General features: G+C 42.3%; 2 protein-coding genes and 1 non-coding gene across 4 annotated transcripts; 2 read left to right on the top strand and 1 right to left on the bottom strand.

The window, feature by feature from the left end:
* Positions 1 to 11,364: 11,364 nt before the first annotated feature.
* Positions 11,365 to 101,795, bottom strand: Reck (reversion inducing cysteine rich protein with kazal motifs). 2 transcript variants are annotated; one of them, XM_045150715.1, is made up of 21 exons: positions 101,678 to 101,795; positions 84,160 to 84,218; positions 78,761 to 78,835; positions 77,742 to 77,778; positions 74,030 to 74,115; positions 72,144 to 72,191; positions 62,440 to 62,473; positions 58,224 to 58,421; positions 54,629 to 54,896; positions 49,259 to 49,438; positions 46,491 to 46,703; positions 44,177 to 44,313; positions 40,630 to 40,770; positions 37,360 to 37,548; positions 30,050 to 30,172; positions 26,484 to 26,655; positions 19,489 to 19,681; positions 17,838 to 18,048; positions 16,226 to 16,299; positions 14,382 to 14,537; positions 11,365 to 12,994 (listed from the first exon to the last, which is right to left on the bottom strand). In XM_045150715.1, exons 1-21 carry the CDS (start codon positions 101,775 to 101,777, stop codon positions 12,776 to 12,778), a joined length of 2,913 nt encoding a protein of 970 aa, XP_045006650.1. In that variant the 5' UTR covers positions 101,778 to 101,795; the 3' UTR covers positions 11,365 to 12,775. The 2 variants fall into 2 exon arrangements, with proteins under 2 accessions (XP_045006650.1, XP_045006655.1); XM_045150720.1 differs by lacking the exons at positions 72,144 to 72,191; positions 74,030 to 74,115; positions 77,742 to 77,778; ... (1 more) ...; positions 84,160 to 84,218; positions 101,678 to 101,795 and adding an exon at positions 70,209 to 70,244.
* On the top strand, positions 85,716 to 87,277 carry LOC123460840 (chromatin target of PRMT1 protein-like). Its single transcript, XM_045150727.1, has one exon. The coding sequence runs from the start codon at positions 85,748 to 85,750 to the stop codon at positions 86,366 to 86,368; it is 621 nt and encodes a 206-aa protein (XP_045006662.1). The 5' UTR covers positions 85,716 to 85,747; the 3' UTR covers positions 86,369 to 87,277.
* Positions 101,796 to 104,701: 2,906 nt separating the features above from the next.
* Positions 104,702 to 104,808, top strand: LOC123458098. The gene has a single exon (XR_006635397.1). It is a non-coding gene; the product is annotated as a U6 spliceosomal RNA (small nuclear RNA).
* The last annotated feature ends 2,978 nt before the right edge of the window (positions 104,809 to 107,786 follow it).

The following is a 107,786-nucleotide window of genomic DNA, read 5'->3' as shown; positions in this document are numbered from 1 at the left end:
CTCTCCAGCCCCCTTTTTTACATTTGTGTGTGTGTGTGTGTAACTATGTACTAGGATCTTCTGTGTCCACATGTACCACTTTTTGCATCTGGCTTTACATGGGTGCTGGGGAATAGAATCCAGGCCTGCAGGCTTCGTAAGCACGTGCCTTTCATGGCGGAGCCATCTCCCCAACCCCTTTTGTTGTTTTGAGACAGAGTCTTGCTATGTAGCCCAGACTAGCCTCAAACTCAGTGTCCTCCTGCACTCAATCCTGATCCCAAGTGCTGGGATTATAGGTGTATGCCCAGACAAAATTTGTAATATTAAGGACCTGGGATAGCAGTACAGCTGGGCACTGCCTTGCCTATTCCTTCCCCTCTGCCCATCAATTATACATACTGTATTTTAGTACTTTCAAATGGGTAGAGTGGGTCATACTGGTGTCCACTCTGACTCAAAGGGAACTTCTGGTGCTGGGTGGGGAATCTAAATCCATTTGTTAGGTACCTGCTCCAATTTGCTAACAAATTCTCATTGTATTAATCAAATGAACTCAGGAAGAATTCTATATTGCACCTGGAATCTCTAGAAGGCAAATTCTAAGGAACCAAAAGGACAGCTAATCTGGCTCCATCAAGTCTCATGTACTATTTGTTCAGAGGTAAGTCCTGGGGGTTGAGAGGGCCTATGTCAGGGCAGAGCCAAAGTACCGATGCCTTTGTTGAATCTGTGGGTGGCATACTACGGACTCTGAGCTGACCTCAGCAGGAGACATGTAGACAGTGTGCTGAGTAGACTTACGGAAGTTCTAAAGCTAATCTCTAAGGGGGTCTGAGGGAGGCACTGCCCAGGCCAGCAGAGACGGACAGAGACAAGCCATTACAAAGGTCAGACACAGAGAGGAGTGATGGGGCTAGAGAGATGTCTTCGTGGTAAGGCTTTTGCTGGCAAAGCCACAGGACCCAGGTCTGGTTCCCCAGGACCCACATACAGCCAGATGCACAAGGTGATACATGAGTCTGGAGTTTGTTTTGCAGTGGCCGGAGGTCCTGGCATGCTCATTCTCCTCTCTCTACCTGCCTTTTTCTCTCAAATGAATAAATAAAACATTTTTTAAAAAAGAGGTGTAATAGACCCAATTTTTTTCACTTAGTCTGGCCCTGAACTTGCTATGTAGCTGAGGATGGCTTTCAGCACCTTTTCCTCCTGCCTCCACCTTCTAACCAATGTATCCTATTGTGTTTGATTTATGTGGTGGTTTGAATGTAAAATGTTCCCAATAGCCTCAAGTGCTTATGGTTAAGTCTTTTGCTTAGTACCCAGCTGGTGGAGGGGGCCGTTGGGAGGTGGAGCCTTGCTGGAGGAGGTGTGTCACAGGGACAGAACCTGAGGTGTATTAGCTCAGCTGGTAGGACAAGATGTGATGCCAGCCTCTGCCATGTTTTCCCTAGCAGGATGACGCACCTGTTGGCTCATTTGGCCTGGCTGGCCAAATATAAGGCTTGCAGTGTCCACTGTTGAGTATCTCCACTGGTGATTTCTCTCTCTCCCATTGACCTGCATGCAGCATGGCTTTCCCCAACTTTCTGTCAGCTGGTCTACATGGAGGAGGTTATCAGCTCAGCTCCAGCAGGATTTCTCAGTGAACTTGCAGCCCAAGTATGTGGAGTCTTCAGCAATTGGGTCTTACCATCTATTCCTGGTGGGAAACCAAGGGCCTTGGCAATGGCCGGTAATGTTTTGGGGGCATCAGGGACCTCCCTGGCCAACAATTCACTGGAAGGTATCCCATCCCTGGATGAAAATTTTCTAGTAACTATCTATGGCTCCTGAGTGTTCCATTGTTCAAAAAAGTAGGTTTCCATATGACACATATGTATATATATATATATATATATATATATATATATATATATAGACTGCCCAGTAAGTACTTCTCTTAATGTTCATACCCGCATATATATATATATATATATATATATATATATATATATATATATATATGCATATATATTTTTTTTGGGGGGGGTTCGAGGTAGGGTCTCCCTCTAGCCCAGGCTCACCTGGAATTCACTAGGAGTCTCAGGGTGGCCTCGAACTCACGGTGATCCTCCTATCTCTGCCTCCCAAGTGCTGGGATTAAAGGCATGCGCCAACACGCCCGGCTATATCCTTTTATATTTTGATTAGCCTCTTCCCCTGACCTTACTTGGGCCTTTACAAAATATTTTATTTTTATTTATGGGAGAGAGAAAAAGAGATGGGGAGAGAGAGAGAGAGAGAGAGAGAGAGAATGGGTATACCAGGGCCTCTAGCCACTGCAAATGAATTCCAGATGCATGTGCCACCTTGTGCATCTGGCTTACGTGGGTCCTGGAGAATCGAACCTGGATCCTTTGGCTTTGCAGGCAAATACCTTAATTTCTGAGCCATCTCTCCAGCCCCTCATGCTGTCATATTTAAAGACCACATAGGAAGGAGAAAATGCTGAACATTGTGTAGTTTCCTCAACGTCCCAGCCATGTTGAACATAGATATATCATGTTGTTATTTATAAATATAATTTTGTGGGGTGGAGAGATGGCTTAGTGGTTAAGGCACTTACTTACAAAGCCAAAGGACCCAAGTTCGATTCCCCAAGACCCATGTAAGCCAGATGCACAAGGCAGCACATGCATTTGGAGTTCGTCTGTGGTGGCTAGAGGCCCTGGCATGCCCATTCTCTCTCTCTATCTTTCAAATAAATAAGTAAATAAAAATATTAAAAAATATATAATTTTGTATGTCAAAAAGTTAACTTCTGATATGTTTTTTCTTCCCTTCCTCCACCATCCGTGATGGGATATGAATAGGCTCAATATTGTGTAAGTCTTGTACAGGTAACAGCAGTCACTGTGAGGCTGTGAACACATCGACTATGTCATGTCCAAGACAAGCATTCCAACTCACTCCTCCCCATCCTCTGGCTATTGGATTCTTTCTGTCCCCTCTGTAATGTTCCCTGAGCCTTGGAGGGTATGTATGATAGAGATGTCTCTTTTAGCACTCTTTTTTTAATTTTTTTTTTATTTTTTAATTTTTATTTATTTATTTGAGAGCAACAGAGAGAGAGAGAGAGAGAGAGAGAGAGAGAGAGGGAGGGAGAGAATGGGCGCGCCAGGGCCTCCAGCCACTGCAAACGAACTCCAAATGCATGTGCCCCCTTGTGCATCTGGCTCACGTGGGTCCTGGGGAGTCGAGCCTCGAACCGGGGTGCTTAGGCTTCACGCTTAACGGCTAAGCCATCTCTCCAGCCCTCTTTTAGCACTCTTGATGAGTTTTGAGTCTTCCTGGTATGACTAATAAGGTATCCTTAAACACAGACATGTAAAGTTATATACGGACTGGCTGATAAAAAGTTGTGACAAGAAGCTAAGTGTTTTAGCTTTAGTTAATTCTATATTCCCAAGCAGCTTTTTGGAGCTTATCTACCATGAACAATGAGAATCAACTATTAACGATCTTTTCCAAGAGCTAGCTTTCAGTTTCACTCACTATTGTTTTCCCACATTATTTTTTTTTTGGGGGGGATGTATGAGGTAGGGTCTTGCTCTTCTAGCTCAGGCTGACCTGGAATTTACTCTGTAGTCTCTGGCTGGTCTCGAACTCACAGTGATCCTTAACTGCTAGGCTGTCTCTCCAGCCCTCTTTTAAAGTACTGATTCCCACATTAAGTTTCTTGTAGGCAGAAAATATACTTTGTTTATTTCAGTTCTTTTACATTCACTAAGAATTATTTTATGGCCCAGGATGTGGCCTCTCTTGGTAAATAGCCTGTGTACATTTGAATCGACTATGCATTCTTTTGTTATTGGCTACAATAGTCCATAAAAGACAGGTAAATAGAGCTGGATGATTGTGGCATTCAAATCTTATATCCTTACTGATCTTTTCAGCTGCCTGGCCTATGCAATATTGAGAGAGACATTGACATCTTCAGCTATAACGTAAATTTGTTTATTTTTCCTTCAGGTTCTATCAGTTTTGCTTCATGTACTTTGAACCGTTTTATTTGAATTTAAACATTTATGACTTTTAGTACCTTGATAAATTGACTTTTTTTCTTTTGGTGATCAAACCTAGGGTCTTATGTATGCTAGGCAAGCACTCTGCCACTGAGTTATATCTTCCACCTGATTCATCTTTTCCCTCCTCCCTCCCTCCCTCCCTTCCTCCCTTCCTCCCTTCTTTCCTTCCTTCTTTCCTTTGTCCCTCCCTCCTCCTCATCCACTATGACTCTTTCTCTCTGGCAATATTTCATGTATCCAAGACTGGCCTGAAACCATGTAGGCAGCAACGGCCTTGAAACCTGATCCTCCTGCATCCACATTCCAAGTACCGGGATTACAGGCATGTACCGCTGTGCAGGACATATGCAGTGCTTGAGATCAAACCCAAGTTGTATGCATGTTAGGTAAGCAGATACCCTAACCCTGGCTCACCTGGTTTCTTTCAACCTTTTTCCCCTCTTCTAGCAAATTCAGAAGAGTATTGTTTTATATAGAAATATATCATTTTGATTTTATGGTTTATAGAATTATATCGTTGCTGCCATAACATTTGAATTAAAAATATTTTATTTAATTTATGAATGAAAGAGAGGAAAAAAAGAGATAGGGAGAGAGAGAGAGAAAATGGGTGGACCAGGACCTCTAGCCACTGCAAGCAAACTCCATATGCATGTACCACCTTGTGCATCTGGCTTAAGTGGGTACTGGGGAATCAAACCTGGGTCCTTAGGCTTTGCAAGCAAGTGCTATAATTGCTGAGCCATCTCTCTAGCCTGAAGCCCATTCTTATTTTTTTAATGTGTTTTTTTTGTTTTGTTTTTTACTTATTTATTTGAGAGCAACAGACAGACCGAGAGAGAAAGAGACAGAAGGAGAGAAAGAATGGGCACACCAGGGCCTCCAGCTACTGTAAACAAACTCCAGATGCATATGCCACCTTGTGCATCTGGCTTATGTGGGTCCTGGAGAATCGAGCCTCGAACCAGTGTCCTTAGGCTTCACAAGCAAACATTTAACTGCTAAGCCATCTCTCCAGCCCCCATTCTTATATTTTTATCTTTACTTAATATTTATTTTTAAGGAGTGAGGGAAAGAGAGAGAGAGAGAGAGAAAGAGAGAGAGAGAATATGGGCTCACCAGGGCCTCTAGCCACTGCACATGAACTCCAGGTGCATGCACCACTTTGTGCATCTGACTGTTTTTTTTTTTTTTTTTTTTTTTGTTGTTTGTTTTTCCCTAAGGTAGGGTCTCACTCTAGCTCAGGCTGACCTGGAATTCACTATGTAGTCTCAGGATGGCCTTGAACTCACAGCAATCCTCCTACATCTGCCTCCCAAGTGCTGAGATTAAAGGCTTGCACCACCACACCTGGCTTTTGTTTGTTTGTTTTTAAAGAGTTTATTTTTATTTATTAGAGACAAAGGAAGGGAGGGAGAGAGAGAATGGGCATGCCAGGGCCTCTTGCCACTACAAACGAACTCCAGATGCATGTGCCACATTGTGACTATGGCTTACCTGGGACCTGGAGAATCAAACCTGGATTCTTAGGTTTTGCAGGCATGCACCTTAACTGCTAAGCCATCTCTCTAGCCCCATTTGACTTAATTTTTTTTTTTTAATTTTAGAGAGAGACAGAAAGAGAAAGAGAGACAGAGACAGAAGGGAGAGAGAATTGGCACGCCAGGGCCTCAGCCACTGAAAACAAACTCCAGATGCTTGCACCCCCTAGTGGGCATGTGCAACCGTGCATTTGCCTCACCTTTGTGGAATTGAACCCTGGGCCCACAGACTTTGCAAGCAAGCACCTTTAATTGCTAAGTCATTTCTCCAGTCCCCATTCCTTTTTTTTTTTTCCCAAGGTAGGATCTCACTCTAGCCCAGGGTTTCTAGCCACTGCAAACGAACTCCAGATGCATGCGCCACCTTGTGCATCTGGCTTAGGTAGGACCTGGGGAATTGAACCTGGGTCTTTTAGCCTTGCAGAAAAGCACCTTAACCACTAAGCCATCTCCCCAGCCCATACTTTGAGTTGTAGCAGTCCAGTCCTACCAGGTGTTCACGAGCAGAGCCCGCTCTTGCTGTGCCCACACCCTGCTGCTGACGTGTGACGATGTGAGTCAGTGCCTTGCTTGTCCCTCCCATGATGAAGCTCATCCGGCTAAAAGCCAAGACAAACCCTTTCCTGCCATATACTGCTTTTGGTCATGTGTTTTGTCCCAGCACCAAGAACGGTGATTGACTGCTATACTTGGCATTTCTGTGGGTTCTGGGGATCCAAACTTGGGTCCTTACACAATGAACCATTGCCCCAGGCCCTGTTTTGTTAATATCTTAAGACAAGTCCATAAAAACTTGGCATATTTTAATTTCAAATTGTCAATTTTGTTTTTGCTAACACCAGGAAGTCCTGGCTTCCCTGTCATTGCCAGGTGTGTTTAATTTGACTTAAGAGTTTAATATGACTTAGCAATAAAAGCTCACTTTCCCAAAATATAATTTTGCACATATAATTATATTCAGCATTGCAGTGAGAGTATTTTTGTATTGCCATTTGGTCAAGTTTCTTTAACTTTTCAAAGGATCACTTTTTGGCTTTCAAATATAAATATTTGTCAAAGTGTTCAATAAATATGGACTGGGAAGATGAGTTAGGGGATAAAATGCTGGCCACACAACTTTGAGTACCTGAATTTAGATTCTCAGTGGGTTTGATTCCCCAGTGCCCACTTAAAGCCAGCTGCACAAAGTGCCACATATGTTTGTACTGTTCACAGAGGCACGAGACCTTGATGTGCCCATTCTCTCCTCTCTTTCTGTTTCCCTCTCTCTCCTTACAAAAAAAATACATAAAAATAGTTTTAAAAAAAATTGTGTGGAGCCAGGTGTGGTGACACACACCTTTTTTTTTAAAAAAAAAAATTATTATTTATTTATTTATTTGACAGAGAAAGAGGAAGAGAGAGAGAATGGGCACGCCAGGGCCTTCAGCCACTGCAAGCGAACTCCAGATGCGTGTGCCCCCTTATGCATCTGGCTAAGGTGGGTCCTAGGGAATCGAACTTGGCTCCTTTGACTTTGCAGGCAAACACCTTAATAGCTAAGCCATCCCTCCAGCCCCGACACACATCTTGAATACAAGACTCAGGAGGCAGAGGTAGGAGGATTACCATGAGTTTGAGGCCACCCCGAGACTACATGGTGAAGTTCAGGTCAGCCTGAGATAGAGTGAAACCCTACCTTGAAAAAACGAAAACAAAAGAACAAACCACAATAATTATCCAGAGCCAGTGAGGGCTGGTCATTGCTGTGGTTAGCCATTCTAGATGGCAATTTCTTTTATGGCAATCATGGTAGGTACAGTCTCCTAAAAACCTATTTTGAGTTATCAGAACGTTAAGCTCTCCGTATAATAATATACTCACAATTGACTAGCTCATCGTTAATGATCTGTCTCAACGTTGAATGAGAATTGCTGTGTTTACTTGCGTTAACATTGAAGAGGTGTGGTGTGACATGTGTCTAGGGGGCCAGGGAGATGGCTCAGTGGGCAAAGTGTTTATCAAGGAAGTGTGAAGATCTGAGTTTGAATCCCCAAAACCCACGACATGCCACAGTACGTGATGCATGCCTGCAATCACATGCCAGAGGAGGCAGAGATAGTAAGTCACTGGGGTTCACTGCCTAGCTAATCTAATCAACTTGGTGAGCTCTAGGTTCAGCAAGACAGACTGTTTCAAAGAACGAAAGTGGAGGGCGGAGGAGGTGGCTCAGTAATTAAAGGTGCTTGCATGCAAAGCCTGCTGGTCTGGGTTCAATTACCCAGCACTCATGTAAAGCCAGGTGCAAAGTGGTTGTATCTGCATCTGTGATCCCAGTGAATATGACAATGGAAATTGGAGCCATCTGAAGTTCACGGGCCAGCTAGTCTGAAGTTCCTTTATAGTCTGGCATTTCATTTGAGACCATGTCCCAAAAAAGTGGAGCACAGCCACCTCAAAGCTATCCTCTGACGTGAACATGCACACCATGCCACACACATAAAAATAAATAAAATAGAAAATGGAGAGTGATCAAAGAAGGCACCCAATGACATCAACTTCTGCCCTTCACATGTATGGCTTACACATGTGCACGGGTCAAAAAAAAAAAAAAAAAAACCCCAAAAAAGGTGTTAGTTAAAGGTGCAGGATTGGAGAGATGGTTTAGCAGTTAAGGTGTTTGCCTGCAAAGCCAAAGGACCCAGGTTCAATTCCTCAGTACCCATGTAAATCCAGATACACAAGATGGCACATGCATCTAGAGTTTGCAATGGCTAGAGGTCCTGGCACACCCATTATCTCTTTCTAACTGCCTCTCTCTCTTGCAAATAAATAAATAAAATATTTTGTTTTTCTTTAAGGTTAAAGGGAGCTGGAGAGACGGCTTGGATGTTAAGGCACTTGCCTGTGAAGCCTAAGAACTCATGTTCAAATCCCCAGGTCCCACGTAGCCAGATGCACGGTGATGCAAGCATGCAATGTCACACATGCCCACAAGGGGGCGCATACATCTGGAGTTCATTTGCAGCAGGCTGAAGGTCCTGGTGCACCTATTCTCTTTCTTTCTGCTTCTCTCTCTCTCTCAAAGCAAAAATAATAAAAGAGTTAAAGGTACAGTATGTTAGCAAACAAAAAACAATCCTCAGTCACACAATTATAAATGCAGTTGGGGAGGAGGCAGTAGAGGAGAAGGGGAGTTCATCTGAACTCCCTAGTGAAGTTTTCAATCCCCCGTAGGACAGGGCTGCTCATCAGCTTTGCCCTGACCTTGAGCTCTCGTTGGATGAGCACAGCTGGTAATGTACTGTAAGTTCTTGAAGCTGCAGGAGGAACAGTCTGGCTAAGTTATATGTGCTCGGCAGGGTGATTAGTGCAAATCAGTTGCAGATATTCCATCAGTTAACCTCCTGGGAGTTCTAATTTCCCCATCTCCATCACTGGTATAAAAGCCTCCATAGCCATCTCCTCCAAATTCTCTGCTGTGCCACAGCTGCCTTCATCACTGTGGCTGCTGCCAGCGCCACTGCATGGCCCATGGCCTCTGGCACCAGATCCTCCACTAATCTGCTCATGATACTCACCCAACGCCAGCCAAGAAGCATGCTATTCCTATTACCAAAAGGAAAAAGAGACTTGATAGCTTGTGTTTAACAGGGTTTGGGAAAACCCGCAGCATTTCTCTTGCCCATCGAGAGTCAGATTCATGCCAGTGGTCCAGAAGAGGCGTTCAGGGGTATGGGGGCAAATGGAAGGTACAGGGGCTGTAAACAATACCCTGGCTACTGTCAGTAATGACTGAATTGGCAGTGCAGATCTACAGGGAAGCCAGAGACTTCTCATATTAATCTAGAATTTGCTTGAGTGGTTTACGGTGGTGGTGACAATAGAAGTTTGAACCAGGATGCCACTTGTTAGAAGCTACTCTGATGTCTAGTGGAGTCGATAGAAAGAGGAAAGACTGGTTTCTATAAACTTTTCACGTTAGATGGAACTGACCAGATGTTGGATAGGGAGTTCGAACCTCACATACATGGAATAGGTGAGCAAGATAGGATGTCTCCAAAAGTGTATGCCACACTATGATGTTTAGGGCCAAGTAAACATAGATACTGGAGAAGCATAGCTTTCTGACCATAGGAAGAGTTGGATCTGCTTCTGAGAACGTCACACAGAAATTAGCTCAGGTGGAGGGATCCGGCAAATGGCTGTCTCTGCTTGTGTACAACACGTGAGGACTTGCTGTTGGGGCCGAAAAGGGAATAATGAGTAAGCTCAAAGGTTCCCACCGTGCCATCATTGTCACTCCAGCCACCATCATTGAATATTCCCTTTGATCTACTTCCAGGATCACTGGAGGAACTCGGTTTTTCTCTTGAGTCACTATGCGATCCCCAGACCCTGACCTTAAGTAATCTGGTCAGTTCCATCTAATGTGAAAAGCTTGTAGAAATCTAATCCAGTCTTTCCTCTTTCTATCTGCAGAGTTCAGATCTAGGCCAGTGAGCTGCTGGTCCAGCCTGTGCGTATTTTCTACTGCCACAGGAGGAGAACTCAGGTCTGCTGCTGCGGGTGTTGGCTCCACTGCAAGGGCCTTCTCACAAGAGAACTACAGCTCTCCACTTACTGTTAGTCAATACTTCCATGACTTGACAATAAAGGGCCTTTCATGAAAGATACTGAGCCTGAGACTGAAGAGATTGCTCAGTGGTTAAGGCGCTTGCCAGCAAAGCCTAAGTACCCCAGGTTCGATTCTCCAGTACCCATGTAAAGCCAGATAGATGCACAAGGGGGCACATGTGTCTGGAGTTCATCTGCAGTGGCTAGAGGTGGTGGCACACCCATTTTCTCTCATAAATAATAAATAAATAAAAATATTTAAAGATGCTCAGTCTGGATGCAAACTCCTGATCCTCCTGGCTCAGCTCCCGAGTGCTGGGATTACAGGTGTGTGCAACCATCTCCAATGGTCATAGTTTTCTTAAGTAATTTTCTAAGAAAATGCAAATAGTAACATTTATGTAAGAAAAGAAAAATCACTAAACCCATCAATATAGCAGTTAAAAAGAAAGAATAGGAAAGGAAAGAAAAAGAGCATGGTTTGCCCAAATATAGGCATGCACTGAGAGGCTTGATGTCTGGATCTACCAGGCTTGAGAGATGATTCTGATGTTGTAGCTGTTCTTGGAGGAAAGTAGTATTTATTCTACTAAGATTTTAGCTCCCCATCCTTTGAGTGCAGAAGCAGCCATGTGACTTGGCTTGACCCCTAACATGTAGACAGAAATGAGTGTCACTTCTGAGTACAGGCTTTAGAGCCGGCTTAGGTTCTGTACGTCTCTTTTCTCTCTTCTGTGAGAAACAGGAACGGGGCCTGGAGTGCGGATGGGGCTGAGAAGAGCTGCAGCTGACCCGCAGTGAATGAGCGATAGGAACAGGAAGAGGTTGGGGAACAGCCCAAGTTCAGTGATGTGACTTCCTCACCAGGAGGTCTTCTACCCCTACATTTCAGCAACATCTGCTCCAGGAAATGCCTGGGGACTAAACATCAGGCCCAGAGAAATAGGAAGTAGAACGGTCTCATCTGTTCATGAGGACTTGGAAGGCCTGAATTTGAGACCTCTGCACCCGACTCTGCCACTGTCTGCCTTCTGGCCATGCCTGGTGCTCCATATAGCTGTTCTCTCCCGGAGGTCACTGCGTGGAATAATCCCACCTCACGATCTTATTCCATAGTCTAAGTCACAATGAACAATGGCTTCATTTTGAATGTACACATTGTCTGTAAGCACACGTGATCATATAAAATTATTTTTATTAAAATAGAAAAGCTTTCTAGTATATTGCATTGAAGACATTTACACAGAAACAAGCAATTGCAACAAACATGCTACATTAACATCAGCACTGAGATATTTTGTAAGCTTTAAGTGCCCACTTTTCAACAACATTTTGGTATAATAAGCATATCACTATATATTTGAGGGTACATATAACACTGAAAAATACTTCATATAAAATCTAAGTTCAGGTGCACATACACATTTATTACATTGAATAGCTTATTTCAAACTGTGAAACACATTCAAAGTATCCAATTTCTTAGACAACATGCAAACATTTTAATAGTCAGCTTGATATTTTTAAATATATAAACCACATTCTTTATATTTCTATTTCAAAAAAGAAAGTCAGACAGAACATTTACTTATCTACACTGTGCACATCACAAAAGGCAGCGGTGTCTTCATGAACGGAAAGTACTGGGCTAACACACGTGATTGTCATTTTACAAATATGGCTGTTCACCTTCTTCATAATAAAATATAAAATCATGTATTATTTACATGAACGACTAATCATTTCACTTTTTGGCAATTATATAAGTAGCAGCAATTGGTTTAAGGATCGATACTTAAAACACTCTAACTTGATGGGTACTGAAGAGCACGTGCCTGGTTGTGCTTGCTTCGGCAGTACATATACTAAAATTAGAATACGCATCTGGTTAATATAAAAATTGCCTGATGCAAGATGCTTTGATGAATATAACTGCTCCCTTTTACAAAAATAACAGGCACAAATCAGAGAGCTGAGAGTCCCTTACAACATACAATTATATGGGTGTCCCTGGGTCAGCTTGCTTCAATTGACTATAACAGAGCGGTCCTGAATGATAAAGTCTACCTGGTGGGGTGCATGGTGACCTCAACAAAACGTTCTCTTCATTTCCTACTCTCTAGCAGCAGTGGCTCGTCATTGGGCCCTTAGCCTCTAGAGAGTTGGGACAGTATCTGCACACAAAAACACACACAGGGACAACCGTAATACTTACAGGGACTCTGAAGTGATGCTTCTGTGGTATAAACCTGATAGCAAAAAGAGTTTCTTTCTAAAGAGTGACCATCTTATTTATCAGTGACAGTAAGCTTTGGTGAAGGAGACCCATCTATCGAGCAAAATGTCAATTATGAGGCAGTGTTCCATCAGAAAGAGGCATCTCTTTCATTATGTTATAAAAACATATTTTAACATTTGTAAAATCTAGGCAAATTCCTTAATATTTTCAGGCTAAAAAGATACTGTGTGGTAATAAGAGGTGACATGTGCTTTTACTTGGCCACTGCTCACCCACCAGCCAGCAGTCCTGAATGTCTTTCACAAGGTAGAAAAGCTGGATCGAGGAATGCTTCGCACCTTTGGGAGCAGTCAGGGACATGTCCAGAGCCAGTGTGTGGTAAGAACCAGGCTGAGGAGGGACAGGGCGTGGCAGGGAGGCCTGGTGCTCTTGGCAGCTGATGGCAGGCTGCTGGAGACCTGCACCTGGGAGATGATGAGGGCAGAGAGAGGCACGTGGGACGCCAGCGTGGGGCTGTCTGAGTTGATGAGGGACTCGATCTTCTCTGCCTCCTTATTGCAGGCCTCAATCTGCAGGGGAGGGAGATCAAACCTCTCAGTCGAAACCCACAGAATCTGTTCAGAGATCTAGCTGAGCCAATTCACACATATCCCCAAAGCACAGCAACCTTAGCAGGGAGCTTGCTTTCTCTCTGCCCTTTCTGACTAAGCCAAAGTTGCATCTTATTACATAAATAAGTGCATTAATAGAAAGCAAGAAAGGACCCACACATTGTCCTAGCCAGTCAACTGGTTCTGGTTTTTCACAATATTGCTCCCATTCAACCTAAAAGAGTCACAGGGAAGGATCTCTCACTGCCTCCACTTGAGTCCTTACTACGATGCTGAGAGAGGTGCCACAGTCTTGATTCGTGAGGAAGAAAAGCTGGGGCACACAAGACGGGTTCTGACAGACCCTCCTTCGCAGACTGGAGGCTTTCTGGTTTTGTCACTGCATGACCAGTGCACCCGGCCCTCGCTCCTTGCCTCATGTGCACAATGGAGGAAGTAGATCTGCTGGTTTCTCAGACCCTTCCCATCATTGCACTCTTAATCAGACAGAGTGCCTTAACCTCTGCCCTCTCTGGCTCCACTGCACTCCGCTGTCAGATGTATGCCAGGCTTCAGCGCCCTAGAAAATGCTGTCCTTCACAGACTGCCTTGCTTTTCCCCATGCTGCCCTTACAAACTGTTCACTGTCCCCGTTTCTTCACCTGACTCTTCCTCACTCTTTTTTTTTTTGGTTTTTCGTGGTAGGGTCTCACTCTAGTCCAAGCTAACCTGGAATTCACTGTGTATTCTCAGGTGGTCTCTACTTCATGGTGATCCTCCTACCTCTGCCTCCCAAGTGCTAGGATTAAAGGCGTGCGCCACCACTCTTAAAAAGTATTTTTATTGGGCTGGAGAGATGGCTTCGCGGTGAAGCACTTGCCTGTGAAGCCTAAGGACCCCAGTTCGAGGCTCGACTCCCCAGGACCCATGTCAGCCAGATGTACAAGGGGGCGCACGCATCTGGAGTTCGTTTGCAGTGGCTGGAGGCCCTGGCGCACCCATTCTTTCTCTCTATCTGCCTCTTTCTCTGTCTGTTGCTGTCAAATAAATAAATAAAAATTTTTTAAAAAAGTATTTTTATTTATTTGAGAGTGGGAAGGAGGGAGTGGGGGTTGGAATGGGGAAGAGAATGGGCATGCCAGGGCCACCTGTCACTGCAAATGAACTCCAGATGCAGGCATCTGGCTTTAAGTGGGTAGCGGGGAGTTGAACCCAGGCCATCAGGCATTGCAAGTAAGCGCCTTTAACCACTGAGCTATCTCTCCTGCTCCTTCTTCACTCTTGGTTTGTGTTTGTGGCCCCTCTCAAGTCCACCAAACTTGAAAGTGGCAAGGCAGCTGCACAATGTGTGTTGAACCCCACAAACCTGCAAAGCTTTTGGATAATGATCGACAGGAATGATCAGGATCACAATTTCCGACTCAATGCTCAAGTATCCGAACACATCACACTGTGGAACAGACACGTGCATGCGGACCTTCTGAAGTATTTCCAGAACGGTTATTGGCTTTTTGTTTGTTACCTAGTGAGAGAGAACATTTCTATGACCCGAAAAGAAGGCGTTGCTCTTATCACCCAAACTACTTTGCCTCAGCTGCCTGCTGAGGAGGCTCTTTGACCAATGAACCCACCAATGTCAGGCCCTACTGTGGCTCTACTGGGCCACATCCTTTTCCAGAGTCCACTGCGATGGGGGTTGGGCTGCCTACAGAGCTCAGTAAATGAGATAAGCACCCACTAAAGAACTAGTGTTGCTGTGGTTGAGACAGAGTCTTGCTATGTATCCCAACACTCGCGATTCTGCCAAAGCCTTCCAAATGCTGGGATTAGAAATGGCCACCAACATATCCAGTTTAGAAGTGCTGGTTAAAACATTTTTTTTTTTTAATTTTTTATTTATTTATTTGAGAGCGACAGACACAGAGAGAAAGACAGAGGGAGAGAGAGAGAATGGGCGCGCCAGGGCTTCCAGCCTCTGCAAATGAACTCCAGATGCGTGCGCCCCCTTGTGCATCTGGCTAACGTGGGACCTGGGGAACCGAGCCTCAAACCAGGGTCTTTAGGCTTCACAGGCAAGTGCTTAGCCGCTAAGCCATCTCTCCAGCACAAAACATTTTTTTAAACATAATTTTAATGTACTATTTTATTTGCAAGCAGAGAAGGGAGGAGAATGGGCACACCAGGGTTTCTTGTCAGTACAAACCAATTCCAGATACATGCACCACTTTGGGCACCTGGCTTTACATGAACACTAGGGAACTGAACCCAAGCTATTCACCACTGAGCAAGCAAGTGCATTTCACTGTTGAGCCATCTCTCTAGTCCAGAAGTGCTTTTTAAAAACAGGCTATTCAGAATTCAAGAGTACAAAGAAATAAAGCCCTCCTGTAAAAATGTAGGTGTTTTAAGAAAAATGAGAGAACTCTAGGCTGTGGCAAATTTTGGCTACAATATTCCCAGAGCTATGTCTCTACAAAAGGAATAGCAAGGGGCTGGAGGGATGGATCAGTGGTTAAGGTGCCTGCCTGCAAACCCTAATGACCTGAGTTTGATCCTCAGTACCCATGTAAATGCAGATGAACAAGGTGGCATATGCATCTGGAGGCCCTGGTGTGCTCCATTCTCTCTTTCTGCTGGGGCAGAGGCAGGAGGATGGCTGTGAGTTTGAGACCAGCTGGAGACTACACAGTGAATGCCAGGTTAGACTGGGTTAGAGTGAGACCCTACCAAAAAAAAGCGGGGGTAAGGGAGACAGAAAGTCAACAGTTTACAGAAAGAAAAGAACAAAACATCTAAGAGAACGTGGTGGTTCTGGAAGGTCCTTTGGAGGACTGGGTGCCGCTGTGAGGTGTGTATGTGTGAGAGAAAGGGTGTGTGTGGCTGTGAAACCGTGTGGGTTTCTACAAGCCTTGCCAACCTGGCTCTGTCTGTAGCCCTGACCATGTTTGCTGTGCCATCAGGTCCTTTTCTAAGGAGGCTCAGCCTGACCCGTGGGCACGTCTAGGTGTGGCAGAAAGAAGAGATCAGGGGTCAGCCACCCCGAGTGCAAACCTTTGTTCCACTGATTATGAGCCCGTCGCTTGGCGCAAGTCCCTTTTCTGGAGATTACTTTCTTTATCTATAAATAGGGACAATAAATTCTGCTCTCAAGGATTCCTGAGAAGTTTAGCAATTAGGTTTCAACAGTAACTGGCATATAAAGCAATTTACCTTAGCAATAGTGTCCAGCTTTTCTTTGTCAAACAAAACCCGTAACATTCCAGCACATAATGGGCAACAAGCGCCTGAAACAGAAACCATTTTGCATGTCCAGAATTAAAACAAGGAGAATTCCAATTTGTTGGTGAAATGGCCCACCCTTCATTCTGGCCTTCACCTGTCCTTCATGCTGGTCTCCTCTCTGGATGCCCCCTGACCGACCCAGGAGCTAGTGAGCTGTGTGCTTACCCAAGTCCCTCCTCCATCCCCACGGCTCTCCTTCAGTGTCACGGTGAGCAGGGGGGCTGTGCAGTGACAGCCCCCAGGGCCTGACCTGGCTGGCCTCCAATCTCACTGTCTGATCCGAACAAAGGCTTGCACTGGGCCTGTTTTCCAATTTGCAAAATAAAGGATCTGGTGCTTCCGGTGTTCCATGAGTGCCTGCTTCCAAATTTAATTTTTCAATTATCTTAAACTGTTTAAAAACTACAGATGGGGGCTGGAGAGATGGCTTAGCAGTTAAGTGCTTGCCTGTGAAGCCTAAGGATCCCGGTTTGAGGCTCGGTTCCCCAGGTCCCACATTAGCCAGAGGCACAAGGGGGCGCACGCATCTGGAATTCGTCTACAGTGGCTAGAAGCCCTGGCGCGCCCATTCTCTCTTTCTCTCTCTCTCTCTCTCTCTGCCTCTTTCTCTGTCGCTCTCAAATAAATAAATAAAAATAAACCAAAAAAAATTAAAAAAAAAAAAACTACAGATGGGCTAGAGAGATGGCTTAGCAGTTAGGGTGCTTGCTTGCAAAGCCAAAGGACCCAGTTTCAATTTCCCAGTACCCATGTAAGCCAGATGCACAGGGTGGCATATGCATCTGGAGTTCATTTGGCAGAAGGCCCTGATACGCCCATTCTTTCTCTGTCTTCTTTCTCTCTCTTTAAAATAATATTAATAAATAATATATAAAATAAATAATAATTAAGAAAAAACAAAAACTACAAATAAATAAAATCTATAGGATGATCTGTTTGTTTACATTTTTTTTTTTTTATTTTAGAGAGAGAAAGAATGGGCGCACCAGAGTCTGAGCCACTGCAATCAAACTCAAGATGCTTGTGCCACCTAGTGGGTATGTGCAACAGGGCTTTACAGTGTATTGCACCTGGCCTGGAACTCACTTGCAATCCTCCTGCCTCATCTTCCTGAGTGCTAGAATTATAAGGGTGAATGACCAGACCATGCCTGGCTTCTTTAAACTTTTTGAACATTTTTTTAAAATATATTTAAAAATTTTTTTAATTTATTTATTTGAGAGCAACAGACACAGAGAGAAAGACAGATAGAGGGAGAGAGAGAGAATGGGCGCGCCAGGGCTTCCAGCCTCTGCAAACGAACTCCAGATGCGTGCGCCCCCTTGTGCATCTGGCTAACGTGGGACCTGGGGAACCGAGCCTCGAACCGGGGTCCTTAGGCTTCACAGGCAAGCGCTTAACCGCTAAGCCGACTCTCCAGCCCCTTTTTGAACATTTTTAATCAGAGACGTGAGCTCTCCTCTAGATGACCCACCTCTCGGAGGTGAATAAGCAGATCTCCCAGCCCCACCCCTGCCCACCTGATATATTGCCAGCCTACCAGGAGGTGTGATGGGTTTACAGCCAGTGGTGGGGAGCGAAGGACATCTCACTGCAGCACACTCGGCGACAGCACTGTACTCCGAGAGGACCCCGACAGCCTGGCAGGGCCCGTAATAATCAACTGCTACGCGATCCGAGTAGGCAGCACACACACTACTATAGGTCTCGCCACTGTGTCCGCAGACGGGCTCCGGTGCTCGGCAGAAGGGCTGAGGTCAAACAAATCGCTTTTAGTGCACTCTTTAACCTTTGAGCCCAGAATGTGTCTCTCCATTTTCATGAAGGAAAACAGACGCAGGGGTCAACTCTGAGGAGTCTCTTAAGCTCCTGAGGTGGGCTAAGTAATGGGTTTAGCTCAAGGTGAATTGACAAGCCTCTTTGGGACTTGAGTGCCCATGCTTATGTGAACTGAGATCAAGATAAAACCCTTCTCATCGTTCCTCCATTCACACTTCTCTTAGTATCCACAAAGTTCTGGAGAAGATGAATCTTCATTCAAATGTGTGGACCTTGCCATTTCATGATGGGTATGGGACAAAGAGAGAGATGAAGGAAGAAATCAGTTTGAGACAGGTGTGGTGGTGCAAGCCTTTAATCCCAGGGAGGCTGAGGTAGGAGGATCACTGTGAATTCAAGGTCAGCCTGAGACTACATGATGAATTCTAGGTCAGCCTGGGCTAGAGTGAGAGCCTACTTTGAACCCCCCCCCAAAAAAAAAAAAAAAAAATTAGTGTGGCAGACAAACTCTGGATCCACTAGGTAGGTAAGGAACATACGTGAGAAAAAGTATATCTAGGAAGAATGGTCAAGGATGAGCAACGGGAATTCAGGATAGATGGTTAATGCAAGTGGAACACAAATTTTGACAGAAAACAAACCTAGACAAGCTGAAGGGCTTTCTTAACCATGGAGAACAGGGGATGAGAAGCAATAATGCCAGTCATTAGTGGACTGCTGACAAGGGACTCTGGGTCTAACGATGGGAATTCCCCAGCAGAGGGGCCAGCACAGAATCAGCGATACCTGTGGGAAGCCCCAAAGGGGTTATCCACAGAATTATGCACTTAATGTGGATGCTGCATCCATAACCCTGAAAGACTGAGCTAGGGAGATATAAACCAACATAATTCTTACAGATATTGTTGTTGTTGTTCACTTTTATTTATTTGGGAGTGACAGAGAGAGAGACAGATAGAGAATGGGCGCGCCCAGGCTTCCAACCACTGCAAACGAACTCCAGACACGTGCGCCCCCTTGTGCATCTGGCTAACGTGGGTCCTGGCTTACAGAAATTTTCAATCACTTCTTGGCTTAACAGGAGGTCGGACGGTGGTGAGAAGACCGGGGAGACTCTTCTTGCTGTTTTTTAGCAGAGGCCCACAGAACTGTGGGAACTACAAATGGTGTTGATCTCACCACGGTGTGGAACCTCAAGTTCTTTACCTAGGACTGAGCTGCGAGAAACAGCTGTCTACGCTTGCCTATCTACACTGGACATGCAAAGGCAAACACAGCAGCCAGACAGGCTTTCTAGAGTTAGACAAGCCAGTCTTCTTTGTCAGAGGCGGACTGGGCTATCCTTGCGTGAAAAAGAATCATAAACCAATTTTATGTCCAGTGCACTTTGGTTTGTCAGCCAAACAACATACCTGGCATGGGCCTCTGTAAGACAGGCTTTTTCCTCTCTGGTATAAAGTGCAGAGATTGCTATGCTCCATGTGGTCTGTATCACAAACAGGATCACGGATCTGCTCACAGGTGAGCTGTCTCGGGACACACTCATACTGGCTACATCCAAATTTATCAAAAGTCGTCAGGCAGACTTGTGGTTTGGGGACACATCTGAAAAAGATGAACGCATGTGAACGTGAACCGGTAGGGGCCAGCAAAGCCCTGGATGCGGCACCAGCGGCCAAGGACAGACAAGAGCCAGTGGAGCTTATGCAGGCTGGGGAGAGTCAAGCAAGCATACGGGGTAGGCTAGGAGGAGAAGTGAAACCTGGACTGCTCATGGGAATGAGTCATCGAGTGGCCAGCTCACGGGACACTTGGGGGAGAGGTGTTCCCACTGGAGCCTGGTGGATAAGGAGGGTGGAAACCAGGTTTGCCTGAAGCAGCAGCTACAAACATGGGTGGTGACAGACGTGGTGCTGGAGAAATGGCAGGCGGCCTTGAAGGTAGGAGCCATGGATACAGGTTAAAATGTCTAAAATGGGGCCAATGGAGAGTAGGGTCTGATGCTAGAGGTTCTAGTAAATAACAAATGAAGCATTCCCATGTGCTTAATTTCTAACTTGGTTAGTATGAGTCTATCATAAGAAAAGTCTTCACTCAGGGTTGGGAGATGGCTCAGTGGGTAAAGTGTTTGCTATGTAAGCATGAGGGCCACCTGGGCTCAGATCTCCAGCACGCATGTCAAAGTTGCACATGGTGGCACACGCCTGTAATCCTGCTGGCCAGCAGCCAGGCATAGTGGCACATGTCCTTTAGTCCCAGCACTGGGCAGGCTAAGATAGGAGGCCAGCCTGGGGCTACAGAGTGAGTTCCAGATCAGTCTGAGCCATAGTGAGATCCTTCCTTGAAAAACAAACAAACAAAAAAGAAAAGAAAGAAAGAAAGGAAAGAAAGGCTTGACTCTCATGAATATTCGGGTTTCTGTGCCTACTGACACTGAAAAGTGGCTGCTGGCTGCTTGGAACCATGGACGAATGCCACGCAGCTGTGTCTCCTTCTCCTTGCCTACTCCTTCCCTATACTTCTGCTCTCCTAGATACAACTCATGGAAATGTTTAGCTTTATACTCAGCATTTGAAATAACATGTGAATATCAATCAGTAAAATAAAAGGCAAAGATATTATAGCTAATGTTATTTTATTTCCCAAGGAATTTTTTTTCATTTTCATTTACTTATTTTCAAGAAGAGGGAGAGGGACAGAGAGAAAAAGAGAGAAAGAGAGAGAGGGAGAAGAGAGAGAACTTTGGGTGCTTTCTCTATCACTCACAACTGTACAGCTCCTTGAAATGAGCCCCCTCTCCCTCCATCCAGAGCAGTTGCTTTCAGACAGAAGTCCCAGAAATTCTCTGGTCTTTGTCCCCCACAGACTGGGGTCACAGAGGTGAGTGGCCATGCCCAGAATTTTTTTTTTCAAAGTAGGGTTTCACTATAGTTCAGGCTCTCCTGGAATTCACTATGTAGTCTCAGGGAGGCCTCGAACTCATGGCGATCCTCCTACCTCTGCCTCCCGAGTGCTGGGATTAAAGGCATGTGCCACCACACCCGGTTTATGCCCAGATTTTTATGTTAGTTCTGGACAGTCAAATTTGGAGGTCTTCTGCACGAGATACCCTCATGCTTAAATGGCAAGCACTCTTAGCTGCTGAGCTACCCCATCTGTCAAACAATTTTATTTATTTGTTTTTAAAAATATTTTATTTATTTATTTATTTATTTATTTATTTGAGACAGAGAGGGAGAGAGAGACAGAATAGGTGGATCAGGGCCTCCATCCACTGCAAAATAACTCCAGACGCATGTGCCACAATGTGCATCTGGCTTACATGGGACCTGGAGAATCGAACCTGGGTCCTTAGGCTTCGCAGGCATGTGCCTTAACTGCTAAGCCATCTCTCCAGCCCCCAAACAACTTTTTTGAACAGATAATACAAGTCCATGGCTAAAGTGAAAAGGTGTAAATGGCACATAGTGTAAAGAAAGTCTCTCTCTTGCTCTTGTGTCCAGCTACACTGGAGGTGGTCATTCTTACAAATTCCTTCCTTACTCTTCCAGACATTAAAAAATATTTTATTTATTTACTTATATGAGAGAGGGAGACAGAGACAGAGGGAGAATGGGCATGCCAGGGCCTCTACCCACTGCAAATGAACTCCAGACACATGTGCCACCTTGTGCATCTGACTTATGTGGGTACTGGGGAATAGAACGGGTGTCCTTAGGCTTTGTAGACAAGTGCCTTAACTGCTAAGCCATCTCTCCAGCTCTTCTAGATATTTTTATGTAGTATGAACACTCACATATGCTAATCCAAAGGGTATATGTGTTTTAAATTGGGAACAGTCAAGCTTTATCCCAGAGAGGATGTACCAATTTTTCCCTACCTACTCGTGTTTCTTTACATCGTTAACAAACATTTTCTTTGCCAATCTAAGCAATGGAAAGTGGCACATATGGTAGGTTTCTATTTTTATTTTTTAAAGAAAAAGCAAGAAAGAGAAGAAGAGAGAATTGGCACACCAGGGCCTCATCCACTGCGTTTGAACTCTGGGCACTTGCACCACCTAGTGGGCATGTGCGACCTTGTGTTTGCCTCACCTTTGTTCGTCTGGCTTTCGTGGGGTCTGGAGAGAGATTGAACATGGGTCCTTATGCTTTGCAGGCAAATACCTTGACCACTAAGTCATCTCTCCAGCCCTAATGTTAGTTTTAATTTAATTTACATTTGTGCTAGTATGAGACCGGTTAAATGTTGGCTCAGACTGACCAGATGTCCATTAAATCTCCTTCTAGGGTACATACCTAGATTACATTTCCGTGTCCTTTGACAGCTAGTTGTGGTCAGGTGACTGAGTTCTCAACAATGGACATGGCTGGCAGGAGAAATGCTGAATGCCACCTTTAGAGGACATGGCCCATGACGGCTTCTCAAGAGCATTTTCTACCACCCCTCCTCTCATACCTGCTAGCTACATGCAGAGGACACGCAGGAAGACTATGGAACTCTAGAGGTGGCAGAGTTACTGCAGGAGAGGATTATAAGTCTCTAGGGGGATGGCCACACAGGAACCACCTGCTGAATACTCCCAGGTACTTCATTTGATCTTCTACTATGTCAAAGTACTGATGCTTAAATGTACTTGTGCAAACCTCACTTAACAAATAAACACGTTTTTTTTTCCCCAAATGTTTAAGAAGTATTTGTATTTCTTTTTCTAGGCTTAATTCCTTGGTCCATTTTTCTACTAGGCCATTATTCTTTATTGTTTTCATATTAGGTTGATATTCTTCTTTACACTGACTTGAAGGTTCTCTTTAAGAGGACAGCCATCCTTGCTTTGTGATATCTTTCCAGTTATCATTTCTTCCCATGCAGACAATTTTCACTTTCATATATTTGAATTTTTCTGTTTTTCTTTTATATTGGCTTTATACCCAGAAAGGTCTCTTTGTTGTTGTTATCATTATTTTCTAATATATATATATTTATATTATATTTCTATGATTCTATATATATATATTATATTTCTATATATATATACACACACACATACATGCATATATATATGTATATATATATATGCATATATATATATATATATATATATATATATATATACACTTTTTTTTTTTGGTTTTTCAAGGTAGGGCTTGCTCTAGTCCAGGCTGACCTGGAATTCACTATGTATCTCAGGATGGCCTTAAACTCATGGTGATCCTCCTACCTCTGTCTCCTAAATACAGGGATTAAAGGTGTGTACCACCATAGCCGGCTTAAAAATATTTTTTAAAAATTTGTTTACTTGAAAAGTGTGGGGGGAATAAAGATGGGTGCACCAGGGCCTCCTGCCACTGAACATGAAATCCAGATACATGCACCACTTTGTGCATCTGGCTTTACATGGGTACTGGAAAAAATCCAGACACATGTGCCACTTTGTGCATTTGGCTTTACATGGGTATTGGGGAATCAAACCCAAGACTGCAGGCTTTGCAAGCAAGTACCTTTAACACTGAGCCATCTCTCCAGCCATGTTCTCTCTACTTTGAGATTTCTTTTCATTGTTTTATTACAACAGCAAGACAACATTGGCCAGAAAGTTTAGCCAGTAGGTTAAAACAAGCACCAACACAACTGTCAGGTCTATTCCCAGCACAACACCTATTACCCTCTGGGCTTGCTTCCCATGCATGGCATTCCACTGTGTTTCTACAGAAACTTTCCCACTTAGGTTTGCGTACACTTTGGAGGATGAGTACCATCTCTGTTATTTCAGTTCATAAGAAAACCTCCCTCCAGTTTTCAAGATGAAGAAGCAATTCTTCAGTAGGGAAAGAACTGTGGCTCTGGGATATGGCCTGCTTAGGGCTCTGAAGCAACCAGTGAGCACTGTAGTTCCAGAAGGCTGGAATCTAAGTCCTGGTAGCCGTCACATGCTGAAGTCCACCAAGACCAGGCCAACTGAAGCCTGGCTCAGGACAGAGATTGCAGAGAAGGGATCCTAAAGCCAAATAATTTCAAATAGTACTCACATTGCATAGATAATCATGCTCACACACAACAGGTTAATCTTTGCACAAGCTAGGCCTGGGGATAGAAAAACTATGTGCCTTGGGTGTGAGCTCCTGGGACACAAAGAACTCAACAGCTTCTACAAAGATTTCCTGATGTGACAGGCATGTTCTAAAACAAAATCTGTCAGGAGAAATGTGGGCAAAGCAGTACCAACAGGCAAAGCATAATTAACTCTGAGGATCAAGGGAATGACTGGAACAGCTGGCTCACCCACCCCGCTCATCCAAGGGGAAGAAAGGTTAAAAAAAAAAAAAAAAAAAGCTTAACATTTATAGTAAAACTATGCAAGCTACACTCCAAACAAACAAACAAACAAACAAAAATAACAAAACTGTTGAACAACAAGAAAACCAAAATGTTTAAGTCTATTGTGGTAGTTTAAATGGATGTCTCCCATTTGATTCAGATGTTTATTAAAGCTTGTAATTTAGATCTCTAGTCACCTGGCTGGAGGTGTCACTATGGGGGATCCTAGGGTCCAGCCCTAAGGTGTGGGGTGGATTTGAAATTCCAATCTAAAGAGATGCAAAGCGCTTGAGTTCTGCCTGTGTTCCTGAAGTGTGCTCGCTTATGGTGTTGGTGGTGGCTTCTCTCTCTTTTTCTGCATTGACCTGGGAAAGAGGGCCATCTTCTGCCATTATGAAACTTCCGTTCTGTCTGTAAGCTTCTATAAATCCCTTCTTCCACAACTGTGTCTGGTTTGGAAGTTCATCCCACTGACAGAAGCTAACTGTTACATCTATACCTTATGATCTGCCTCATGCCAAGAATAATAAACATTTTTCAGTTCGGCTTAAACTCCCAAAACTTGTATTGCCTTAAACTTTCAATAAAAGCTAAGAGTAAAGCCAGCTTGTGGCTTCACTCCAGTGGAACGCCCTGGCCCCCTTCAAATTCTTTTTCTTTCTTTCTTTTCTTTTCTTTTTTTTTTTTTTTTTGGTTTTTCGAGGTAGGGTCTCCCTAGCTCAGGCTGACCTGGAATTCACTATATAGTCTCAGGGTGGCCTCGAACTCACAGGATCCTCCTACCTCTGCCTCCTGAGTGCTGGGATTAAAGGCATGCACCACCACGCCTGGAAAAGTCTTTTTCTTTTAAAAATATTTTTATTTATTTGAGAGAGAGAGAGGAAGAAGGAAAGAGAAAGAAAGAAAGGAGATAGAGAGAGAGAATGGGTGCACAAATGAACTCCAGACACATATGCCACCACATGCATCTGGCTTGAATTGAACCTGGGTCCTTTGGCTTTGCAGGCATGTGCCTTAACTACTAAGCCATCTCTCCAGCCCCACCCCTTCAAATTCTATCTTGTGTGCTGTGTGTTCATCTCATGTCTTCCCAGGTACCACAGGATAGTACTGACAAAGTCTTACTTCTTGAAATTTCTCATGTCTAATTCCTAAAATGGGGCTATGAAGTAGAGGAAATTTTCTCTTGACATTTGGGAATAGCTAATAACAACACACCCATTTTTCTCATTTCTTGCTACCTCTCCTTGCCTCCCTCTTTCTGTTTCAACTTTCCAGAACTGCTAGAGCTCTCCAGAGACACCACACCGCCTTCTCGTTTCCAACAGCCTCGGGTTCCGCTCCTGCTGCAGCACACCTTCCCCTATGCCAGGGTTCTTCCCTAACGCTGCCTGTTTCCTAGCTCCTGCTTTTCTTCAGACTCCGCACTGTCACGTCCCCCAGGCCTTCCTTCCTGGGGTAGTTTGAATGGATGACCCCAGTAAGATTCAGGAGTTTTTATTAAAACCTCTTGGACTTCCAGCAGCCTGGCTGGAAGAGGTATAAGTGGGGGCATGCCTGAATTCCAGCCCAAGCTACACAAAGTACTGGAGCTTTGTTGGGGTCCCCAAGATGTGCTTCCTGGGGCTGGTGGTGGCTTTAGGCTTTTCTCTCTCTGCCTGGGCCTATGGGAGTGGGCCGGCTTCTTCCTCCTCCCATAAACTGTCCATCCCAGCGCCGTGAGGTTGGCTGCTATCCTTCCCCAAGCTGCAGTCACTGCTCACACCTGACCAGCCTTCTGACCACGGTGCCAAGGAGCTTTGTGAAGCTCTTTCCCTTCAACCTCCATACTATTCAGGACAGAGATCACTTTTTCTCTAGAGTTAGAACCTCAATATGTAGCATAGGCTGACCTCAAATTCACCATCCTCCTGCCTCAGCCTTCTAAGTGTTGGAACTATAGGTGTGTACCACCATGTCCAGACAGAGACTACTTCTTAGTCTGTCTTTATTGTTTTGACCATCTTGTACAAGTATGGGTAGATGCTTTATAAGTGCTGGTCTTTTGTTTGATACAAAACAAAACAAAACACAACAGCCATTTGCTTACCTTTGGTTTTTGGGGCAGAGGTTAGGATTACAAGGATTCTTGGAGATGCATGGTCCAAACTCAAACTGATGGTCCTGGAGACCCACGCAGCGAGCAATGCAGGCACTGGGGTAGGTGCGTCCATTCTGAGCACACACAGGGACAAACTGATCTGCACAGTTACAGGGCAGACCTGAAGGGAAGAAATTGCCTCAAAAACATGTACATATATTGGTCTGGGGAGATTGCTCAGGGGTTAAAAGTGCTTATTTGCAAAGACTGTTGGCCTGGGATCAATTCCCTGGTACCCACGTAAAGTTAGATGCAAAAAGTAGAGCATGCATCTGGAGTTTGTTTGCAGCGAAAAAGGCTCTGGTGTGTTCTCTCTCTCTCTCCTTGCAAATAAATAAAATATTATGTACACATGTATTCCCCTTCCCTTATGTCCCGATGAAGGCCAACCATTAAATCATGTTAAAATGGAATTGTAAATTAAGTCAGAAAATAAACCTCCACTTCAATCTCTGACAGGCTTTTATTTTATATTTTTTAATTAAAGAAAAAAAAAAAGCAGGGTCTTACTCTAGTCCAGGCTGACCTGGAACTCACTCTGTAACTCAGGATGGCTTTGAACTCATACCTCAGTCTTCCTCCCTAGTGCTGGCATTAAAGGCGTGCACCACCACGCCCAGCTGTCAGGGTTTTTAAAGGCAACCAAGCTCTGAAGGGCTGCCTGCCTGCCAGGTGGCTTTCCTCGGTCATTTTCATTGCTAGCTAACAGGTCTCCAGACCTTGATCTCAGGTAGAGGCCCCATAAAAAGTCTACTACTACAAACAGTAAAACTTGTTTTTCCCAATCTGGCACATAAAACCTAGAATTCGGATGCCTGAAATCTAGCTGTGTGTGTGTGGGGGGGGGGGTGGTTCTTGAAAGCCACAGGGAAATACCAAAAGTTGAGATAAAGTGAAGGCTGTAAGCTCCTTCTGTGGGTTCCTTCCATTCTCAGCTTCTTAGAAAGGAAGAACAAAAGGTAGTTTGGGAAGTTAATTAAGTTTTGAGACTTAAAAATTTGTTATGACTATCTCTCTCTCTGAGTCATGTTTGCACTGGGACAATGAGTCACAACACATATGGCATAGTTTGGGGACAGTAAAATTCCCTGAGTCTCCTTGCTAAATAGTTACTGGCTTAATTTACCCCAAGATGATAGAGACTACACACTATAGGAAGAGTCATATTAGGTCTAAAGTTTATCTAAATATAAAAACACAGGGCTGGGGAGATGGCTTAGTGGTTAAGGGGCTTGCCTATCAAGCCTAAGGACCCATGTTCAACTCTTCTGATCCCACAGAAGCCAGATGCACAAGGCGACACAGGCACACAAAGTGACACAAGCATGCAAGGTCACACGTGCACACAAGGTGGCTCACACATCTGGAGTTCAATCATAGTGGCTGGAAGCCCTGGTGCATTAATTCTCTCTCCCCCACATTAAAATAAATAAATAAAAGGCAAGCCAGGCATGGTAGCGCACACCTTTAATCCCAGCACTCAGGAGGCAGAGGTCGGAGGATCACCATGATTTAGAGGCCACCCTGAGACTACATAGTGAATTCCAGGTCAGCCTGAGCTAGAGTAAGACCCTACCTCAAAAAACTAAAGCAAACAAACAAATAAAAAAATTAGATAAGTAAAAAAAAAGTTGGTGGTGCTGAGCAGAAAACCTTCTCCCTGTAGCCCAGCCAACTGAAAGCTGGAAAAAGCTGCCCTGTATGCAGCCCTAAGGGAGACAGAAGTAATCAGCGGTGAAAACAGTGGGCACTGGAAGCCTCAAGTTTGGCCAGACAGGCCAAATGACTGACTGGGTGCAATAGTGGCATGTCTGCTTTGGGGGAAACAACTGCTTTCTAATTGCACTGAAGGCCCACTCTATGGAAGGGAAGACATGCCTGGTACTGAAAACCTAATCAAAAGCCTATGGCAGAGGATCATGAGCCTTAGGAGTATAAAGCCTGTTCTTGTCTGGATAAATGCATAAATTACTTTCACCAATTTTCCCTGAAAGCATTACATTTAATTTTCATACTCATATATTAAGGCTACTCTCACTTCTGGTTAGAGAAGCTTCTCTTTTCATATGGCAATGGCCACTGGGATGACCCAAAAGTCAACATAGTGCTGAGAAGAAGGGACAAAGGAGTATCCAGCACTGAAACATCTCACACCCTCCAAGGCTCAGGGTCCATTGCGGAAGAGATGGCGGAAAGAATGTAAGAGCCAAAGGAAGGGTACCACTCCTTACATACAATTGTCCGAACAGAATTTGGCCTTGATATTCAAGACCTCACAGTGCCTAGCAATACCCACACAAGACCCTCATAATAGGAGAAAAAGATGATAATATCAAATTAAAAGAGAAATTAATGGAGAGAGGGAGGGGATGTGATGGAGAGCAGAGTTGTGAAGGGGAAAGTGGGAGAGGGGAGGGAAATACCATGGGTTATTGTCTGTAAGTATAGAAGTTGTCAATGAAGAATATGTTTAAAAAATTAAAAATAATGTTGGGCTGGGCGTGGAGGCACACATCTTTAATTCCAGCACTTGAGAGGCAGAGGTAGGAGTATCACTATGAGTTTGAGGCCAGTCTGAGTACTGAGCACACAGTGAGTTCCAGGTCAGCCTAGAGCTAGAGTGAGACCTTATCTTGGAACCCCCCCAAAATAATCAAAACACCCCCCCAAAGTTGGGGGGATTGCTCAGTGGTTATAGGTGGTTGCTTGCAAAGTCTATTGGATAGTCTGGGTTTGATTCCCCAGTATTCACAGAAAACCAGATGCACAAAGTGGCACATGCATCTGGAATTCATCTGCAATGGCAAGGGGCCCTTGTGAATCCATTCTCTCTCTGTGATTATGAGTAAATAAAGGATGGTAAAATCAACAAAGTAGTATTTGTGGGATGATACTGTTTGTGGGAGCTATGTGAGTTAGTAAACTAGGTAGATTGAGAAAGAGCATGGTAAGAACCAAATGTAGAAAATCCATGGACATGCAGACCACTGCAATGGGGTAAACAGGGTATTTTGCCAGGTGGGAAAGTTCCATTTAACTGAAACTATCCCAATCACTGGCTCTGCTCTTTTTGATTCACAGAATCCCAGGGTGTTAAGAAACCATTTAGTTTAATACCTTCAATTAATATAGGAAGAGGTAGCTTAGCAGTTAAGGTGCTTGCCTACAAAGTCAAAGGACCTAGGTTCAATTCCCCAGGACTCACATATGCCAGATATGCAAGGTAGTGCATGTGTCTGGAGTTTGTTTGCAGCAGTTGGAGGCACTGGTATGCCCATTCTCTCTTGCTATCTCTGTCTCTCTCTTTCTCTCTCAAACAAACAAACAAACAAACAAACAAACAAATTATAGGAAGAAACAGATCCAAAGAAGGAAGTATATTGCCCTCAGATTCTGAACTGATTTTACTGTGCTCATCTGCAGTTATGGCAAGACCATCAAGAAGAGGCCTAGAAGAAAATATGTGCAAAGGAGTGATGGCCCTCTCAGGACAGCCTCTGGATGACGATGGTCACCTGTGAAGGTGCGACGGTCATCCTCCGAACTGTGCTCGCTGAGGCAGAGGCGGGTGGAACACACCAAATTGCCAGCAAAACAAGAACAGACATTACAGTCAATAGTAAAGGATGTTCCATGACCTGCAAGGAAGAAGATACTGGTTTACATTATGCATTAAGAAATAGAAAATACATTCAAACAGTTCAAAAACTTTTAAAATGGAAGTTCTTGAAAGGTGACTTCTGAATGCATAAATAGGGATGTAAATCTCAGAGATGCACGTTTGACTTTACTGCTCAGCACACCACACAGGTCTCTGATGTGCTGGCCTCTCTGGACTACTGTTCCATATATATATATATATATATATATATATATATATATATATATATATGTATATATATATATATATATATATATATATATATATATATATAATATATCATTTATTTATTTACAAGCAGAGAGAGATAGAGAGAAGAGAGACACATAGAGAGAGTGGGTGTGCCAGGGCCTCCAGTCATTGCAAATGAGCTTCAGATGCATGTGCCACTGTGTATGTGCCTTTACATGGGTACAGGGGAACTGAACCTAAGTCATTAGGCTTTGCAGGCAAGTGCCTTAACTGCTGAGTTATCCTGCCCTTAAAAAAATATAATTTTATTTATTTGAAAGACAGCATGGGCATGCCAGGGCTTCCTGCTGCGGCAAATGAACCCCAGACGCATGTGCCATCTTGTGTGTCTGGCTTTATGTGGGTACTAGGAAAGCAAATCCAGGCTGCCAGGCTTTGTAAGCAAGTGCCTTTAACTGCTGAGCCATTCCCCCTCCAGCCTCAGCTGCTCTTTATTCTCTGAGAATGCTCCCAAATGTCCCTCTATCCTGACTACTCTCTTTGGAGTACTGAACACCCGACCTGCCATGATCTTTGGACTGAAAACCCTCCTGATGTCTAGGCAGGAACGACGAGCTCTCAGACCACCACTGCCACAATTCTCTCCCATCTTACCATCTTGCCTAGGCCGGCCTTTAACTTGCTATGTAGCTGAGGATGACTTTGAACTTCTGATCCCCCTGTGTACACCTAGTGTGCACCACCACCATGTCTGGCTTTACAGATCTTTCTTTTTTTAATATTATATTTTTATTTATTTATTTGACAGAAAAAGAGGGAGGGACAGAAGGAAGGAGGAGAGAGAGAGAGAGAATGGGCATGGGCACACCAGGGCCTCTAGCTACTCCAAACGAACTCCAAATGTGTGTGCCCCCTTGTGCATCTTGCTAACATGGATCCTGGGGAATCGAACCTGGGTCCTTTGGCTTTGCAGGCAAACGCCTTAACTGCTAAGCCATCCTTCCAGTCCCAGATCTTTCTTGTGATACAGGTATGAATCTTTAAACTTTAGCTAAGTAAAATATGTCTAGTGCAGAAATTTGTGAGTTCTCTGTAGCCAAGAGCAGTCTTCTTTCCAATAAGATCCCACATAACAGAGTAAAAAGAAAGAACACACACACAAGCGAGCTACTCTGAAAGAAGAAGGTAGGGGAGCAAAGTGAGCAGGTGGGGAGGGAGTAAATCCTCCAAAGTGGCATTTTTTTTTATAACTTTTTTAAAATGAGAGACAGGCAGCGCGAGTAGAAAGAGTAAGAGAGAGAGAGAGAATTGGAGTGTCAGCGCCTCCAGCCAGTGCAGTGGAACTCTTGACGCATGCACCACCTTGTGCACATGCGCAGCCTTGCACGCTTGTGTCACCTTGTGCATCTGGCTTACATGGGACCTGGGGAGTTGAACATGGGTCCCTAGGCTTTGCAGGCAAGTGCCTTAACCACTAAGCCGTTTCTCCAGCCCTAAAGCGGCATTTATTTTTATTTTTATTTATTTATTTGAGAGTGACAGACAGAGAGAGAAAGAGGCAGATTGATAGATAGAGAATGGGCATGCCAGGGCCTTTAGCCACTGCAAAGGAACTCCAGATGTGTGTGCCCCTTTTGCATCTGGCTAACTGGTCCTGGGGAATTGAGCCTCGAACCGGGGCCCTTAGGCTTGACAGGCAAACGCTTAATCGCTAAGCCATCTCTCCAGCCCTAAAGTGGCATTTAAAGCAATTTTTCAAGTCATATTGGCATGAGATGATTCCAGTTGTTGAAGCTATAAGCAAAAGATGGTCAAGACCCTACTGGTTTTAGGGAAAGTGAACACAGGGTGGTGGTTTTTCACATGTCTTTTCCAAACCATTGAATAGTGTATGTAGGTCATCTCGTTCCCATTTGTCAAAATCAGAGCTGCGCTTTCTGGTGAAATAGGGTAGGGAGAGGAAAGGGATGTGAACATAGAAGAGGGTACCATGCCCTTGCCTGTTAAGATCAAATATTTTGGAGTCAAATAGGCCTGGGGCTAGATATATACTGTTTTGGTCATTTAACTAGCTAAGTAACTCTTTGATATTTTAAGATTTTAATGAATTAGTAAATTAACTAATTTTAAATTTAGAGAGATTTTATTATAGATATTATAGACTTTAAAGTGCTTAAAAGAAAGAACGAGGGGGCTGGAGAGATGGGCACAATGGTTAAGATGCTGACCTGCAAAACCTAGTGTCTCCAGTTCGATGTGCCAGGACCCAAGTAAAGCCAGATGCACAAAGTAGGCCATGCATCTGGAGTTCATTTGCAGTGGCTAGAGGCCCTGGCATGCCCCATTCTGTCTCTCTCTATATATCTGTCTCTCTCTGCTTGCAACTAAATAAATAAAAAAAAATATTTAGGGCTGGCAAGATGGCTTAGCGGTTAAGGTGCTTACCTGTGAAGCCTAAGGACCCAGCTTCAATTCCCCAGCACCCACATAAGCCAGATGTACAAGGTGGCACATGCCTCTAGAGTTCATTTGCAGTGGCTAGAGGCCTTGGTGTGCCCATTTTTTTTCTCTCTCTCTGTCTCTTTTTCAAATAAGTAAAATTAAAAATATTAAAGAAAAGAAGGAATGAGGAAAGAATACAGAGCTCCTGCCCCAGAGAAACTAGGAGTGGGGTTCCTGGGAAGGTGCAGGCCCTTAGGTTTTAAGACTGGGTCTAGCAGCCCAGGATATCCCTGTTATTTAGGCTGGCCTCAAACTCACAACAATCCTCCTAAGTATTGGTATCATAGGTGCAAGCCACCATGCCTGAAAGGGTGACCTCTGAGCATCAGCTTCCCCACCTGTGAAGTACAGATAAGACCACTACTAATACCTGTGTCAGAGAACTCAGGATGGATTATAATGATAATGCAGGGCACAGCATAGTGAGCTGAGCAAGACGTGCTGGCACACAGCTTTAATTCCAGCACTCAGAGAGAGGCTGAGGCAGGAGGATCACAGTAAGTTTGAGGCCAGCCTGGGACTACAGAACGAGTTCTGACTCGGCTGAGCTAGAGTGATATCTTGCCTTGAAAAATCAAAAAACAAACTTTGGCACTGGGCTTATTAGCACATGGTCAGAATTCATTGAGGTTTTTAAAAAATATTTTATTTATTTACTTGAGAGGGAGAGAGACAGAATGAGTGTGTGTGCACCAGGGCATTTCACCATTGTAGATGAACTCCAGACACATGTGCCACGTTGTGCACATGAGGCACATGAGGTTTTACATGGGTACTAGGATTCAGACTCAGGCTGTCAGGCTTTACAAGCAAGGGCCTTTAACTACTGAGTCATCTCTCTAGCCCTCATGAGTATAATTATTAATGAATGGTCCCTTCTTAAGAGACTTCTAAGAGGGTCTTTTAGAAATAAATGCCTATATTCTCATCACTCAGGAGGCAGAGGCAGTGCCAGGATGATTTTTCCAAGTTCAAGACCAGCCTGGGCTACACAGTGAGTTCCAGGCCAGCTTTGGAAAGAAAGGAAAGGAAAAGAAAAGAAGCCAGGCGTGGTGGCGCACGCCTTTAATCCCAGCACTCGGGAGGCAGAGGTAGGAGGATCGCTATGAGTTCAAGGCCACTCTGAGACTCCATAGTGAATTCCAGGTCAACCTGGGCTAGAGTGAGACCCTACCTTGGCAAACAAAAACAAAAACAAAAACAAACAAAAAAAAAAAAAAAGAAAAGAAGAGAAGAGAAAAGAAAAGAAAAGAAAAGAGAAAAGAAAGAAAAGAAAGGAAAGGAGGGCTGGGAAGATGGCTCAGTGGATAAACTGCTTGGCGTGCAAGAATGAAGACCTGACTTCAGATTCCCAGTACTCATAAAGAGCTGAGCACAGTGGCCTGTGCCTGTACTCTTAGCACTGGGAAGTAGAGACAGGGAGATCCTGGTCTTGCTGGCTAGCTAGTCTAGCAGTACGGTGAGTACTATATTCAGTGTGAGACCCTGTTTCAAAAACTAAGGTGGGGGCTGGAGAGATGGCTTAGTGGTTAAGCGCTTGCCTGTGAAGCCTAAGGACCCCGGTTCGAGGCTCGGTTCCCCAGGTCCCACGTTAGCCAGATGCACAAGGGGGTGCACATGTCTGGAGTTCGTTTGCAGTGGCTGGAAGCCCTGGCTCGCCCATTCTCTCTCTCTCCCTCTATCTGTCTTTCTCTCTGTGTCTGTCGCTCTCAAATTAAAAAAAAAAAAAAAACTAAGGTGGAACTGGACATGGTGGTGACTACCTTTAATCCTAGCACTTGGGAAGCAGAGGCAGCAGGATCATTGTGAGTTCAAGGCCAACTTGGAACTACATAGTGAATTCCAGATCAGCCTGGGCTAGAGTGAGACCCTACCTTGACAGCCCCCACCCCCACCAAAAACCAAAATAAATAAACAAAAAAAAATGTTGAGAGGGGCTGGAGGGGTGGCTTAACAGTTAAGGCATTTGCCTGTACAGCCAAAGGACTCAGGTTTGAGTCCACAAGGACCCACGTAAAGCCAGATGCACAAGGGGCACATGCGTCTGGAGTTCCTTTGCACTGGCTGGAGGCCCTGGTGCACCCATTGATTCTCTCTCTCTTTCTCCCTCTTTGTCTGTCAAATAAATAAATAAATAAATAAAATAAAGTATTAAAAAATAAATTTATAAAAAGGTGGAGAGGCTGGGGAAATGGCTAAGTGGTTAAAGGCATGTGCTAATTTGAACATATGTCCCCCATAGACTCAGGTGTTTTATTAAAGCATGTAATTTGGGCAGGGCCTAGTGGTATGTGCCTTTAAATCCCAGTACTTGGGAGAGCAAGATAGGAGGATCACCATGAGTTTGAAGCCAACCTGAGACTACACAGTGAATTCCAGGTCAGCCTGGGCTAGAGCGAGACCCTACCTCAAAAAAATAGCCAGGTGTGGTGGTGCATGCCTTTAATCCCAGCACTCAGGAGGCAGAAGTAGGAGGATTGCCATGAGTTCAAGGCTACCCTGAGAAGACATAGTGAATTTCAGGTCAGCCTGAGTTAGAGTGAGACCCTACCTCAAAAAAAAAAAAAAAAAAAGAGTTTGTAACAGGGGACTGGAGAAGGTGTCACTGGGGGCGGTTCCTGGAGCCCTGCCCTAAGGTGTCACTGAGAGTGAATCTGAATTCCAAGCAAAAGGTGTTAGAGAGCAGTGGAAGCTCTGGGGTCCTACTTGCTGGCTTAGTTCACGCTTCCTGCTCTTTTGGTCTTGCTGGCTGGTGACGGTCTCTCTCTGCTTGGAAGTATGGAAGCAGCTTCTTCTGCCCCTGATGGGACTTCCCCGGATCTGTAAGCTTGACATGAACCCCTTGCTCCCATAAGCTGTGTTTGCATGTACATCCCAGCAACGTGGAGCTGATAACGACAAGGTGCTCGCTTGCGAAGCCTACTGGCTTGAGATTCAGTTCCCCAGCAACCATGTCAAGCCAGACACAAAAAGTGGCGTTCATTTGTAGCAGCAGGAGACCTTGCCTCCCCACCGTGCCCCTCTACACACACACACACACACACACACACACACACACACACACACACACACACAATTAAATGAAATATTTAAAAAGAATAAGGTTTAGGCTGGGCATGATGGCACATGCCTTTAATGCCAGCACAAAGGAGGCAGAGGTAGGAGGATCACTATGAGTTGGAAGCCAGCCTGGGAGTACAGAGGGAATTCTAGGTTGGCCTGAGCTAGAGTGAGGCCCTACCTCGAACACGCTCCACCCCCAAAAAGGTGAAGAACCACTGAGGAACACACTAACAACTAACCTCTGGCTCCAGACACACATGCACACACTTACATGCATATACATGTGCCCACACACATATGAACATGCACACACACAAGACAGATATGATGAAGTTGGGTATAGTGGCACACCCTTGTAATCCCAGCACTTGGGGAGCTGAGGCAATAGGGTTATGAGATCCAGGCCAGCCTGGACTACACAGCAACCCAGCCAACAATGACAACAAACCTGCCCCACTCAGATTCCCACTGCTCTGTACAGTTTGAAAAGTCCCGCCCTGTAATATTTGATATGCATATCTTACTCTTCAGTGAGAACGCAGCTAGTGTTCTTTGGACAAAGTGAAAACAACCAATCCTCACATTAAAAATAAATTACAGGGCTGGAGAGATGGCTCAGAAATTAAAGGCTTCCTTGCAATGCCTGATGGTCGGGGTTTGATTCCCCAGTACCCATGTAAAGCCAAATGCATACAACGGTACATGTGCCTGGAGTACGTTTGCAGTTTACATTATGCCCTGGCATGCCCATTCTTTTTCTCTCTCTCCCTCCCTCCCAACCTGTGGTGGTTTGATTCAGGTGTCCTCCAAAAATGTAGGTGTTCTGAATGCTAGGTTCCCAGCTGATGGAGATTTGGGAATTAATGCCTCCCAGAGGCAGTGCATTGCTGGGGTCGGGTTTATGGGTGTTACAGCCAGTGTCCCCCTTGCCAGTGTTTGGCACACTCTCCTGTTCCTGTTGTCCATCTAATGTTACACCCTCTGCTCATGCCATCATTTTCCCTGCCATTGTGGAGCATCCCCTGGAGTCTGTAAGCCAAAATAAGCATTTTTATCCCCAAAGCTGCTCTTGGTTGGGTGATTTCTGCCAGCAATGCAAACCTGACTGCAACACACTACCTCTGCTTGCAAATAAATAAATAATTTAAAAAATTAAAAAATAGGGCTGGAGAGATGGCTTAGCAGTTAATACGCTTGCCTGCAAAACCAAAGGATCTCAGTTCAATTCCCCAGGACCCACGTGTAAGCCAGATGCACAAGGTGGTGCATGTGTCTGGAGTTTGTTTGCAGTGCCTAGAGGTCCTGGTGCACCCATTCTCTCTCTCAAATAAATAAATAAAAATATTAAAAAAAGAAGTTTAAAAATTAAAAAATAAAAACAAAATGCAAATACAGTTCAAGACTCACTTTTTCTTTTTCCTCCAACAATGCAGGACTTCTGGAGGTCTATACAGTGCATGTCCACACAGTTTTCCAAGAGTCCACTTTGTCCACATGAACAGACTTTGTAACAACCCACTTCCCCTGCAGATGATGGCACTTGGATTAGTGTCCCCTGACGGACGATGAAGTCAGAAGCTTCTCCTAGTTTGCAGCCTGTACAGAGAAGAGTAGCTGATGGTATTGTTCTCTGACAATGTTTGCAGTATTAGATATACTTTACAGAATATTTTAAAAATATACTTTTCCCCCCAGTTTTTCAAGGTAAGGTCTCACTCTAGCTCAGGCTGACCTGGAATTCACTATGTAGTCTCAGGGTGGCCTCGAACTCATGATGATCCTCCTACCTCTATCTCCCAAGTGCTGGGATTAAAGGTGTGCGCCACAATGTCAGGTGTTAAAAAAAATATTTTATTTGAGAGAGAGAGGGAGGGAGAGAGAAAGAAATAAAAAGGCAGAGCATGGGCACACCATATGCCACCTTGTGTATCTAGTTTATGTGGGAACTGGAGCATTGAACCTGGGTCCTTTGGCTTTGCCTGCAAGTGTCTTAACCGCTGAGCCATCTCTCTAGCCCTTTACAGAATCTTATAGGGATTGTGTAGCTATTAAAGATGATGTTAAATACAGAACTTTAACCATATTAAGAAACTGCTTTTGGTGTGTGTGTAGGTATGCCAGGGCCTCAGGCTGCTTGCTACCAGTGAACTCTGGACACACGCACAACTTTGTGCATCTGGCTTTATGTGAGTACTGGGGAATTGAACCTGGACCTGCAGGCTTTGTAGGCAAGCACAGTTTTAAACCATTGAGCCAGGCTGGAGACATTGCTTAGTGGTTAAGGCGCTTGCCTGCAAAGTCCAAGAATCCAGGTTCGATTCCCCAGGACCCATGTAGACCAGATGCCCAAGATGGTGCATGCGTCCAGAGTTTGTTTGCTATTGCTAGAGGCCCTGGTGTGCCCATTCTGTATCTATTTGCCTCTCTCTTTCTAAAATAAATAAATAAATAAATAAATAAATATTTTTAAACCACTAAAAAAAGAAACTGCTTTTGTATAATGGCCCAAACAGTATCTTCTCAAAAATTCAAATTTTTAGAAGATTAAGGCCTGTACCCCCAAATTAGCTATAGTTCAGAACCAAAAACACCATGAAGATAACAAAGATTTGGTCAAGCACAGTAGCACACGGAAAGGAAGCTGCAGAAGGAGGCTGACAAGTTCCACACTAGCCTGACTCACAGTGGGATCTTGTCTCCAAAAAAGGTACTTTAAAACCACAGACATTTTCGAAATGGAATGTAGACACTGACAATGGTTTAAAAACAATTTAGTCGGGCTGGAGAGATGGCGTAGTGGTTAAGCGCTTGCCTGTGAAGCCTAAGGACCCCGGTTCGAGGCTCGGTTCCCCAGGTCCCACGTTAGCCAGATGCACAAGGGGGCGCACGCGTCTGGAGTTCGTTTGCAGAGGCTAGAAGCCCTGGCGCGCCCATTCTCTCTCTCTCTCCCTCTACCTGTCTTTCTCTCTGTGTCTGTCGCTCTCAAATAAATAAATAAAATTTAAAAAAAATATTTTAAAACAATTTAGTCAAGCAAATTTTTAGTGATGCATTATAAATAAGCATACTGTAAATTCAACGAAAAGTTGACTATTTAGATGGGCTAAAGGAAAACTAACTTTCTGTTTTATACATTTCTATTTTAGAATAAGATGGACTTTCTGAGTTTAACAATACAAATGAATTCTGTTTCATACTTAAATAGTGTAGAATACAGAGATTATCATTTGTACTGCACTCCTTTTTCTTGTCAAAGAAAATATTAACCAAACTATGATATAAAGATTAATGGAAGCCAGGCATGGTGGCGCATACCTTTAATCCCAGCACTCAGGAAGTAGAGGTAGGAGGATCACCTTGAGTTTGAGGCTACCTGAGACTACAGAGTGAAGTCCAGGTCAGCCTGGGCTAGTGTGAGACCCCACCTCAAAAACTCAAAAAACAAAACAAAAAAAGATTAATGGACACAAAATACCATTTTTAGATTTTAAACAACTCAATATTTCCATTGTTATCAAGATTTACTATGATTCTACAGATGACACATTGTTACTCTACAAATACTGTAGATGATGCTTTAAGAAATCATGTTATTTAATCTTTTGTTCCTTTTCACTTTAAAGGTACTTTAAATGCTCACTCATATGATTAACATTTTCTTTTTTAATCTTTCCAGCCTTTTTATTTATTTTTAATTGAATTACTTATCTTTTATCTTTTTTAAAAATTTTTAAATTTTTTAAATTTTTATTAGCATTTTCCATGATTATAAAAAAAATCCCATGTGATTAACATTTTCAACTGGAAAATATATTAAAAAATCAAAATATGGCTATAACTATATTCTACAGGGACTTAAAGATAGATGAAAACTATCAAAATTCTATGAAATAAGCATTTTTCAGGTCTTGAGTATGTGACTCAGTGGTAGGACACTTGTCTAGAGTGTATAAAGCTTGGAAGTTGACCAGTAATGCAAAACATAACAAAACAAAACAGTTATACATATGCATTTCAACACATTAGGCTTTTCCCACTGAGGCAGGGTATCACATATCCCAGGCAGGCCTTGCACTTGTTATGTAGCTGAGGCTAGCCTTGAACTCCTGATCCCAAGTGCCAGATCAGAGGTGTGAGACACCATGCCCAGCATTTTTATTTATTTATTTTTTTGTAGTGCTGGGGTTGAATTCAAGGCTTCACACATGTTAGGCAAGCACTCTGCTACTGGGCTATACCTCCAGCATACAACACTCATCTTTATGGAGATAATTACATATCCTACTGAGCATGACATTTCTCCATATGTGTCAGGGGAATAAAAGCAGAAAAACACCATCAACATACAGTCCATTTTTCAAACATTACAACATGGAAAAGAAAATGCAGAATGTTGGTCCAACCTTTTCTTTTTTGTAGTTAAGAACTCAGTATGACAGTCAAACTTTGCACTGATATCATTAGTTCACAATTTAAATGGCAACTGAAAATCACATGTGTTTTTGTCTTTGTTTGCTTTCCTAAATAGTGAATGTTTTCTGGGAAACTCCTAAACATTACAGGAAAACATAATATAGACAATAAAGTTCTTTGTAACTTCACTGTCATGAACTCCTCTAGAGAAATGCCAGAAGCACGTCTATCTCCATGCTCATCTCCCAGCCACCCACCTCTCACCTTGAACACAAGAGTATGGAAGACAGGGGTCTCCAGATGGACATCCTTTCCGGTTCACCTCACAGAGCTCACTGGCTGCGCACGGATTTGGGTTACAGGGATGAGTCACTTCTTCTGCAATGTTACCTAAAGTACTTGGTCCTGAAAAATACAAAACAGACCAGCATAACCAAACTAAAAGAATAACAGACACATATAAATTATCTGAATTATTTATGGCTAGAATAAATGGAGAGCTCATGGACACAAAGTAAGGCCTGATTCTAATAAGCTATTAAAACACATCTGGGGCTGAGGAGATGGCTCAGCAGTTAAAGGAGCTTGCTAACAAAGCCTGATAGACTGGAGTTCACTTTCCTAGGAATCATATAAAGCCAGACACAAAAAGTGGCACATGTGTCTGAAGTCCAATTGCAGGAGCAAAAGGCCTGCATGCATCCTCTATCCACATGTATAAGTAAATTTTTAAAAAATGGCTATGGGCTGGAGAAATGGTGTAGTGGGTAAGGTGCTTGCCTGCTGAGCCTAAGGACCCATGTTTGACTCTCCAGGTCCCACATAAGCCAGAAGCACAAGGTGATGCAAGTGTGCAAGGTCACACATGTGCACAAGGTGGCACATGCATCTGAAGTTCAATTGCAATGGCTGGAGGCCCAGTGTGCCAATTCTCTCTCTCATAAAAAATAAAAAACAAGGGCTGGAGAGATGGCTTAGTGGTAAAGCACTTGCCTGTGAAGCCTAAGGACCCAGGTTCGAGGCTCAATTCCCCAGGACCCATGTTAGCCAGATGTACAAGGGCGGGGGGGGGGACGACATGCATCTGGAGTTCGTTTGCAGTGGCTGGAGGCCTTGGTGCATCCATTCTCTCTCTCTGCCTCTTTCTCTGTCTGTCGCTCTCAAATAAATAAATAAAAATAAACAAAAAATTTAAAAAAAAATAATAAAAATAAAAAACAAGGCCGGGCATGGTGGCACATACCTTTATTCCCAGCACTTGGGAGGCAGATAAGAGGATAACCATGAGTTCGAGGCCACCCTGAGACTACATAATAAATTTCAGGTCAGCCTGAGCTAAAGTGAGACCCTACCTCAAAAAACCAAAATAAATAAATAAGAATAAAGAATTTAAAAAATGGTTAAAACACATACTCTCATCATTTACCAATTTATTATAGCACATACAATCATTTATTTATTGATTAGATACCTACAGTATACTGGAAAAGAGCCTAGCTATATAGATTTAGTAATGAACAAAACAGACAAGTTTCTACTATGGAGTTTATATCTGGTAGAGAAAAACAGACAAAACAAGGCAGGAGAAATGGCTCAGCAGTTAAGACTCTAGCCTGCAAAGCCTAAGGATCCAGGTTCGATTCCCCAGTATCCACCTAAGCCAGATGCACAAGGTGGCACATGCGTCTGGAGTTTGCAGTGGCTGAGGGCCCTGGCATACCCATTTTCTCTCTAGCTCTTTCTCACTCTCTCTCAAATAAATAAGTAAAATGAAGAAAAAAGGCTGGATGTGGTGGTGCATTCCTTTAATCCCAACACTCAGAGGCAGAGGTAGGAGAATCACCCTGAGTTCAAGGCCACCCTGAGACTACATAGTGAATTTCAGGTCAGCCGGGGCTAGAGAGAGACCCTACCTTGAAAAAAAAATAGACAAAACAATATACATATATACATACATACATACATACATACATACATAGGCCATGTATGTGCAAAACTGAAAGATAAACTCAGGTAACTATTAGTAAGTGTTTCAGGGAATTTGAAGTGTCAGGTATATTCAGGGAAGGGTGATCAAAAAGATGTCTTTGTTTAAGAGGGATATTTTGTTATCTCTTTAATCATAAATGATAATATGTCAATATGAACTCCATGCCATGATTATCATATTTAACTTCTAAAATCGTGACCAGGAAGAATCTCACTTATGGTGTGCATGATATTTAAATGAAGTAGGTGAGCGTGGTGGCGCATGCCTTTAATCCCAGCACTTAGAAGGCAGAGGTAGGTAGGAGGAGTGCTGTGAGTTTGAGGCCACCTTGGGACTACAGAATGAGCTCCAGGTCAGCCTGGGCTAGAGTAAAACCCTACCTCAAAAATAAAACAAACAAACAAACAAACAAAAAAAACCCCAAAGTACTGGAAGTCACACAAAAGCATTTCTTTAATCTTCCTCCTATTGAAATACTTTCCATCTTCACATGTATTTGACTGCTGTAAGCGTCTAGAATTATTAGTACATTTATTTTGCTTCCTTGATTTTAGGCCCAACTCAAGACTCTTAAGACTTAACAGAGATGGAGGGGCTTAATGGCTCTTGGAGTCCTTCTCACCATCCCAAACATTCTATACATGGGGAATATGAGTCTCAAAGAAGTGATCTGCTCCAAATCACACAGGTCTAAATTCTGGTCTTGGTGTCTGTCTCTCCTATCCTGATTACAAGCGTTAGGGAACATAATTTGTTAATCTTGAGAGAATGTGACTGATTTTACCTAAATTCAGCCTTATGTACTAAGAGATCTCCAGTCTGAGGGCGGTCATGGACCCACAGCTAAAAAGATAACCTACCCAAGTTTTCTTTACAACTAGGGGTGGCTAACAAGATCAAGTAGAAGTTGTTTTCCTCCTTCCCTTTTACCATCTGGAACTAGAATGTGGTGGCTAGCGCTCCAAAAGCCATGCTGTGATGATAAAGCGCATGAACTAACCTTGATGATGAAAGCCAGATGCTAAGGAAAGCAAAGACAGACAAAAGAAGCCTGATTCCCGATACTGGATCCACCACCACCACAGCCCCAGATTATTATTTGTTTCCCAGTGTTCTGGTACCTCTAATTTTTGTTCTGTTATTTGCAGTCCAACTTAATCCTGGTATAGGAAAAGAAACAAAAAGGCATTTCTGTTCCCCTTTCCAGCTAGCTGGGCAATGATGCCCTCTGGTGGCAGCCTAAACACTTCATCTGGAAGACTGAGTGTGGGCTCCCCACAGCTATCCCATTGCTGCCAAGAAGCACAGCCCCCGAATCCTTCAATGAGATTCCAACCTGAGTGCATATCTCTTGGCAGAAGAATCTGACAAAGAGAAGCTAAAGCCACGAGGTTAAGTTCCACTTTACTCTAGTTAACCGGGAGTATGATTCTTTATTTTCTGTCGGCTGGGTAAAGCCAAGCCTGGCCTATCTCAGATGCCCTGATACTCCAACCACAAAAGCCCACTGCACCCTAGGAGAATTCCATTTTCTGGTCCCATCATGGACGAGGAGACAGAAATACCTGAGAATGCTGCCCACTCCCTTCACCCCTTAGAAGTCCTGATTCAAAGCTTCCTCCAGATGCTTAATACCACTTCTGCTTATGAATTGAAATGTGGCGGTGCTTTCCTGGGTCAAAAAGGCCAAGCAAATAAGAGCCTGCGCCTAAGATGGTGTCATCGAGCAACACATTCTCAACAGACAGATGCTCCTACAGGACAAACACAAGGACAGGCCACGAGAGAAGACTTGGGAATCTAAAAGCAAATCACACTTACTGAGGTATGTATCCAAAGGTATACAATTCTCCAGGTCGTCCGTAGGTGACAGCAGCTCACAAATACTTTCAGCTGTGTGGTCTTCAGGGAATTTGTTCTGGTCTCCACATTTTTTGAGAATCTCCACACAATCTGATCTTAAAAATAAAAATGCACGGCTGGAGATACGGCCTAGCAGTTAAGGTATTTTGTCTGCAAAGCCAAAGGATCCAGGTTTGATTTCCCCAGGACCCATGTAAGCCATATGCACAAGGTAGCACATGCATGTGGAGTTTGTTTGCAGAGGCTGGAGGCCCTGGCACGCCCATTCCCTTTCTCTCTCTCCTCCTCCCTCTTTCTCTCTCACAAATAAATAAATAAAAATAAAATATTGCCGGGCGTGGTGGTGCACGCCTTTAATCCCAGCACTTGGGAGGCAGAGGTAGGAGGATCGCTGTGAGTTTGAGGCCACCCTGAGATTACATAGTGAATTCCAGGTCAGCCTGGGCTAGAGTGAGACCCTACCTTGAAAAACCAAAAAATAAAAAAATAAAAATTAAAAAAAATTAAATAAATAAAATAAAATATTAAAAATAAATAAATAAAAATGCACCCAAATTCTCAGTTCAAGGAACCTCTTCATGTTGTCTGGTCAAAATTACTTCTGTTTCTGAAGCTTTCCAGAAAATGAGTTTTGGTAGCTTCGCAATATTTCACAGTTGCCTAAACATAAGTATGGTGAAAGAGGAGTCATAGTAACTTGCAGTTGTGCAGTAAATTCAAAGCATCTCTGAGACGAAGGCATTGTTCAACCTGTATGTTTATATTTACTGCTTTTACCCTCAGTGTAATTACATCAGGCTAGTCTGATTTGCAAAACCTCCAGGGCCTTTATGTTAGCTTGTTTTCTTTTTCCTTCATTTCTTGTCTTTCTCATTTTAAATATCATTTTAGTTATCCCCATTAAGGTGTTTGGTTTGTAATAACTAGAAAGCTGTTACTAGTTTTGAGTAAGGATCTGATTTCTCTTCTGTGTGTTTTCTGTGTTAAAGGTGTACTTCCTTCCCACTTGCTGCCTCATGCTAATCAGCCAAAAGCTGTCACTAGGTGTCCCCCTACTTGAGAGACCCTGGGGTCATGCCAGAAAAGAGGTATGAAGCCAAACATGGTGGCTTATGCGGGTAATCCTAGCACTTGGGAGGCTGAGACAGGGGGATCACCAGGAGTTCTAGGCTAGCCCGATCAACAGAGTATTTCCAAAAGGTGGAGGAAGAGAAGAAAAAAAAAAAAGCAAACAGAGCCTAGTGTGGTGGTACATACCTTTAATCCCAACACTTGGGAGGCTGAGGCAGGAGGATCACTTTGAGTTTGAGGCTAGCTTAGGGCTATAAAGTGAGTTCTAAATCACTCTGGGCTAGAATGAGACCCTACCTCAAAACAAACAAAAAACCCCCAAACAAGAAAAGCAAACAGATCTGGACTCAAGGTTAAAATGCCCTTTAATCCCAGCAGGGAAGAGACTGAGGCAGGAAGATTACTGTGAGCTGGAGGGCAGCTTGGGGCTATAGAGTGAGTTCCAGGTCAGCTTGGGACAGCGTGCCTTGAAACAAACAAAAAAAGGTTGAGATAATCTGAACTGAACAGTATAGAGCTGCACATGGAGTTTGGGGGCTAAATATTAACTTGGGTCTTGGAGAAGCTTCTGGAAAAGCAAATGCCTGAATAGCTGACAGATGGCTTACTACGCAGTTAAATACTTTCGTTTCACCTGCCAGAGTAGTTCACATCTTTGCTTTATCCTCAATTTCCTAAGCAAACCATTCAAAACTGTTTACTAGGAATAGGCCCTAATGATTGGATTTAGTAACTCACTCATCAAACACTTAATGGTGACCATTTTGTGTCAGAATCTTTCTAACAGCTGCAGAGGAGAAAAAGAGAATAAAAGACACATACGTGGCACTAAAGTCGAGTTCTGTAAGTCGAACAGAATATAAAACAGTTACACAAAGATTAAAAATGGAATTGTGCATGACAGAAACCATTCCTTGAAGTAGGTTCCATGAGAAAGAGCACATACATGCATGGAAATCTGTAGTAAGGATAAATTAACATCAGCTGGGGAAATACAGGACGCCTTCCCAGGAATGCCTGGAATTTGAGAAGCCAAGGTCAGGCGGTGGGTAAGTCAAGATGGGAGGACCAGAGGAGGGAAAGCATGAGAGCATTTGACACGTGGGACTGGCTAGGGGAGAAAGTGTTCAAGTGAGGCTGAAGGCACAGGTCATGGAGAGTCCGAACACAAACCAGAGTCATTATGATGAAAAAGACTTACTTGCAAATAATACTGCCCCGAGATTTGCTGTGACAAGGTTTGATCTGCAGTGAGCAAGCTATTGCTTTCCACATTTCTGGCTGGCACTTTTTAATATCAAGAACAGGTATGTTGATAAATGGCATCTTTATGCTTCCTTTTTCCCACAGCTTCATGTCATTCATGGCTCCTTGATCTGACTGAGCATTACAACTCCTGAAAAGTTCTGTTGGCCTGAAAGAATAAAAGCCAGAAGGAATTAAAAGACAATTATAAATGATTAGATTTCTGTGTCAGTAGGAAGAAAACTCAGTAGCAGAGGCCAGTAAGCTAGAAAGGAGATATAAAGAAAATAGAAGGGGAGGGAGGGGGGACTTAATAGGATGGTACTGTATATATGTAAGTAGAAGAACAGATTAATGGGGGTGAAAAGGCCCAAGTGGGGTCAGGGGAAGAGACTGAATAAAGGAAAGGTAGAGGGAGGGCTAATCAAACTCTAAGATATAAATAAGTCATATGGAAACCTACTTTTTTGAATAATGGAATACATAGGAGCCATAGATTGTTACTAGAAATTTTTAGTGCCAGGGATGGGAAACCTTCCAGTGAGTTGTTGGCCAGGGAGGTCCTTGATGCCCCCAAAACATTACAGGCCACTGCCCAGGCCCTTGATTTCCCACCAGGAATAGATGGTAAGACCCTATTGCTGAAGACTCCATGTAGTTGGGCTGCAAGGTCACTAAGAAATCCTGCTGGAACTGAGCTAAAAACCTCCTCCATGTAAACCAGCTGACAGAAAGCTGGAAAAAGCCACACTGTATGCAGTTCAATGGGAGAGAGAGAAATCACCAGTGAAGATAACCAACAGTGGACACTGCAAGCCCTATAATGAGCCAATGGGTGCAATAGTGGTACATCTGTTATGGGGGAAACCAACCACCCTCTAATTTTACTGGAGGCCCACTCCATGGGAGGGAATACATCCCCAATACTGAAAACCTACAAAAGGAGTAGTCATGAGCCCTAGGGGTGGAACATCTGCTGCTGTCTGGCTAAATATATATAGGCTAAAGGCATATATTATGCCCACCAAACTGCCCAGTAAGTACTTCTCTTAATGTTCATACCCATATATTAATGCTACTCTCACTTTTGGTTAGAGAAGCTTCTCTTTTCAGACGGCAGTGACCTTGGAATGACTCAGAAGGCACCATGGTGCTGAGAAGAAGTGACAGAGGAGTGATCACCACTGAAATATATCTATTACACCTTCCAAGGCTCATGGTCCACTGTGGAAGAGGTGGCAAAAGAATGTAAGAGCCAAAGGAAGGGCCTTACAACGTGTTCCTCCAGACACAAAATGGCCTGGATATCCATGACCTCACAGTGCCTGACACTACCTACACAAGGCCATCATAATAGGAGGAAAAGATGATGACATCAAAATAAAAGAGACTGATTGAGAGGGGGAGGGGATATGATGGAGAGTGGAGTTTCAAAGGGAAAAGTGGGGAGAGAGGAAATTACCACTGGATATTGTTTATAATCATGGAAGTTGTCAATTAAAAAAAAAAAGAAAAAAAGACAATTTTCTTTTTGGAGAGAAGCAATTCACATATCAGGAAATCTTCCTTTTTTCTTTTCTTTTTTTTTGGTTTTTCTAGGTAGTCTCACTCTGGTCCAGGCTGACCTGGAATTAACTCTGTAGTCTCAGGGTGGCCTTGAACTCACAGCAATCCTCCTATCTCTGCCTCCCGAGTGCTGGGATTAAAGGCGTGCGCCACCACGCCCGGCTCAGGAAATCTTTCTTTCTTTCTTTTTTACTTTTTGAGGTAGGCCTCACTCTAGCTCAGGCAGACCTAGCACTCACTTTGTAGTCCCAGGCTGGCCTTAAGCTCACAACTAGGATTAAAGGTGTACACTACCATGCCCAACTAATTTCATGTTTTTAATTGTTTAAATTGTGTGTGTGTGTGTGTGTGTGTGTGTGTGTGTGTATGCACGCATGTCAGGGCTTCTTTACACAGCAAATGAACACCACTTACTACATCTGTATGTGGGTGGCTTGGGAACTGGACCCAGGCTGGCTCGCCTCACAAGCAAGCACCAAGCACCTTTAATGGCTAAAGCTACTTTCCTAAACCCTTGGGGTTTTTTGTTTTTGTTTTTAAAGGTAGGGTCTCACTCTAGCCAAGGCTGACCTGGAATTCACTATGTAGTCTCAGGGTGGCCTTGAACTCATGGCAATCCAACTAACTCTGCCTCCCAAGTGCTGGGATTAAAGGCATGTGTCCGCATACCCGGCATTTTTTTTTAAAGGTATTTTATATAAGCTGTAGGATTTATTGGCCTAAAGTTCATAGTATTGTTTCTTTTTCTCATTTCCTTTCCTCTCCTCTCTTCTCTTCTCTTCTCCTTTTCCTCCCTCTCTCCTTTCCTTCCTCCCTTCTTCCCTCTTCCCTCTTCCCTCCTTCCTTCCTTCCTTCCTTCCTTCCTTCCTTCCTTCCTTCCTTCTTTCTTTCTTTCTTTCTATCTCTCTCTTTTTGGTGTGCACGTGTGTGTGCTGGGGTATGTATGCCACAGTGCTGGTGTGGAAGCCAAAAGACAACTACTGGGTGTCTGTCCTCACCTCGCACCGCCTTTGAGGCAGATTCTCACACTGTTCACAGCTGCTTTCACCAGGCTAGCTGACCCTGAGTTTCTGGCAGATTCTGCTATCTCTGCCTCATTTCTTAAAAACAAGCTTAATTAGTGATAAAATATTTCCACCTCAGGCAAAAAGTTCCCACCTGTTGTTAAAATTAGTACAGTAAGTAAGGTTTCTGCAGCCCAACTGGCAAGGTTCCCGGACATCTGCTAGACAGGTCAACATGGACACTTCCACTGGGTTGTATTCACAAAAGCGGTCAAACTCTTGCCAACTCTGTGTGTTGCCCCAGCTCATGCTGTAAAGTTTTGTGCACAGTTCCCTGAAACAAAAGCATAAATACAAAAACATGGTAAAGAACCCAATGAATAAACATTTGATTTACATAAAACTGTAAGTCTGTGGATTATATCCTTTGGAATATAAATAAGTAAGTTCCAAGAATAATAAATGAATATCTAGTAGATTTAAAGTCAGAAAAAAAAATCTCCACGAAAAACGGTCTTTTTAAACTTGTATTTTATTTATTTCATTGTAAAGAGACAGAGGAAGAGGACGTGCATGCCTGGGCTTCTTGCTGCTGCAAATAAACTCCAGATGCATGCACCATTTGTGCATCTGGCTTTACATGGGTACTGGAGAATTGAATCCGGGCTATTAGGGTTTGCAGGCAAGTGCCTTAACCACTAAGGTATCTCTCCAGCCCCCAAAAATGGTCTCTTAAAAAATCATCCATGCTGGGCGTAGTAGAGCACGTCTATAATCCCAGCACTCAGGAGGCAGAGGTAGGAGGATCACTGAGAGTTTGAGGCCACCCTGAGACGACAGAGTGAATTCCAGGTCTGGGTTAGAGTGAGACCCTACCTAGAAAAACAAACAAACAAAAATCATCCATATCTTTTTTTGTCACAGATGCTAGAAATCTCAGTGCCAAACTTGTTTTATTATGATGTTTTGTACATTCTTAGTTCTAGGCACAATTGTTTTTTCTTCTATCTTTCTGATCTTTCCTTTTTAAAATCTTTACCTAAAGGAAAGCACATCATTTTGCCTCCACAATGGTATCCTCCCTTATAGGAGACAAAACTGGAATACAACCCTCAGACTTTTCTTTCTTTCTTTCTTTCTTTCTTTCTTTCTTTCTTTCTTTCTTTCTTTCTTTCTTTTTTGTTCATTTTTTCTTTATTTATTTGAGAGCGGCAGACATAGAGAGAAAGACAGATAGAGGGAGAGAGAGAGAATGGACGTGCCAGGGCTTCCAGCCTCTGCAAACGAACTCCAGATGCATGCGCCCCCTTGTGCATCTGGCTAACGTGGGACCTGGGGAACCGAGCCTCGAACTGGGGTCCTTAGGCTTCACAGGCAAGCGCTTAACCGCTAAGCCATCTCTCCAGCCCAGACTTTTCTTAAGAAGCATTGTAAGGTTAGGAGGTACAGCTATGTTAGATTATGTGCCTAGAATGTGCAAGGTCCTGGGTTCAATCCCCAACACTAAGAAGAAAAGGAGAAGGCAGAAGCAAGAGAAGCCACTGGGAAGGGAAACGTGAAGGGAAGACAAGGTAAGAGTAGACTAAAATATAAAGCAATACAGGCACACAATTTATAAAATGTTTTTGCACATTATGTTAATTAGTTTAATTAATTAGTTTATTTAAGAGAGAGAAGGAGGGAGTGAGGGAGAGAGAGAGAGAATTTGGGCATGCCAGGGCCTCCAGCCACGCCAGATGCATGCGCCACCTTGTGCACCCAGCTTATATGGGTCCTGAGCAACTGAACCTGCGTCCTTTGGCTTTGCAGGCAAGCATCTTAACCACTAAGCCATTTCTCCAGCTGTAGTTTGATTTTTAATTTAAAAGTAATGTATCTGCCAGGTGTGGTGGCTCATTCCTTTAATCACAGCACTTGGGAGGCAGAGATAGAAAGATCGTGAGTTTGAGGCCACCCTGAGACTACACAGTAAATTCCAAGTCAGCCTGGACTAGAATGAGACCCTACCTCAAAACCCTGTCCCCTACAAAAAAGTAATATATGCTCACTATTCAAAATACTGTTACTGAGATAATGTAGTCACAAGTACAAATTTTCTACTGTCCTTACTTTTTTTTGTTTGCTTTTTTTGTGGTAGGGTCTCACTCTAGCTCAGGCTGACCTGGAATTCACTATATACTCTCAGGGTGGCCTCAAACTCATTGCAATCCTCCTATCACTGTCTCCCAAGTGCTGGGATAAAGGTGTATGCCACTGTGCCCAGCTCTGTCCTCATATATATTTAAAAAATATTCTATTTATTTATTTGAAAGAGAGAGACAGAAAGAGGCAGACAAAGAGAGGAAGTAATGGGCACACCAGGGCCTCCTACCACTGCATACAAACTCCGACACATACACCACTTTGTGCATCTGGCTTTACTTAACGTGGGGACTGGGGAATTAATTAAACCTAGGCCATTAGGTCTTGCAAGCAAGTGTCTTTAACTGCTGAGTCATCTCTCCAGCTTTCTCCTCACATTTTATTTGGACAGTTATCCCTATGAAGTAGGTATCTTTACTTTTAACTTTGCTGACTCACTCTACTAGCGTTTATGAGAGTCTATTTTGTGTGAATGCTTGTCAAGACATTAGAAATGTGGAGGTAACTAAAACAAGACAATATCCCTGCTCTCAAGGGACTTACACATTTTGAGGAGGAGAGAGGCATTTCTTCTCCAGCTTTTAACATCTTTGAGTTAGTTTCTAATGTTTAATACAAAAATTTTACAAATCGCCGCAATTATCTCATATGGTTTATAAAGATCAAGTATGATGGAAGTGAAGGCATCCAGTGAACTATAAGATCCCATTTCAAGGCATACATGTGTGTGAGGGAGAGAAGAAACTGCTCTAACTGACGCTCCTCTGGGACAACATAGCCATTTGAAGCTCCAGCAACTTAACACAGGCATACACTTTTTGTCGGTGAGCATTCAAAGAACTATTCAGTAACCCATTCATCAACATATTCCATTAACTTCTATAAGCAACCCAATTTACTTGATTATAGGGCCATGTTTATTTACCACTAAACCTTTCTTAACTAATTTTCTTTTGACATTTTTCATATCTTTGGTAAAATCTGGTAAGACTATCCTAGGCACATTTTTTTGACATTAAAACATTTTAATGATCAAAGCTTAATGTTAAAAATATGACAATACAAATGTGGCATATATACACAATAAAGTTTTATTCAACTATAAAAAAAAGAACAAAATTATATCCTTTGCAGGAAAAATGGATGAGAACATCATCTGAATTGAAGTGAAATAAGCCAGACTCAGGAAGAAAGGTTTTCTCTTAAATATGGAATGTACATTTAAATATAGACACGTATAAATATGCTTATGAGTTGGGAGTAGAGGAAGGAGGGGGAACAAGAGAGCATAGTGGAGGGGTGAATATAAGAGCAAGTCCATGACAGACATATGAAAATGTCATAAGGAAATCATTTTGTACAGTGATTATACGTAATAATTGTGACAGGTAATTTAAAATTAGTCATTGCATACTAATAATGTGCTGTTTTGCACTGCTGAAGGGAGACAGTAGGTAGGCAGAAGCACGAAGTATGTTTTTTTTAAGTTTTTACAAGTTGTCACTTATTTGTGTGCGTGTGTTCATGTATGTGCCTAGGTTTGTGTGTGTTGTCTGTCTGTATGTATTGTACACGTGTCCAGGTTAATGTTGGTTAGAGTGTGTGTATGATGCACACATGTGGAGGTCAAAGGACAAATTTTCAGGATGGCCCTCGCCTGTCCACTTAATTTAAGGCAGAGTTTCTTGCTCTGGATTGTTGCTGTGCCCACCATGAGTGCCTGGGAAATTCTGTCTCCGTCTCCCCATCTCCCATCAATGTGCTGGATTACAGAAGCCCATTACAGCCTCTATCTCTTCACGTGGGATACGGGGATCAAACTTGGGTACTCCAGCTTGAGCAGAGAGCCCTTTTCCACAGAGCCATCTCCCCAGCCCAGAACGTGGGTTCTTGGAGGAAGTTCAGAGACTAGGCACATTTTTTTTTAAAAGCTTCATTCAATTTAGAAACCAAAGGAAGTATTTCATTCCTAGTATCTCATTTTCATTTCAGGATACTCTAGTAAGATTTGGGTTCTTTTCACCCAATGTATTTCAAGTAAGGCAAACTTCTATCCGTATTATATCATGATCTTAGTTATTTTTATTTATTCTTGTCTTTAGATTGTTTCCGCCCCCTCTCCACTTTTGCTTCTCCTAAGGCCAAAACCAACAGAGCCAAGAGACCAGGGACTGAAAGCTCCAAAACCATGAGCCAACAGAAATCTTTCCTCATTTGTTTATGGCAGGTATTTTGTCACAGGAGGAAAAAATAAAAACTTCCAACTAACACATATGCCTATACACTACTACCGAAATTTGGATTGAAGTGAGTCAGTTTCTCTCTCTGTTTTTTTTTTTTTTTTTTTAGTTTTTCAAGGTAGAGTCTCACTGTAGTCCAAGCTAACCCGGAATTCACTATGTAGTCTCAGGATGGCCTCGAACTCGCAGTGATCCTTCTACCCCTGCCTCCCAAGTGCTGGGATTAAAGGCACTTTTCTTCTTTATTTTTTGAGACAGGGTCTCCTGTAGCCCAGGCTGATCTCAAACTCACAATGCAGCCCAGGCTGACCTTGCACTTCTGGTCCTCCTGCTTCCACCACCCAAGTGCTAGGATTACAGGTGTGCAACACCATTCTCAGTTTGTGTGACACTGAACCCAGAGCTGCGTGCTTGCAAAGCAAGCCCTCAATACACTGAGCTATATCCTCAGCAACAAAGACATATGATTTAAAGAAGAGAATGTCCTTTAAATGTCAGATCAAAACATATTCTAAATTACAAGGTTATCTAAGGAGCTTCTTGGAAGGGGAATCCATATTGCATTATCTTTAAATATTTACTGTCCTATCAATCTCTCATATCCCCAAACATGGTGCTTTTAGCACTCAATGTGCAAAAAATGCTTTGTTTTGACACAACTCTCAGTAAATATTTGCTCAATAAGAGAATGAAAGATTTAAAAAAATTACTTTATTTTATTTATTTAAGAGAGAGAGAGATAGAGAATGGGTGCGGCAGGGCCTCCAACCACACTGCAAATGAACTCCAGATGCTTGCGCCCCCTTATGCAGCTGGCTTACATGGGTCCTGGGGAATAGAACCTGGGTCCTTAGGTTTAGCAGGCAAGCACCTTAACCACTAAGCCATCTCTCCAGCGCCCGAGAATGAACGACTTTATATCTTCTATTTCTCTTTAGGTACTAGAGATTGAGCCCGGGGCTTTGTATGTGCTAGTCCTGGCAAGCACTCTACTACTGAGCTATATTCCCAGGCCAGATCTGTAGCTTCCAAATGCTAAGCCTAGACAATGCAAGAATATGCTACACATTTATTAGGCTTACATACCACCAACTAAAATCTTGTTTTCTACTCATTTTAATAAAGGAAAATGAGATACTAACCTACATGTTGAAGTGTTCGCTTTAGAACAACAATGCAATTTAGCCCCATCAAGGCCAGTTGAAGGAGGAGGGTGGATAGTGACTCCAGGGTGAACAGATTGTGAGCTTTCAAGGAAACACTGCCACAGAGGATCTTGAGGTAAGGGTTGGGTCTTACAACCCTCGATGAGACCATCAACAATCTCCATTTCTGTTTTCTTGGACATCAGAATTCTCTTGCAGGCATTTTGGCAAGCATGGTTTTCAGCTCTGTCACAGCAATATAAACCTACATTTTCAGAATATAAATCCTTTATTAACCAGTTTTATAATGTATCTTGCTCAGAAGAGAAGAATCTGTCAGTACAGTAAAAATCAATAATACCCCATGCCATTCTCTACTCTTTGCTAAGTTCTCTCTCCATTACTCTGCAGTGTAACTTTGACAAAGCTTCTATTACCAGTATACACAAATGTCCCCAGACATGAGACAGACGACTAATTCTTATAGCAACAAAACAAACACTGCATTTCATCATTGTCCAAGTCAGCACAAAAATTTTATAAGTCTGTGTAGGTTAATTACTCTAGGCTGTAATTTAAATAATACAATAGCAAACTCCAACAATATTATCAGTTTGTCTTTGCCTTTAATTTTCTTTTCTTTTGATGCTAGGGATTGAACTCAGGACCTCACACATACTAATAAACCCATGCTTTGCCACTAAGCAATGTCTCCTTCCCCAGCCTTTAATTTTCCACAAAGAACCAGAAAATGAAAGAATGCTTTAAAACAGACTATAGGCTTCTCTCAAGTGGTTCTCAGGTGTCTGTGACTTCTGAAGAAATCTAGTTTGTAGACTTCTTTTCCAGATTCCTCTGCATTAGGACAGACATTAGAGGTGGTTGTTCTATCCTTAAAACCTCCTTCTGCCTTTTTGTTTTTCCTTTTAATGTTTCTATGGCCTTACCTCCAGCAGCATCCTCTGTAATCTAAATGTTAGAAAACACAGATCTGCCTCTGAAGCAAATGAAGGCTACTCATGGCAAATATTTCCTCCTGATTTTCACCATAGCCACATCACACAATGCCAAAAGCCTTCTGATTTCAATTATGGCCAAATAAGTCACACGCTGCTTTGAGAACACAGAAACAAGTCTTTCAATTTTCCAGTATAAATCAAAGCATTGGCATCTGGCTTACAAACCAGTCTTCAGTCTGGTTTGTCTGTCCTTTAATCTGACACCTCTACTTGTAATATATACTATGGATTATAGCATGGACTAAGCAGAGGCACTGAAGACCACCATCGGTGCAGGTACATTAGGAGGCTCTATTTTTTTTTTTTTTACAGTACAAATGCAAGTTTATTTATTTATTTGAGAGAGAGAGAGAGAGTGTGTGGGTGCTCCAGTGCCTCCATCCACTGCAAATGAACTCCAGATGCATGCACCCCCTTGTGCATCTGGCTAGCGTGGGTCCTAGAAAGTCAAACCAGGATCCTTTGGCTTTGCAGGCAAACGCCTTAACTGCTAAGCCATCTCTCCAGCCTCTATTTTTTTAAAAAAATATATTACTCTTTCCTTTAGGATTTTTATTATGAAAGTAATAACTGATCACTGGTAAAATTTAAGCAATATAGAAATATATAATATGGGACATTAGGTATATACCTAAAAATGTATTAGTGTACTTTTAGTTCTGTGACTTGTTTTTTTTTTTTTTTTCCTTTTTTTTTTTTTAGGTAGGGTCTCACTCTGACCCAGGATGACCTGGAATTCCCTATGCGTTCTCACAGTGGCCTTGAATTGTCGGAGATCCTCTTACCTCTGCGATTAAAGGTGTGTGTCACCATGCCCAGCTCTAAAACTTTTTAGAAAGAGAGAGAGAGAATGGGCATGCCAGGGCCACCAGCCACTGCAAACGAACTCCAGATGCATGTCCCTCACCCCATGCATCTGGCTTACGTGGGTCCTGGAGAGTCAAACAAGGATCCTTTGGCTTTATAGGCAAATGCCTTAACTGATAAGACATCTGTCCAGCCCCATAAAACTTTTTTATTGGCAACTTCCATAATTATAGACAATAAACCATGATAATTCTCTCCCTCTCCCTCTTCCCTTCACAAGTCCACTCACCATCATATCCCCTCCTTCTCTCAATCAGTCTCTTTTATTTTGATGTCATCTTTTCCTCCTATTATGAGGGTCTTGTGTAGGTATTACTAGGCACTGCGAGATCATGGATATCAAGGCCAAGTTATGTGTATTAGGTTTATTGTAACCAGTCCTGTTTTCTTTTTTCTTAATATGTCTTGGACTTCTTTCTATATAAATGTGTTATTTTCTTTTTGTGGGTTCTAAAGTATTATTATTATATAGATCTATTATTATTTATTTAATCACCTACTGATGCACGTGTGGGTTATATTTTTCTTTCATACTAGTATGCATATACACACCATATTTTGACAAATTTGTGTAAGTTTTCTTGCTGGAATATGAGAGTTGATAGTCTTTTCATTTCATTTTTATTTTGTATATCTGTGTGTATAGGTGTGTGTATGTGTGCACATATGTATGCATGTGGCATGTGGAGGTGAGTGGATGACACAGGGTGTTATCCTCTGGAACTCCATCCACCACCTTATTTTTTTTTTTTTCCACCACCTTATTTTTATTTTATTGTTTTAGAGAAAGAGAGAGAGAGAGAGGGAGGATAGAAAATTGGTGCACCAAGGCCTTAGCCACTGCAATCAAATGCCAGATGCTTGCGCCACCTAATGGGAATGTGTGACCTTGTGCTTGCCTCACCTTTGTGCATCTGGCTAATGAGGGATCTGGAGAGTAGAACATGGGTCCTTAGGTTTCACAGGCAAGTGACTTAACCACTAAGCCATCTCTCCAGCCCCATCCACCTTATTTTAAATTTATTTATTTAGTTATTCATTTGAGAGAGAAAGAGAGAGAATGGGCATGCCAGGGCCTCTTGCCACTGCAAATGAATTCCAGCCACCTTGTGCATCTGGCTTATGTGGGTACTGGGGAATTGAACCTGGGTCCTTAGGCTTCTCAGGTCTTAACCACTAAACCATCTCTCCTGCCTCATCCACTTATTTTAAAAGGGTCTCTCCCTGGCTAAGTGCTCACCAATTAGGCTAGACAGGTTAACCAGTGAGCTCCAGGGATCCTCCCATCTCTGCCTCCTCAACAATGAAATTACACACGTGTACCATTCAGAATTCTATGTGATGCCAGGATTGAACTCAGGTCTTCATGCTTGAAGGCAAGCACCTTACCCACTGAACTATCTCCCCTGTCCCCAAAATGTATAATTTGATATTCTAATGGTGATTATTTAATGTCTCTCCACATCATACATACCAAAGATCACTCTCACCCTCAAACCTGAAAGTTCCCGTCCCTCAGTCTCCATATTCCCCTCCTTTTTGGCACCTTACAGGTGTGAAAATTATGTCAAATCTGTCAAATCTAAACACCAAAGGAAACTGAATATTGCCCAAGGTGACCCAGATACTTTTAAGCACCTATCACTTCTTTTTATAAATGCTTTTTACCAAAGGCTAAGATGAGAAGAATATATCCTTTTACTTACTATCTGTTGGGTTTCTCATTGGGTAAGACTGCGTATAATTATTCACACAGTGTATCAATTGCGGACTAATAGAGGCACAATAATTTTCCACTGCTTTGATCTGAGATGGACCAGGCGAAGAGTCTGTTCGAAAAATGGCTTGACAGAACTCTCGGCAGTTCGTGTGATGACCTGCATAGCTGCAGCACACCGAACCCACTGTGGGGAAAAAGAGAGAACAGTGAAACAGAAGTTCTTGCTAACGTTAGCTCACTACCACAGTGAAGAAGCAATCTAACTTTCTGAATTTGAAAAGTAAAACTATGCCAAAGAAGACAAACATTCAAAATCAACAACACTGTGGGCACAGGCATGGGGATATCCAAGCGCTCAAAATAGTCTTTAAAAAATTTATTTATTTTGCAAGGAGAGAGAGAAAAGAGGTGTGCCAGGGACTCTTGCCACTGCAAACAAACTCTAGATGCATGTATCACATTGTGCATCTGGCTTTACACAGGTACTAGGGAAATTGAACTAGGCACATAAGCTTTGCCCAGACTCTCAAGATAGCCTTTATTCACCAACTTACAGCCTATAGTTAATTGAAGGACTAGTATCATCTCCCTGCAAGAGTGTGGAAACACGTAAGCATTTTGGGTTGCCTCGACACTTTGGGAACATCTGCTACATTTAATACATGGAGTTAGAGCTGCAACGCAGAGGAAAGTCTGCCCAAATGCCAAGGGTACTCATGTTGAGAAACAGTAAAACAGCCTCTTTCCACAATGTATTTGTGATTTATAAAAAACTCATAGCTGAACAAAACCCAGTGTCTCACATTATAACACAGGATCAGTAAAAACAAAGAGACACCAGGAACATTCAATAAATAACTTAGGGCTGGAGAGACAGCTCATGGTTAAAGGCACTTGCTTACAAAGCCTGAGTTCAAATCCCCAGTACCCCTGAAAAGCCAAATGCACATAATGATCATGCGTCTGGAGTTTGTTTGCAGTGGCAGGAGGCCCTGGAGTACCCATTCTTTTTTTTTCTGCTTGCAAATAAATAATAAACAAAACATTTTTATAAAAATACATACATAATTTAACAAGTATATAACTGTGGCCTCTGAAATAAAGATCTCAAAATTTCCATACAGTTTGAACATATGCAAGAGTATTACTAAATTGTGATAGTCTTCACATCTCAATTACATGATTTGCCTGTAGATTTTTATTTTGTTTTGAGGTAGGGTCTCACTCTAGCCCAAGCTGACCTGGAATTCACTCTGTAGTCCCAAGCTAGCCTCAAACTCACAGGGATTTTCTTGCCTTTATCGCCTGAGTGCTGGGATTGAAAGTGTACACCACCACACCAAACTTGCCTCTAGATATACATCGTATGTATGTGTGTGTGTGTGTATGTCAGGTGTGGTGGTGCACACTTTTAATCCCAGCATTCATGAGGCAGAGGTAGGAGAATCGCCACGACTTCAAGGCCACCCTAAGACTACAGAGTGAATTCCAGGTCATTCTGGGCCAGAGTGAGACCTTACCTTAAAAAACCAAACCAAACAAAACCAAAAAAATTCATAGCCAGACATGGTGGATCATGCCTATAATCCCAGCACTCATGAGGGTGAGGCATAGTGAATTCAGGACAGCTTGGGCTACAGAGTCAGACCCCACTCTCAACAAACAAATATACAAAGTCAAAGCCAAATATGGCAGTATACATCTGTAATCCCAACACTTAGGAGGTCAAGGCAGGACAATCAGGAGTTCAAGGCCAGCCTTGGCTACATGAGTTCCAGGATAGCCTGGTCCAAAAAACAAAAAAATCTAAAAACTAATCCTAAACAACAACAACAAAATCAATGGAGCCAGGAGTGGTGGTATACACCCATAATTCTAGCACATGGGAGGCTGAAGCAGGAAGATTTAGAGTTCAAAGCCAACCTGAGCTACATAGTAAGACCAAATTCCAAGGGCAGGGGGAGATCAATGGCAGCCTTTTACTGTATCTGGGAAAATGAAGATGAATGTTTGGAAGTACAGATGAAGAAATTATATGGAGAAGGCAAAAGGTGCTCACAGGAGTCTAACAGGTGTGGAAAGCTGAAGGGAACTAGGGTAGCATGTGGTATGAAGAGGTTTACAGAGAGGCATGTAAGCACTCTGGATAGTTTACTAGAGATGGCTATGGAGGAGCCAGAATCTGGGTTCCACAGACCAGTGAAAAGGGAATTCAGGTGACTCTGAGAAATAATGATAATGGCAAAATACTACACAAATTAACAAAACTGGCAATGGATTAACTGGTATAGGACAAGCCACCCAGGGAAATATCCCATACCTATTTGTCACTTGTAACTACTGCTGAATTGACTGTGCCCAATGCCAGAGTTCACATTGATTACAAAGAACAATTATTTTTCACTTATTACTTTGTATGTGTATGGTACTGGGGATCACCAAAGGTCTTGGAGATGTGAAGCACATATTCAACCACTGAGCTATATTTCCAGCCCCACAAAGAACAACTGTAGTTACATTTCTTTTCTTTCTTTTTTTCTTCTTTTTTTTTTTTTTTTTTTGGTTTTTCAAGGTAGGGTTTCACTCTAGCCCAGGCTGACCTGGAATTCACTATGTATTCTCAGGGTGGCCTTGAACTCACAGCGATCCACCTACTTCTGCCTCCCAAGTGCTGGGATTAAAGGCGTGCACCACCACGCCCGGCTTGTAGTTACATTTCTTAATGTAAACCTTAATGGAGATAAACTGGGAATGTGGGGCTGGAGAGATGGCTTAGTAGTTATGGCATTTGCCTGCAAAGCCAAAGGATTCCGGTTTGATTCTCCAGGACTCATGTAAGCCAGATGTACAAGGGGATGCATGCATCTGGAGTTCATTTGCAGTGACTGAAGGCCCATTATCTCCCTCTTTCTCTCACTCTCTCTGCCTCTCTCTCTCTCAAATAAATAGCATACTAAAAAAGAAGTTCATGGTCATCCTCAGTTACATAGCAAGTTTAATGACAGTTAAAAAAAAACCCTGGAAATGTGTGTGTGTGTGTGTGTGTGTGTGTGTGTGTGTGTGCGTGCGTGCGTGCATGTGCGCGTGTGCGCACACATGCATGTACAGGGGGTGTTAAGAAGAGAAAAAAAAAAGTAAAATAGGACCAGATGCCTAGCTTCTGTTTCCAGGGTTGCTTCCTCACCAGTATGGGAGGACCTAAGATTATTTGCCAGAGACTATCTGGAAATCTGGGACTAAGCCATTTGTGAAGGTGAAAGATAAAGACAAGTTAGTTAGTTAGCCAAGCTAATCTGAACAACTGCTTACTCCTTAGGTGACTCTTCCCAGGTCTCCCTGTTCTGTCACTACTCCCTTCGTGGTAGATAGACTCTTCCTCCAATTTTTGATTTTAAAAAATATTTTATTAATTTTTTGTAAGGAATGAGAGATAGTGTGAGGAGAGAAAGAATAGGAGTGCCAGGGCCTCTGTCGCTGCAAATGAACTCCAGATACATGCACCATTTTGTGCATCTGCCTTTATGTGGGTTCTGGGGAATTAAACCCAGGCAGTCAGGCTTTGCAAGCATCTTTAACTGCTGAGCCATCTCTCCAGCCCCCTTCTTCTAATTCCTACTGTGAATATATTTTATTCCTCTGTTTTTTTCCCCATGTGTACTTGTCTACTTTTCAAGACCCAAATCAGCTACCAACTCCACGAGGTTTCCCCCAACCACCCTTACAGTGTGTCCCTCCTCCCGATGAATGCAGCACTTGGTCACTGTGCTAGTTCATATTTTACCATGTCTCTCCTAGAGCCCCTGTGTACAGATCCTGTCCCCCTCAGATGTGTGTCTGCCTTGTACCAAGCAAGTACTCAACAGATGTCTGTGAATGAACTGAGAGGTAGTCATTGGCAAGGGCTGTGTTGTGATCTGTGGATGTGCTTACCCTCTGAAAATGACCCATTACTGGCTTATCTTCCCCCAGCACACCTCTACTGTGTAAATCTGAAAATGGGATGCAGGACTTGTTACAGTACATGAATGACTTGAACATCCCAGACACCTGCCTAGAAGCCTGTGTGCATATTCCTTCACATGGCTTATTAATAGCCGACATTAATGCTAGAGTATTGGCAACTGGCAATTCTCACTGCTACAAATGTGCTGTAAACTGTATTATCCTTTGATTGCTTGTACAACTACTGACAATATACTTACTTTCATTTCTGCTAATGCAACTGAAAAGAGCATTCTGTAAATTAAAGAAAAACAAACAAATTAGCAACCAGACAAAAATTTCCAATTTTATTCTTTTATAGGGCTATATGGATATCAGGATATTGAAGTATTTAATTATTCTGTAAGTCCAAGGCTGAAAATACAGAAGCTATGAAATGACTTCCTGGTGAATAAAAGAAAACCATCTTCTATCACATATTGGGGATCACCCTAAGTATAAAGTGAAATGTTATAGCAAGTCAAGTTCATGTAAGCTGTACTAACGTGAGAGACTACAATGCATTAACCTTCATTATTTCCTATGGATATGAAACAATCTAATAAAGCACACTTAGGGAATTATGTATTTTATGTAATCACTGAATTTTACAGTCAAAATGACCTTAAAGATATCTTTAATAATTTTCATACATGAAGTAGAATCACATGAACTTCCCAGGCCTTCACTTGCTTACAGAAATTTAAATTTAAAAACTTCAAGGATGGTCCTTATGGAGTCTTCTTGAGACCAGAATCTGAGACTCTCCCTACCATTTATAGATGAGGAAACCATTTCCTCAGCAAGCAAGGACACCTCTGCCTCCCGGGTGCTGGGATTAAAGGTATGCACCACCATGCCTAGCTTTAGTGTTCTTTAATAGGCATACATGGTCTCTTGTTAGTTTGGCTTTTCAGTTATACAGGTAGTCCTCCACTGGGGTTCGCCAACCTAAACAAAGCATAAAATCATCTAAATCAACATTAAAAAGTAGCTTGCTACCGACTCTCTAGCCCTTTTTGACTCAACACACGTAACTGTAATTGTTCTTCTCTTTTTACTAAGCTGATTACTGCTTTTGGTTCTGACTTTCTTTTTTTAAACTTTACACCTAAAGAAATATGTTTGTTATCTAGATGGCTATCCTCGGTTGTGTGGATGGAGCTGAGTTTCATCTGAAGGACTCTCATCACTCTTTTTAAAGATGAGGTCTCTCCCTGTGTAGCTCTGGCTGTCCTGGACCTTGCTATGCTATGTAGACCAGGCCGGCTTTGACCTTACACCAATCCTCATGTCTCTACCTGTGCAGTACTATGGTGGCAGACATTTAATGCCCCACTGGGCTGGTAGTCATTCTCAGTCTCCCAAGCAGTAGAGATGATCTGTCCCTCAAGGGACACTTGGGAGTGCCCAGAGTCACTTTTTATTAACACAACTGGACAGGGGTGATTAGCATCCAGTGGAGAGAAGACAGAGATATGGCAAAGCACTCTATATGCCTGTGCCAGACACCCCTAGACCCTTAAAGTACTATGCAGACATGTGGTTGAGCCAGGTGTGGTGGTGCACACCTTTAATCCCAGCATTCCGGAGGCAGAGGTAGGAGGATTGCCATGAGTTTGAAGCCACCCTGAGACTACATAGTGAATTCCAGATTATCTTGGACTGGGAGCAAGACCCTACCTGAAAAAAACAAAAACAAACAAACAAACAATAACAAAAAGATAGCACGTGGTTGAAATATAAAGGAAAGGAAAGCCAGAGGACAGATTAAGAAAAGCTTGGTATAGCAGGGGAAGGAACATTACTATATTCTATTAGAAAGCCACTGGAGTGGAGTGATATGGTCAAATTTGTTTGTAAAGAGATCGCTGTGGGAGAAGTGGAGATGGAAGATAAAAGGAGAATTAGATATAGAAAAGCTATTTGGCAGCCACTGAAGTTGCTCAGTGACAAGGTATAAAGGCCCAAGCTAAGACAACAGCAGGGTCTGGAAAGGAACCTGACTTAGGATATATTTGGAGACAAATCTTTATGGTTTGGTAGCCAGTAATTCAAAAGAGATGATGAGAAAGAGGAAAGAGTAGACTCTACCTGTTAGGCTTTTAGTTGTGATTTAAAGAATTGTACCACAAAACTTAGCAAGAAGTCTAGGAAAAATGAAAAATAGCCTTGTATGGTGGTGCATGCCTTTAATCCCAGCATTTGTTAGGCTGAGGTAGGAGGACTGCTGTGAGTTTGAGGCCAGCCTGAGACTACATAGTGAATTCCAGGTCAGCCTGGTGTCAGTGTGCATGCGTGTGTGCATGTGTGTGTATAGAGAAGGGGAGGTAGAGAATGTAGGGATCAACAATCAATTTGGCTGATTTGAAATCAATTTATTCTGGTTGATTTGGTGGTTGCTTTAATGGAATAGCAAAAGTAAATCCTTCAACAATGCTTTTAGGAACTCAGAAAAGAGGTTAGAGGAGAAGATTCTGGAATTGTCATTATACAATAAAAGGTAGCTACAGAAGCTGGACTAGGGAAGCAGTAAAGCACCTGCCTAGCATTTACGACACCCTGAGTTCAATCCCCAGTACCACAAAAACAAGTAACAACAAACTGTGAGCATAGACATGTTTGCCTGGTGGGAATACCCTGGCCATTTAAGATTGGGCCATTCCACAAACTAATGACAACTCCTTTAGGGATGATTTCATTCAGGGAATCTCACAGAAAAATAAACTGGAAAGGAAATAACTAGATGCAAAAAGACAACCTTCCTCAGGATAGAATACAAAATAGCACACAAGTGGAACCTAATCAAAAATATATGCTATCCTAAGCCAGTACTGCAGGACCTAATCGGTTTCGCTCTTTTTGGAGCTCATCAGCTGCAGGTAACGGCTCAAATCTACGCTGATACAGCATACCTGTGTAGGGTTTTACTGTATCGGAAGCCTTCCAATCAGTTTTCTATTTTACAACCCAACAATTCTTAGAGTTTCCTTAGTAGTAACTAAAGCCCACATCCAGATGCGTGTGTGTGTGCTTGTGTGTCTAGGGATGCACCATGGTCTCTTTCTGCTGCAAATGAACTGACAGATATGCTACTTTGCTTTGGCTTTATGTGGGCACAGGAGCACTGAACCTGGGTTAGCAGGCTTTGCAAGCAAGTGCCTTTAACTGCCATCTCCCCAAACCAAGACACTTTATATTCAAGGCTTTTCTAGGGCAAAGTTCCACATGATTCTTTTTTTTTTTTTTTTTGGTGGTAGAGATTGAACTGAGCCTATAAAATTTTGTTAAAGTAGCCAAAAACTGACTGGGTAAGGGGACAGCATAGCTGTACTAATCACAGCCTAGGCTGTCACCTGCCACAAGAACCATGCAGCACAGATCAAATCCCATGAAAGCTCAGGAGACCTGCAGCTGCCAAGTGAACCCTGCTGGTCCCTCCATCCCTGTCTCTTGCTGCTAAATTAGACTATCTCTGCTTTTCTTTCTTCATGATTCTACTAGCAAATCGAGAATCGAGAATAACTTGTGGGCTACACATCACAATTCTTGTAGAAATACATGAATATACACCAAACACTGCCATCCTGGGGCAGAACAAAGTGTGTGCCAAGCTATCACTTGTGGTAAACTGGGGTGGAAGAATACATACATGTTTACTTTTATATGCACCAAGTATGTCTAGGATCTTTAATACCTTAGTGATTGTGGTACTAGGGATTTAAAGAGACTTGACTATATAGTATTCTAAAGTTTGAACCATGTGAATATCCCGAAACTGTAATGTTACACATACTGTACCCTTGTCTTGCACATAGAGTTATGTGTTGACAGGTAGTGCTGAGAGAACTATGACTGGAACTCACAGGAACTCTTTGGCCTTGTGATTCTAAGGACCCTTTTACTAGCCTCAGAGTCTAAATTTTATCGTATCATTCTTAGACACAGCACCCAATAACAGATAAATATTATAGTTATACTAGCAATCAGCAAGCAGACAGAGATAAAGAGAAGAGAGACAAAGAGAATGGGCACACCAGGGCCTCCAGCCACTGCAAATGAACTCCAGCTGCATATGCCTCTTTGTGCATCTGGCTTTATATGGATACTGGGGAATCAAACCCAGGTCATTAGGCTTTGTAGGTAAGGACCTTAACTGCTGACCCATCTCTCCAGGCCCTCAGCTTGACACTTTTATAAGCATTCATTTTATAATGATTTTGATTGCCAACTTCTTGTTAACAAGTTAACAATTTTCAAGAGGCACCACTGAAGTTTAAGACATGCAATGTTCCTGTAGCCCTCCAGGAAGGAAGGAGATGAACATATTTCTTGCCACCTTAATATTAAGGGTGTAGTTGCTCTGGAACCCAAAAGGGAGGAGACTTAACTAGGTTTTCCATCTTTAATCGGAACCAAAGTTCTATCTCCTGACTTATGAACCCCATGAGGCTACAAGGCTATAGAAGTTAATTCAACAAAAGTCCTCAAGGTTAATGTGCTGTTGCTTCTCAATCCAGGTCTTCCCTTAAGTGTTTGGTCTGGGCACTCTATATTTTCTTCCAGTAAGTTAAGATTGCATATACCTACAAAACGAGTCTAGGTTCCAAGTCTGCCTTATTGCCAGAAAGAGAATACCTATGTCATCCCTGCAGCACCGAATAGTGTGAGAGTGCCAGGACACTAGGCTTACAGTTAGAATTAATTTTCTCTCTTTAAGCATCATCTCCTATATTCAACCCATGATGACAAAGTCTTTTAACAGATTCAGCCTTCGAATCCCTAACTCTTCTTCCCTTTTCCTCTTTTCTGATTTTGAAATGTTTCTTCTTCAGAAAGCTGGTTGTTTCTTATACAGCAATACAAGGTTTTTAATGTTTCTTTGGCAATGGAATAGAATTTTACAAATATATAAAAAAGTTACCTTTGTCTATGTACTATGCATACACAGTTGACTAATATAATTATCTACTATCCAGCACCCTAAGTAATGAAATAAGCTGCCACATATTACAGGATTTCCAAAAAGAAAGAAAGATACAGATACACACACACAAACTTCTATGGCTCAAAACAGTTTTGATCTGCAGGCAATAATTGCCAAGTATAATGTAGTGATAAGAAAAAAATCTTTTAGTGATGAAAAAAACTTGTAAGTCCAACTAAGTACCACTTTAGTTTAAATTTTTTTGTTTTGTTATTGGTTGGGGGGGGGAGGGTCTCATGTAATCCAGGGTGGCCTTGAACTTACATATAGCTGAGGCTGGCAATGAGCTCTTAACCTTCTTGCCTTTACCTTCCACTGTAGTGTGGGGATTACAGGCACGTGCCACCATGCCAGGATCTGACTTACTTATAGACTTTTATATATTTATTCTTTATTTTATTTTATTTTCGCTTAAAAAAATTTTTTTTTTTGAGGTAGAATCTCACTCTAGCACAGGCTGACCTGGAATTCACTATGTAGTCTCAGGGTGACCTCAAACTCATGGTGATCCTCCTACCTCTGCTTCCCAAGTTCTGGGATTAAAGGTATGTGCCACCACGCCTGGCTATTTTGGCTTTTTAAATATATTTATTTATTTATTTGACAGAGAAAGAGGGAGAGACAGAGAAAGAGAATGGGCATGCCCTGGCCTCCAGCCATTGCAAACAAACTCCAGATGCATGTGCCCCTTATGCATCTAGCTAATGGGTCCTGGGGAATTGAACCTAGGTCCTTTGGCTTTGTAGGCAAATGCCTTAACCACTAAGCCATCCATCTAGTCCCTATTTTGGCTTTTTAAAGCAGAGTCTCAATTCTAGCCTAGGCTGGTCTCAAACTCATGATGGTTGTTCTATCTTAGCTGTCTGAGTGCTGCTAAAGGTGTGTGTCACCATACATGGCTTTAGACATTTATTTTTATTTATTTATTTGCACTTGTGTATGTTCTGCTACAAATAACTTGTGCATGTATGCACCACGTTTAATTGTGTGGGTACCGGGGAATCAAACTCAAGTCAGTAGGCTTTTCAAGAAAGCACCTTTAACCACTGAGCAATCTCCACTAACCACCTGACTTACTCCTTTTATTTATTTATTTTTATTATGTTTTTGTTTTTGTTTTTGTTTTTGTTTTTCGAGGTAGGGTCTCACTCTGGCTCAGGCTGACCTGGAATTCACTCTGTAGTCTCAGGGTGGCCTCGAACTCATGGCGATCCTCCTACCTCTGCCTCCCGAGTGCTGGGATTAAAGGTGTGCGCCACTACGCCCGGCTTTTATTTTTTTTTTAGTTTCTCAAGGTAGGGTAGCCCAGTCTGACCTGGAATTCACTATGTAGTCTCAGGGTGGCTTTGAACTCATGGCAATCCTCTTACCAGTTTCCCCTCAAAGGACTGGATTAGAGGTATGTGCCACCAAGCCCAATACCATCTGACTTATTCTTGAATAATCAACTCTTGCTATCATTCTAACACTGGGCTTTTATCTTTTTAAAATTAAGCTAGAGAAGTTTAAAGGATCTAAATTTTAGCCTACATATAACTAAGAGTGTAAATTTTCTAAAATATTGGTTTTGTTCTTTTTTTTTTTTAATTTTTTATTTATTTATTTGAGAGTGACAGACACAGAGAGAAAGACAGATAGAGGGAGAGAGAGAGAATGGGCGCGCCAGGGTTTCCAGCCTCTGCAAACGAACTCCAGACGTGTGCGCCCCCTTGTGCATCTGGCTAACGTGGGACCTGGGGAACCGAGCCTCGAACCGGGGTCCTTAGGCTTCACAGGCAAGCGCTCAACCGCTAAGCCATCTCTCCAGCCCTGGTTTTGTTCTTTTTAAGATATTTCTTATTAAAGAATGGGTTGAGCCCTAAAATGTTAATTTTCTAGGATCTGTCATACTTTGCTTATCTAAGCACAGATTCTCAGCCAAAAAAGGCTGTCTCTTTGCTCTCTGTGTGAGCCACATGAATTTCTACTGCCATAAGTTGGATCTACAATCTTATTAACATATCATACTGCTTCTTTCAGGCTTCATTCTTCTGTAAGATTTTCCCTTCAATGTGCTTGCTCTGCTTCTAATTCTTCTGAGCCCCTGTGTATATGGTATGTATTTTAATCAATTAATATTATTCTTTAGTATTTGAAGTTAAACTATAAGCAGCTTAACTAGAATTCTAACTAAAGTCCAACCCCAAAGTCTATGCATGTTCTACTATATACAAAAACCTGTCTCGGTCTTTAATAAGTACTGGTGATGTGCTAAAATGCCAGACTCTAGAAAACTTGATGCAACAATGCTTTGCATTGAACTGATTTATCATAAGCTAGTTAGAACAAAGCAAAATCTTAAATGGCATTGCAATTTATAAGCTTTTTCTCTTAAGTAAATTTCATAGGAAACCCCTTCAAAAGGAACTTCACAGCAGCTTTCCAATAAAGATGATAAACTCTTCTGAATGTAATTACTCACTCTGCATCTCTAATCAAACTACACAAAATGATCCTTCAGGGTGAATGCTACTCCTGAAACTGTAAACCTAGAGGAATGGCTTAAACATCAGTAAGTTCATCCCAGGGCTACTCCAACAGTAAGGAAATAAAACTGTTAGCTCAGTTTTATACACTGTAATGGAGCAACAGCAAGTTCAAATAGGTTGGATTATACCAAATTTATCCAATTCACTTTTCCAATTTACACTCATTCACAAATAGCTATATCTCTAGAGCAGACTTCAGCAGTGGTTTGTTTGGGGTTTATAAATGCAGAACCACTTTCCTGCAGTAAAGTATGTCATCTCCCTTTGTTTCTAAATAATATGTAAGAAATCAAACTAAGATATGAATCATCTCAAATAATTTGTGATGTCAGCTTTTAACGTAAAAATGAAGAACTCTCTTGTCATGTAGACATTTGGAAAATGCTCGCTTCATTCTAGGTCAAATAAAGAAGGGTAGGTTGGGAAAAGAAAACTGCTCTTATCTTTATCATAGGACAGTATTTGTCTCTCTTACCTTTCCTGTCCCGTCCTTCATCAACACATACTGGCAGACTTCCTAGGGCAATGCAGAAATCCAGACAAGAGAAGGAAGCACACTAAAGTAATGGAGGACAGGCTACAGGAGATGGACAGTGTCAGACATCATGTGGAAGAAAAGAAGGGATTATTATAGTTAGCCACTTTGCTCCAGAGAAACCCAAATCGGTTATTTCAAAGGTAGAGGTGGGGTGGGGGGAGGGGAGACCTTTTACTTTTTAATAGCAAAGCTTTTGTCAACAAGGACAGAGGAAGGCAGAGTTAATTTGGAGATCTGTCTTCAGAGAAACAGATGTAATTCAGCAAACAAGACAAAATGACAATGGATAAAACTTTCCAGTTTTAAAATGTTAATGAAGAGATGTAATTACAGATTTTGAGAAAAGGAAAAAATCCAAACTGTAATGTAGAAACTGTTAGTCTGTTTCTTCTTTGAGACACCCAGACTATTAACAGCAATAGGAATCCCACTGCTTAGATATAATAATGATGAATGAGCCACATGCATCTGTTTCCTACTTATATGACCTTATACTGTGAAAAGTAATAAAAATGTCACATTTAATAATGGGGCAAAATAACCTCCTAAAGGAGCTTTGTACATCAGGGACAATCTTTCTAAGTATGGTGCAAAAAATACTTCCTCTACTCCTACTCAGTAGTTCCCAAGAGCTAGGTATTACAGTGCCAAAAATCCCATCATTGCAAGATAAGAGTTTTAAATTTAATAAAGGGGGCTGGAGAGATGGCTTAGCGGTTAAGCGCTTGTCTGTGAAGCCTAAGGACCCCGGTTCGAGGCTCGGTTCCCCAGGTCCCACGTTAGCCAGATGCACAAGGGGGCGCACGCGTCTGGAGTTCGTTTGCAGAGGCTGGAAGCCCTGGCGCGCCCATTCTCTCTCTCTCCCTCTATCTGTCTTTCTCTCTGTGTCTGTCGCTCTCAAATAAATAAATTAAAAAAAAAATTAAAAAAAAAATTAAAAAAATTATTAAATTTAATAAAGCCTTTGTAGCATGTCCTCAAATGCAGGGTGTTAGAAAGTATGAAGTCATTCACATTAGCAGTGTGACTTTGATTATATTTTTTGAGAGGTAGTTTATAAAAATGGACTCCTACATGGGTCCAGAGACAGAAAAAGAGGCAGAGCCTGGATATCCATGACCTCACAGCGCCCGACACTACCTACACAAGACCATCATAATAGGAGGAAAAGATGATGACATCAAAATAAAAGAGACTGATTGAGAGGGGGAGGGGATATGATGGAGAGTGGAGTTTCAAAGGGGAAAGTGGGGGGAAGGAGGGAATTACCATGGGTTATTGTCTACAATTATGAAAGTTATCAATAAAAAATAAATAAATAGGGGCTGGAAGATGGTTTATCAGTCAAGGCATTTTTCTGCAAAGCCAAAGGACATCAGTACTATTCCCCAGGACCCACGTAAGTCAGATGCACAAGGGGGCACATGCATCTGGAGTTTGTTTGCAGTGGCAGGAGATCCTGGCATGCCCATTCTCTCTCTACCTCTTTCTCTGTCTCAAATAAATAAATAAAATAAAAATTAAAGTATTAAATAAATAGACAAATAAGGAAAAGGGGGCAGAAGAAGATACAGAACCTATAAAACTATTTCAAAATCTTGGATAGAATCAGTTGCTTTGATATGAAAATATTATAAGTTAAATCCTTTACATGTAAGATTTAGGAATTTTGTTAAAACAAATTTCAAAAAAATCAAAGTCAAAATACTTCTAAGCAAAGTAAATGACACTTTTGTCAAGGCTGCATGTTCTCTACATGAAGTTAAAAAGAAATTTGTTTAAAAATGAATTCACTTTTAAAACTTAAGAGATTTTTGTCAATTCTGATAACATCTGAACAGTTAACACCAATCTGCTAAATAAAATGCATACCTCGTATTCTTTTCTGCAAACTTTGGAAATATCATTCTTTGAGGATGCCTAAAAACCAATGAAAATCTTCATTAGGTTACTAGAAATACTATTTAAAAGCACAGGACAAAAAGGAGTATCAGTTAGTATATGTTAATTACTGCTATAAATATTTATTCTTTAATTTATCAAGGAAAACCTTATACTCAAATATTAAAAAGTTCCTAAAATACAATAATTTTCATGCAATGTCATTAAAAACAAAGATTACCCTAGGACCTCTCCAATATGCTAGAGCTTCACTCCAACTTTTATGGTTTTAATCTCACATAACAACATGGTTCTTTTGTTATTTTGGAAACTAGATGACTGTGAAGGAAATGTAAATTAGAAGACTCTTTTTTAGCTGAATTCCATTCCAGCACACTTTCTGTGAAGCTCTGCCACAGAAGACTTTCTTATGAAGCTCTGCCAGGGCACTTAAACTTTGCCTTCTCTTTAACCCTTCCTATCTGAAGCTTTATACTGGGCATATTGAGCCATTTTCCCAGAAAAGTTCCATATGAAATGAAAAGGGCAACTGACAAAGAAAAGGACAGTACGGCTGACAATAAATAAAAGTTACTTACATGCAATTTTCTGAACAAGTTTATAAGCAAGATAGATCTCATCCTCTCTACAGTCAAGAAGATGCGTGCTCAGAAAAATAGCAAGTTATTCACCACATTTGAGTCGTACTTCTACGTAATAAAAACAAATCTGCTGAGAGGTGGTGATAGTCTCCATTTGGAGACACGGTTCCAGGGCCATAGGCTCTCATCCCTGGCTTTACTTCCTCCTATCCTTTCACCGAGACCCATGCAGTTCAGAACAAGCCAGCTGATGAGGACAGGGAGGGCAAGAAGGAGAGCAGGCTGATGGCTTATGGTCCCAGGATGACAGTTCAACTCCTGTACAACTCAGCTTCTCACCAAGGCCTGAAGAGCAGCAGCCGAGAGCCGGGCCGCGTGCTGCCTACAGAGGACTACAGTGGTCAGTATGAACGTGAAGGAGACACCAGGCATGGTGACTCATACCTACAATCCCAGCACTTGGGAATCACAGGCAGGAGGATCACTGCTGCAAGCTCAAAGCTGGCCAGGTCTACACAGCAAGTTCCAGGCCAGTCAGGGCCACAGAGTGAATCTCTCTCTCACACAAATCCCTCTTCAAAAAAAAAAAAAAAAAGTGAAGGTAATACTGTGTCTCATATTCTAAAGAATTGTTCCTAGAACAAGAAAATAAGAGGAGGCTTTCCAGCTGTGGTTTGAGGTTCATTTAGATAACCATCATTTCCACTTGGAGCAGAGAAACTAGAAGTGGAGCTCTTAATCTGAGGAGGTGCTAGAAACACATGCGGAGAAACACATGCGGTGAGGAGCTCACGGGCTAGCGTGAATTGGACCAGAGATATAGCAAATCAAAGAAAGCCATAACTTACTGTAAGAGTCTCACTTCCCTTAGGAGCCCAGAAGATATGAGCACATGCTCTAAAGCCATGATGAAAGAGACAAGGAAGATGAATACAAAACAAGCTCACGGTATCACTGCTCTCATTCAACTGTACCCTAAGTTTACAAAACTATTTGGAGTCACTCAGCATTGACTCAGCATACCCTGTACAAAGTATAAAAGCCCTTGATTGCAATAAAAATCTTTTCTCTGTATGGCAGAGAGGAGAGACAGGGAAGAAAGAAGACCGAGGACTTTCTAGACAACGACAAAACAGAAACAAGTCTAATGCTGAATTTTCAGTTTCTGCAGTTCCTCTCTCCAAATCTATGAAGTAGGCAAAGGCCAAAACATGCCCAGATAAAACCCATATACCACACTCCACGAGGCTTCAAACCCTGACTGTTAGGTGTTACCTGCTTGCATGCCTGTCGACACTCCATGGCGATAGCCAGTTCACAGCAGCCCAAGCCAACCCAGCCATCAGACTTCTTAAAAACACCTTAAAAACAAAATATTTAAAGGTCTTTGTCATAAGTAGCAACAAAGACAAATATCACATCAAACTATTTAATGGATGCTACTAATAGTCAAAGCAGGTGTCTACAGGAAAACTAGCTAAGAGAGTAGGGCCTCAAAATTATTAGCCCCTCCTTGACCCTTACTCCCAGTGCTGTCAGTATCCTTTAGGTCCTAACATCAAAGTTATCCGGTCCTAGGCTGGAAAGATGGCTCAGCAGTGAAGGGACTTGCCTACAAAGTCTAATGACCCAAGTTCAATTCCCTAGTACCCATGTAAAGCCAGATGTACAAAGTGGTGCATGTGTCTGGAGTTCGTTTGCAGCAGCTAGAGGCCTTGGCACACCAATTCTCTTTCTCTCTCTCCCTCCCCTCTTGAAAAATAATAAAAACACTAAAAAAATTATCAGGTCCTTTATTTTTTCCTTTACTCTGCTTACTCTGAACTTTCCAAGTCATTCTCAGTCTTTGTTACATAGCATCTCTATCAAAGGACATGCAGGGTAAGGAAAATAAAGGAGAAGCCTCTTCCTTATTTTATACTGTGAATCAGATACAAAGATTCTATCTTAACATAAACAAAAGAGTACAAGTATTACTGTATTAAAATATGAATGTATTAAAATATGAATAGCATAAACCTCATCATGTCCTGTAAGTCTTGATGGGTACATCTAATCATAGGACAAAACAACTATGAATGATTTTGGTTCAATTTATTACAGCAATGATTTCTCCAATCATACTTCTAAGAAATAAAAAAAAAAAAGACAAAGTCCTTAGAAGTCTATTTTGTTTCCTCTTCTGTTGTTGGAAACGGGGTTCTCATGTAACCTAGGCTGGTCTTGAACTCACTATGTAGCTGAGGATGACCTGAACTCCTCAGCTTCCTCCTTCCACTTCCCAACTCTGGGATTATAGGAATGTATCACCATGCTTGGTTTATAAAAAAGTTTTTTTTTTTTTAGAGCTGAAGAGGTGGCTCTGTAGCTCAGGCATTTGCCTAAGAACCCAGGTTCAATTCCTTAGTATCCACATAAGCCAGATGCACTAGGTGGTGCATGCCCCTGTTCTCTAAATGAAACTAGCATTTAATATAACAAATGATGCCTTCTACTAAAAAACCAAGCCCGCCCCCCACCATAAAAAAGAACCAAGCAATGCCGGGAGTGGTGGCACACGCCTTTAATCCCAGCACTCAGGAGGCAGAGGTAGGAGGATCGCCATGAGTTCAAGGCCACCCTGAGACTACAGAGTTAATTCCAGGTCAGCCTGGACCAGAGTGAGACCCTACCTCAAAAAAACAAAAAAAAAAACAAAAAAAAACAAAACAAACAAACAAACAAAAGAACCAAGCAAACTGAACAAAAGTGAATAAATGGTTTACAACTAGACCATACTCCCATATATAACTATACAAAGTTGATTAAATACAACCAGCCCACTTATAAAAACTGAATAAAACACTTCACATTATATATGAATCTTTATTTATTTTTTTTCGAGGTAGAGTTTTACTCTAGCCCAGGCTGACCTGGAACTCACACTGTAGGCCCAGGCTGGCCTTGAACTTACAGTGATCCTTTTATCTCTGCCTCCTGAAGTGCTGAGATTGAAGGTGTACACCACCATGCCTGGCCACCTTTTTTTAAAATTTTTTTTAAACTTTATTTTTATTTATTTATTTGAGAAGGGGGGGGCAGAGAGAGGGAGAGAAAGAATGGGCACACCAGGACCTCCAGCCACTGTAAACGAACTCCAGATGCAGGTGTCCCCTTGTGCATCTGGCTTACATGGGTCCTGGAGAATAGAACCTAGGTCCTTTGGCTTTTCAGGCAAACTTGGCCATCTTCATGTATTTTAAAAGTATAAGGGTCAAGACTTCCACCTGACCCCACTACCTTGCATAGTTTCCTCTAGTCTTTGCCTTTTGCTATTCACTTGTTAGAAAGAATATCTATGTGGGTCCTAAACTCTATGAGCTGTTACACATAACAGAGTATATTACTATTTCCATACATCTAGCAGTCTTAGAAATAAATTATTCAGCAAGATTTTTCATTTATTAAATCCTTACTGTGGGCTGGAGAGATGGCTCAGTGTTTAAAGGCACTTGCTTGCAAAGCCTTCTGGCCCAGATTTGATTCTCTAGTACCCACATAAAGCCAGATGCACAAAGTGGTGCATGCATCTGGAATTCATTTGCAGCAGCAAGAAGCTAGTGTGCCTATTCATATTACTTTTGTTCTCTCTTTCAAATAAATAAAATATTTTTAAAAGCCTTACTATGTACAATTTACTCTATTAAGTGCTATGTGGGATAGGACACTATAGATAAAATGTGGGGCTTGTCCCATTATGGAGATTACAGTTGGGCATGGACATGTGTGTGTATGTGTAAATTCCAGGACACTAGGTAGCGGGACAACTAGGAGAACAGGCAAGGAGCTGAGACATGCCAGGAAGGAAATTTGCCCAATTTATTTGAAAGACCAACTTCAAACAGTGCTGTAGTCTTTAAAAGTCAAATAAATGTAAACATACTTCTTTTTTCAAAGTGTGAGCTTTCAAATGAGCTTGAAAGATCATGAATGTCAGGTTGGGAGTTTGGGTTTTATTTCCATGGAAATAGATATCCAGGCAAAGAGATGGCACTTGCTTGCAAACCCTGACAGTCCACGTTAGATTCCCCAGTACCCACAGAAATATATAAAAAGTGGCTAATGTATCTGGAGTTTATCTGCAGTGGCAAGAGGCCCTGGCATGCCAATTCTGTCTCCCACTCTTGCTCTCTGCTTGCAAATACATAAATAAAAATAAAAATAAGGAAGCTGACATCCCCTGAGATATTCTACCTGAAGGGGATGGGGAAAATAGATACAATGTGTTGACACATGAATCACAAATTTATTATAATATTTTACCTCCAGAGTTTAATAGCAAAGCCTTGAACTAGGAATGAAAAGAAAGGTGCAAGGCTTTGCAAGGGGACCATCAATGGAACCAGAAAGAAAATCCAGTCAAAGGTAATTTGCAGAGCTTTCCAGTGTCGTGTCCTTCTCAGAAGGGGCAGCCGTGGGTTCTGTACTTCACCTGTCATCTGAGTGCAGGCAGGGTGTCCAGCAGTTACAAACAACAAAGTAGACTTAGAATTACCCTCCCACAGGTGATGAGTTAGCAACTTACCAGGTTAAGTGTGGAGAGAGAAGGGAAGAACGCTGCATACTGGAATTATCGGTCCTCGTGGCAGGAAAGAGGAGAAAGGTAAGAGTATAAGGTTCTAAGGCGAAGGTGAAGTTTTAAGTATGTAGTGGTCAGTAAGATCAAGTTTTGTGGGACACTCAAAGAGCACATTCAACTGTGAGATCTAAGAACCAAGAGAATCCTGGTAACCAAAGATTCGTTTCAAGAAAATGGCAGAAGCAGAGATAAGAGACATAAGTTAAGGACTGAATTGGTAAGAATAAATTATACATTGAAATGTCCAGTTCAGAAGCAAAGGAGAGGATAAAAATTCCAGAATACAAATGAGGTTCTGGAACTGTAATACAGATTTTACACTCATAAAATATGTTTGCAAAATTTAGATGTTACATGTTTACTGCTTACCTGGCAAAGACGAATTCATACAACTCCAAATTTCAACCTGAAATTATAATTATCAAAATGCTTTTATATAGACAAGCAGTTTCTATACATGGAAATTTCTACAGAAATCATGTGTAATTAATTTGATTATGGATGGGACCAAATAGTCGATGTTCTAGAGCTAAATCTACATTCGGACTTTTTTGTTGTGGTGGTGGTTTTTTTTTTTTTTTTTGAGGTAAGGTCTCATCCTCTTAGCTCTGCCTCCCGAGGGTGGGATTAAAGGCGTGTGCCACCACACCCGACTACATTCAGGTTTTAAAAATGTCTAAGAAACAAAACTATTGAGTATTCTTTTCCCCTCTAAAAGTACTAAGGGTGAGCCTGATTACTTGGGCTATTTTTAAAATCATTGTTTTAAAGCACAGCGACAAAACTATCTGCTGAGTGACTTTAGGAAAAATATGTCAGTCCAAATTGTTTGACCATCCACACAGCAGAAGCAGAAGTTATATCTAATGAGGCTTTTTCATATAAGCTCAGAATTTCTTGGCCTAGCCCATAAGTATTCAAAATACTGAGGACAGCCTAAGAACTGGAGACATGCCAAATTACTCAATTCAGACAGGCAAGCAACATAGCAGTATGCCAGGAAATGGAAAGTTAGGAATAGTATCTATATATTTTATCTCAAATTCAGCTTTCAAAATCAAAATAAGATTAGTTGTTATAGTTTTCATAAAATTAGTCAAATTATCATAACAGAACTCCAAATTCCAGATTAACTACTATAATGAACTTAAAGACTGGAATACATTTATATTTAAAATTGTAACTTACATCCTAAAAGAGAAAATAAAAGATGAAAGACAATATCCTAAGCAGCAATTTGTGAGAAGATCTTAAAAACATACCTAGTTAGGTTTAACATTTTACTCTGACCACAAAGTTCAATCACTTTGGCCTTTTAAATTAAATCTAAAAGTAGCTCATCAAATGGTTTCATTGAGGTAAAACTCCCATAGCTAAGTAAGACTTACCATTGTTTCAGGGCAATAATCTGGGGCTCGTTGTAACAGGTGTTTCAGTCGAGATTCACTTTTTGAGGAGAAAATCTATTTGACAAAACAAAAACCAAAACTGCCATCAAAATTAATATTAAGTAATGAGTAATATTTACTATGTAAGCCTCATGAGATCATCATTTTCACATTCAATATAAAGAAACTTATGTGATTGTTTTTTTCTCCAAGAAAGAAGTAAAATGTATTATCCTCTAGATCAGTTTTCTTGAATACTTGCCTTTTTTTTAAATTTTTTTGTTTATTTTTATTTATTTATTTGAGAGCTACAGACAGAGGAAGAGGCAGATAGAGAGAGAGAATGGGCACGCCAGGGCCTCCAGCCACTGCAAACGAACTCCAGATGCATGCGCCCCCTTGTCATCTGGCTAACATGGGTCTGGGGAATCGAGCCTCAAACCGGGGTCCTCAGGCTTCATAGGCAAGCACTTAACCACTAAGCCATCTCTCCAGCCCAATACTTGCCTTTTTAAAAGGAAAACCTGGAAAGACCTAAAGTAAGCTAAGGAAAGATTTTTTAAAAAAAATATTTTATTGTTTATTTATTTGACAGAAAAAGAGCGAGAGAGAGTGATAGAATGGGCGCTCCAGGGCCTCCAGCCACTGCAAATAAACCCCCAACACTTGCGCCCGCTTGTGCATCTGGCTAACATGGGTCCTGGGGAATCAAACCTGGGTCCTTTGGCCTTGCAGGAAAACACCTTAATCACTAAGCCATCCCTCCAGCCCAATTTTTTTTTTTTTTTTTTGAGAATGTGTCTTGATATATAGCCCAAGCTATTCTAGAACTCACAATCCTCCTGCCTCAGCCTCTAGAGTACTGACTGACATGACATGTTAACATTTATTATTATTATTTTTCCTTTGGATTTTCGAGGGAGGGTCTTATTCTAGCCCAGGCTGACCTGGAATTCACTATGTAGTATCAGGGTGGCCTTGAACTCACTGCAACCCTCCTATCTGTGCCTCCCAAGTGTTGGGATTAAAGGTGTGCACTATCACACCCAGTGACACTTCTTATAAGATTGGTTATTTGGGAAATAAGAAAGTCCAACCGTACCAAGCTTAGATTGTTTTCAATCACCCAGAAGTAGATAAAACCAGGCTAACAACCTGTTAGGGGTAGGAATAGAAAGATTAAAAGAGAAAGAAACATAAAACGGAGGGGAAAAATTTAGCAGGCATAATGGCACACACCTTAAATCACAGCACCCAGCACTAGGAAGGCAGAAGTAAGAGAACTGCCATGAGTTTGAAACCAGCCCAGGACTACAGAGTGAGTTCCAGGTCAGCCTGGGCTAGAATGAGACCCTACTTTGAAAAATCAGAAAGGGAAATTTATTCAAAGTTGTTGTACAAATTATTTTTCTTTTTGTTAAAAGATTTTTAAAATTTTTATTTATTTATTTATTTATTTATTTATTTATTTATTTATTTATTTATTTAAGACAGAGGGAGAGAGAGTGTGAGAATGGGCATGCCAGGGCCTCTAGCCACTGCGAACGAACTTCAGACGCATGTGCCACCATGTGCATCTGGCTTACCTGGGACCCAAAGAATAGAACCAGGGTTCTTAGGCTTCATAGGCATGCACCTTAACTGCTAAATCATTTCTCCAGCCCTACAAATTATTTTTCAATTAGCTGATGGCAATTTAAAAATAAACTATGATGCCAGGCTTGGTGATGCATGCCTTTAAATCCAGCACTTGGGAGGCAGAGGTATTTGAGGCCACCCTGAGACTCCATAGTGAATTCCAGGTCAGCCTGGGCTAGAGTGAGCCCTACCTTGAAAAACAAAATACATACACACACACACACACACACACACACACACACACACACACATTATTTTATTTTATTTTATTTGACAAAGAAAGAGGGAGAGAGAGAGAATGGGCGTGCCAGGGCCTCCATCCACTGCAAACAAACTCCAGATGCACGCGCCCCCTTGTGCATCTGGCTAATGTGGGTCCTGGGAGATCGAACCTGGGTCCTTTGGCTTTGCATGCAAACGCCTTAACCATTAAGACATCCCTCCAGCTCTATGTCACATTCTTGATATTGGTGTAGATTAAGTTTCTGAATAGCATTATGGCATGTAAGTCTCCATAAAATGCCATGAAATAGAGTCAAAGGCATCTTTAAATGCAGATACTGAAGAGATGATAGAGTTCAATTCCTAGGCTAAATTAATTAATGCAATTATAGCCCGGTGTCTGGGTAAGTTACAATCATTTCATATATCAGATAGGCCTTCATAGTTACCTGAAGTTATGATTGTAAAGTCTATGAACACTACCGGCAATTATTTCCAGTTATTTAGTAGAACAAGAATATCACTATTTTAAGCTGGGTGTGGTGGCTCACACCTTTAATCCCAGCACTCAGGAGGTAGAGGATTGCCATGAGTTTGAGGCCACCCTGAGACTACATAGTGAATTCCAGGTCAGCCTGGCCTAGAGTGAGACTGTATCTTGAAAAAAAAAAAAAAAAGAATATCACTGTGTTACAACCTCTAATGATTTAAAGCACTCAGAAAATTATCAGCAATGACTATTAACACAATATCTTAAAGAGACAAGATACAATACCATTTATGGGAAGACTAGCCAAATAAAAATAAAATCTTTACTCTGACCAAGTCTCTGGATCTATCTCATAAAGAAGTTACCAGTCAAGTGTGGCTACTTAATTTAAATGTAAACATAAGAGGCCAGGTTTGGTGGTGCATGCCTTTAATTCTAGCACCAGGGAGCCAGAAGTAGGAGGAACACCATGAGTTCTAGGCCACCCTGAGAATACAGAGTGAATTCCAGGTTAGCTTGGGCTAGAGGGAGACCCTACCTCAAAAAACACGCACAAACATACACACACACACACACACACACACACACACACACACACACACAATTTGTTGTTGTTTTTGAGGTAGGGTCTTGCTCTAGTCCAGGCTAACATGGAATTAACTATGTACTATCAGAGTGGCCTTGAACACATGGCAATCCTACCTCTTCCTCCCAAGTGCTGAGATTAAAGGTATGCACCACCAAGCCCAACTTATATATATATATATTTAATTGACAACTTCCATAATTATAAACAATATCCCACGGTAATCCCCCCCTACTTTCCCTTTTGAAACTCCACTCTCCACCATATCCCCTTCCCATCTCAATCAGCCATGATCTTTTCCTCCTGTTATGATGGTCTTGTGTAGGTAGTGTCAGGCACTGGAGGTCATGGATATCCAGGCCATTTTGTGTCTGGAGGAGCATGTTGTAAGAAGTTAATATATATATATTTAAAATATAAAAAACCCAATTGACCATGACTAAATGTTGAAGCTAAATATGGGAATTCATTATAATTTCCTATCTTTGTATGTATTTGAAATTTTTTCATTATAAAAGGGTAAAATGGAGTAAAATAAAAAGAAGTGAGTAAAAGGAGGACAACAATGAAAGATAAAATGAGGAAAATAAATGATATTGGCAGTGGAATGGGAAAAAGCATAAAAAATGTTTTGCTTTCAAACTCATCTCCTTGTCCCTCAAGGATACCTCTTTTCAAAATAGCAAAAACTAAAACAAATAAAAAAGGAAAATTCCTAAGCACTTGAAATACATGAAAGTAATGGAAAGAACGTGCAAATGAAATTATAAAAATATACTTTAAGTAACTGGGCTACCTGCTTGGTCTTACGTGAAGGGTTGTATTTCCACGCTAAGAGTGTGAGCTGTGTAGCCAGACGCACTGGTCTGCAGTGCTCCCACTCTTCCAGTCACTGGTTTGGGAACCTCGGTAAGCTATTTAACTTTGCTACATCTCAGTTTTCTTACCTATCAAGTGCAGATGATATTACCTTTGGGCTATTATAATAAAACTTCAAAAGATGAGTGACATCTCTATTCTTCAAGTGCTAAGGCTAGATAACAAAACTAAGATGATGAATAGGTATTGCTTCAGTTGGTTTTGCACAAAGACCTCAACTAGGAAAAAAAAAAAATCAAAGCTATAAAAAAAAGTTTAGGGGCTGAAGAGGTGGCTCAGTGGTTCAAGGCACTTGTTTGCAAAGCTTACTGATCTGGGTTCAATTCCCCAGTACCCATGTAAAGCTAGATGCAAAAGTGGTGTTTGTTTGCAATGGCAAAAAGCCCTGGTGTGCCCATACACATGCATGTATACATACGTACAAATAAGTAACTTTTCTTACGTTTCAAGAGGACAAAGAGCACTCACACAGTAGTCAATAACAGCTACCCGTTATTGACATTTCCCATGTGCCTTAACTTTTACTTTTGGTGAATGTACGTGTGTGGTGTATGCATGTGTGTGTAATGTATGCACATGTGTGCAGATGCACAAGTGTGGGTATTCTCCTCACTCTTATTTGTTTGTTTATTTGTGAGGGGGGCAGATAGGGAATGGACACACCAGGGCCTCTACCCACTGCAAACAAACGCCAGATGCATGTGCCACTTTGTACATCTAGCTCATGTGGGCACTGGGAAATTGAACTTGTCTCCTTAGGCTTTGCAGGCAAGTGCCTAACTACTAAGCCATCTCTCTAGCCCCCTCTATCATTCTTTTGTCTTATTTCCCTAAGAAAGTCTCTCACGGAACCTGGAACTCCCCTTTTTGGGGCAGACTGGCTGACCAGCAAGCTCCAGTGACCCTTTTGTCTTCACCCCAGCAGGACTAGGGTTATGGACATACACAGCCATGCCTGACTTGATGGGGTGCTGAGGATAGAACCCAGGTCCTCATGTTTACGCAGCAAGCTCTTTTACCTGCTGAGCCATTTCTTCAGCCTGCCCTAACTTTCTCAACACACACACACACACATTGTTTTGATTATTTTAGTATTACAGACATTAGGATGATTTGCTCCTAAATCCTAGTAATCCTCTTTAGAACAAGGACACTGTTGTACCTGACCACAATACAGTGACCGAATCCAGGATCACAGTACTGATGCGATGCTATTAGCTCATATTCAAGTTTCACTTCTTTATCTCAATAATGTTTTTATAGCATTTTTGTTCTCATTCCAGGATCCAATTCAGGATCATACACTGCATTTACTTATCAAGTCTTTTTCATTTCTTTTAATCTGGAATAGATTTTTGGTCTTTCTTTGCTTTTTACTGTTCCTTCTTAGAGCTTCATGCCATCAGACACATATTGATCTGTCCCATTATGTGTAACGTGAACTGTGATCACATGGTTAAGTTGTTGCTTAAATGAATTTTAAACCAATTAGGACCAATTTGCAGTATGCTCATATTTTAAAAACAATGGGCTTTAATGAACAATTGTATTTTTTATAGCTTCTATGATTCCTATCAAGCTTACCTGTTCACATACATCTCGGCACATCTGGTTATCCTTTGAATGATTACAACATAATGCACCTAGAGAGACAAAAACAAACACGATGTTGTTCCACCACTAAGTAAACAAGATGACTACACTACCAGAGGATATCACACAGAGTAACTGCTCAACAGATTATTATTCCTTTTGATTTTATTTTTGGGAGTTGGCCCCTATAGATAGTACAGGCTCCAAACTTCTGATCTTCCTGTGCCTCAACTTTCGAGTGCTGATATTAAAGGTTGGGGTTTCAGATGCTGTGATGACAGACAGGTACCCCACCCACAGTTGTTGTTATTGATTTTGACCACGGTCCTTAGTCTTCACAGGCAAGCGCTTAACTGCTAAGCCATCTTTCCAGCCCAATTTTTTCATTTTATTTATTTATTTATTTATTTATTTATTTATTTGAGAGAGAGAGAGAGAGAAAATGGGCATTCCATGGCCTCCAACCACTGCAAATGAACTCCAGACAAATGTGTCCCTTCGTGCATCTGGGTTACATGGGTCCTGGGGAGTTGAACTGGGGTCCTTTGGCTTTGCATATAAATACCTTAACTGCTATGCCATCTCTCTAGCCCAAGAGCTATGTTTTGCCTCAATAGTTGTGCAACTAAGAAAAAATGTTTCAAGAAGGAGACATTAACTGTGCTAGATGTTGCTATCATGTAATGAGGATTTCAAATTGATCACAACATTTAGGAATATAAAAGACACAGGGGACAAAAGACACTGATGGTCTTAAATATACACCATCAGTGTGAAATGGTGAGGTGAAGTCTGAGTTCAAGAAAGAATTCAAGAGCGTAAAGACAACTCTTCCCAGGATTACTACTGTGTAATGAAGCATCTGGCCTTGGTCTCTACTTCTCAGGAGGGAAAACTCTAATCCTCAGGTTTTCTTCAACAACAGGGATGCCTTCCTGCTAAGGTGACTTGGGCTTACCTAGATAGCTTCAGGAGGAGTGCGAGCCAGGCCTCAAAGACTACACTCTTGTTACTAGAGAGTTGAGGATTTGAGTCATTTATCAATTTGATCTCTCAGCCTTTGGTGGAGGGGAGGGACAATGGATATAAGTTCAACCATTTAGCCAACAATTCAGTTACTCCTATGTAATAAAACCATAATAAAACTCCGTACAGATGGTCACTGGAATTTCCTTATTGGTGACTACTGTGATGTGCTAGGAATATGAGATTTATATCAATTCCATGCAAAGAAGACATAGAAACTGCATTTCCCTTTGGATCTTGTCCTGTGAATCTCTTTCTTTGGCTAGTCCTCCTGATTCTGTTTATTACACTTTGTAATAAGATAGCTCTTACATAGTGAGTGTATACTTTACCTCTGAATTACACTCCCAGCCCAAAGAGTAATCTTAAGCATTCTCCTTCCCGGAGTTTTGGGAGTCATTCTAGTGAATTATTGAGCCTGAAGGAATGATGGAAACTCTAGATCCATGATCAAAAGTATGAGTGAGCCGCCCCGCCGGCCGCGGCCGTGCTGGTGGCGGCAACCCCGGGAGGAGCTCCGGCGCCCGTTTCCTCCGATTCTCGGGATTTGAAGATGGCTGCACAGTCAGCGCCGAAAGTTGTGCTAAAAAGCACCACCAAGATGTCTCTAAATGAGTGCTTCACTAATATGCTGAAGAGCAAACAGCCGATGCCAGTGAACATTCGCGCGTCGATGCAGCAGCAGCAGCAGCAGCAGCTAGCCAGTGCCAGAAACAGGAGACTGGCCCAGCAGATGGAGAATAGACCCTCTGTCCAGGCAGCATTAAAGCTGAAGCAGAAGAGCTTAAAGCAGCGCCTGGGTAAGAGTAACATCCAGGCACGTTTAGGCCGACCCATAGGTGCCCTGGCCAGGGGAGCGCTTGGAGGACGAGGAGGCCTGCCCATAGTCCAAAGAGGCTTACCCAGAGGGGCACTACGTGGAGGAAGAGCCACCAGAGCCCTCCTGAGGGGTGGAATGTCCCTCCGAGGTCGGGGTATGATAGGTCGGGGAAGAGGGGGCTTTGGAGGCAGAGGCCGTGGCCGTGGCCGAGGGAGAGGAGCCCTCACTCGCCCTGTGTTGACCAAGGAGCAGCTGGACAACCAGTTGGATGCGTACATGTCAAAAACTAAAGGACACCTGGATGCCGAGTTGGACGCCTACATGGCGCAGACAGATCCTGAAGCCAACGATTGAAGCATGTATGCCAGCCCTCCTGTGAGAGACTCTTGTTAAAGTCACCACATCCAAAACAACCTCGACATAACAGATGAGAAGAACCCTGACTGAGGCTGGAGGACCTGTCACAATAGGCTGTGGACTCAACTTGCCACCAGTTTGTGCATTTAGTCTGTTCTTTTACTTTGTGATACTGTGTTGTATGAAACCCTTTTCTTTGATTTGATTGAGTTTGTTGGTCGTTCTTCCCCCCCCCCCCGGCACCCAGACTTCTTTTTGAATAGGAATATACTGGCCTTATAGGTTGAACACTTCCAACACCTGCCATGCTCTGACATTCTAATATTTCCTCTTTTTATCTCTGTTCCTCCACAAAAAAAAGTCCCAGAAAGAGCCAGTGTTGCTTCCTAATGCTGGTTTCTGGGGTAGAATTCTGTTGTGTGTCCTCTTTAATAGCTCTGGAAATGTTCAAATTTGGATCTCCAAGCTGTATTCTGCTGTGATAGTGTAGGTAGTGAATTGGGAGTGTTGATATTGCTACAGGGCCACAGGACGAGTTACACATGGTGGCCACTTAGATTTAATGGACGTTGGTACCATCCACACCACATAATGGGACCCAGCAGTAAGCTTTCTTTGTGTCCGAGGGGTCTGGGTGGCTCATACCTGCGTGGTAAAGGCAGATGTGGAAGAAGGGGTGTGGTGGAGAAATGGTGGCAGACAGGGCCTCTGGGAGGGGCCAGAGGTTACCGATGCTGGAATGCAGTTATCTTGGTGTTTGCCCAAAGCCAGTCTTGGTGTAATCCACATGGTTTCTTTGACCTCTATCCCTTGAAAGTTTAAGTTCAACTATTTTGTCAGCTGTTCCAGTTTCAGTGGAATCTTGTATTTCAGGTTCATTATAACAAATTGTTCTCTCAAATTCAACCAGAACTTTCTCTGTATTTGTTACATCCTTACTATGCCATGTACATATATATATATATATATATATATATATATATATATATATATATATATATATAATCAAAAAAAAAAAAGTATGAGTGAGGGCTGGGGACATAGCTTAGCAGCTGAGGCACCTGCGTGTAAAGCCAAAGCACCTAGATTCAATTCCAAAGGATCCACATGAGCCATATGCACAGGGTGGCACATGTATCTGGAATTTGTTTGCAGTGGCTGGTGGTCCTGGCATGCCCATTCTCTCTCTATCTGCCTATCTCTCAAATAAATAAAAATAAAATACATTTTTAACAAGTATGTGTGGTCTGGGGACCTCTAAAGTAAGGTTTATGTGTTGTGTAAAGGCAGCCTTGTTAGGGACTGTGCCCTTTAACCTGGGGGTGTGTGCTGACTCGAGATGGTCAGTGGCAGAAATGAATTGCAGTATATATACCCAGTTGGAGGTCAAACAGAACAAAGAGAAATGAGACAGTTCCTGAAAGGGGATGCGGATCAGTTAAAGGTATTGTGTTTAGAGATAGGGACACAATGGTGAACACAAGTTTGTTCTGACAGAATATAGTATTATACTGTGGCAGAGTTCTAGGGGGAAAACCTTGTCTTCAGCAGCCCCAACAGCCTAGGTTTGGCCACCCATCCCAATAAACTAATCAGAGATGAGTAAAGGGGAAGAGCAAAGGGATTCAATTAACATGTCAGAAAAAGGATAAAAAAAAAAGGGTTCCACTGACCCAAGTTTGTCCTAGGGGTTTAGGGTTAAACAGAGAAGGAATTGGGCTGGAGAGATGGCTTAGCGGTTAAGCGCTTGCCTGTGAAGCCTAAGGACCCCGGTTCGAGGCTCGGTTCCCCAGGTCCCACGTTAGCCAGATGCACAAGGGGGTGCACGCGTCTGGAGTTCGTTTGCAGAGGCTGGAATCCCTGGCGCGCCCATTCTCTCTCTCTCCCTCTATCTGTCTTTCTCTCTGTGTCTGTCGCTCTCAAATAAATAAATAAATAAAAATTAAAAAAAAAAAGAGAAGGAATTGGGGCAGGCAGTAAGAGCCCTGAATAATTAAATAGCCATGGCCAAGGTGGGGTCTGATTGATCACTGTCTTGTGTGTGGTTCTGCAAGGTGACCCCAAGAAGCCAATACAGCTGCCATACCTTGAGAGGATCAATCTGATTTCTACAAGATGATTAATTCTGGTCCAGGATGCAACCTCCTACTCATGGAATGTGGGGAGAGTGGTCTGCCCTGGGAGGTTGTGCTATTCCAAGATGGCTACAGGTTTAGACAATGGCTTATCTATTTGTGCTTTCACCTGTGAAGGGGGGAGGTGAAATATGTTGGGTAGACAGACATTCTCTGAGTAACTAACATGAGCATGCAGAGCCAAGCAGGAGTTTGAACCAAATTAAAATAGAAAGACACAAAATGAAGGAAGAGATGCCAGGTCTTATCCTGCTTGTAAGCCATCTTGTGGGTCCAAGCGAGGAGTCAATGCTTTTTAGTGAAAGCAGATCAAAACACCTTTATAACTAGGATAAAATTAGACAGAGCAAAGGAGTTAAGGATGGTACTAAATAAGGAGGGAAGGTGACAGCTTCTTCTTCCAGGGAGAAACACATTGGCCTAAGAGTAGGATTGAGATATGTAGGGTTGAAAGCTAGAATTGAAATTATCAGTGTCTGAAATTGCCACTTTGAAGAACTGAGGAAGGCGGCAAGTATGGATTATTTCTCAAACTTGTGTGCATGAATTGTTAGTATCTATGTCTCAGGACAAGTCAATTGGGAAAAATTAAGATTAAAGTTCAACATAGATATCTTTCTTTTTTTTTTAGAGAAAGAGAATTGGCACACCAGGGCTTCAGTCACTGCAATTGAACTCCAGATGCTTGTGCCACCTACTGGGTATGTGCGACCTTGCACTTGCCTCACGTTTATGTGTCTGGCTAATGTGGATCTGGAAAGTAGAATATGGGTCCTTAGGCTTCGCAGGCAAGTGCCTTAATTAACCGCTAAGCCATTCTCCAGCCCTCAACAGATTTCTTTATTGCAGGCCTTCATTAAATCATTTATACAGCAATGTAATTACTAACCAGCTAAAGTGGGCTCTGGTACAGTTTTCTCATGCATACACATCACTTTCTTCATGCCACTTATTAACATCTCAGAATGTCAGTTTGAGCAATATCAAATTAAGGAAGAGGAAAGGGGGCATCAAGCAGAATTTTAAGCTGGGAGGAATACATAAATTTGAAATCTAGATAATTAGCAGGGACACATAACTATTCTAGAGTTAAAAGACTTGAAAGAATTGATAAGGGGCTATCTAGGGCTGCAAGGTCAAAAGAAATAGTGGTTGAAAACACATTTTAGACAACTAGACCTGGTACAATGATTTTAAAATGCATACATTATATACTATATAAAAACCTATGTATGTATATGTAGTACTATATGCAATACAACACTTCATTCAAATAAAATCTAAGAACTTGCTGCATACAAATGAGATAAAGACAGAGCCTTCTTGACTGAGAACAGGATTAGTGTGGAGGAGAAATGAATGAGTAAAGGAATAAGAGAAGACCTCTTTAGATATTAATAACAAAGTTATTAATTTCCCAATGAAATTGTTTCTCCATAGAACAGAGTTTTGGATATTACTGACATAGTTTGGTTCTATGAAAAAAATATATTGTGGAGTTAGCTTTCTAATAGTAATTCTTTTAAAAAATATTTTATTTTTATTTATTTGAGAGAGAGAGAGAGAAAGAAAGAGGCAGGGAGAGACAAGGACGGAGAGAAAAATGGGCATGCCAGGGCCTCTAGCCACTGCAAAGTCCGGATATTTATACCACCTTTGGCATCTGGCTTATGTGGGACTGGGGAAATAGAAACTGGGTCCTTTGTGCCTTAATTGATAAGCCATCTATCTCTCCAGCCCTCTAATAGTAATTCTATGGAAAAAGATTTCTTGAAGTTCTGAAGACTTGACTTAGAAAATTCTAAAATGCAGTCAAGTATAGACCTGTAATTTCAGCATTTGAGGAGGCTGAGGGAGAAGGATCAGGAGTTCAAGGACAGTCTCAGCTACATAATGAGTTTTGAGGTCAAACTGGGCTGCAAAAGATCTTGTCTCAAAAAACAAAAATAAGCAGGCATAGTGGTGCATACCTTTAATCCCAGCACTCAGTAGGCAGAGGTAGGAGGATTGCTGTGAGTTCGTGGCCAGTCTGAGACTATGTAATGAATTCCAAGACAGCCTGGGCTGAAGTGAGACTCTACCTCAAAAAAAAAAACAGACCCACGTAAGCCAGATGCACAAGGGGGCACATATGTCTGGAGTTCATTTACAGTGGCTATAGAGGCCCTGGTGTACCCATTTTCTCTTTCTCTCTATCCACCTCTTCCTCTCTCTCTTTCTCTCAAATAAATAACTAAAATGTATATATTTAAAAAAGACAATTAAAAAAATTCTAATATATATATATAAAAACTCCAGTACAGATGGGGTGGGGGAGAAGTGCCTTGATTATAAGTGTAAAAAAATGCCTTGCATTATTCTTATGATCTAAGCTTTCATTCAAAAGAGGACCCAAGCACTCATGAGACAGCCTCACAGCTGCCCCACCTCCCCAGCAATGCCACCAAACTACCCCATCTCGGAAGGCTGTTCTCTCTAACCTCATCAGGGTGGGAGGGCAGGCAGAAAAAAAAACGGCTCCCCTGTGTGACACTGATGTGCTCCTTTGAAGTCTCTAGAAGTTGGCACTTTCTACTGTCCCTTAACACAAAGGTCATATGAGGGCAGAAAATCCAGCTGATCTTGAGCAAAGAGAACTCAGAGTAACATATGGTTCCAATAAACACAGGCTTAATAAAAGATAAACAATCAGGCAGACAGGAGTCTGATTTGGGCCTTGGGATTTTTGAAAAATAGTTTCTTGGAGCAAAGGTCTATTTAAAACAGAGTCACAAAATGTGCTATAATTAAAACTGGTAACAACTGAAGGTTTTATTTAAAATATAACTATAGGGGCTGGCGAGATGGCTTAGTGGCTAAGGTGCTTGCCTGCAAAGCCAAAGGACCTCAGTTTGATTCCCCAGTACCCACATAAAGCCAGATGTACTAGGAGGTACATACATCAGGAGCTCATTTGCAGTGGCGAGGGGCCTTGGTATGCCCATTCTCTTTCTGTCCCTCTTTCTCATTCTCTTTCAAATAAATAACATGTTTTTGAGGCAAGGCCAACAGACTGGCCTTTTTTATGTGCATGCAAGACAGAATGAATATGGGCATGCCAGGGCAGCCAGCCACTGCAATTAAACTCTAGACGTGTGCACCCCTTGTGCACATGTGCAACCTTGCACGCTTGTGTCACTGTACGTCTGACTTACATGGGATCTAGAGAGTTGAACACTGGTCTTTGGGCTTCGCAGGCAATCGCCTTAACCACGAAGCCATCTCTCCAACCCTCAAATAAATAAAGAAAAGAAAATATTTAAAAATGTATCTTTAGGGCTGGAGAGATGACTTCGTGGTTAAGCGCTTGCCTGTGAAGCTAAGGACCCTGGTTCGAGGCTTGATTTCCCAGATGCACAAGAGGGGTACATGAGTCTGAAGTTCGTTGGCAGTGGCTGGAAGCCCTGGCATGCCCATTCTCTTTCTCTGTCTGCCTCTCTCTCTCTCTCTCCCTGGCATGCCCATTCTCTTTCTCTGTCTGCCTCTCTCTCTCTCTCTGTCACTCTCAAATAAATAAATAAAAATGAACTTTTTAAAAGTTCTAAAACATAACTATAAAAACAATGTTTTGGGAGGCAGAGGTAGGAGGATCGCTGTGAATTTGAGGCCACCCTGAGACTACATTGTGAGTTCCAGGTCAGCCTGAGCTAGAGTGACACCCTACTCTGAAAATAACAAAACAAAACAAACAAAAACACATTGTTTTAGGGCTGGAGAAATGGCTTAGCAGTTATGACACTTGCCTGCAAAATCTAAGGACCCACGTTCCATTTCCCAATATCCACGTAAGCCAGACGCACAAAGTAGAACATATGTCTGGAGTTCATTTGCAGTGGCTGGAGGTCCTGGTGTGCCCATTCTATGTGTCTCTTTCTCTCTTCCCCTCTCAAATAAATAAATAAATAAAATATAAAAAACAAAACATTGTTTTGCTATTTAATAATTAAGTCAAATTTATAGTAGTGACATCCAAAATTGAAATTTGTAAACTTTTTTCACTACAAAGAAAAATGAAACCTATAAAATTTGTAAAATAAAGAGGAAAAGGAAAACGATTTATGCTCCCGGTGTCCTGCCATAACCTCTATTGACTTCCTGGCATATTTCCTTCCAGTTTTCCCAAAAGCCTTTTTCTGGTATTTCTGACAAGAGGATGAAAGAGGGAAGCCTGAAGCCCTCTAGTAATCACCCCTTCCTCCCTCTCATCCAGACATTCCTCTGTAATAGTGCATTTCCTCCCTGGGGAGAACTGCCACCCTCCACCAACAGGCTAGGCAGCCTCTATTCCCTCACGTTTTCTACACTGAGTCTTAACCTTAGACACTATTGCATTAGTATACTTCTTTTCTTTTAAACAATACTTATTAGAATATTTAATGCTGCATATTTTTCAAGACATGTCTACAAATACTCCATTCACATGCCTTCATTAAAGAGGAGGAGAGATTCGAATGTAATTAATGTGGCAATTAAAGGTCTTTATCTTTTTTAAGGTAATTAAAATGGATTAACTGGGTCATCATTCAGCTATTACAGAGAGAAAAAAAAGCCCTGCCTCCAATGCCTAATTCTTTTTGCAAGGTGATTTCTTCCGAAATGTTTTCCTTTTATAATTTGATTCTAATTTGTTTCATCATATTGTTCATTTATTATAGCTTGAAATTCTTATTCTCATAAATTGGAATTGAACAAAAATAGAAGAGTTCAAAATAAAATGATACTGACATGAAAATAAAGACCATGTTTTTTTTTTCCTTTTTCTTTTTTATTTTGAGGTAAGTTCTCGCTCTATCCCAGGCTGACCTGGAATTCACTATGTAGTTGCAGGGTAGCCATGAATTCATGGCGATCCTCCTACCTTTGCCTCCCAAGTGCTGGGATTAATGGTGTGTGCCACAGTGCCTAGCTAACCACACAGGTTTTCTCTTCACTAAAGATACAGACCTTTCTAAATCTAAAAGAAAAAAAAAAAGGTGTACAGATGTCATCTTACAGTCTTATTCCAAGAACCTGTGATTATAAAGTTAATGAAAATTAAAAAATTATTACTAAAGACTTGTTTATTGGTAGGAACTAGTATTGTTTAGATACATGTGAGCAGAATTATCCAATGATCTGAAACATGAAGGTTTGGATGCCAGTTTAGGACACTCATATAATAAGGACAGACAAGTAAGCAAGAAACTCATGTTTTAGCCACATTCAGAAAAAGGCGATTTCTAAGACCAACTAGCACTTAAGGAAATAAACATACCCCTCAACCTAAAAATAAAAAATATCCATAGAATTATAGGCCTTTTGAAGTTAAAAGGGCTTTTGCCACAGAAACCTCCCAAAAGCTATAATTCAATTTTGTTAATACACAGTCATTCTTGTTTTCTTTTCTAAAGAAAATAAAAATTCTCTTTAATTAACATTTCCTAGAGTATCATTAAAACAAAATATGTATATAAATAAATAAGTATACACATTTATATATGCCATACTATTGAAAGTAAAAACAAACAAACAATTGGGCTGGAGGGATGGGTTAGCAGTTAAGGCACTTGCCTGCAAAGCCAGAAGACTCAGGTTCAATTCCCCAGGACCCACGTTAGCCAGATGCACAAGGGGGCACACATGTTTGGAGTTCATTTGCAGTGTCTGGAAGCCCTGGTATGCCCCCTCCCTCTCTCTCCCTCCCTCTCCCTCTCTCTCTCTCTCTCTCTCTCTCTCGCTCTCTCGCTCTCGCTCTTTCTCTCCCTCTCTCTCTCTCTGACTCTAAATAATAAGTAAAAAAATTTTTTAAAAAGCCAGGCATGGTGCTGCACACCTTTAATCCCAGCACTCAGGAGGCAGAGCTAGGAGGATCACCATGAGTTCAAGGCCACCCTGAGACTACATAGTGAATTCCAGGTCAGCCTGGACTAGAGTGAGACCCTACCTCGAAAAACAAAGCAAAACAAAGATCTGAGCTAAGACTGAAAAATGCCATTCTAAATAAAAAGATACATATTTTAAATATTTTTATTTGTTTATTTTGAGCAGAGAGAGAGAATGAGAGTGTATATGGGTGTGCCAAGGCCTCTTGCCGCTGCAAACAAACTCCAGATACACTCTTCCCTAATAATTTCATGTGGGTTCTTTTGATATTAAAGATTGACTATAAGCCTTTTAGTACACTAGACAATGTTCAATTAAAAAATTATTCACTAGTGCTGGAGAGAGAGTTCAGTGGATAAAATGCTCACTGCTCAAGCTAGAATACCTGAGCTCAATCCCCAGGCCCCATGTAAAAAGCCAGAAGCCGTGGTGAGCTTCTGTAATCCCAGTGTAGTGACAGTGATGGTCACATGGGAGGCAGAGACAGAATTTCTCAGAGCTTAGGGCGCGCCCAGGAGAACAGGAATCCAGAGGGAGAAACCCTGCCTCAAATGGGGTAGATAGGAGAAGACCAACCCAAAACTTGTCCTCTGATTTCCACATGGACACTGTGACAAGCACACATGAGCACATACACAATAATAATAATGATAATAATAATTTTTAATTAAAAAATTACTGATTAAAAAGGAATAATAACCTGGCTATATAATACTTTTTTAAGAAGCCAGGTGTGGTGGTGCACACCTTTTTTTTTTTAAAATTGTTATTTATTTATTTGAGAGCGACAGACACAGAGAGAAAGACAGATAGAGGGAGAGAGAGAGAATAGGCGCGCCAGGGCTTCCAGCCTCTGCAAACGAACTCCAGACGCGTGCGCCCCCTTGTGCATCTGGCTAAAGTGGGACCTGGGGAACCGAGCCTCGAACCGGGGTCCTTAGGCTTCACAGGCAAGCGCTTAACCACTACGCCATCTCTCCAGCCCTATAATACCTTTTTAAAAAAAGTTTTTTCAAAGAGTTCTTTTTACTTATTTATTTATTAGAGACAGAGGGAGGGAGAGAGAAAGAGATAGAGAGAGAGAATCGACACGCCAGGGCCTCTAGCCACTGCAAACAAACTCCAGATGCATGTGCCACCTTTTACATCCGGCTTACATGGGACCTGGAGAATCAAACCTGGGTCCTTAGGCTTTACAGGCATGCACCTTAATCACTAAGCCATCTTTAGATTAACAGAAGGGAAGAGAAGAAAGTACAGAGAGCTCCTATCCATGAGAAGGCAGGAGTGGGTAAAGCATAATAGCATCCATCACATATATACTTGATGAAATTGTAATTTTCCTTAGTTTTCAGATTTATGATAGAAATAGATATGTGCTAGCAAAATCATGTATTAGCAATGTAGATATATTATTCTTTGCATTTTTTCAGTATTTGCTTTGGGTCTAGGTACATTTCTTCTTATTATTATTTTGGTGGTACTCAAGACTGAACTCAGGGCCTCAAGCATGCTGGGCGAGCACTCTACCACTGAGCTATATCCTCAGGTCTTATTGTTTGTTTTTAGACAGAGTCTCACTTTGTAGCCCAACCCAGCTTCAACTTAATTTTTTTTTTTTTTTTTTTTTTTTGCCTCTATCTCCTGAGTGATGGAATTATAGCCATACACCACAAGGCCTTGGCTGCTTGGTGATATTTAATGTTGGAACTTCCAACTGCATGGTAAACCCTGTGAACGGAGAGATCACGTCTAGCTTTGCTTACCACTTTATATCTTGGGCTTATAATGGTTTCTGGCACTAATAACAGCTTGACATATACAAAATTAGACATTTTCTTTTCACCCTTCGCACTCTCCCCTTCAAGATGCAGACTAAATTCAGGTAAATGATCTACCACTGAGTTACATGATCCCCCAAATAGAATTTTTTGTTTTAGAATTTTTCCATTTATTATTTTACCAAGAGAAACATCACAGTATGCAAAGATATTACAAATTTAATATATCATAATGCACAATAAAAGACATTTTATTATGTAAAAAATATTGCATCTTAGTATAAAGCTTAAGAATACATGAGAACTTTTAAGTTAATTTCATCAGTGCCTTGAAATTCACCAAATGGAAATTTTGACTCTCCTTTTTTTTTTTTAAATTTTATTTATTTATTTGAGAGCAACAGACACAGAGAGAAAGAAGCAGATAGAGAGAGAGAGAGAATGGGCACGCCAGGGTCTCTAGCCACTGCAAACGAACTCCAGACGCATGCGCCCTCTTGTGCATCTGGCTAACATGGGTCCTGGGGAGTCGAGCCTTGAACCGGGTCCTCAGGCTTCACAGGCAAGCGCTTAACTGCTAAGCCATCTCTCCAGCCCTCTCCTTCTGTCTCACTTGCCAATCCTCCTCACATCTGATTCCATCTTTACTACACTGGTAAAAAGCATCTACTTTTACTAAGTTGTTTAAGCTAACAACAACAAAATCAAGCAACCCTTAATTCTTCCTTCCCTCATTTCTTACATCCACTCCATCAATAATCTATCTCCACAGCTGAGTCATTATTATCTCTTGTTTGGAATACTGCAGTGGCCTTCTCATTACTTCTGCTCTTATTTTTACTCTACCATATTGACTCCCACCCCCCCCACCATTTAGCCCGGTAAGTGATCTAAAATAGAAATCAAGTTAATTTTTTTTTTTTATTTCTTTCACAGCAATGGAGAGAGAAAGAGGCAGACAGAGAGAGAGAGAGAAAGAGACAGACAATGGGCACACCAGGGCCTCCAGCCACTGCAAATGAACTCCAGATGTGTGCGCCCCCTTGTGCATCTGGCTAACGTGGCTCCTGGGGAATCAAGCCTTGAACTGGGGTCCTTAGGCTTTGCAGGCAAGTGCCTTAACCGCTAAGCCATCTCTCCAGCCCCAAACCAAGAGTTTTTAAATAAGAGAAAATTTTTAAAAAATATTTTAACTTGGGGCTGGAGAGATGGCTTAGTGGTTAAGTGCTTGCCTGTGAAGCCTAAGGACCCAGGTTCAATTCTCCAGGTCCCATGTAACCCAGATGCATAAGGTGCCACATGTGTCTTGAGTTTGTTTCTGGTGGCTAGAGACGATGGCACACCCATTCTCTTTCTCTCCCTCTCTCTGTCACTAATAAATAAATAAATAAATATATGTATGTATGTATGTGTATGTATGTATGTATGTGTATATATATATGTATATATATGTATATATATATATATCTCCACACATCCATCCATACAAAAAATATTTTAAAATTTCTTGGTTTCTATCTGCATGCAGAATAAAGTCCACAATTTTTTGCAACATGAGCCCTCACTTCTGGCCATATAGACATCCTGGTTCTCAGGCCTTAAGGCATCTACTCTTCTTGAATCCCAACCCTGTCTTTCATAAGGATAGCACCTAGCCGGGTGTGGTGGTACACGCCTTTCATCCCAGCACTTGGGAGGCAGAGGTAGGAGGATTGCTGTGAGTCTGAGGCTACCCTGAGACTACACAGTGAATTCCAGGTCAGCCTGGGCTAGAGTGAGACCCAACCTTGAAAAACTAAAAAAAAAAAAAAAAAAAAAAAAAAAAAAAAAAAGGATAGCACCTTCACTGCCTTCAGATCTTAATTCTAAACTTCACTCTCTTGTTCTTGTTATTAACACATAAAGAACATCTTCCCACACACAGTTCTATTACCATCTGACTTAATGTCTTTGTAACAGACTTATATTCAGAAGTCATTTTATCCATTTATTACCTCTCTTCCACTGGAATATAAGCTCGTTGAGGACAGTCACTCTGCACATAGAACAGGGCCTGATATAGTGATCACTCAGTATTTTATGAATAAATAAAACTCATAGTATCTGTTTTGTTCTTTAAAAAGCCACATGTGTAATACATAAAATCCATCTCCCTTTTTTCTATGACTGATGTATAGTCAACAGTATGATTAATGAAAGACTGCTTAAATCTATGGATGCAAGATAAACTTTTAGCAGCATACCAGAAGAAACTATTGTATCTGGTCTACCCTCACTCCTAACTCTTTCTAAGGGCCAAGATACTTCAATGGGAAGAAAATCTGATTTTGATTACTTTCCTCCAGATAGGCGTTTCCTCTTCCTAACTTGAATTCATTGCATTCTTTTTCAGGATTCTAGGCTATTACATAATTCCTCAAATGTCAACTGGTTGAAACTTGGCCCTTGATGTTACATCTTTCTCTCTTTTGTACTATTACAAAACATCTTAAATAGAAACAGAACTACTCAGGTGCCAGACTGAAGCATAGGCTCTCATCCCATCCGCCAACAAGTTAATCACTGAGCAATGATCACTTGTCCCTCCATCCTCCAAGTACAGAACAGTCAGGGCAGACAGAACAGAAGGGGTCAGTGATCTAGAAAGCTCTGTTATCAGAAGAGAGAGTCATGGATGAGAATAATGAGGGGGGAAATGAGACCATATGAATGGAAATACAAGCCAGGCCTTCACTGAAATACAATTTCATAATTGTGTTCCTAATTTCTGTTTCAGATGGAAGAATATTTTCTGTACTTTCTACAGTTCACGGGGGAAGCTTTTGTCCATTATATCACTCAGTGTCCTTTATGTGAGGAGAACCACAAAATATATGCTTCCTAGAATTTACTACAAGGAAGAAGACTCTCTTTAAGATCAAACTTGGAATTTTTCTGTTTATTAAACAATGCCAACCATATGAGGTCATAGACTTTTCAGAGCTGGAAGGGCTACTGTAAATCAAGTAGCACAGCATTTTCTAAAATGGACTTTAGGTGTTACAAATAAAGAGTTTAATGGTCAATACATTTTTTATTTCTATAACTATTTTCAGTTATAATTCACATACCATGAAATTCACCCTTTAAAGTAGATAATTCAGTTGTTTCTAGAATATGCAGAGTTGTGCACTATTAATTTTAGAACATTTTTATTACTCCCCTCAAAATGCCCACACTCAGCAGTCATATTCTATTACCTCGACAAACATAAGTCTTTGTCATAGGAATTCTTGGACTTTTTGTTATCTAATTTGTTTGTGAATTTATAAGAAGGGGTATAACATACAGTACGTGTGTGTGTGTGTGTGTGTGTGTGTGTGTGTGTGTGTATAAAGAAATGCATATATACACACACAGGTTTTCTTTAGTTCTTTTCTTGTTGTTCACTGCGGGGGGGGGGGTGTTATTTTGAGACAGGCTCTCACTCTGTATCCCAGGCTAGCCTGGAACTTGTGACAATCCACCTAACGCAGCCTCCAAGTGCTAGGATTACAGGAGTGAGCCACCACACCAGGTTTTTCCAAACATATTTAATAGCTAACATTTTGTTATATGCTATGCTAATTGCTATATATGTACTGCCTCTGTTAATTTGCACAATAAAATCTAGGAGGAACCTATATAATAAATGTAAAGTATTAAAGCAAAAAGAGACAAGGTTAACTAACTGGCCAAAGCTTTCTTTTTTTAAACAACAAAACTATTTTATTCATTTATTTATTGAGAGGCTGAGAGAGTATGCCAGGGCTTCCTGCCACCGCAAATGAACTCCAGATGCATATGCCACTTGGTGCACCTGGCTTTACATGGGTACTGAGGAATAGAATCTGGGCCATCAGGCTTTGCAAGTAAATGTGTTCAACCTCCGAGCCATTTCTCCAGCCTGCTGAAGTTTTCTTAACCATCCCACTCTATTATTTCCCATAGAACTGACTCATGGTGGGGCAAAAACACAGAACTAGTGTTCTATAGATCATATATTTCTAAGTGCTGAGTAGGGGCCAGAAAGGTAAGCTGTTAGCCAAGGATTTACAGCATTCTTTCTCTCTTTTTTCCCCCTTTACTTTCCTGGCTGATTTACAGCTAAATTTAGAACTCAATTACAGTTAACTAATCCCAGGTTCCTGACACAATCACTCCTTTCTTTACATGCCTGCCCTTTCTTCTTTTTAAATCTTAATTTTAACATTATGGGCTACCTTAAAACTTTGTTGAGATTAAGAGATTTTTTCTCTTTGTGTGTGTGTGTGTGTGTGTGTGTGCGCGCGCGCGTGCACACATTTGTGTCGCATGCACTTGCCTGGGGGGAGTAAGGGCACTGGCCTGTGGTGGCCAGAACACATTCTGGGGGTCCTACTCCGTTGTTCCTCTGCCCTTTCTTGTTTGAGGCAAAGTAAGGATACCAGAACTTGTTGCTTTTTGCTAACCTGGGCAATTCCCTGGCCTTTGCTCCCCTTTGCAGGGCTGGATTACAGGAGTACATGGCCACCCAGCTGTTTATGTGGAATCTGGAGATTTGAACTCAGTGGGTTTCAGGCCTTTTCAGTCCATCACCCTTGTACAGGAAGTGCACTCAACAGCTGAGCCATCTCACCATCTCAGTGCCACGAGAGTTTGCTTTTCCTACCAATTTCTTCTCCCTCTAAGCAATGCACTCCCCCATCACTTCTGTAGTACAAATCCCAGACAGCCTTTGACTGAGTAGTATCAGTAGGCGTGACACCCATTTTTTTTTCTCCTGCTAGGTGGGTGCCACCTCTCTTTCTCTGTGCCCTCACATGCCTGCATCTCTTCGGGATGGTTCTGCCTTGGCTTTGAGCTGCAAACGCTGAACAGATCCCCATGCATCCCCGCCGTAATTGCTCACAGCAAGAACATAACTCTTCTCAAGCCGGACAGCCCCCAAACGGCGCGTTGATTTTCTTAATGTCTCCAAGCTAGCCCTGTCTCTGACACACAGTGCGTCCACAGGCTGTGCAGCCCATCGATGTTCACTGCCACCGAGGCACGCTTTTCGGAACCGAGTGACAGTCAAGGGAGAAGTAACAGTAAGTGGCTGGAGCAGCGGTTAAGGCGGCTGCACAGACAGACGAACTCCGTCTGTCTCTCAAGCCGAGGCTGAACCCAAGGCGCGTCACCTCCCTGACAGCGAGCCGGTCAAGGCCAAGCAAGGGGCCCATGTGTGCGAGGTGACATAGGAAGGCCTGGAACCCAGGTCACCGCCCCCCTGGTTCCGAACGTCGATCCTCAGGACCCAGGAGGCGAGGAGGGTGGGGAGCGGGGCGGGTCTCCTCGGTCCCGCCCCGACCTCGGGCCGCAGGGTCACCGCCCGCCCGCCCGGCAGGTCTGGGGTCGCGCGCACCCCCGGCCCCTGCCCCGCGCCATCTTGGAGCGCTGAAGGCGGTCGTTGCGGACCGCCCCGAACCGCTGCTCCAGCGGTTACTCACCCGCACTGCCCGGGGCCAGGCCCCCCGCCACCTCCGCCACGCCCGCCGCCGCCAGCAGAAGCAGCAGGGCATCTCGCACGGAGGCCCGGACGCTCGCCATGTCCGGGCCGGGAGGGTCCGGAGCGGCGGGATGCTCGGACCCAGCCTGGCCGCAGCTGCAGCTCACACCAGGCCCCGCCCCCTGCGCCCTGAGCCGCCGGTGATTGGCTGCGGCGCGCCGAAGCCCCGCCCCTGGCCGCTCTGAAATTCCAAAACCTCCCGGGGAGCGGCTGCGCGCCCTAGACCCCGGGCTCTTTGTTATGACCCAGCTGTGTGTCCGCCGCGGCCAGCCGGGGTTCTCCTAGGGGGAAGTCACAGGCTGTCAGAGCTGCACACGCCTTGGGAACGCCTCTGTCGCCTCCCGGCGTACGTACTGAAGTTCAGAGTCCACTGATCTACCAAGATCGCCCTGCAAGTTCTTCAGAAATACAAGGGCTACCAGTCCAGGCTGAACCGCAGGGGCTTCTCTCCTTGCATCCTCAGTTCCTCAGTGATTGTATGTATGTATGTATATGGATTGAGGAAGCATTTATATATACAACCCAGAAGAAGGCATGTCACCTGGCCTCTCCCAAAAGCTGAAGGGATCTGCCCCCAGACATGGCCAGAGGCACGGACTCACAGCTTATCCTGAACTTGCTGCTCACGTCCCAACATCTATTCCTCTCAGAGAAAAGGGAAGGAGGGTGTGGCGTCTAGACAGTTGATAGCCTTGAATGTCCGACCTAGGAGGAGAATGTCCTCCTAGCAGCTGCTGTGGAGAATGTTTGAGAGAATCTACTAGCTTATCCTCCCTCCTTCTGTCTGCCCTGCCCTCCCCCTTGAACAAACAGAACATCCATTTTGGAATTATCTTTCTGTTCAGGGATGAGGCCGGTTGTTTATTTCCAGTCTCCCGCCGTTCAGATTACCAGATGTGGCTAGCTTCTGCATGCAGTATGGTGCAAAGTGCTCGTTCCCGACTCCACCACCTCCAGCCAACCACCCCTGTGACTATGGGCAAGAACATTTAACTTAGGAGTCTCAGTTCTTTCTTTTCTCTTTTCTTTTCTTTTCTTTTCTTTTCTTTTCTTTTCTTTTCTTTCTTTTTTTTTTTTTTTTTTTTTGGTTTTTCGAAGTAGGGTCTTACTCTAGCTCAAGGTGCCTTGAACTCATGGTGATCCTCTTACCTCTGCCTCCCAGGTGTTGGGATTAAAGGCATGCGCCACCGCGCCTGACAGTTTTCTTTTTTTTTTCATTTTTTAAAAATTTATTTATTTGAGAGTGACAGACACAGAGAGAAAGACAGATGAGGGAGAGAGAGAATGGGCGCGCCAGGGCTTCCAGCCTCTGCAAACGAACTCCAGACGCGTGCATCTGGCTAACGTGGGACCTGGGGAACCGAGCCTCGAACCGGGGTCCTTAGGCTTCACAGGCAAGCGCTTAACCGCTAAGCCATCTCTCCAGCCCCAGTTCTTTCTTTTTTTATGTTGGCCTTCTTAATAAGAATAAAGAACTGTTTTTTTAAAGTGAGAGTTGTAGAGGTTGCTCATTGGTTAAGACACTTGCCAGTAAAGCCAAAGAACTAAGGTTTGATTCCTCAGCACCCACATAAAGCCAGATGCACAAAGTGGCACTTGCATCTGGAGTTTGTTCACAGTGGCTAGAAGTACAGACCCTGGCATGCTAGTTCATTCTCTCTGTCTCTAAAAAATAAAAATAATTTTTGAAAAATGAGACAGGTTCTCATGGAGCCCAGTTTCACCTTAAACTCAAAATGTAGCCAAGGCTGGCCTGGCTCCCAAGTGCTGGAACTGCAGACATGTGTCACCATACCTGGTTTCCTATTTTTAATTTTAAAAAAAAATCTAACATAGTATCTAACACAAAGAATAATGTTAATATTAACACTTTCAAACTGTAATGAGAGATTTTCCCACTTGGGCCTCAGGACTAACTAGCTGGACTTATTTCCCACCTTGCTCCCTACTTCTCAAGAAAGAAGAGTCAAAACGTCTAAAATGAAGACAGACATGTAGTGGTACAAGCCTATAATGACAGCACACAGGTGGTCGAGGTAGGATGGTGAGTGTAAGGGCAGCCTGAGCTATATAGTGAGACTTCATCTCAAAAAATAAGGAAGAATCTAGTCTGGCCGGGTATGGTGGCACATGCCTTTAATCCCAGCACTCAGGAGGCAGAGGTAGCAGGATCACTGTGAGTTCAAGGCCACCCTGAGACTACATAGTGAATTCCAGGTCAGCCTGGGCTAGAGTGAGACCCTACCTTGAAAAGCCAAGGAAAAAAATAAACAACAGGTTTTGGGCTGGAGCTCAGCAGCTAATGTGTTTGTCTGCAAAACCTAAAGACCAGAGTTTGATTCCGCAGTACCCATGCAAAGCCAGATACACAGTGACGCATGCAGCTGGAGTTGATTTGCAGCAGCGGGAGGCCCTGGCATGCCCATTCTATCTCTCTGTCCCTCTTCTCTCTCTGTCTGTGCTTACAAATAAATAAATAAAAATTTTAAAACCTGGAGGACTGGAGAGATTGCCTAGCAGTTGAGGCACTTGTCTGCAAAACCTAAGCACCCAGGTTCAATTCCCCAGTATCCATATAAGCCAGATGCACATGGTGGTGCATGTGTCTAGAGTTAATTTGCAGTGGCTAGAGGCCGTGACTCGCCCATTCTCTCTTATCTGCCTCTCTCTCCAATGAATAAATAAATACAATATTCAAAAAAATTAAGTAAAATGGGTTTTCCTTTTTTAGGCCAGTTTTAGGTTCATAGCAAAATTGAGTGGAGTCCAGAGGTTAATAAGACCCTACTGCTGGAGACACCATATGCTATTGGCACAGAACATGGAGATCTGAAAGAGAGCCAGTCCCCAGACAGATAGTCCGTCTAGTACTGGAAAGGCACTACATGAGCTACCAAGAGAAAGTGGCCAACATCTGTCCAAGCAACTCAAGGTCTAAGCTACTCAGAAGCAAACAGCCTGACAAGTGCTCGCTTCGGCAGCACATATACTAAAATTGGAACGATACAGAGAAGATTAGCATGGCCCCTGCACAAGGATGACATGCAAATTCTTGAAGCGTTCCATATTTTTAAATAGAGAGTTCTCAAAGGAAGAAATGCAAATGGCATACAAGCATCTAAAAAAATGTTCTACGTCGGAAGTGGGACTTCCGGTTAAGATGGCGGCGTAGGTACCACGCCAAAACAGCCTGGGGGGGGAAGACCAAAAAAAACTCAGCAAAATACACACTTTTACTAAAAAGTGAGGTGTATAGGAAGTTGAGGCGGCAGCGGAGAAGTAGAAGAGTTCCAGAGCATCCAGAGCCTGCACAGGCGGGAACAGCGGCTCCGGGCCGCTCGACTACCCGCCGCAACCGCGGAGCGGCAGAAAACCGCCGGACTCTTGGCTCGAGCCGCAGGACAAGCCAGGTGCGGGATTTTCCCCTCACACCGCGCTCTCCGCAACTCGGGAAACGTGAGGGGAGAGCGGCAGCGAGCAACGGAGGGAGGAGCAGACCGCGAAGTAAAAGCACACGTGGAGAAACGATACAACCAGAACAGCGCGGCTCCCTCCCCTCCCCTGCCGCCTGAACCCAGCTCCAGCGAACACAGCAGCGGCCCGGGACCCGGCCACGCCAACTTGGGCTGACGGCAGGACCCAAGCAGGAGCAGAATTTGGCAGCAACTTCAGCGGCTCCAGCACCGGTACCAGTGGTCCCAGCAGCAGCGGACCCAGGAGCGGCAGCGGTGACATATCCCGCAGCAGCGACTTCGGGGGAGCAGCACCGGTGGACACGGCAACGGCAGCTTCAGCAGCGGTGGGGGCTCCGGGGGTGGCGCCTACAACAGCTGCAGAGACGGCGGCAGCGGCTCGGTTTGCCCCGTAGGAAAAGCAAGTGCCCAGCTCCAGAAATCAGAACAGCAGCCCGACGACCCAGGCAGCAACTTGACTGAGACCACAATCACCCAAGGTAACTGGGATTGCACCAGGGAAGGGTCTCACTTGGTCACAAGCTGACTTGGATACCTCAACAGACCAGAAATCTAAACCTCTTTGTTGATAGAGGATCTGGTCATTATAATAACTACTCTTGCATACATACTCGGGGCTGTTTTTGATGGAATGGGTACAGTGTTTAGCTAAATTTTAGAATCTACCAGTATATTATTCCACTACCTTAAGGTCCTACCCTGAAAATATATTACACCAAATCAATTGATACAGCTAAGAATACACAGCTAGCTAGAAAATCCAAGCATTCACTTAATCCAAGATGCAAAAATATATACATTATAACACAAGAAACACTAAAAAGCAAGACGATATAAATCCACCTAAAAGTATTAATGCATCAGAAATGTCCTCCAGTGAGAAAGAGTTAGAGGAAATGCCTGAGAAAGAGTTCAAAAGAATAATTATAAATATGTTCAAAGAGGTCAAAGAACACATGAAAACAATCAAAGAAGAAATCAAAGAGGAAATCAAAGAGGAAATCAAAGGAATCAAAGAAGAGGCAGGACACCAATTTAATGAAATAAAGAAGGCAATACAAGACATAAATAGAGAAATAGAAATAATAAAGAAAAACCAGTCAGAATTACTAGCAATGAAGAACACAGTTAATGAAATAAAAAACTCTGTAGAAAATCTCACCAGTAGGATGGATGAGGGAGAAGACAGAATATCTAAGCTAGAAGATCAGGTGGCAGACCTAATGCAGTCCAACAAAGAGAAAGACAAACTTATAGAAAAGTATGAGTGGGAATTTCAAGATATTCGGGACACTATGAAAAGATCCAATATAAGAATTCAGGGCATAGTAGAAGGAGAAGAATTCCACTCCAGAGGCATAGTAGGCATCTTCAACAAAATCATAGAGGAAAATTTTCCCCAAATTGGGAAAGAGGTGCCAATACAGATACAGGAAGCCTTTAGAACCCCAGCCAGACAAAACCCAGAAAGAAACTCTCCTCGCCACATTATACTCAAACTTCCAAACACACAAACCAAAGAAAAAATATTGAAAGCAGTTAGAGAGAAAAATCAAGTTACCTACAAAAGCAAGCCCATCAGGATTACAGCAGATTATTCAACACAAACTTTTAAAGCCAGAAGGGCCTGGAGTGATATATTCCAAGTTCTGAAAGATAACAACTGTCAACCAAGGTTACTTTATCCTGCAAAGTTATCCATCCAAATAGATGGAGAAATAAAGACATTCCATGACAAAAGCAGGTTAAAGGAATATCTGAAGACAAAACCAGCTCTACAGAAAATACTTGATAGAATCCTCCATGCTGAACAAAAGGAAAAGCACACATATAAGGAACCTAGAAAAAACCAGCCATACTCAAATACCAGTTAACAGAAGAGAGCACAGGTAGAACAAGTAACACACACACACACACACAAATGGCAAACATAAATACACACCTTTCAATAATATCTCTTAATATCAACGGTCTCAATGCCCCAACGAAAAGACATAGATTTGCAGACTGGGTTAAAAAGCAGGATCCTACAATTTGTTGTCTTCAAGAAACTCACCTTTCTACAAAGGATAGACATTATCTTAGGGTGAAAGGTTGGAAGACGGTGTTTCAAGCAAATGGGCCTAGAAAACAAGCAGGGGTTGCTATCCTAATATCAGACAGGGTGGACTTTAGCCCGAAGTTAGTCAAAAAAGATAAGGAAGGTCACTTTATATTGATTAAGGGCACACTCCAACAGGAGGACATTACAATCCTAAACATATATGCACCTAACATGGGGGCTCCCAAATTCGTCAAACAAACACTATTAGAACTAAGGTCACAGATAACACCAAACACGGTGGTGGTGGGTGACTTTAACACCCCACTCTCATCAATTGACAGGTCATCCAGGGAAAGAATAAACAGAGAGGCATCTGGACTAAATGAGGTCATAGAAGATATGGACCTAACAGATATATACAGGACATTTCATCCAAAGGCTGCAGAATATACATTCTTTTCAGCAGCACATGGAACATTCTCTAAAATAGACCATATATTAGGACACAAAGCAAATCTTAACAAATTCAGGAA

The sequence above is a fragment of the Jaculus jaculus genome, chromosome 1 (assembly GCF_020740685.1).
Source record: "Jaculus jaculus isolate mJacJac1 chromosome 1, mJacJac1.mat.Y.cur, whole genome shotgun sequence".
Classification (NCBI taxonomy): domain Eukaryota; kingdom Metazoa; phylum Chordata; class Mammalia; order Rodentia; family Dipodidae; genus Jaculus; species Jaculus jaculus.
Note: the sequence above shows the minus strand (reverse complement) of the source record. Positions and strands in the feature narration are given on the sequence as shown.

Coding starts and splice junctions, on each gene's coding strand:
- Reck (XM_045150715.1), bottom strand. CDS start 101,777: ATGGCGAGCGTCCGGGCCTCCGTGCGAGATGCCCTGCTGCTTCTGCTG. Junction 72,192..74,029: donor GTCGACAGGCATGCAAGCAG/GTAACACCTAAC, acceptor ATTGGTTTTTAG/GCATCCTCAAAGAATGATAT. Junction 18,049..19,488: donor CTTACAGAGGCCCATGCCAG/GTATGTTGTTTG, acceptor GTTTGACCTCAG/CCCTTCTGCCGAGCACCGGA.
- LOC123460840 (XM_045150727.1), top strand. CDS start 85,748: ATGGCTGCACAGTCAGCGCCGAAAGTTGTGCTAAAAAGCACCACCAAG.